The sequence below is a fragment of the Barbatula barbatula genome, assembly GCF_947034865.1.
Source record: "Barbatula barbatula genome assembly, chromosome: 17".
NCBI lineage: Eukaryota > Metazoa > Chordata > Actinopteri > Cypriniformes > Nemacheilidae > Barbatula > Barbatula barbatula.
The window spans coordinates 14,222,516-14,365,668 of NC_136780.1; the positions used below are offsets into that span (position 1 = coordinate 14,222,516).

A 143,153-nucleotide genomic window follows, 5' to 3' on the forward strand; every position below is an offset into this window, starting at 1 on the left:
AAATCCTTGAAGCAAGCCGGGCTTTAGTTGCAGACAAAGATTTATTTCGAGTTTCCCTCCCTCTCCTACAAATTTGCTCCCAGTGTCTCTTCCTGTCGAAGTGAGGGGAGGCTGTAAACGTTTCAGCTGCGCCGGCAGAGGCTGTGTCATTTGGCAGCGGTTCAAAACAGCATTGCTTGATTCCAAAAGCCAGCCTGCTTGCCAGCCGGGCGAGTTTGAAAAGGCCACGGTACACTCCGCCCATGTTTGGGAGAGAGAGAGAGGGAGAGAGTGAGACAGGGCACAGCTACGCGCCACGGCTCAGCCCTTCCCACCCTGCCTTACTTGGCAGAGCAGCTTTTTTTCATGTTTTGGACGAGGGGAATCTAGGTCAGACCCTGTGTGCCTGCCTCGGGACGGATCAGAGCACCTTTTCATGTGTGCGAGGTGCACACCTCTCCCATAACACTCGCTGTTTCCTGTACATGCCATCTAGTAGACTAAAAGCAGGACCCTGATAGGGTCCGGTTACTCCGTTACAGTAAAGGAGAACCTTTCAAAAGACGCTTGAACCACCTGCGTCTATGTGTTTTCAAAGAAGCATCTGTGCTCTTGGTTTCTGTGTGACACAGGCGCCCGGAAAAGTACGAATGGGACGGGGTGCGTTGCCTGAACAGGGATTGTTTTACTGCGTGTTTGTTTTGGGTCTGTGGCTTGGGAGTCATCTTACTTTCCAACCTGAATTGTTTGCTTTGGCTCAGCACGCTTCACAGGTGTTAGCGCCGCGCTAAAAACACGGCTCAAAATGACTGACAGCAACTGAAGGTCACAAATTAACACATCGTATTTTATACCCACCTGCAAGTCTGTTTGGAAGAAGAAACCCATCGCACCAACACCTCTCGAAACTGAGCTGTCAGGAAGTGATAGGAAGTCTGTGAACTGATTTCTTTCAAGTGCTTATTTTAATGAGAACAACGTAGTAGTGAAGCCATTTTTTAATAAGGGTGTTTGTCGTAGTTTCATTTGCTCCAGCTCGGTTTTTCAAAGCCATAAACTAAAACTATAAACGTTAATATAATTTGCAATTGAAAAGGCTTCTACATAAAATCAAGCTAAAAATCAAGTAAACATTCTGTTGACATATATAACCTTGATATCTTTAATACTGCCTGAGTGAGACCAATTCGAAGATTTAATTCGTTGTTAATGTTTAGGAAGACAACTTATGGTCAGTTTTGTGCATAACAATAAAATATAGTGTAAATCAAATTGTGAATTTTAGTGTTTATTGTATTATAAATAAAAATGTTCCCAGAAACAAAATCTGTGACTTCTTGATCTGTGATTACTTTGATGCTACTAATCATTTAAACAGATTGGGATTTTAGCCTGGATATCACAGATGGCTTTTTGAATAGAAAATGCAATTTTTTAAATCCTCACTTTTTCACATTTGTGTGGATAAGACTGTACAATCAAGTCAGAATTTATTTTTCAGTTTCTATTACATGTTAGCATTTCTGCTATTTGGTTGTCTAAATAACTGGTAGTGTGCTCTAAATGCTCATCATATCAATTTTCACATAAGTCATTAAGTAAATGAAGCAGTATGTATACATGTGTCACCATTCCCCGTCTGCCTTGTACCGGACTGGACTACATTACCCATCATCCGTTGTCAGACATGTTGATTACACCTGAACCTGTATACATCTTTCACATCTCTAACGGCACTTCTCGTCTCCTCTGCTCTGCTGTTTTGTGGTGGGAAATGCCTGAAAATTTGGTATCTGAAACCCAAGTAAACACAGGGCCAGTATCGCCACTATCGATACATTTGACATTTTTTAAAGCATACACTTGAACCTAAGTGTACTTTCCTGTAGATGCGGCGCAATGTGTGCATTCGAGATGTAAAAGAAAGCAGCAGCGTATACAGAGCCAAGTATGTTCTTTGATGAAACGGGAGCACCGCTTTAGCGCAGATTAGAAAGATTCAAACTGAAGTATTGGTCTTGTCAGACTGGTATCGATGCAATACCAATACCAACGTTGGTATCAATATTAGAATTGACATTAGTGTCGATCCACCCACCCCTACCCTGGTTCCTATCGTAAGAATACGAGAACTGCTCAGACTGATCCAATAAACCAGTACCACCATCTCATCTGACAATCTGTGTATGAATCAGAAACTATCAGGTAACCTGTTACTGCATGTTTTGTCAGTTCTGAATTTGGCTTTTATCACCAAATCTGATTCACAGTGTGAAATAAGCTCACCGTGTATTATTTCTTTGCCCACCTCATCTGGGCAATAGCCTCCTTTCTCCTGTTCAAGGCCAGCTGACATACAGTATATTTGAAATATGAAGCTGATAAGTAGAGTGGCACGTTGAAAGCTGTTCTGGAGTGCTTAAGAGAGTGAAGTGGTCCTCAATCTTCTTAGTGAGTGTAGTGAATGTGTGAATTATCATCAGTGAAGCCTTTAAGCGTGATGAGGGATGCAACCATATTATCGATATTGTGTCATCGCAATAGCCGCATTGTTTAGCGTAACATGGCTAAATGAAACGATAGGTCTTCCGGGCCTAACATAGAGAACGTTAGAAAAAAAACAGATGTTAACTTTTGGCAAGGTCCATCTGGTGCAATTATTTTATTTTATAAAAGGATTTTTAGGTAATTTGACCCATCTCATACTATAACACATACCTCTATGCAACAGTTATGATTAGAGGATGAATAAAAGAGGATGCTTATGGGACGTTTCCATCATTTGTCATTTAAAATTTTGTAATAAACATCGTATTGTGGACTTGATACTGAGCTTTTATCGTACAGTGATATTTTGATATGTGGCAAAACGTGGCAGAGAATTGGGAAATGTTGCAAGCTAGACTCAAACTTGCATCACATGTGTGTGATTTCTTTGTGTTGTTGAGGAGGAGGCCGCTACTGTCCCCATGGAAAAGTGCATGAAGTCAAGGTTCCTAATCGTTGAGGATAACGCAAGCATGCGAGCAGTTGACCGTGCCACAAGCCTAGCGGGTTCATCTCAGGACGTCGTTTTTTATTAGCCCGTCTGGTCAAAGTAAGGGATCATAAAGTGCCTTGTCTTCCAAGAGCATGATAAATACGTAGCCGAGTATGAGTTTGAGTCAGGCTCAATAGTGTCTCTGTACAAACAACAGAACGTCCGATTGTCCTGGTTATTGCCAGTTACTCATCAACAACGGCCCCGCCTGTAGCACGTCGGTTAAGTCAGGACACATGTCTCTCTAACCCAGATTCTCAAAGTGAGAGACAGGCCATGGAGAGACAGTGAAAAAGAGCAATGGTTTGAAAACTTCTGGTTGTTTTGCTACCAAGCACAAGCTGAAAAAAAGTCAAGGATTTTTACAAGTGACAAGAATACAGATTAGGTGATGGCAAGAGTTTGCCTAAGTGGATGCTTTAATATGACATTTTAGATGCTCTATATCTCTGAGGCCACGAGATATGGTGTGTGTGTACTGCAATGAGTCACTGCGGTTTATCTGAGTGCAACTCAGGACACAAAATGCTACAGTCAACAGTAGCAAACACTGGGTTGTTCTCTATATTCAGACTAAAACGTTTCAAACTCGCAGATTCCAAAGAGAGATTCAGTTTGTTGGGACATTAAATGTCATCGCATTAGATACAAAATATCAAACCGAATGATATAGCAAATGATAAGTCCTTTTAAAGACTCATTTCACAACATGAGCCATTTATGTTTTGCCAAAACAGTGCTAATACCAGTGCCCATATTAAGCAAAGTGCACAAATCGTACAGTTCTAATAAAATGCTAACATACCCTTGTTGCCATTAACCAAAAATGTACACCATTTACTTTAACTTACAGTACTAGTTTTGTGGTGAACAACTCCTTAATGAATGCTCGTAACCAAACAGTTCTTGGCCTACCATAGTAGGAAAAATTGCTTTGTACATTTCTTTGTTCTCTTGAACACAAACGAAGATATTTTGAAGAGTTTAGGAAAGCAGTTCTGGGGAGCCTTTGACTAACGTTGTCATTTGTCCTACTATGCTAGTCTTTGGTGGACAAGAACTATTTGGTGACCAGCATTCTTCCAGATATCTTTCTTTGTGTTCAACCAAACAAAGACGGATTTGGAACAACTCGAGGATGAGGAAACGATGTCAGAAGTTTTGCGTGAACTGTCCCTTTAAGACAAATTGAATGACACACATGTTGCCATGCCGTCTGTGAATCAATACACAGTTCACACAGATGTCTAGCAGGGTAACCACATGTGTAATACATCACTTTATGCCAAACCATGTTTGACAAAGAGAACATTGGCACTCATTTTGAAGAGCATACTGTGCCTATTTAAGGCTTAAATGCAAACACATGCATTTTATAGTTGTTTAGGGTTCAAAAAACTTTTTGAGGCCACTGTACCGTCTTCATGTACTGCTTCCCAGAATGCCCCTGTTTTTACCTACAATGTGACTGCTCTGTTTGTTTTGTTGTGATAACTTACAAACACGTGACACTCATTATGAAAATCCATGTGTCCTTTTTTGAACCATGAGAACTGTCAAGAAGTGGCTTGTAAATGCAGTTCATTTTTGCATTGACATTTGCATTATAGAAACAGGTGTGTTGACTCAGTTCAGCGTCGAACAGACAGCGCAGCGCAGCTATAAATATCAGCCGATCTGCTTCTTTTTTTAATAAGTAACTCAAGTTCAAGGAGGTGAAAAAATCCTTTATCCTGGTAGACTCATGTTTAAGAGGCCTTTACATGTCAAAGTCACATGATTTCAAAGGCATAGAGGGGTTAGCTCATTTTCATTTCATTTATGCATTTGGCAGAAAGCGCCTTGCGTCGGATTCAAAGCTCATCATTCAATCTGTATGTGTGCTCCATGGGAACTTTGTGTTACTCATTTTATGCAAAACTCTAACATTTGGTATACAAGAACACAAACCATTTGAAATAACCAATCCCGTGGTAAGTGAAGTTGAAAACCAGTAAGACCAAGCAGGTGCAAAACAAACCCTGTAATTATTAGGCATGAGAAACAGCATGTTTACACAAAACAGAAGTATTGAGGATAAAGTTTCTCCCTTCAGACGTTACACAGAAACAATGGCGCCACAATACGACTGCGTCCACTATATGCGCAACACATGCGGACGCATACGAAATGGAGGGCGAGAGCGCTTGAAACGCCCCAGGGAAGAACTGTGCATTCGCGCTGCCCTCCATCTGCTCTCTGCGGGGACATCAGGGTGACAGAATATGCCATCTTTTAGGCGCGAGGAACCTCTTGTACTGTAATTCATGACAAATCATCTGACAGCCTATTATTAGGAAGGAGAACACCTACTGTGTGCCTTTTGTCCCTTTTCATTATTTGCCCTGATCTTTTCTTAGCCTGTCCCCTGCCTTGCTGCATTACCCTGTGTGTGTGTGTGTGTGTGTGTGTGTGTGTGTGTGTGTGTGTGTGTGTGTGTGTGTGTGTGTGTGTGTGTGTGTGTGTGTGTGTGAAAGCACATACTGCTCTGTGCTTCAGGCCCCTTAGGGCCATATCATATTATCTATAGTTTCCTGTTTACTTTTGTTTAATTTACTCCTCTGCAGAGTGTCCTGTAAACCTGTGCCCTACAGATCTGTCAGCATTCAGATTTTGACCACGCAAACACACTTGAGAAAACATTAATGCGCGCAGGAATCAAATAAATAATTTACCCAAAAAGTAATTTCTATGTTTTTTTATTTACCTTCTTTATTATCCTATTATGACTTTCCTCATTACAACTGTGCAAGTTTAAAGTATTGAAGAGATTTCACAGTATTTAAAATGTGTTCACTTTTTCCAATATACCAACATCATTTACTCACCCTCATGTTGTTCCAAATCTGAATAAATGTCTTTGTTCTGATGAACACAGAGAAAGATAGAATCCTTGTTACCAAACAGTTCTTGCATTTACATTTAGTCATTTAGCAACGCTTTTATCCAAAGCGACTTACAAATGAGATAAACAAGAGAAGCAATTGGAACAGCATAAGGACAATTTTTTGATAGAAAGAGTAGAAAAGAAATAGAAATCCCCATTGACTACCATACTAGGAAAAATGATAAACTATTTTGTTCTGTTGAACACAAAAGAAGATATTTTATAGAACAGTTCTGGGGCACTTCTGACTGCCATTGTCATTTTTCAAACCTACTATGGAAGTCAACGGTGGCCAAGAAATGTCAGTCGCTTTTATTCCAAATATATTTCTCGGTTTTCATCAGAACAAAGACATTTATACAGATTGGGAACAACTCAATGGAGACAGAATTTTAATTTGGGGGTAAGTATCCCTTTAAGTACTGGATCAACATGTTTCTTTAAAACTGCAATCCATATCTTGTTTTTTGGTTAAAAATAAACAAAAATCGGGCATTGAGCAAGAACAATAAAAGAATCAGCTGATTCATAACAGTGACCAGTAAAATGTGACAGAATGTACATGTGTTATTTCACAGAACTTTGATGTAGTTTTAAAATGCGGTTAAAAATGAAAATCTTGATTTAAACTGCAAATTTGTAAAATAAAAAGACAAACTTAATGTAATTTTACTTTACACAAAAATGTTACGCTCATGTTTACACTGCACGCGATCAACGCGACACAACAAAAGACAATACAACACGATATTATTCAAAGTTTTGTCCACACTGGATGCGTCGAGATGTCTTGATCTTAATGGGTTAGTCGAGTTGCATCGCGCCCGTCATGTCTGGTATACATGGAGTCATTTAAATTTTTTTCTACTTTTATTATGAGAATTTCTTTGTGGAAGCTCATAATAATGATTTATATTGCAGTTGTGTTCAATCTCATGGGAAATGTCAATTTAATGTAAGTTGACATCATAAGATAAGTATGTAAAGTAGCCTCCAATTTTATGTTTTAAACTGATATGGCGACATAGAGGCAAACGTTACATATTGCAGCTTTTAATCAGACATTTTTATTAAAATTCCTTAACTGTGACAGATCAACCACTATGCAATCTTTTTTTCCCTCTGGGCAGTTAAATAATGACACTTCCACCCTAAATCATGTTTATACCCTTTCATTCTACCGTATCAGGGATAATGTACAGGCTGCCGGTTGTTATAGCATTAATAAGCCCCGATAGTGTGATCAGGACGCGATGTGAAGCGGATTACACGGCTGCTTGCCACATGAGAAAAACTGGACACGAAATGTGAATGTTATTAGCTAATTTTTACCAAATGCAGACCTTCAGCGAGAAAAAGCCGTTTACTTTTGGTTTTAAGGTAAGAAACGGCATTCAAATGTCACGAACAGGCAATTTGGTTGAATCATTTGTAAATATAATGTCACATAGGTTATTAAAAGTCATATTTATATTAAATTAGTCCAAAATGATTTGCTTCATCCGTGTTACCGTATGTTATTAGTTTTGAGAGGTTGTTATCTGGGAATCAGAATCAAGCATTCCAACGAGCCGTGTAATAAGAGCTTTTAACCTTGATCTAAGTGTGACACTTGTATTTTCTGAATGCAAAAAAGCAATAGAAACATACCGACGTTTTAGCGGGACGCTGTCCCTTTAAGGCCTGAGGAGCCTCACCACAGTGGGTCAATTCACTAGCCGTTCTCGGGCGTGATGCCAGTTGTGGGAAAAGCTGTCAGAGAGGGCAAGCCAGCCAGCAGATCCATTAGTCTAGACTGTGATAATCGCAAAGAGGAGAGTGGTATGAGGATAGAGTCAGAGCCCCCGGGTGAGGAGGGCATGTATGCCAGGCCGCAGTACTCCGACTCTCTTCCTCAGGCTCAACATTGAAGCTATAGGTCAGACAGGCCACATTCTTTAATGAATTTAGGGACGGGGAATGGAGCTCGGTGTTGCCGGCTTCAGATGGAGCTAGTGATAAAAACACTTTAGAAGCATAAATCCTGTCTAACATACGTTCTAATTTTACGACAAGCACAATTTTGAAATCCCAGTCATGGTGTGTTTAAGACATTGAAGTAGTTCATTTCATTATTTGAAGAATTCAAACTATAGGCACCACAAATGTTGCATGTGCTGACCTCTTGTGGCACAATTGTGCAATCACAAGGGACTTGTTGAGGTGGAGAACAGCAACGCATTGCGTTCTTTATTAGAAGAAAGTAACTACATGAATCTTTTTTATACATGCAGTTTTTGATCCAAACCAGTACAGGTCTAGACATTCTATGAGAAATACTCAGTGGCCAATGTGACAACTAGCCCCTGTCTTCAAAGAAAGGGTTTACACGAAAGTGACGTGTAATATATGAGCAGATTTGTGATTTTCTAGACAAGAAATCTATTAGGATTTATGATTTCATTTAGCTACCAATTTAAGAATTTTACAGATCATTTACAATAAGTTTGATAGAAAAGGACAACTGTGACCTTAACTTTCAATGTATTGTTTACATTTTGTATTGTTATCAAAGATCACAGACAAAGTCGTAATGTTAACCACAAGTAATATGTGAAATTGTTAAAAGAGCATTTCTACTGTGTATTGTTTATATTGGTTATAGTGATCTTCACACCCAATCGTATAGGATGCCATACACAAGACACTAGTGGGGTTGTGAGTTTGGTCACACGTCACCTCAAGTGTATCAGATAACCCCTCCCTCCTTCTAAATCGCGGCACCAGCTAGAGAATTTCACCTTAACGGTAAAAATAATCCATGTGGATCTTACAATCAGAAACACTATGTAAAATTGAGGAAGTACATCACCTGGTTTATCTGAAGGATTTTGTGAAATTCAACTAACTTGCAGAGCCCTTTACTGTATTATCAACACAAGGAAGATGCCGATGTAATAGAATTTATTAACAAAAGACATACAAGAAAACTAACAACTACTTAATGGTACTAAAATGCTAAGAGGTTGAAAAGTCAAGTGCAGAGATTACAAATTGTAAGATTTTTTACTTTTGGGTTCAGGTATTTGTATTAAACAATCCGACTCCAAGCAGTGCATGCCAGTTAGAAATGTAGGTAATTTAATAATATATGCTTATGTTTACCATGATTTGTAGGCAGACAGTGTTAAGCAGTGCATCCGTCCTTCGGATAAGACGTTAAACCGAGGTCCTGGCTCTCTGTGGTCATTAAAAATCCCTACGAATAAGAGCATCCTCTCCAAATTTTCCCATTCGCCTATATACATCATGGCATCCTTATCATATGTACCAATTGGCTTCGTAACTCTGTCTCCTCTCCACCAATAAGATGGTGTGTGGTGGGCATTCTGGCGCAATATGGCTGCCGTCGCATCATCCAGGTGGATTCTGCAAATTGGTGGTTGAGGAGATTCTATGTAAAGCGTTTTGAGTGCCCAGAAAAGCGCTATATAAACGTAATAAATGATTATTATTACTATAACATATCTAATGTGAAGTGTTTATTTATCCACTAATCCACTATTCAAATTTACTTCATTTGCGCTTTGAAAAGGAAACACGGCGCGAAAGTAACTATGGCAAGCAGCAGGTGTCCGACTTGACAGCTCCTTTTTCAACTCCTTCGTCAACTGCAAGCGGCTAATCTCACAGATCAGTCTGAAAAGTGCAGAATGAGCTCGAACAAGCCTACACATGAGCATGGTGAAGTGACTGTGTGAATGAGACAGTCGAGACACTGCCAGTACGGAGTGGACTTATGCAGATTACATTTTTAGAGGTTCAATTGAAAATCACCCTCATTGGTTTTACGCCAATGTGAGTGATTTCATTTATTTACTTGTCACTTCTTTTATAATAATCACTTCAGCTACACATAAAAAAACTTGTGAATGACGGTCTTATAGTTGTGGTATCACTGTTTGGTTAAAAACATTTATAGTAAAGCTTAAATTTGCAGGACGCCGGCCCTCCAGGACTGAGTTTGGGCCCACCATAGCCAAAATGCTGCATGTCCAGTTTATTACATGCCACATTTGGACATCCTGAGGAGGTTTATGGCTACTCTGTCTTGAAGCGTAGGATGAGAGGATAAGGGCTTTGGTGATAAGGCAAAATCCTATGGAACAATGGGAAATTTCTCTTCTTCTCAGTCTAGATCTGAGGTCCTGCCCTGTAAGGGGTGTCTGGGAGTTGTCCTAGCAGCCTTATCTGATGACGTTTATGTTAGCCCATCAAAATGCAGTCCCAGTGTAGCAAATCCTTCTCTATCCGTGCACTTAGAGAGGGGCCCTGCCATAAAAGTTGGATCCTGGAAAGAATTGTTGGGTGCTGATTATTCAATATAGACCATTAATGATTTTTTATCATTTTAAATATATTTTTCTTTGCTATATACCAATTTAAAGCCTTATTTGAATCAAAGACATTGTTTGACGTATGTTAATAGTTTTTGAATTTGCATTTTACCTGACAGTTTCACTGTATCAGTTCTATACAAGATTACATTAATGGATTACATTTTTATACAGATTATCTTTAATGTCATTTCACAGCTGTCCAATGAAATATAAGCTTTCTCTTCCATAGTACACAGCCGAGCGGTGACCAAACATATAAATACGACGGTATTACTGTACATTTTTTTAGCAGGATGCTTGACAGTGAAATGAATGTGGCTAACATTTAATATTTGACAACAATTTTAGGATAGAAATGACTGTATTTGCATACTTATGTTTTTTATCTACATTACAATCTGTACAAATAAAACTATTTAACTGTGTCCACAGTGTTATGTCTATTCTTTTGCTTTTGCTAGTTCTGACCAATATGTTGTTTGCAATCAAATGGTTTTGATGACCACATGGAGGGCAGCAAGTGATTTTATACATTGGGTTGTTCAAATCGATGAAACCCTAAATCCAACAGGGGTTTTATTGTGTAGCAACACAAAATGCGAGTATTATCTGAAAAACTGAGGATAAAGTTCTCATCCCCGGAATAAGTGCTTGTTCTTTTGACATTAGCTACTGTTTATTACAGTTAAGGATTCATTGAAATTTGGCTTTCTGTAGTCTTCGTTTCGGTTTGTTAAGCCGTTTACTTATTATGGACTTCATTTGGTGGGAAACTCTTAACGTGATATTTTTCACTTTATCTGTAAAAAAGGAGTCGTTGATTTAATAGCAGCTAGTGTTTATGACAACTAAGGTTTGGCAGAAATGTGGGCTTCCATGATCATTGTTTAGGTATGTAAACCTCCTTAAGTGTTTTAAAAAGTTATATGACTTTGCTCCTCACGATCGGAGATTCAGGTTTACAACCCACATTTATCTCTTAGGACTTTAATCATAACTAAAGGAAAACATTATATTTTGGGGGGCTTAGGATAGTGAATTCCTATGGAGAAAATTTGCTTGCTGCCCTCCTGCACTTGGTAGTGACTCGCTAGACTTTCGTGTGCTGTGATGTCACATGCACACCTTCAACTAAGACCAGAGATCTTTTTTTTTGCTCCAATTTAAAAAAACGAATTGCTCCAATTGCCTAAACGATTGGAGTACTGAAACATTTTGCTCCATTTGCAGGTCGAGCAAGCTGGGAAATTTCCCACACACTATGGCAAACAACAGTACGCCCAGTGAGTACACCATCGTCGGTCTGGCACTCACCCATTTCAAAGAATTCAGGGCAAGTGAAGATCGTTGTGCCTAAAGAAAAGCATGCATAAATTGTGATGTCTTAAAAGTGAGTCGAGGCAATATCTGTAAATATTATTATTAAAGAGGCGCAATGCGCTTACTGGACACCCCACGTACAGGTTGGGTCTTTCTCCCGGTGTGGGAGCGCCTGCAAGTTCACCACCTGGTTTCCAAAGGAGGGATGGCGGAACTTTGGGCACGTAAGTCGGCCGGGGTCTCAGGATCACGTGAGAGTCACCGGGCCTGAATTTTGGCAATCGGTGGACACGGAATGCTTGCAGGTGCCTCACCCTCTGGATCGACTCGAGCCCCAGCAGGAGAGCCAACCCCCCTCGCAGAACGAGGAAGGGGGCTCTCCGCAGGGCCCGAAAAAAGGCCCCAAGAGGGGCCCACCTTAAGGCCCTAAGAGGGTACGGGGCACGGACGAGGCCTTAGCCCCTCGCGCCCTAGAGGAACCTGATAATCAGGTCATGCCGCCCCAGAGGCTCACCAGCAACTGATACGTGATAACCGCGACAGCGGGTACCCACGCTCCGATGTGGAAGGGGAGTTTACTCCCCAGCCTCTCCTGCAATAGGACAGCACGTTCCTGAGCGAGCAATTCCGCGGGTCTTCTCCTCGAGAAGAGCACCAGGACGAGAAGGGGCGCCACTTTAAAGGCATCCAGCCTTGTGGGCATGGCCCTCACCTGAGTGATAGTCTCCACCACTGTGGGGGGTAGATCATGCAGGAACTCATTGTCCCATCCAGGAGCCAGACCCAAAGGTCCGGCTCGAATGCCACAACGTGCCCATCCCCTGCGAGAAGGCCCTTCGCCAGGGAATTTGGCCAGGGGGAGTTGTCGTCAGGAGTATTAGCTCCGAGGACCAAGTGTAGTTGGGCCCGTAAGGCGCAACTAGCAGCACTTGATACTCCCTTCCCAGACCTTGCACAGGACCTGCGCAATGAGGCTCACAGGGGGGAAGCGTACTTCCGCTTGTCCCGCGGCCAGCTGCGCGCTAGGGCGTCCGTCTCGAGAGGGGGCCTCGTCCAGGGAGTGCCCAGCGGTACTGGGTGGTGTTCAGGGAGGCAACAGGTCCCCCTTTGCCCGCCCAAACCACACCCAAGCCGGCCCGCAGGGGTGGAGTCGTCACTTCCCACGAGGTGTTAACTGACGAGAGAGCGCTTGGCTGTCTGGTTCAGGACACCCGGTGGGCGTGAGACATGCAGGGGCTTTGCCACCTGCTGTCTCCACGGGAGGAGGCGTTTGGGCGAGTTGCGATGACTGCAGCGAGCGAATGCCACCCTGAGGTTTAGTACGCTACGCCGGTTGTGCTGTCCGGGCCAGTATGCTGGCTCTGCACGAGAGGCCGGATCCTCATCATTGCACGAAGGACAGCTAGCAACTTGAGGGCAGTGATATGCCAACGCAGGCGGAGGTCTGGCGAACTGGATCGAATGCCGAGAAGGACCACACTCCCAGCCACCGTGATGGTTTGAAATGCTAACCAAGCACCCAGGGACCTCACGGGGGGGGGCTACGATCTGCTTCATCAACCTGCGGTGGTTGGTTCAATGACTAGCAGTGCTGGTCCCACCCGGGGGGAACAGCTCCGCTAAATCACCTGCCAGGCGATGGCGCAGCTCGACGCACCGTCGAAGCGAGAGTGCTGAGGGCTGCTTTATACTCGCCATTGCGTGCCACCACGACGCAACGTCGAGTTGCCGAACACCATCTTTCAGAGAGTGAGAGCGGCTGCAAGTGGGACCCAGAGAGAGACCTCTCCTTGTGAGAAGGCGGGCACTAGGCCCCCGGAGGGGCCCAGAAGGTGTTGGGATGCGGCAGGGACCGCCCCAGTCCGACCACCCAGCGACCAAGGCTGGGTCGGGCCCGATGGTTCAATCTCTCTAGGTGGTCCTTCTCTCAAATTCTTCCTCCAGGGGGCCACCTGCGGGGCACCAGAACCGGAGTCGACGCTGGAGAAGGCCAGGGCTGCTGGGGAGCAGACCACATGCGAGACCTCGACAGCCGAAAAGCGGCCGGGTCACAGCAGGCCGGTCTGTTTCTACACTGTCAAAAGACTGCTGGAGCAGTCCTTGACCGTGCCACCAATCAGCCGACCTTGCGAGAGGGGAGTCGGGAAAGTGGCCTTTCTCGACATCGTCCACCTGCGCAAGATTGAGTCCGAGGCATCTTTCCGGGCCACTGATGTGGACATCGTCCGACCCAGCCTGTGCTGCCACCGTGGTCCCCGGAGGGCCAGTCGGCGGCGGCACTACTTGGGTCGGTCTTACCCTGTGGGGCTCTCTTTAGCGCCCTGGCCTGCAGGATGGCCATGGCGTAAGAGTGGTGGAAGCTTGGCCCACAGCACTGCCAGCCTCAACACCAGAGATGTCGAGACCTTATATGCCCTTGACGGTGAGTCTAGGTCAAGCTCCCCAGGTGGCCGCCGTCTGCGGATACCCGCGACTGCATGCTGCACCCAGGGTGCATTGACATAGTCCCTAGCTGCCTCCCCGCCCCGAGGGAAGAGAGGGTGATAGAGTCAGCTAGATGGAAGCGTTCCGAAGGGGGCGCTCCAGGTCTTACTGAACTCCTTATGCAGCTCGGTAAAACTTGGCACTTGAGCTTGGCACGGCTTGGAGTCGCGCCCGGACCCAATGTGCGAAGTACCCAGCCGCGAGCGCCAGGGCTGCGGTGCACACTCACAGCGGTCCGAACGAGCATGGCTGACATCTTGACGTCTGCTCTCACCTGTGCTCGACCTCCCGAGGGAGGGAGCTTCAGGGAATTGCCAGAGTCTGATGCCAGCAGGTCACGCTCCGATGTTGCAAGAGACACCTCATTTCCACGGCTCGTGTCCGAGCGCGTGGCTGAGGAATAAGACGGCTTAGGACCATCCTTGGGGAACTGCTAAACAAGCGAGACAGGGTGTGAGCGGTCCGCGAGCCGGCCGGCTGACGGATTAACGCTCACGATAATCCCCACATCACCCTCGCTGCTCGCCGCTGCTGACGGCAGGGCCGTAGCCGCTGCGGTCACAGAACGGGAAGCAAACGAGGTGGTGGCTGGATCTTGACAGAACATATTCACCGTGACGCAACGTCTGAATAGCCATCCGCCCGCAGTGCGGGCAGGAAGAATCCATGAGGCTGCCATAGTGGTCGGACACCCGAACACCTGCGGCAACCACCGTGTCCGTCCCCGTCCTCGATGAGTGCACCCAAGAGATCAGTGGGCAATGCCACGCTGAGGAAATTGCTCTTTTAGAAAAATACCTCTGGAACTGCCAGGACGCCCAGGGAAATCTCCGCTGCACCGCGTCGTAGTATTCGGCAATTTGAAGAATGTCATCAGATGCGAAGGCTCCGAAGAACAAAAGGTGAATGAATGAGCACGCCGGCTCCCCCTTTATACCCGGATATCCGGGGCGGAGCCCGGCATGCAAATTTAATTCGCCAATTTCATTGGCCTTTTCAAAATAGTCAGAAGATGATAGGTTCTCAGGGGCGAACCCCATCTGTCGGTTCGACACAACGTCGAGAGACCGACAGATAGGGAACTAAGGTTTTAAATTGCATGCAGAAGAAGGAAAAGTCAGTACAGCATTTTTGTTTGTTTGTACATCTTCAAACATTATTCTGGCATCTATGACCCTACAAGCCGAGGAGGAGAAGCAGGCCTTTGGTAGAGTCACCTGAGAAATTGCTTTTTAAAGGTACTGAGTGTCAGGAACGATTCAAGTATCAGATGCTGGGTTTACAGGTTTTATTTAAACAACAGAGGAAGATACAGGATAATAAGGGCACAACACCAAGGCACAATAGACCGTCTGAAACAGAGAAAAACTAGAAAGTCCAGGGGGGAAGTGGTGCAGGTCCTTGGCAGAGAACCATACCCGCAGAGCAGACAGGACTGCGGGAAACAAAGGAGGGTTATAGCCAAAAGCACACTCAAACGGAGACATACCTGACGCGGCCGTGGGAGGGGAGTTGTGGGCGTACTCTACCTACGAGAGCTGAGAGCACCAGGAACTTGGGTTAGAGGATGTCAGACAGTGAAGCTTTCTGCCCAGATCCTGGTTGGCCCGCTCGCATTGCCCATTAGATGAGGGTGAAAACCAGAAGACAGAAAACTGAGGGCCCCTGTTGGAGACGATGTCACCCAGCAAACCATGGAGGTGGAAGACGTGGTCCACCATCAGCTGGGCGGTTTCCCGGGCGGAGGGGAGTCTTTCACAGGAAAGAAGCCCTGTGACAAAATCAAGGGCTATATGGGACCAAGAGTGGGAGGGTATGGGTAAGAGACGGAGCAGACTATCGGGAGGGTGGTTGAGCCTTGCTTTGCGCGCATATCGGGCAAGCCAACACAAACCGTCTGACCATCAGCGGCCATAGACATCCACAAGAAACGTTGCCAGATGGCAGCCAGCGTTCCCCGCATTCCTGGATGGCAGACCAGTCTGGAAGAATGACCCCCTGGAGGACATCAGAACACAGCATGCCCTACCTTCCTCTCTGCCGGCACTTATACCCAGCGTCCGACGTCTGCTACTTGCCATTCGATACCCCAGGAGAGAGCCCCGATCATCACCCCTTTGCAGAGGATAATCTCGACCGAGGGCCTGGAGCAAGCTCAACCTCTTGGCTGAACGGATGTACTCCAAGTTCTCCAAGAAGGGCTGCGCTGCTCCCTCCAACCAGTGACGACACGCGCCCTAGGCCATTCTTACCGCTAACAATCCCAATTTCTGATGTCATGAAGTGAAGACATGGGCTCCCTGCAAGAGTTCAAAGGCAGACGACATAAGAGGTAAGGGGTACCTTTTGTTTACAGTGATGTCACTGGAAGACTGGAGTTCTTCCGTGCGGGCAATGAGTTCCGCCATTTGCGAGTTGAGGAAGCCTACTTACTGAACAGTGGCATTTAGCCGGCTGGCTTGCAGCCTCAGCATTGCTCCCTGTTGAGCGAGAGCCGTACGAATGGGGTTTGGCCCTGCTGACTCCATCTTGGTCGGATCGTTCTGTCAGGAACGATTTAAGAGTCAGATGCAGGGTTAACAGGTTTTATTTCAACAACAGAATAAGACACAGGAGAATAAGGGCACAACACCAAGGCACACTAGACCGTCTGAATCGGAGACACACTAGAAAGTCTAGGGGGGAAGTGGGGCCGGTGGCTGGAACGCTCGGCCGTAACGACCAGGGAGAAGTGGCAACAATGGAAGTCTCAGAGAGAGAGATGGCAGTCTCAATGCCAATAATTGGCAGAGCTCCTTGAGGGGAGGGCAGATGAGCCCTTTAAGATCCAGTACCAGGTAACAACTCTGTGTGAAAATTCGTCAATAAATGCCCTAAAGTAGTTAGTGAGGCAGAAGTCCACATGATCGCAAAGGGATAATCCACAAAGAGCGCCAAAATAGAAAAGCGCTAAGCGCTAATAGTTCACCTGCCAAGGAAGGAAGTCCCGGTACCCTTTCGTGACTCGGTGTGAGAGAGAACCCATTGAACTGCTCAAGGTAAGTGAGGAAGAACAAATCCTTCAGTGAAGGGAAGCCAGGCGGCAGAGAGCCTCGCAGCCGAGTGGGCAGATCTGCTCTTGTCCGGCAGCCGTGGTCTCTGGGGCAAACAAATAGCAGACAAGGCGGACACCCAGGCTAACAGCACTAGAGCCTGGACAGGACAAGGTGGTGAGTAACTAGATATCAAGACAAGATAATAATTAGATTTCAAAACAAGATAATAATTAGATTTCAAGAGAAGATAATAACTAGATTTCAAGACAAGATAATAACTAGATTTCAAGACAGGGTATAAGACCGGCCGTCACTAGAGAGCTAACACTAACGATTTAACAAAAGACAAGAGGGACACAGGGAATAAAAAGGGAAGCAATCAGACAGCGGTCGAGAGAAAGATCCCAGGTGATGTGAGGAAAAACGAAAGTGGGTAATCAACTAGGTAACGAGAGGGGTGAGGTAGAATACGCGGACTCTGATCACATGGTGAACTGTCAAAACAATGCCTAGTGCTCAACACAACAATAACAGAGGCTAAAACAGGAAAAACAAGAGGTGCTAGACTTGAGACCCGACACTGAGACCTGACATTGTGATATCTGTGAAGTCTACATGCATTAACAGGAAAAATTAGAGATTTGATACTGTGTGTGCTCATGCTGTGCAAACTCAAGAGAAACAGAATGACTAACTAGAGAAACAGTTACAGCTAGAGATGATAGCTGTGGCTCAATAGGATGCAATGATGTGCCTTGTCTGGCAATGTGAATTTGTACAGGCGAAAATCTGATCGCATGGACACTAACATCCATCAATAAGGAAAAAGGATTGTAGCAGCAGAGGTGGCTATCCGAAGAAGAAAGCAGACTGACTATGTGAGCAGAGGAGAGAAGGGGAGATTCTGGGCGTGCAGTCAACTCCACAAGATAAGGGTTGTGGTAATTATCTAACTACACACACAAACAAATACAACCATAAAGCTATCGCTCCCTGCAATGAGAAACTTGCTTGCTTTGTTGTTTCTTCATGTGACGGTTCAGCATAACTGAATTTTATGTAATACAAGTCTGATTGTTTTAAAGCATTGTCAAGGTATAATCTTTTGGTTGGTGATGTATGCACTTCATTTATAGCAGACAGTGGGTCAGGTAGATCTATCATATGACCTAGAGACCTGCCATTCATACCACAGCTGACAAACGAAACAGTTTTTGTGTCAGCATCCGGCCATCATGTTTCTGAACCAATCACGGATCCCCTGAGTTGTGAAACAGGAGAGGGAAAACGGACGTTGCATTAATATGTGTTGTCCGAGTTCCCTTACTGGTAAGGGACGTTTGGCATTTGTCGCATGGCCAGTGACGCTGGTGTTATAGTGACCGTGATGGAATACATATGATATCAGTCAGATTCTGATTTTGCATGGGGATGGTCTGTATGCTTGAAAATTGGGCCTAGGGCATTTGTGCACCTGCACGAGCAAATGTAAACACATGTGGAACTAAATTTATGTTGCTTGAAGACCTGCATTGCACGTTGTATGTTCTACTGTATGTGAAAGCTATAAAAGTATTGGTTCTCCAATGATATACCAGAGGCCTTGGTTATTCTGGTCTCTGCATTTGTTTGCACTTTGTATGATTTTATTTAAAGCCCAGTCTGTTTTCTCCACAAAATGAGTCTCGACAAACTGCAGTTTCTCACCCACATGGCAGTAGAGATAACTGAGAGAGCCACCTGGATACGCGCCAGCCACTGTAGGAAAGTCCCGGAACCAGATATGAGAGAGGAAACTGAGACAAGCGTGAAAATGTAAGTTTCTGAGCAAATTCTACCAGGAATACTCATTACGTCACTAAATTAACTCACAGAGCTAGCCTATCATCTCTCAGCACTTGGTATAAAAGGATAGCACTTACCTTCTCTCCCGTTCACAGATACTGAAGCACACGTGCAACCTCTGTCCTAACTACTACCACCAGGTAGGTCCCTGTCCTCGGTCCGGTGGGTATGCTCGGCCCCTGCCTTTATCTCCAGGCAGGAATTTAGGAATCCTTATCTCTCAGGATTCTTACCTTGGACGGGGCCTACACCAAAGATCTTTACATTATATGTTATCATTCAATGTCCTATCATGCAATAAATATAATTCATCGTTCTCCTGCCTTTTGTTAACGCCTTACTAGGAATGTTCCACTGAATTATCTTTGTGAATGTAGCGGAAAGGAGGCATACGTGAGGTTTTGGTAGAGTTCAAAGAACAAATAGGTTTCTAGAATGAATGATGTCTTGTGTTATTGAAAAGGGAAGATGTGCACAGCCTTGGAGCTGTGGATAAGAAACAGCATGGGATAATGTTAAATGAGACTGATGATTGATGGAGAAAGGAGGAGTAAGGGGTATAAAGATGGCCTTCCACTCTCTGCAGACTGATGATTGTCACTCATCCTGATTCCAAGCAAATTCATATTTTCATAGACAAATCTTGGTCTCAACTCTCAGAAGAATGACAATAGCATTGTTACACAGAGTCGGCTTCTCAAACACAGATCTATCTCAGTTTTGGAAAAACTAAAGACAGTGTAATTTTGTGTATGTAAAAAGTGCTAAAGATGTTTTTTATTGAAGAATACTAATATAATCCACATGCTTCGTCGTATTGACATACATTTTTAAATGCCACCTGATCAACAAAACTAAAAATGATTTCCAGTTAAGAAATCATGCAGAAATCAATTCATTCCAAGCATTCATCCTGAGCAGACATGTAAGAGATACATCAAGCACTAAACTGGACATAAGATATATTCAGAAGGTTTTTAAAGAACAGAGTGAGATATTAAAAAGACATTAAAAAGAATATTTACAATATTATGTTGAATAAAATGTCAAGCAAATTCTGATTTCTATTTAATGTGGAATATAAAATGGTGGATGCCAATGACTTTTGTTAGTTTCAAGTTATTTTATAGAACCTTGTGCATTCTTCGTTTTTTGTGGAGGATTTCCGACAAATTTGAAGCCTATATATAAGAACAGTTTGAGTTTCCAAAAATGAGGTAACTCCATTTTAAATTGATTTCAAAAATCATGTTTTTTTATTGTTATCATGTTATTTATCATGTTATCATATAATTCACCTCCTTGGAGAGAGATAACAGGTCAATAAAACACAATAAAATCTGTATCTGTGTTCGATGGTAGTGTGCAATTATAACATGCAAGTAAAAAATGGCTCACTATTTGGCAGGTATTTCGTTAGGATCTCCCTTTTTCTCAATGCAGTTATAACTGTGTGTGTATTGCGGGTGGGCACATTAGTCCTTTGATGTATTGCATCCCTGCTATATACAGTATATACTGTATATATTGTACTGTTTACTGTTGTATGCTGACACCTGAAAAATTTAAATAGTACAATATCGTGGACCTTTCTCAGTATTAAAAGTTTACCTTGAAATTGACCTGTGGCTCCCCCTGTTGTTTAATGTGCAATTTAATGAAATGATTGTCATTAAGATTTTTTGTAGGTTGATACTTTATTGGCTGTGTTTGCCCAAATACATTTTGTCTAGCATAGTGTTGGTCTCTTATTGAGGTGCTTTGTATAGTCTACAATTACAAAACGAGGGAACGAGACGTCGGGACACAACGTCTCGTTCCCTCGTTCAACAAGACGTGGTGTTGACAGAATGGGGTCCTTATACGAAACGCTACAGTGCTGATCCGTGTCACGACTTCCAGTGGAGTGACACTGACTGGCCAAGGCGAGTCACAAGTGAGCATAACCGTGAATAATCCTCAAGAAGTGTAGTTAGGCATCAGTTTGCGTGAATCATGACGAGAGGCTCTTACAAATGGCCGTACAGGCGGTGAAGTTTGCTACTCTAGAGGCGTGATAGCCGCCCGGCACCATAAGGAACACTGGGAAGCGCTACCCCCTCATCTAAGAGGGGGATGCCACGGAGACCACATCTACCGTAGGGAGATCCCATGGGAGTAGTAGTGCAGGGCCCCAACCAGAGGTGCACAGAAGCGGTGGAGGCCACCGAGGGGAGGTCACAGGTTAACCAACAGGGGAACCAAGAGTGAGGAAATGCAAGACAGGACGACCCAAGGAGGGGGAGTCACTAAGTGTGGAGCACTAGCTCAGATATAGGGGTTCCCCTAGTGAGGGAAACTCACCTATAATGGTCTTGTAATACTGCCCGCCCGGCCGGGCTCGTAAACAAGAGAGGTGTTTAGTGATAGACGGAATGCTTATACTTCACCCAGTGGTGGATGTGGGCAAACTGGATTAGCGGATTGACTCACCTGAGCTCTCACTGACAGTGGGCACGTTTGGGCCCCAAGTCTAGTCACTCGTTGTACACAGAGAGTGCATGCAGATCCCCAACCCTCTTGACGGAGGCGAGCACCACTAGGAGAACCGTCTTCATCATGATATGAGGTAGAGCAGCTTCCCCAGCTTCAAATGGTGTCTTCCAAGGCCCACGAGAACCACATTGAGGTCCCAAGAGGGTACAGGCGCGGACGAATTCTCCTCCTTTGTTGTGACATCTGCTGTGAGCCAATGCCACCTTGATAGTTGATGTATGCCATGGCGGCTGTGCTGTCCAAATGAGAGGAAGGAACCTCTTTAGAGCAAGCCATGCTGCCAGCAACTCTAGGCAATTGATAGGGAGAGTTTTCTCTTGTCCCAGTCGAAACACAAGGTCCCTGTGCGTACACAACAGATCTCTCAGATGCGCCAAGATGAGCCAGTCATCAAGATAGTTGAGAATATGCACGCCCTGCTCGCTGAGGGGGACCTTTCTTGGGGACGATGAAGTAGGGGTTGTAAAACCCAGAAGAATTCTTGGCTAGAGGGACGGGCTCGAAGCATGAGAGCATTCTCGTCTCAGCACCTAGGTAACAGAATTCCCCCGAAACTTGGGCAGGCACCTGGCATAGCCGAGCCGAATCATCCTTACTAGCTACCGTGACGGGCTGGGGAGCTGTGACCAGGCCCCCCGACACCACGACAGAGGAACTAGAGGGGAGATCTGCATCAGACGCCAGCCGGGACCTCAACGACCTGAAGGTTGCCCAGTTTTGGGCGATAGGCGCATCGAGAAAGCGTACCTTCTCTCAAAAATTCATCATAGAAATGTTCTGGTATGCAGTCTTGCTGTAAAGAAACCACATCGCTTGGATTTTAAAAGGTGTATTAGGTCATAAATATTGTTTAAATACTGAATACTCATAATCCATCTACCCCTCAATGAATAGGTTGAGGCAACCAGCTAACACTTTTTTGAGGTTACTCAACAAACGAATAACAGCTAATAACAGGACAAAATATTTTTTGTTGACTGAACATAAATAGATCTATCGATATACATGTGGTAAAACACGCCACCTTCATGCTAAAAGAAGAACTTTGTGCAAAAATAAGAAAATTTAAAGGCATTATTAATAAACATTTCTATGTTGGGCATCAAATCCCCCTATAGGTAACATGTGGTCCTCATCTAATTCTGATGACAATCCTATTAAAACTTGCATGGGTTAAGCTGCACTGACTGGTTTTGTGAGGAGCAGCTGAATGGTTCGTCTCTTACGAACAGATGGCCTAATAAAGCCAAATGCATTATGGGAAACTGCACTCTCATCTTATTGGCCTGAGAAGATCCCAGTAAAACCCATACATTAAGGACTTCCCGGCAGTGGTAGCAGGGAAAGGAAATATAATAGACATTTAAATGATCAATGGTTTTGCATTTGTCTCTGTCACCAGGTCTTTGATATTTTACTAAAATTATTTTTAAACCAACTGGTGGATTAAGCTGGAATGTTTGAGAGAAGTTTGCTGGTTTTGCTGATGGACTGATCATCTGTGATTTTGTGCAATGCCTCTGCAGAAAGAGATCTTACAGGAGGTTTGGACGGCAGATGAGTGAGTGCTTCTGTCATACTGTACATTACATTATTCATTTGTCTGCTTTGTTAATTACGTTAATTATTTACCTTTCTATTAGCCTTCAAAATGATGACCATGGAAAACCAATAAAGGTCAGTTATATATTTGTATGTCAATTGTGTGTGACTATATTGTTGTATTTAAGTACACTTAACATTGCATATAATAATCATGTACACTGTTAAATTAAAAGTCATTTAATTTGTGTTCATCTTGTAGTGTTTGTTATGTAGATGGTACGTTCCTATCACTGTTGTTTGGTCGCTCCTGAAGCAGATTTACCTTGAATCCTATTAGCAACCTCTCCAGATTGATCTAACTCAAAATCAGCTGCTCTTATGCTCTCAACACACTCGTATGAACTCTCATGACAGTTCCTTCTGCTCTCTTATGTGGATATTTACTTTTTTGACTGATCTGAGGTCATCTCAATAACTATGTCTGCAGATAAGGTACGGTTCAGAGATGTTGAGATTTTCAGCTTGATTGTGGTGGTGTTTATAGCTGAAGCTTCTAAAGAATTAATGTCTACAATTTCTGTTAGACTTCTGTTGTTTCAGAAAAGGACCAATGATTGTTAGCAGTTTTATAGAGTGCTTTTATGAAGTTGTTGATAGAGTTGGCTAGCATTGATAATATTCTTGGCAGTAGTCTTCTGAATGACATAGCATGTTGTGTTTCATAGTAAGAAAGCAGCCTTATAACCGGTTTGTCTTGGCTGTGGCAGGACAAATCTCTTTTCCTGTTTGCAGGCAGTGAATCTCTTTTTAACATAGACTTTTGTCCAGTTAGCTAACAGTCTGCAATCTGAAAACTATAGTAAACAGTAAGGTACATTTGGATCAGTTTTGTTATTATTAAGAGACCCATATATATTACTGTAGATTGACTGCATGCCATAATGAATAAATAGAGCTTTCTCTAGATTGTGAAAGGGCTGTTATAGACATTTTTTATTTTTATCTGTGCATTTCTTTTGTAATAGAATCTGTGTTGAAATATTGGCAAAGCAATACAATTGGGCCAATGCTTAGGTAGGCCGTGTGTACATTTATGTATGCTAGCCTGGCTCTTGGTTAATCCTAGTTCAGGTCTGGTCATTGTGTTATATTGCAACCCAGTCTCACGGCACTTTGCGAGTTTATAATCTATTGAATTCCCCCTCAGTTTGTTGGCTAGGAATTAAAGCTTAGCCTCACATTATTAAATATTGGCCTCATATTGGGGCGGTTGGCTTAAGCCAGGACTAGGCCTTAGTTAAATAGGAGATTTAAGTCATTTTTAAAAACATACTTTACAAAATAAACATTACAGTCTGCCTCCTAAGACAAAACAATCACACTGATATATTAATGCTATGTTCAACACAAATGCGAACAAACGCATTCCAAGCCCTTTTTTGCTCTCAGGAAAAGGCTTGCGATAAACATCATGTGGCGTGGATTGTCTTCACACATCTGGATCCGTCAGACAGTAGGTGTCAATGAGCTCTTCGTGCAAATTTCTCGCTCGACTTGAACTTTTTCTACTTGCGCGGAAGAAGCAATTGATGCCCGATTCGCATCATTCGCATCGCCTGCCCCCAGCTCCCCGTCTGGCGTTCAAGTCTATTTGCCTCTTTGCATTTACTTTGTATGTTTCCTAGACGTCTGGACAAACCCTGTGGGGGCCCTTGTCATAGTTAAATTTAGATAAACATAACTGTAAACTATGAGAAATAAAAGTGTAAATAATTATTTGCCTAATGTAACACGTGGTTTTGGAACCATCTAGCTGTTAACAGTTAACTCGCAAAAGCATTGTGTTAATACCAACCAAATGAGTGATCAACAAAACAAAACATGATAAATATAGATTACTCAAGAAAACTTAGCATACGAAAACACATTAGAAATTCTCTAAATGTGATGAACAAAAATTACATATTATCAGGCAAACATACAGTGGATTGCAGTGGAGTGCATTATAGCTGACACCCACATGAACACTGTAGAGCTGGTTTTGTGACTGTAAGTCATTCCCTTTAAACGCTATTGAAGTTAGAAATGTGTATATTAGTCGATGTAACTTTGGAGACGATCCTTAAATTCAGCCTATCGAATGTCTAACGTCAAAGCAACTTTATGCCAGTGGATAAATACTGAATTTGTAAATCTGTTCTTGCATAATTTGGCAAAACTAAATAAGACTTTGAAAAAGTACAAAAACACATGCCTTATTTGTTCTTTTGCTTCGTGGTGTTGGCATTTTTTCCGCAGCAGACCGACAGCTCTTTTATAGCCATGGCCATATGTAAACATGTATCATCACATCACGCACGCGCATGTCATCACCTGAATGGAATGACCTAAATGAAGTATTAATATCAAGTATTAATCCGCAAGTTATAAAAACAGCTTCTTGTTTACATTATAGTGTTTTTGATTCGGTACTCAAGGGGGCCCCCTGGTGGTGCAGATGCCCTATGCAACCTGCGTAGTCTGTGTATAGGTAGGATCGGCTCTGTCTTTGTTAATTTTTGGAACACAAATTAAGATTAAAATGTCAGTTACGTTGCTGTCTCTGGCCGGGAGTCAGAAAGCTACTGGACCTTTCCAAAACTATCTTAATTTCTGTTCCGAAGATGGAGAAAAAAGATGGATATAAACTTTATCAAATCTTGTTAGGATAGTGATATAGAATCTATTGTTGCTAACAGCATGTCAAGGGGGTTTCCCAAATCCCCATGCACGCAGAAATCAAGGATGCCACTGTCTTTGCTCTTTGTTAAAGTGAGGTCTATAAATGCCCATATGAGATTGGAACTAATCCGATTATATGCTCCATAGTAAAGGCAATACAGAGAGAGGATGGGGCCTAAATTTTGTCAAATTTAGACATTTCCTATCTCCTTCACCCAGGCCGGCCTCTTTTGGCATTCATAAGAGGTCACTCTTTTAAACCAGCGAGCCAAATAGTGTTAAACATATTTTGTTTAAGCAGCAAGAGAACTGCAAATATTAAAAATCACAACAAATGTACGTAATTCTTTAATAATTTACTCTCGAGTTAAACTCAAGCATTATATTTCAAAAGATTTCTGTTATTTTCCACTGTTAGACTGATGTAGTTAACTCGTAAAACTGTCTAATAAATTCTAAAACTTTTTGTTTGCTTTCATTGATGTGTTGCAACTGGTAAGTCCAAACTTTCCTTGAATATAACAAGACCATATAGACATGCTAAAACACACCAGTTTATCGTTTTTGTCAACAGCTCTTGTAGAAGCCGAAAAAGAAAAAGCCGGAGGCAGATTCTGGAAAAGCCAACAGATGTGAGGCGAAACCAAAGAAATGCAAAACTAAAAAGAGTGAAGAGTTGTCAGGCGAGGAGGAGATTACACGCTCCAAAAGTTAGTCAGACACAATATTCACTCTGACACAGATATAAAGCCACACAAAATAACAGTTAAGACTTGTCCATGCTCTACTTAGACAAAATAAATATTAAGATATATGCTACGGGTTAAAAGTTTAAGGTTACTTGTGCATTCTTTTATTTGCATTTCTTTACACATTTAAGAACAAAACGTAAGATCAAAGCTGTATTTTAACATCTTGAGTGTAGACACCCTTTGCATTCAATTTGCAAAAACTTTCTCACCCTGAAATGCCTTTCAATACTGAAGAAGTTCCATCTATATTGGTCTCTCATTGGCTGTTTTTCATTTAAATTTAAATAAAACTTTTTTTTGGTAATGAAATAAATAATATATTTGCACAATAAGGTTTATCTCCACATAATTAGATGTGACTTTGAAGAACTTTTAAGATAATAAAAACGTTCAGTCAAGTGATCTTAAACTTAAAGTTATCCCTTTATTCTGTTAAAATAAATTTTCATATTGTAACATTTTGTAGTGATGAACTGATACGTGACTGCTGAGATTATTTTTACATCTCAGAAGACAGCACAACGGTGAAGAAAAAGAAATCGGAGAACGACAAAGACGACGCTGGAGAGAACACAAAAAAGAAGCCCAAAAACAGCGCTAAGAAGAAGAATGGTAAGAGCTAGGCATGTCATGAATAAATAACTGATACCACCAACCGTGTTATTTATATTAAGTTAATACCGATCATATGTGATAATATTATAACAAAATTACACTGCTTGACACTTTGACATACAGTAGTAGATTGTGATGTTGCAACCATTTAACATTTTGATTAAAGAGCCACAATGATTAAACAGAAAACACAAACAAAGTCAAAGATGATTTTGACCGATAAATGCAATGCTAAATAAATTTTTTTAAACATTTCTAGATACCACAATATTATTGCTATTGTAAATTCTTCTGGCCTCAAAAATCGTTTAGTAAAAACATGACACTAGTTTCCATCACGATTTTTGTGTACATTTTGAAGTATTGCATCAGAAACAACTAATGGAAACGACAATCTTAAAAAAAATCTGTTAACATTAAAATTTTTGTTATAATTCTTAACGACAACATTTAATGTAAACATATAAATATACAGGAAAACATGCAAGATACATTTCAGACAAGTACGTTTTCAATTGTGTTTTGAAGATGGATAGAGAAAAAGAGTTACGGACCGATATGGGTAAATAATTGCATAATCTAGGGGAATTAGCACTAAATGACTTTCCACCTGCAGTGGACAGTCTCAATTTGGGGATGCTAAGAAGCCCCAAATCAGATGATCTGAGAGACCGAGTTGGTATATATGGGTGAATTAGGTCTTTGATATAGCCGGGTGCAAGACCTTTCAAAGCCTTAAATGTTAACAGGAGAATCTTAAATTGAATGCGTGAGGAAACAATGTGTAGAAGACTGTGTAGAAGTGGAGTTATGTGAATACTGTGCCTGATCGAGGTAAGTACCCTAGCAGCAGCATTCTGGACATACTGCAACCTGTAAATGTAGACCATATTTACGAATTATGTCACCTAGTGGCTGTATATAGATCATGAAAAGAAATGGACCGAGAACAGATCCCTGTGGGACACCTTGAGTGAGTGAAATAGTAGCAGACCGATTGCCTTGCATGGCAATAAAGTATTTTTTGTCGTTGAGGTAATATTTGAATCAAGAAAGAACAGTGACCTTGATGCCAAGTTCTGATAAACGAGAAATGGGAATGTGATGACCTGTTATAATCTGACATTTTCTTGTAAAATTACAAATCTTTACATTAATGCAAAAAAGGAACGTATATAAATAAAGTTAAAAGTCTTTAACATGGCTGACTGTGCATTTCAATGCTGTCATTGAAACAATTATTTAACAATGCTGTTTCTGACTATGTCTTAATTCAGATTCTGATGATGAAGATGATGAGGATGACGACGAGGCGACCCCAAAGAAGACAAAGAAGAAATCCATCAAAGAGAGCTCCCCCGCTGGCACCAAAGAAAAGAAATCAAAGAGCAAAGGTCAGTGTAGCGTATACACCCGTGAACACTAACAAGCAGGGACAAGGTTCATTTTGAGAATTCTTCAATTAGTTTCAACAGTCAAGAATCATTTATGTTATTAGACGAGTCATTTTCAACTCACAAAAGCAACTTGGTGGAGGTATTTTCCATACATAGATTTGTTTAGTTACAGAAATGTTTTTTTTTTTTCCCTCGGAGCAAAACACTTCACCTCGTATCTGACAATGACTTCAGTGTGTGACTCTTAATGTGGTTATTTACACATGCATAGCGAGGTTTGCTGCTCAGAAAGAGGATTAGCAGTAGATCTCGTGAGCTAAGAAGATTAGCCAGAACAATACGGCCGAGACGTCTTAAAGATGGTCACTAAAGATTTATTTACGAGTTGGATTGGGGAACTTTGAATTTAACTTCTGTTGTTTTAGTAGCCTTAACGGGACTCCTGTGCTCCTCTTTTAAAGGCTTGGCCTCATTTTTCCACTTGTTAGCGACATATGAGTCCCTTAGGGGTAGTCCGATGAAACCAATCGGTAATAAGTGAAGAAACTACTTCAACAAATGGAAAGCAAAGTCCAGCTGTTTACAAATATACTGTACACACGAGATTCCTTCAAAATGATAGGGCTAGAAAATTGACCATGGTTTATTGACAGGTCTCACTCAACATGTAAAATATTTAAGGATTTGAACAATTTTGATGCAAAATCTCTTGCAAAAAGGCAAACCATGACAGCAGGTGGAGAACACAGAACTGGCTGTCTGATACTAATCTGTACCACTTTTGACATTCACATTGGAAAGCCAGCTATTGTTGTTATTGAGCTTTAATCCATTTGCAAACTGAAAAATATGGCGCTTCAACCATATTTTATCAAGTTGTGTTGGTTATCTGACGCTCAGTGGCACACCTGAATTACCGCAGGGAAGATCTGGAAACTGGTCATGACTTGACTTAGATAAGAATTCTGAGCGAAATATCCCATGAACTATACAGTACACTGGTTTGAATAAGAGGCAACTACGTTACAATAAAGCAAACTTGTGGGTGTATTTTTACACAAAATCAAGCATTTTATTTGTTAACAACAATCGAGTTTTAACAGACGCTAAATGCACCAAAATAGCATGTTTTCTGTACAATCACTCTATGTCGTTTTATGTCAGGCTGTGCCTTGCAAATGGTTTTCAGAGTAAAAGTAATTATTTATTAAGCTGATCGAGGGCCAAAACAAAGTAAACACATGATGCAAATAAACAGCATATGTTAGCTACTACAAATGATTATCTTTACAGAGACCAAAAGTGAACCAGAGAGCAAAAGAAAGACAACTAAGCCTAAAAAGGAGCCAGCTTCTATGTTTCAGATAAAAGGAGATAAACCAGACTTCATTGCAAAAAAGAAAGGTAATTAAAATTTTCTTATAATTTATAGGTAATTTATAGGTATATGTGAATACATGAGAGCGAGTAAGACTGACTTTACATTTTTTTTTATAGTAGTTTAATAGGACGTATGTGTTTGGAATTTATGTCAACAACGTTCATTTACAAAAAGTGAAATTGACAGGAGGTTGTAAATGTTGCTTTAGCCGCCAAGCCTGACAGCGAAGAAAGTGAACCAGAGACTAAATCCAGCAAGAGCAAAAAGAAATCGACAGCAAACTCCGCCTCCAAGTTTCAGACTGACGGAGAAAAAGACAAGAAAAAAGACAAGAACAAGGGGAAAGAGAAGAACGACAAGAAAAAGAGTGAGTAAATGTTGGATTCTAAAGATCATGTTTAGTTCATGACTCTTTGTGAGGAAAATGACTTGCTCTGTTATTAAAAATAGACAGTTAACACTTCTACTAAACCACAAGTCCGATACAGAAATAAAATACAAGATCAGCAGACAACAGACAAAGTGATGATGGAATGAAATAAAAAAAGGTTATTTGAATAATCTTGCGTACCAGTAATTGATTTACAGGTGTTATTACACCTTATATACCAAACACAGACCTTCAAGACGCATTGCCCACAATGGTCAATTGAGGATTTACTTCAATACTATAATATTGTCTCTAACTTTTGTCACAAATAGATTCAGCTAGGTCTGATGACAGTGAAAAAGAGACTTCAGAAGCGACCAAAAAGAAGAAAGGCAAAGGAAAGAAAAGTAAAAAGGTAAGAAAAAATCCTGAGAAAAGAAAAAATACTTGATAATTGTATGATATTCTCTTGTCTCTTTCCTTGCATTAGGAGGAAAGGCCTCCATCACCAGAAATTGAGTTTGATGACCTTGAGGAGTTTGTCCTTCAACCTGCACCTCAGGGAACCACCATCAAATGTAAAGTGACACGAGACAAACGCGGCATGGACAGAGGCTTCTACCCCACCTACTACCTCCATTTAGACAATGACAAGAAGGTGAGAACCAAACTGAGCCCCAGATATTTCCCTAACTGAGATGACTGACAAACAGAGATGCTGTGTTTAAAAACATCAGATTTCATTGCATATGTCATGTTCTTTTCATGTGAACATGAGAACAGTGCTGTAATATTTTGTCGCAATTGTGTCACTCATGATTTAAAATAATGAACTCGTTTTGGATGCTTTTCCCCTTTCGTTCTTCTCCTACAGGTCTTTCTATTGGCTGGCCGAAAAAGAAAGAAGTGCGCAACCTCAAATTATTTAATCTCCATAGATGCCACCGACCTGTCACGTGGTGGTGATTATTTTATCGGAAAACTAAGGTAATGTTTATTTGTCTTGTTCATTTTGACCATGTCGTGTCTGCACGCCATGATACTGGACTTTTGTTATTTAGGTCAAATCTCATGGGTACCAAATTCACAGTTTTTGACAACGGTCTCAATCCTGATCGTGCGCTCAGGGACATGTCTAACGCTCGGCAAGAGCTGGCTGCCATCATTTATGTGAGTGCTCACTTCAGTCAATTCCACGCTGTAGTTTTCCTGGCCATTCTTTCAGAATTCTTAAAGATGATGTTCTTTTTCAGGAGACAAACGTCTTGGGGTTTAAAGGGCCCAGAAAAATGAATGTGATCATCCCAGGTATGGATGAGGATGACGAGAGTGTGCCGATACGTCCACAAACAGTGAGTACAGTTACTAACTTCATACTGTGATTTAATAGGCTATGTAGGGCCGTGTGATTTCCGTGGTGCAGAAAACACAGACGGAATTGAAGAATTCCAGGCATTAAACGGGAATTTGATGTATTATGCAGAATGGCGTGGAATCTTGCAGATGTAGAATCAGAGAACAGCACTGAACAGCAAATAACATTTAACTTGTGCTTTAAATAACATCAGTCGTGATTCAGATGTGCTTTAAATATGTAATCTGCCCGTTTCTGAATGAACGATTTGAGGGGTTTCCTGTACTGCACACGTCTCACTATATGGGGTTGCGAACAAATCTCCAGGATTCGTCAAAAGCCAAATAATAAGATTCAACTTAATACGTTCTATAGTTTTATTACTGAGCAAAAGCTAAATGTTCCAAAGCTTGACACAAAACATGTTGGAGTCATCCTTCCATGAAGGACACAAAAAATATTTTAGAGGTTACACAATTCTAATCAATCGGGAATCCTAAAAGGTCACACAGTTACTTTTGTGGTAACGTGTCATTGAGAAATTGTTTTATGGAAGGAAAATACATAGAAAATGCTGACGGAAATACGGAAAGCTGTTGCATGTGGTACATTTAAAGCTATTTTTCTTTTAGGAAAATGACAGTCTGCTTGGGCGCTACCAGAACAGAAAGATGGATAACCTGATTGAACTCCACAACAAAACTCCTGTTTGGAATGATGACACTGCCTCATATGTCCTCAACTTCTCTGGTCGGGTCACACAGGCCTCCGTCAAAAACTTTCAGATTGTCCACACTAAAGACAGTAAGTGTTACGTGCTCTCTTGACTATTGATTTCCTTTTTCTTTTCACATTTAAAAAAATTTAATGACATTTTATAAGTATGGAACTGACAAGCTCATTGGTGACACTTCTATAGTGTTTTGGCTATGGTCTAGCAGAGACCTTTTATAGGGATGAATTATGAATGTAATATGAAATGTTCTGGTTTGCAGACAGCTACATTGTGATGCAGTTTGGGAGGGTGGCAGATGACATGTTTACTCTGGACTATAATTACCCCATGTGTGCTGTACAGGCCTTTGCTATCGCTCTGTCAAGCTTTGATGGCAAACTGGCCTGTGAGTGAAGGCACGAAATTTCATGACCATCAACTGAATCAACGCACAACGTTCATTCAAAAAAATGTTCATGAGAAAAAGCCATGAAGTCTATTTGTTATGTATTTTTAATGTGCCTGAATGAGTCTGGGAGAGGGTGACACAAGTGCATGTTTTTGATGTGAGTTTGTGTATTTTTTGAGGATTAATACATTCAATGAGTGAATCATTATTTGTTAATGAAGGATTTGTTTTGATGCCTAAGCTAATGAGATGTATAATTCATAACACCTTAAATGTAGAACATATAGTAAATATATGTGTTTTTAAAGCTCACATAGTATAATTTCTTAAAAATCGTAATCTTTTCTGCAATTGCAGTATTATGTAATAGTTTAGTGCTTTGACATCATTGTTTATTATGTGTTTTACTTTTCTCATAATATTAATGCCTTTAAATACACATCTGGTCATGTAATGGTAATCTATCATGATTTGTTTGAGATAAGGGACTAACCATTTTGTTTCTTATAAGTGACATTTATATTCCATATAGTATCAGCTCACACACCTAAAAGCATACAATTTTTAACAACAGCATCATCAGTTATCTTACAATGTTGTGACCTGAAATAACCCACCGCGAATGTGAAAGACCAACAGCCAAAACACATAAAAACTGTTTTGGGGTTATTGAAACATTATTTTTACTTTTTAACCTTTTAACATTTGTTAACTGTAACTGTTAACTGACATTTTGACAAATTTATACAGTTTGTATTTTCAGCAATTTAATGCGAACGCGTACATTCTTTTTATATAGGACCAATATTGTCAGTCGTTCACAAAATTAAATCATTTTTACTGACCAAAAACGCATACCTATAAATACAATTCAGACCATCATTTATGAGTGTTCTCTTTCTACAGCTGTATTTCTCTTGTATCACTTCATTCGATGTTTAAAATCAAGTTTAGAAATTGTCCAAGTAGACCATGCACTTAAAATAACTGAATTATTATAAATGATAGGCCTAAATTATGAAAGCCACGAGAACATTGTATACGATTAAAAAAATCTCAAACTGTCCTTAAGGTGGTGCTGTTTTAACATGGCTTACTGCGTGTGAAAGTGCAGGCTTTTAACCTGTATGAATGTGCTGGTTCGAACCAAAAAAACATTTTTTAATCTTCCCAAATATGCAAGTATTACGCAGATTTACAGCTCTCTAAGTGGCTTTTAATACCATATACAGAATGACTCTAACCTGACAGATATTATGAAAAATCTGCATCATCAAACACACAGTTGGTTTCCTTTTCAAGCAAGTATAACATTATAAATACACCCTCCTTTAAACATGTTACCGTATGTGATAGCCTATTGTTTTCAGTACACGTGGCGCTAAAAGCTAACGTACAACGTCACACTCAAGACTTTGGGTTTAAACGCGAGTAATGTTTGACAAAAGATGATTGTTGTTATGTGTTCTAAATGACCCCTATAATATACTCACAATTTCCTACATTACATCACTAATATAGTCCACTTGAGAGAGTAAACTTTCATTCGGCGCGAGCCCTACACATCCAAGTTAGCAGCTAGCTGCGAGTCTTTAGCTATTACACTTGTTATTGAGGTGTATTAGAGTATTTAATAAGTGCACTTGATAACATACACGACTAATAACACTTTCCCTCTCAAAATGCGCACTAGGTCAAACTGACTATTTTCAATAGCGAATAAAGTGAATGTATACTAAAATATTTTGTTATTATTTTCATATTTTGTTATTGTATAAAGATTGCAAGTCTTATTGACAAAACACACATAAACAAACAGGAGTTTACAAAAATGTATGATGGATTCAAAGTTTTCAGTGCCTTTTGTTTCAAAGAATTGAATCAACAAAAAGTTCAATTTCTTTTTTAAAGGAAACAAAACAGGGATTTCTTCCAGAAATCTGTGTATATGAAATATTGCAAACAAAAGCATCCAATGAATCATATAAATACTATTATGGTCAGTTATTTGATGATTCTCCAAAACACCCCACAGTTTCCAAAATAAAACCAAATCTACATTCTTAATATTAAAAGCGCAAAGTTGTCCCCAATAGGCAGCACGAGCATGAATGAACCTCGTTTTCTGAGCAATTCTTCCCAAAAGTGCTTGTTGTATAAGTTATGTCTGAAGTTTGAGACACGCAACCAATGAGCGCGGCGCATCTGGACTGAGATTTGCTCGTGAAGTTTGAGTGGGGGTGGAGATCTGACCTCCTTCTCCTCATGACTCCTCCTCGAGCGCTCCGCTCGCCTTCGCCGTGTTTCATACCGAAGTCATACTTCACATTCCAGCTTTACTGTCATATCAAGAGAAATATTTCTTCAAAACACCGGCGTTTGTTAATGCGCCGTGGCGAGATAGTGCCTTAAATCCCTCGTCTTGCACGCGGCAGAGCAGAAGTTTGATTTTAAGGTAAGTGGCAAACTCTTATTGCGCTCCTTTGTTTCACGCAGTCATCTCGCGCTCGCGCTGCAGTTTTCAGATCATTCTCATTTTTGGCATTTTTTAGGAGCAGCATTGAGCGATGACTGCATCACGCACACACGCATACACGTGCGTGCTCGGACGTAAACGTATTGGTCATATGCAAATATACACTTATTTTACCGTGAAGCGTTAAAGACATTTATAGTGCAATGACCTGGTTATTTCTAATGGAGAATATAAAACAACTTCGCGAGTTGTTTGTCTAATCTTCGGGTCATTCTTTCAAATTTAAAATCAAAGTGTATTATAAAACAAGTAAAAATTGACAAACAAATGTTAAAAGTATAACATTGCTTGTGTGTTAAACACGTGCCCTTAATTTTGTTTCAAACTATTTGATGCTATTAATTGTTTTGTCAACAATAGGAAAAGTGTTTACGTTCAGTACCCGGTTTATACATAAACTCTAGTGTTCTTCGTGCATTCATTGTTATTTGTACTTCAAATATTTTTTGGCAAGAAAAGAAATCATGAAATAATGTCAAATGTTTGTTTCATGCAGACTAATAAGCTTTAATTCTAATTTATAACACCCATCCTATTCTATTAAGGCATGGGCATTTCTCTCATAATGCCAGGCACTGTGTGTATAAATTGTTTTAGTATCATTCATTAAGAGGTAAAGGGAGGCCAATAATCTCATTCATCAGAACTTTTAAGATCCTTGGCATCTTCAGTCCAGTCGTCGAGTGTGTGATGTGTGAGTTCAGCGCGCCTCCTGAGTTTCACTGTGATTGTGACACAGAGATGGAACAGGCTTTTCAAGTTGTGTATGGTTACTGTGAGCAATCGGAGGAGAATTTCTTGTGACAAGAAATTATCGTAATGACTGTAATGAAGTTATTTTCAACCAAGCATTGGATCAAAAGGGACAAAACCCAGCAGTTGGGTTGAATTAACAAAAATGATATTTGACCCCAAAAATAGGTTCAAACAACCCATAATGGGTTAATTTTACAACTGGTTGGTTGGGTTTGTCCCTTTTTTAACCCAACGCAGGGTTGCAAATAACCCAACATTTATAGATCAATGTTTTTGGTGGCTTTATTAGTAAGTGATGCAGGTATATAAATCTGCAAAAAAGTATTTTGTTCTGTTGTTAGGTATTGTATTATTTGCAAAAACCTTATCAGTTTTTTATGATGATATTTTTTATAATCATTTATAATTAGGATGGGATTGAAAACCTGTTAAACAAGGTCACTAAACCATTTTTCCTTGACACTATTTGCAAAAAACAGACTTGTTGCTTCTCCCTTTCGTGAGGATCCACTTTGCATATCACACGTTTTGTTTGTAAACCTTTTGTAACTGTAATTTTACTTGAAATAAAACACAATCAAGTCGTAATGCTCAATTCACAAAGCAAAGATCCATACGGTTACGCATGCAGTGTAATGGAATGTGGTTTGGAATCTCTGCACCAAATGTTGCTTGAATTTTGCTTTATTTTATGGATACATTTAAAAGGCAATGACTACTAAATGTTTATAAATGTTTTTCTGATTTATTTACACTTAAGTTGTCTTGCTCTCGATGAATGTAACCTAATGAGTGGGTGGGGGGCATTTTCTCAACACCGGCTGTGAGGCTTTAAGAGAGTCTGCAAAACATGACAAGTGTCTTCGCTGACCTCATGGCTTTAAATAGCATGTCAGCGTGTGATTCGCGACCGCTCCACTCTGAGAGGGATTATTTACACGAGCTGTTTTAGAAACTAACAAGCACTGGTTGGTTTGTATGTTTTCTAGTTGGTCCTCATGTTTTGAGTTACACTCCGCCATAGGTCAGGGTCAGTTGTGGTGTGTCTGTAAATCCAGACTTCAGAATTGTATAATTTCCTGTTGATCAGACCCTAGCTTTGCCTGTATCTTAAACATGTGTGATGGATTCTTTCCACATGCTGTGCACAACTGTAATGTTTTTTTAGCCATTAGGTAGAATTAATGTTCAATTTTCTGCCTGTTCAAGGGGCATGTTTAGAGGTGCCCATAGGCAAACATAAAATCAAAATGTATACGTTGCATGAGTTTTGTATGTTTTTGTTGTTGTTGCCCTCTTTTAGTAAAGGTGAAGTGGAGAATCTTTTGACAGAGAATCTGGGACTCAAAGATAAAGCCAGTAGGACATCTACACTGTATTGTTTTAACCAATTTTAGCTACCTTAAATTTTTTAGTTAAATCAAATGAGCTTTATGAGTCAATTGAACTTAAGTTATGTTGAACTAACTTTTATATAAACATCTAATTGTATTTTGCTTAACTTATACAATTAAGTTATATGTAACATAACTACATTTTAATGTCAGTTAAATATAATTAAAGTTCATTGACTAAATACTTAACCTAAAAACTAAAGCTAAAAAGCTGTTGTTCTGGCTGCTCTTCAATTTGATTTGGAAATGTGTGAAAAAAGCGTTTTTTAATTAAAACTCAAATGAAAACAATAAGGTGGACAAGGGCTGTGTCCGAAATCACATACTGTGACAGTATGAACTGAATTTTTAATAAGTACCTATCAACCGTTAAAACAGTACGTTCTAGTATAAGTGGGAGAAGTAAGAATTCATTTCGTACATACTGCATCTGCCATGTTTTATTGTCATGTGACCTATGACGAATAAACAACATGTTTTTTTGTTAACAACATAAACAAAAATATAATTTAGTCACAAAAAATTATTCATATATTGGCAGGCACTTAATTTCAAAACGGACATCAGCCTTACACCGCGTTTATACCGGACGCAACCGGCGCGACACAACACGACCAAAGACATTAGAAACGCATTAGAACCCATTATAATTAAAAATTGTGTCCACACTGGAATGCGCCTGTCGCGTCCGGTGTTGACACGGTATTAAAGTTTCATGCTATCGTTATTTGATTTACTTTTAAATTTGACTTTTGCTCAGCTCAAGTGTCCATCCAATACACACTCACAAATCTCGCATACTGTTTTTTGCATAGTAAGGTTTCGGACATACTATTCGTGACTCGTACTTATTTTCACCTTTAGTATGGAAGTAGGCGATTTCGGACGAAGGGGTTGTCTTATGTATTCTAATCCATCAAACACCGCCAAGCTTTCTCTATAGTATAAGTGCGATATAAGTATACTCGGTGCGAGTTCGAATCCAGCGTGCAACATTACATTTTTGCTTTATCTTCATTATTCCTTGTCCATGCTCAAGGCAAACAACAGAAATGCTAATATAAACTCATTGCATGCTCCATAACAGAATCCCAGATGGCCAAACAACAGTGTTTTGTAATTTGTAAAAAAATACACGTAGAAGATAAAGTGCCTGGAGACTGTAGTGCACACCACGTGTTTAATAAAGTTAAGGTGATAGGAATAAACAGTGCTTATAAACTAGGAGCCTCACTTGAAAAGAGTGCAGCCTTGAACCCGGACACCACATTTCTTAATTCACAACTTAACAAGCCATCATTCAAATTTGAATGATGCTGCTTGACGCAGGGGTTGGGGTTTTCTTAAGAAACTCTGTCAAAGGAAACTGCAGTGGCAGGTTGATCAGGTTTAACATGGGTTGGGTCCGTGGAAGAAGACAGGCAGTTCATTCCTCCCTCCTTTTAATATGTCTTTGTCTAATTTGTGTGTCAAGTGAAGGGTTTTTCACATATGTAAAGTGATTTAAGAGTGCACAACATCTGTACACTGCCGCTGGCTGTCTGGTCTTGTCAGTGTTGTGGCTGTCCTCTTCACCTTTGTTTTCTGAACGGTTTAATCGGATTAGATATCAATGCGTTACTGATGGTTGTGTGGAGGGTGGGTTTACTGGATTTCTTTAATGATCCAGTGTGTCATCTTTTGGAGGACCTATTGACAGAATTGCAATATAATATGCATACCTTCAGATGTCTTCTGGGGTGTATAAAAACCTTTCATAATAAAGCACTATGTTTGTATTACCTTAGAGCTATTTCTATCTACGTACAGCGCGGGTCCCCTTACATGAAATTCTCCATGTTGCGCCGCATCAAGTGTGGACAACATTTTTTATTATAATGGGTTCTAATGTATTTTGTTGTGTTGCGTCGACCCGGTGTAAGAGATGGTCCATGTGGTGCAGTGCTGGTCATACCCTGTAAATAAAACAAAGTAAAACTCAATGTAGATATAGCTTCTAGATTCAGATTGTCTTTCATTAAACCATCAGATTGTCCAGCATTACTTGCTGGACAAGTCTTAAAATGCTTTCCTCATCTGTAATGTGATCTCGGGCAGCAGCTGCTGGTCTGCTTGTTGCCCTGTTGTTCTTTGAGAAAGGGTGTGTGTGTTTGTGGGGAGTGTGTAAGTAGATGGGCAGCATTGCAGCTGTTATTCCAAGTCTCAGACGAGACTGTCAGCACTGCTGTGGCACTAACACATAAACTGAGACTGAATTTATCAGTCTCTTCAATTGAATCATTATTGATCCCTAGCAACCCGCGCGGTGAGATACAGAAAAATCTCAGAAGTTTGTTCATAAAACGAGTCCTCTATTTAGCTGGGTGGATCTCACATTATTTATCCAAAATCAAGAAAATTAAGATTTATTCTGTAAAAACAAATTTCATCAACACATTTCCTTTGACACGTTAGCATTCATTTCAAAGCTTAAGCACATTTCTGAACCATTTTTTTAAAAACAAGGCTCACAACCATGTCACAAAATGTCAACACCATAGCGTGATGTGTTACTTGAAACTAAATCAAGCTTAATGTAAACGTAAAATGTGCGGGTGTGTAAACAATCCTTAAATGTTGCTGAGGATCAGAACAGTACGTTATATTCTGTCTATATTTCTTTTTTGTTATTTAAGAACATCAAGTAGAACATGCAATTATGTTTGTCAGAATATTTTTATTCTACTCGTAAAATGACCACATGTCATCATCTCAGACGTAGCTGGAAGCATTTGGGTAATGAGATTTTTCCGCGGAAAATGCAATAAAATACAGAAAAGGTTCGGGCTGCGCGAGGTAGAGAACACATTTTATTATGTTTATTATGATCATTTTTGTGTTATAGAATTATGTTTTATATTTAAAATCTCTGCCATGATTTTTCAGTGGTTTTGTGAGAATGACCCGTTCAAACATATTTCTTTTTTGTCATTATTCGAGAAAATTTGAGATATAGGGTTTGTAAAGGTATGTGATAAAATGAGGCATTACGTTAACAAATCAATATATATTTTTTAAATCCATTAAATATGAATGGCTGGTTCTTGCACACTTCAAACTTGATCCTCTACATTGTCAATGCGTTGTAATGGCTAAAGATGCTTCTTTAATGAACATTGGTTGTCCGTCAAGGGTGTGGGATGCTTTTGGTTTGTCACTTGATTCTGTAACCCGATGTCTCTTCAGAGACCATGCGCTGCTGGTGCCGACAGGTGACCTTTTAATGACGGGTGCTCAAAGATATGGCGACATGTTTAAACTCAAGGTCAATATTTACTCATCAGTGCTACCCAAACACACGACACAATTTAACATGACAATGATTCGGAAATGAACCTTAAAATCACATTCAAATCCAAAAACTGTATTTTAACTTTCATCCACGCTTCTGGAGTCTACCTTCCATTATTTTAGTTTGTATTCACAGTATATTAGCCAGCTCTTTATAGTTATTCATAGATTGCGCATGCTTACAAGAGTCGTGTGTTACGAAACCGCTACACCTAAAACAGCAGGATTGTTCTTGGGAAGAGCGCCGTGTGTTTCCCGAGCCTAAATTGGTCAGGCAACCCATTCACCCCCACCCACCCCCTACTATTTCCCTGTTCTTCAGGCCTTTTTTGGACTAGGGTGGTTGTAAATGAGATGGAAGGAGAAGAGAGGAGGGGAAGGACAGAGAGGAGGTGTGGGTGACACAACAGAGAGAGTTTGTGTGTGTGTGTGTGTGTGTGTGTGTATGCGTGTGTGTTAGCGACACTGTAGCTTTCTTAATAAGGGCATGTCTGGAATTTCAGCCCCTTCTCTTTCTGAAGGTCCATACCAGTGGTCCTTCATGATAACCACTCTGTCTCCACTTTTGTTGATTCTGAAGTCTGGTTTTGTTGTTTGTGGCTTTTCTTGCGTGTTTGCCAAATCGTGGTTGAAAGCACAAGGTGTTTTGGATCTTGAAATTCCTCGGTTCTTCAAGTTTGCATTTTACAGTAGCAGTGTTAGACTCAAGCAAATAACCCGGCATGGGTCTTAAAGGGACAGTTCATCTAAAAGAGTAAAAGTTTTCATTCCAAATCCTTATGTGAATATCCTTTTGTGTTCCACAGGAGAAATGGTTCTATGGGTTTGGAACAACTTTAAAACCTTTTTTGAATGTAAATTAAAATGATAACACATTTGATTTGAATGATTTTCAGTCGGCACTAATACACTCCAAATTTGTCTTTGAGAATTGCAGTAGGATTAAATGCAAACGCTCACCACACAGAAATCCATAGCCGCAAAAATGTTTTGTGGTGAGTTGTTATTAGTTGCTCAGTACACACTGTTTCCTGAACTTTCAGATTCATTTTGCATATGGACTCAATGACGTTGGAAACTGTGTAAGGAATGTGGTTCTGAATGTCAGTCTGTTTTAAAATAATAGTAAAAAATTCCAGCGAATGGCAACAATTATGCAAAACTATTTTTCTGTGCTTCCTTTAAATGTTAAAAAACAGAAGCCACAAATGGTTTATTTGTCTTATCAGTATTTAGTGATTTATATAGATTATACACAACAATTGCAATAAATGCAGATTTCTTTTGCGAAAGATTGTGTAAAATTATAAAATAATACAACACAGTGACGTTTATTTAAATGCATTTTAACCATGTAAAACAAGGTATTGCTTCCTCTGCAAAAAAGCTTTTAAGACATTTCAGAGCATATACATTTTGAGATTTAGGGTACATTTACAAGACAACAGTGTTCTAAAAATGGAAAAGGTTTTTCAGTTGTATTTTTACATTCATTTAATGTAAATAATAAAAACTTTTAGTTTTTAGGTGGAACACGTTGATGTTAAATATTATTAGAACATAGTTGAAAACATTGACATTGAATATCTTAAAATTGCAAAAAATATTAAGATGTGACTTCTTGCTGTTGCTAATCTCTTTTTGCTGAAGGGACCTTAGCTCATGTAATTGTAAACATCCTAAAAAAGCTTTTTCCATCACATTGCTCTGTCTTGCTCAACCTGCCTTGTTGACACCGGGGGAAATTTGTCAGTGTCTTCAGTAGGTTGATCTTGATTTTCAATACCGGCACTATTAATACCCTCCAGCTCACGAAAGCTGTAAAGCACGGCCTTGAAAACCTGATATCCCATCACCAGAACTTCACTTGACATCAGGAGTCAGAAAAATGTGGCACCTTGATCGGCAGCTCAGCGTGTGCTGGCTCTCGGTCACTCCGACATTTTGTCTTTCCTTTGTAATTCGCAATGGGATGGAATGATTGACATGGATTGTGTAAATGATGACATGTTCCAGCATGATTTTGATTCCTTATGAACAGCGTTGGGAAAAACTCAGAAGGAGAGTTCAGGGTCACACCATCTGGAATGATAGTTACTGTCAACCCATATGTTTCTCTTATGCCATCTCAATTAACCAGTTATTAAAATTGGATGTAGTTGCAAAGAAGTGTTCCTTTTACTGTTATCAGCTGACAAGATCACAAAAGACAGATTTTTCTGCTTAGCTGGGAAGCAACTTTTGCATGTTCTTGTCATATTTCCTAGCATGAGGTTCTGATTGTTCTTATTTTCTCCTTCTCTCTACCTGTCTCTCCCAGTAGTCCCGGGTGTGAGGGCTCAGGTAGGGGCCCAGGTGGAGCCGCCACGATTGCAGCCAACGAGTGGAGCACCAACACGAGCCCGGAGGAGGGGCAAGAGGATGAAGTGGACGGGATGGACAAGGCCGGATTGGACGGAGATGCTGAGGGCGTCTGGAGCCCTGACATCGAGCAGAGCTTCCAGGAGGCTCTGGCCATTTATCCGCCTTGCGGCCGCAGAAAAATCATCCTGTCAGACGAAGGGAAGATGTACGGTGAGTCACGGAGACATGAAATACCTTGATGGAGAGACCCTTGAGCGACTCACTCGGTCTTCAGATGCCTCAAAACTATTCCTTTAATGTACTTAAAGACTTCAGCGGAGCTAGTTGAAGAATTAAGATGACGTAAAATGTTTTTGATTTGATATGTAAATGGTTCTTCTTTTAAGGATGTTTCAGTATATTTATTTCTGTTTAGTAGCAGTGCTATTGTTGGAACAGCATGGATGAATCAACACAATGCAAGTTCAAACAGGGCCAACTCATTGCATTGGAGTTTTAGCGCGATGAATCAGAGGATGAACTTATGACACTCCACACCTCCAGATTTTCCCGTTCCCACATGGGATCCTCTGACTGGAATGCTGTGTCTCCCATTTGAGTCAGCATTCTCAATACAGCATGACTCACTCCAGCCTTTTATCAAGTGTGACAGTTTTCTCTTTTATATTTTCATTATTGAGTGTATGTTCAGAATTGAAAGTAAACAGCTTGCTTAATTCATTTCAGTCTTCATAGACTATTAAAAACATGTTAAAAGTGACAAAGTCAAGTTCCCGTATGCATGTAATGAGATGCAAGTAGTATACTTTCTTAATGATAATTTACTCATCTTCATGTCCGTATCTTTATGCCTTCCTGTTGAAAACAAATTTAGGCTTATGAGGAAAGCTTTCCATGGTTCTTATCTATGTAAGGGACTTAACAGGGGGGCTGTTGGTTAAGATCCAAATTTAAGTTTCATCGCAGCTTCAAAAGGCTCTAGAAGACACCAGCCGATGAATAAGGGCGTTATCTTGCTACACGTCATTTTCCAAGAAAATTTAAATAATTTAGACTTTTAAACATAAATATTTGGCCTGCACTGTCTCCATGTAGCGCGTCCACAACCTCACGTTTGTATGTCGAAGGACACATTATAGGTCTTTGAGCAAGATTATTGTTTAAAATGGTCAGTTTGTGTGCATATCAGGGAATCTTTTGAAAACTACCTCACGCGTAACCTTTCCAATGTGATTGCGTAATAGTGAAGTCATGGATGTGGATCACGGAGGCAGTAATAAAAAAATTATACACTTTTTAAACATAAACAGTTTATGTTTAAAAAGTGTATAATTTTTTTGTTTTCTTGGAAAATGACCAATTATTCGCAAGACAACACCCTTATTCATCGGCTGGTGTCCTGTGGAGCCTTTTGAAGAGGCGATGAAATTGAAATTTGGATCTTAACCAACAGTCCAATGTCCAATATATGGCGAAGAAACCGGGAAAGCTTTCCTCAAAAAGCCTCAATTTTCAAACCGAAGAAATAAACACACGGATGACATGTGGCTGATTGAATTATCACAATTTTTTTATTTTAAACTGATCCTTTAAGGGGATAGTTCACTCACAACTAAAAATAATGTTATTATCATTTACTTATGTTCGTGTCATTTCAAACCTGTTTGACTTTCTTCCTTCTACGGAAAAAAACAAAAGAAGATATTTTGAAGAATGTTGATGACCAAACAAAATAGACCCCATTGACGTCCGTTGTATGAACAAAAAGACATTTCTCAAAATATCTTCTTGTGTGTTCCAGAGTCATATACAGGATGTTAACAACTTAGTAGTAAATAAATGATGACATAATTGTGAGGTGAACTCTTTAAGATCTCTTTACACCATAGAGCACCTATGGGCCAATTCACATCTCTTAGTATCGGTAGTGTCGGAATAAAATGCTGGACGTTGTTTCTTTGCAGTTCACTTTGCTTTGTAATTCCGCTTTAGATGCAAGTGACTGTGTTGTCTTTTCGAAGGCAGTTCTTTGCCACACTTGTGATATTTCAGGACGTTCTTTAAGCATGAATAGGAATTGGTGAGGATTAGGCCAGCATCTGTCTTAACAACTGATCAACTCACTTTTATAACCATAATCCTTTTGTTAAACTATTACGGCATCGAGCTTTAACATGTGGTTGTTAGCGCAGATGAGCTCATTTGGCTTTGGGGCGTTTCGACCTATGACCCTCTGTCGAAAAGGCTTATGGAGACCAGCCCACATTCCTTTTTCCTTGGGTTAAAGGGGACACACATTCCACAGCTCTGTGGCCTTGTCCTGCACCGAAACACTCCACCCACGCCTGTCACACGAGCCCTAATCCCCCACTCAACACACGAGGAAGGTTTCTTTCAACAGCATGCCATTTTGTCCTTTTGTGGTTGCATGAGCCGTCAGGGTCCCTGCAGTGTCTTACCAGCACTGAGTCCTATAGGGTTTTCTCTCTGAGGCTCCATACGACAAGATCATCCTCTCTCTCTCTCTCTCTCTCTCTCTCTCTCTCTCTCTCTCTCTCTCTCTCGTCCCGGACATGTCACGGCAATCCTGCCAGAACCCTGATGTCAATCTACGAAAGTGGACGGAGTCTCCTGATATGCCCTCCCTCCTCCTCCCCCAGTTCACCGACGGCAATGTATACTTTGACTAGACGGCACTAAAATAGTCAGGCCATCTGGGGGAGGTATTAGAGATACAGTGTATGCCCTAGTGACATTGTCCTTTTGGTATCTCAGTGTTTGCCATCTGCTGTATACATTTCACTAAGTTTTCCAGAAATCGAACATTCTCCAGGTGTCTTAAAAACTCTATAGTACAACAGAAAAGTTGTAATCTTACTGTCTGGAACAGAATATTTGAAGCAACACTTTATAACTTTTTCTCACAAGTTCCCCCATGTGGTTGATAATCGCAATTGTCTGTTACCATTGTCGTAAAAAATATCGCTTTATAAGCTTCCACCTGGGGAGAGCAATACACGTGTGAGGCTGCTCAGGTAGAATTCGCCCGGTTAAAAGTAAAAATAATTTTAGCAACATTATTTGAAAGTCCAAAACGACAGTGTTGCTTTAAGCAATTTTGTCTGCTGATAATCTGAATCTGTACAGTTTCTTCTCTGGAACACAAAGAAAGATATTTTGAGTCTCAGTCGTTCATACAGTGGGAGCCAACTTGGTCCAATGTTGTTTGGTTACCAACGGTCGGGATTCCGCTTGCAATGGAAACTTAAATGGATGTGAAGTATTATTCAGTCTTAATCATCGATGGCAACATTTAGTGCCTGTTAATGCTCCTCAGAGCTTCATTACTCACCGCTGATCCCCTGCTGTCTCCTAACACAAAGCAGCTCTCCCAATAAAGTTCACTCTCATTGCACCGTGGGAAGACGAGTTAAACACTCCAATGTTCTCATCCAGTGTTTGGCTGCTTTAATGAGCTTGATTTGTCATCTAACACCTGTGATGTGTTGCCAGGTTTTTCTTTTTTAAGTCTCAACCTGTAATCATTTTGGTTTATTGCCCTTGTGTCAGAGCGGTGAGGTTCGGGAAACATAACAACGCTAACACAAATGATCTCAAGGTCTTTCGCTGGATTGGGCTAATTTTTGAATCTGTTTGTTATTATGTGGCCTTTCATGTTATAGTAGCAGCTTTTTATTGAAGTTGTCAATATTAAGGGTTGACTGCTCTCACAGCCTCGTGAACTATCCCAGAGGCCGCGCATGACATCATGTCAGCTGCGCAAGCTGACCAGATGTAACGCTTCCACAATTACTGTTGTCACTCCTCCATCTGTGCGATAAATGTTTTAGAAGATTTAAGAAATCGAGAGAAAGTCTTACAGTAGGTGTGGCACATCGGTCAGCACACATTCTTCTTAAATGCAGAGTTGGGGGGGCCACACAGGTTCGAGTCTGGACCACATGGTCTGGTTTACGTGTTAATAAAACTAAAACCATCACACTAACTAAAAGTGAAATAGTCTGTCGCATTGCAAGGAGATTTTTGGGATCTGAAAGGTTAGCAGGAGGAGGGATGCCCTCCAGGGGTTGTCAGAGGTCAGGGTGTGTCCCCCCTTGCCTTGAAAGTCTTTAGACATTTTCCACTTTGGATAAGTGTTGGCCCTTAAGTGACCAAATGTTTTTGATCTTTTGACCTCTCACGGTGGAGATCGTCCGCACATCTACTCTACTCACATGTTTTGACATCTTAGGTGTATGTTCATATCGGTTTCAGAACAAGTAAGAACATGTTTTGCAGGATTGCCAGAACTTCAGACAGGATCTTCCAGAAATGTTTGAACCCACACATTTAGACACACTGTGTAATGACGTACATGCAAAACGTGCAAATATAGCCATCATAGGTTGCTTGTTCTTATGTCATTTCAAACCTGCATGACTTATAAATAAATAATAAATAATATCAGTTTTTTATTTGTGTGTGTACTATCCCTTTAAGGGTGCACTATGAAGGATTTCAAAAAAGCTACAGTACGCAGGAGCTTAAGATGGAAATTCCTGCATCGATGCACCTTTTATTATCTAGTCCTGACAATTGCCTAGAAACAGCTTTTTTAAATTGTTCATGGCAATCCATGGCACAACCTTCATTAAATATCGCAGATGTTTTCCAGTGTATGTGTCCTCATTGCACACATTAAGAAAATGCTAAATATGTTATTGCTATCTTTTCCCTTGAGATGCCTTAGACCATTGTCTTGATGTACTGTCTCAGAATCATGAGTTGAAAAATTAGAATTATGAGATGCCAGCTCTAAAATAATCTAGTTTCAGCTGGCTCGGAAAGGCACCTCACCTGTTTTTGATTGGCCGTCGCTTTGGTCTTTTCCCTGATTGGCAGTCTCTATTCCATGACTTTTACTGCAGGCCAACAGGTGGGTGGTGTAGAGTTGTTAAAGTGCAGGTGGTTTTGGTCAATAAACACACGCACATCTGGTCGGATACAGGGTTAACCAGGGTGAACCTCGGAGAAAACTGTCTAAACGAATCATGGACGAAACATATTAGATGACATTCTTGTTGACATATTGACTGAAGGTTTTCGCCAAGTGACGTTCAGGACAACTGAAAAAAGGCCTTGCAGTGAAAAAGCTCCACTGGGTTGTCAACAAGACTGACAATTGAAGACAAGCACAAGCAACAGACAAAGCTGTGTTCATCATTCTCTGACAGTGCTTTTGCTGGACACACTTTAGAGGAATCTTTGAGCGAATCCGCACTTTGCTTTGGCACGTCTTCAGTCAGATTTGTTGGAATATTCATGTGTAGACATTGATACGAAACGGCCCTTTTAGACTCAGCACTTTGTCAATGGAACTGTTTGAATCAAAGAGTTCTTGATATGACTCGAGTTGCTACCTTTTTGAGGAGGTTCATGGAGAGGGACCGTGCTGGATGGTTTGTGTCAGCTGTCTAAAACCACAAAGTGTATCACTAGATGTTCTCCGGTGATTTAGGGGCGGGAGGTGCATCACGTGTGGCAGGGTCATGATGGCAAAAGAATTGGAAAAGGTTGTTGGTTCATCTTCTGGAAGAGGTGACCCAATAGTTCTCACCACCATGTCCTGGAACAAAGCACATTCTTAAAAATAAAGGTGCCATAGAAGAACCATTTTTGGTTCCACAAAGAACCATTCAGCCAAAGGTTCTGTGAAGAACCATCTCTTTCTTACTTTTTTATCATATAAAGAACCTTTTTTCACTACAAGGAACCTTTTGTGAAACAGAAAGTGTTAAAGGTTCTTTATGGAATCAAAAGGTTCTTCTATTGCATCAACGAACCTTTTGAAGCACCTTTCTCTTAAGAGGGCACATGATGACATGCAGGAAGGAGCCAAAGTGCAGTTGTGGCCAAAAATAATTTGTCCAATGTCATACAAATTAGTATCTTTATTTGACAATATTATTCGGAATCCATGTTGCATAGTTTTGCTTTGAGTCTTTTTGTCTTCCTGCTACTTTCTCCCAATTTTATCTGTCCTTCTTCCTCTCTGTGCCTCCCAGGAAGTGCAGTGTTTGGCTTGGGGGCGTAAAGACACTATTTGTGGCCAGGTAGCCTGCGGACGGGCTCTCTGAAAGCTTTTGGCCGGGACTCAGGGGTTCAAGGTTGCTGGGATTGGGCCAGAGTCTCTATGCATCTATCACAGTATCCTCTGTGTGTCTGGAACTGAATCTGTTTGCCTTCTCCTTTCCACGTGTTTTGCCGTTTAGTGTCTGCCTTCCTCTCTCTCTCTGTCTGGTTGCCTAATCCTCTTTGACATCCTCATGTGTTGTCATTTCATCAGGATCAGTTAATGAAATTAAATAGAAAAGGCTCTAATTTGTTGGTGTTGGTGTGAGAAAACATTAGAAAGGGTGTCATCTTTTGGTGCCAAGCATTTATGAAGGCCCTTATAAGAACTCCAGTGTAAGTTGTAAAGAGCCAAAGCAGATATTTAAAAAACACACGTAATATAAAACAATGCAATATATACATAATACAACTTGATATTAAAATGAATTGTTATGTGAAATTAATAATCAGTTTTAGCAGCCTGGCATTCTTTTTTTAACCAATGGTGTAAGTATGGGACTGAAATAATGGAAGATATCCATATCCAGATATAGATTATTTTTGCAATTCTTCTCATAAAAGAACGTTACACCATATCAGTAAATATAATAATTATTGTAACTATTATTACATTATTTATTATACTGTGGGACGTGTTTTCAGTGTTGACAAAAATGTATGCGATTATTTTTCAACCACAGACATTGTTATTTGATCACGATAAATACGTTTTTTTCCCATATCATACATATTTATTTTTTACTACATGTTTTACAACATTTATACATAAATGTGAGCTTAATGAATATTTTTTATAAATATTTTAATTTAATAAATAATTCTGTAAAGTTAACATCTGTATTTTTAAATACATTTTTATGGCTGTATTGACTTGAAAACAGAATAAAACCATAGCATGAATAAAAACATGAACACCATACAGAAGTTATAAATAGATATATTAACACATTACAGTTAAATACAGTTTGAAACGATGAAAGAAAATATGATGTAAAGACGCAAAGTTCTCAGTAGGAAGATCATAATGCATGAAAGTTCGGGCATTGTATCTTAGCTCACATTTCTTTGCGTGTTTTACATATACCGATCTGCTTACCGGTGACCGTTGTTTTATATGAGAGCCGGGGTTCATGTGTAGGGTGGAAAGGTCTGGCTGTCAGTGAGTGGGATGTGTCTGGGGGAGATGGGACGTCCAGAAAGATTCATGGTTGAAACTTTGCACAGCTGTTCACAAGGTCGAACCCTTTATAAACCGTGATGAAATCCTCTTTATCTCTCCTCCCCCATCTTCCTTTGTTTCTGATCCATTCTACCATTACACAAACAGATTTATTGTTTTAAACGTCTAATAAATCGCCCTTTGTATGAAAACACATATCCGCACAAAACGACCCGATTGGTCAATCCTACGACACGTGGGAGTCCTGTTTTACATTTTTTTGCCAAGTCACCACCCACATCACTTGACTCATCTATCACAAGCCTTGTCTTTCAATGGTCTATTAATAAACGAATGGTCACATACGAGGCTTTACACCCCGCTGTAATATTGCTGGTGGAGGCATTACTGCGTTCCTTTCCACTAGCTTTATCTGAGTGTTCAATTACACGCAAGACATTTCACACACATTATAGTGCATTCAACATATGGCATGGCAGAGTATTTTGTTCTGCAGTTTAAGCTAAAAAGAAAATGAACTTGGTCTTTTCGGATTGGATTATGTGTTTTGTTTTGAGGTATTAAGGCACTAAAGGGATAGTTTACCCCAAAATAACATTTATGTACCATCATGTCATTCCAAACCTGTATACAACTCTTTGTTTTGTGGAAGACAGAAGAAGACATTTTGAGAAATGTCCATGCAGTGGAAGTCAACGTTGTTTGGTTACCAACATTCTTCCAAATATGTTTTGGTGTTCTGCAGAAGAAAGAACGTCACACAGGTGTGGGATGACATGAGAGTGAAGAAATGATGACAGAATTGACTGCCTTACGTCATGTTTCTTATATTCTAATTGGCATGTCACTGCATCTGCTTAAATCTTTCAGCCGCATGTGTTAATGCAGCTCGTCTGTCAGCGCTAATGGGTATTTTTGTATGGATACTAATCCTGTGTTTCTCTTTCATGTCGATCCAGGACGCAATGAGCTGATAGCGAGATACATAAAGCTGCGGACCGGAAAAAACCGAACACGGAAGCAGGTAACGTCATTATTGCAGTGATGTGTTATTTTGCTAAACCCTCAGTGGGTTATGTACTCAGCAGTTTGGCAAAGAATAAGCGTAGAGGGATTATTGACCCTTATACCATCCCAGATGAGTTTCTTTAGTTTAACAGATTAATAAATCATATTATGGCACTCAATACTTGTCATATACAGTACTTTCAAAAGCATTAAAGTAATCCGGATGACTACAATTGGTTAAAGGGACAGTTAACCCAAAAATGAACCCTTTATCCTTTACTGACCTCAAGTTGTTCCAAACCTTTATACATTTATAGTTTAGTTGGACACAAGAAAATATATTTGGAAGAACATTAGCAAATGACCATTTAAATGATTGTCAAAGGTGCCCAAGAACGGTTTGCTTTCCTAAATTCTTCATAATAACAAAGAAAATACACAATCATTCTTTCTACTACGGTATTCAATGGTGCCCCAGAAATCTCAGTTGCTAACATTCTTCCAAATATCTTTCTCTGTGTTCAAACAAACAAAGAAACGTTTACGGGTTTGGAACAACTTGAGGTGAGTAAACCATGACAGAATTTTTCATTTTGGGTGAACTGTCCCTTTAAAAAAATGTCTTTTGAACCCAACCGATACATTTGTGAGCGAAATCAAAATGTAAGCAAGCAGAGCCGAGCGCTATATTTAAAAATGGCAGAATGTTGATAAGATATCGTCACTTTTCGCATGTAACAAGAAACAATGACATTTTAAGTTATCAGCATACCACCACATATGAATTGTTTCATGGGAATATTTTGATCATGTGATGTCAATATGATTGCTATCACAATGTAAGACCAGTCTTATATTATGCGCATGTTAAGTAGACAGATCATTATAATAGTTAATAAATGCTAAATAAATAAATAAAATTGAAGAGCTTATTTGCAAAATCATGTTTTGTTATTGTGCATTGCTAGTAACAATAATCAAACTGCAGTTGGGTTGTTTTCATTATGTAATAATAACAAAAATAGCAATAACACAATAAATAAATAAATACAGCTTATTGAACACAATAAAAACATGAAATGTCTGTTTTAATTATAAACTTTTCAAATATTTTTTATAATATCTTTAGGATTGCCTATGAGTATTATATTATAGTTCATGTACATTTTTTGGTCATTTATGAAACATTTAATACACCTGTTTTCCTGTGGACACTATTTGCAATGCAATTGTAATAATATTATGATAATAATGTTATGGGTTCATTGGTCATTTGAAAAGATGATTTGCTAATGGCCATGTGTTTGTATAAAGGATTAAATCAAATGTCTGTGGCCCTGTCTTACCTCAGGTGTCTAGTCACATTCAGGTGTTAGCCAGAAAGAAAGTGCGGGAATACCAGGCAGGCATTAAGGTATGGCTGGGCTGCCACCTAGTGGCTCCTCTTTGACTCCCTCTCTGTTCACTCGCTCTCCTCTTTTTTCCTTGCTTTCCTTTTCCTCGTCTGGCTTCTTTCCTGCAGGTATCTAGCCATCTGCAGGTTCTTGCGCGGAGAAAGTCTCGTGAGATTCAGTCTAAACTGAAGGTATGCACTTCACTGCAGATTCAGTCCGGTCTGCTTTGACCAGTGCACCTAACTTTCCTTAAAAAGATGTTAATACGTAAAACTACAATGTTTTTATACATGATTTTAAAGTGCTGTCCGTGCAAACGTTCATTAAAACAAATGCACGCTGATTAAATTCGCTGCATGAGTGCAATGTTATGGCCCCATCTAGTGGTTAACTTTGCATGCTCCATTCAGACTAGTGTTAAAAGAAAATTGTCTGACCCTGCCTAACCCAAGTTTCTACTCATCCTTACTTCTTTTTAGCATTTCATAGTGTGTTTGGTGACTTTTGTCTCGTTGAATTTATGTTTTGAACATCAATGGATTTACATAACCTGCCGAATGTTCCAATAAACACATAATTCAGACTTTATGTTATTCTTGACAAATCTGCAGTGGGGAAGTAAAGTCATGAAGTCCTCAGAGTGTAAAAAGAAGATCTAAAAATGTTTTGTAAAGACGTAATGGGTTCACTTTTGATACAGCGGATGAAAACGTGCTGAATTGTCAGTCGACCAGCGTTGTCGAGTTATTATTTAGCAGAACAACATTTTCTGTGGCGTCTAAAAATACCACAAGAGAAATCAGAAGACCTCTCGATTTAAAAATCTGATCTGTTTTCTCAGCGTTTTAACAGTTTCTCTTCCCTTCAATTTTAGGCCATGAATTTGGTAAGTGAAATGTTTCCTATAGCTTGCTTTACCCATAGACACACACAGAGATCTGCAGGTGCTTGGCTTTGGCTGGTTTTGTCGCTAAGGTTTGTGCAGTTTGGGCGGCAGTGTGTTGCCTATTCCGTTCGGATGAATTAGACAATTGCTTTTGCTTTTTTTGTTTACACTTTTAGACTGAAGCGTTCGTTTATTTAAGCAGCTGTTTGTTGAAGGTGTTTGATGTTTCATTTCGAAATTATTTGCAATAACTGAATCATTTGAATCTTTAGAAAAAAGTTAAAGTTATATATAGACCACTTTGGATGACGTGAGCAACGCTGCTCTAACGCTGAGGAACGTTCTGTTTTTAAACACTACACAATACAAATAACAGAACGTTTTTAACCGAATGACAATGTCAAACAAGTATCTTTAAGTTTGATTTATTCTTAAAAAACAATAACACTGAAACCGGAAGTGCTCTAGGACCAGTGTTTGCATCTTGCGAAGTGGTCTATATAGTCAAAGTTTTAGGTTGATGCAGATAGAGAGACTTTGTCTGATGTGTGGAGATGATCAATAATCAGAAATAATGTGAAACGTGTGTTGGTTATATAATTGTCAGTTTTGAAATATATGTTACAAACTTAAACCATTATTGTATCGCATTGTATCATATTATTTAGCATGCTATCGCATTTGTTGTCGATATAGTTATTATTTTACAAAGTTACTTATCTCAAAAAACACAACATACTTCAACACGTGAAACAAATGTACATCGTGTTTTGTGGATTGCATTTGGCACCTTAACATGACTTTGCAAACTACAGTTTTCTGGTTGGGCCAGATGTCTGTCGTCTTCTTTCTTTCTGTTTCTTCTTCTTTTCCCTCTTAGCTGAATGTTACGGCCTTTACATGCAGTAAATGTTCGTGCTGTGTTTGAGTGTTGTCACAGATGTGCTGATGTGACCTCGCGGGTGGCTGCAAACATATCACTAGCGATCATTGCATGATATTAGCATGATACTCTTAACACATATGCTACATGGGCATGCTTGTGCACCATAACTGCATAATAAACTAAATATAATTTTGGGATTTAACCTTAACACACCCACAGTTATAAGGTTAAAGTACTCATTATTATTATTATTATTATTATCAATAAAGATGTATTATTTTAATAGAAACAATATCATGCTATTTAATCTATTATTCTTGAAGTTTGACAGTAATTTAACATCCAAGTTACATTCCAAATTGTTCAGTATTGACCCGTGTTGCTGTTTCTCAGGATCAGGCCTCCAAAGACAAAGCCCTGCAGAACATGGCTGCTCTTTCATCTGCTCAGATCGTTTCCGCCAGCGTGATGAAGAGTCAGTTGGCACCTCTTCCTCAGCACCCCTATCCTCCTCCAGCCAGGGTTAGTTAACCCACTGTTGACTACTTAAAAGCTGCAATCTGTAACCTTTACCTCTATATATCTATCTCTGTTTGAATCACAAAATTGTGGGTTACTTTATGGACTTATTACAATAGAGATGCACCGAAATCAATATCCGCTTACACAACGTAACACATTTTGGTTCAATTGTACAATTCCGTGGTGCTTATTATTATGGTAATATTAATTTTCATGTAGCATCAATGTTTTCGTGTATATTAAGCTCAAGTCAATTCTGAGCTTATGTAATTAATACGATATATCGGTATATTGCAAATAAACAAAAACTGTACAAATTTTCACATATTTTTTTAATTACTTTCCAATTGTCACCGTCAGAAACCTCTCGAAATGTCTGTAGCGCAGGGAAGGTGGGATGAAGCGATGACGGGTGACTACGTCTGGAACTTGGTTCGTGAGGACAGTATTAGTCATAGAAGACAAAAACGATCTAATGTACACTCATTTGTAGTAACGTTATGTTAGATTTTTGTTTTGTGCTCAGTGTTATGCCAGCGCTGTGTCATTTCTGCGTACGAGTAATCATACAGAACTTTATAAATATCTACAAATATTTGTTTTTTTTTTGTGAGTACAGTCGATGTTATTCAGCATGTTTAACTTAATAGAGAGAGACAACTTTTAAAAATATCATTTCATTGTTTTATTCAGAGTAATATCCGCCGATACTGATTCTGGAGATTAAATAATATTTCTGAATGTTATTCATTCAAATAATGACTGTTAATATTGAGCATCATACTGGTGATGTTTCTTAACATTTTCTATACACAGAGCACAAATTCATTGCATTTTGCTTTCTACTTTTGATTGACAGGATATATCGACCATGATCATTGGCTGTTTTTAAACTATAGTGGGAAAATTTGCTTATGTCGACCGATAACGATTACTGGCTGATATATTGGTGTATCTCTAGCACTATACGAGACTTACATTCCCTGTGAAATCGTAGCCGATAGCTCTATTTATAAATCATTATAAACTTACAGTTGTGAAGCAGGGGCAGCTTTACACAGATGTTTATGTGCAATCTCAACAGCTGTTTTTTGTTGATCAACAAAGTTTTGCAGCCGTTGTGCATATAAACCTTAAACTCAGTGTTCACATACTTTCTTTCTTATTCAATAGTTTTGGCCCGGCCCCATCCCAGGACAGCCTGGACCTTCTCAGGAGTGAGTATTATAACAGAGACATCTGATCTTAGCACAGCGTGCTTTGGAAAACCTGCTGATTGTTTTCTTTGTGTCGCATAGCATCAAACCCTTTGCACAGAACCCGTACTCCACCCTGCAACCCCCACTACCTACACCCATAACAAGTAAGAGCAATGCAGTGATTATATATCTCATACAGCTGTTCAGCCATCATCTGTTTCTGGAGTATAAATGATCACCCGTTCTAAACCAGCATGTTTTCTCGACAGGTTATGAGCCCATATCCAACCCTCACCCCCCCACAGGGATGCCTGTATGGCAGGACCGGACCATTGCCTCATCTAAACTCCGCATGCTGGAGTACTCGGCCTTCATGGAGGTCCAGAGAGACCCTGACACTGTGAGTGTTTTATTTAAACAATAAAAAAGGAATACTCCATATGTTGATGATAATGAAATAACTTTTTATCAATGAAAAGTAATCAAGTCAGTTATTATACACCATTTCCAAACAAAACAGTTATTATAGCAAACTTCCTTAGCTTATATCTTACGTCACGAAACACAAAAAGAAACGGGTAACGATGAAAGAAATAAGCACAGTTTTGGGATTGAAGGTGTTCTTTGTGTTTGTGCAATAAATTGTTACTTCACCTGTTGCTCCACAGTACAGCAAGCACCTGTTCGTCCACATCGCTCAGACAAACCCCTCATACAGCGACCCTCTCCTAGAAGCAGTGGACATCCGTCAGATCTACGACAAGTTTCCTGAGAAAAAGGGAGGGCTGAAGGAGTTGTACGAGAAAGGCCCTCAGAACGCCTTCTTTCTGGTGAAATTCTGGGTCAGTTCCTTCACTGACTTCATTCCAAACCTGTTTGACTTCTTTCTTCTGCAGAACACAAAAGAAGATATTTTGAAGAACGCCGGTAACAACACCGCCCCCTATTGACTTCCATTGTATGCAGACAAAACATTCCTCAAAATATCTTCTTTTGGGTTCCATGGAGCCAAGAGTCACATACAGGTTAGAATGACATGATGGGGGTGAATACATGATGACAGATTTTTTCTTTTTCAGGCTGATCTGAACAGTAACAATATTCAGGATGGAGCCGGCTTATTTTATGGTGTCAGCAGTCAGTACAGCAGTGCTGAAAACATGACCATCACTGTGTCCACTAAAGTCTGCTCGTTCGGGAAGCAAGTGGTAGAGAAAGTTGAGGTGAGTTCACTTATACATTAGAAACGGCTCTTTCATAACATGGCACTACGCTACCAAGTAAAAAGTATGTGAAAACCATTTTGTTGTCAACATGTTTGGCGAGACCTCTAATTCCAGAGAAGAAGCATAATGAAATATAAAATTGCATTCAAGACAAAGTGTATCCAGCAACCGTTTGGGGAGGTTCCTCTATCTGTTTAGGCATGACTGGGTCCCCTGGGCAAAATACAAGGTCAATAAATATCATTTACAGAGTCTGGTGCAGTCGAACTTAATTGACCTGCTGAAAACCACAGACATGAACCACATTAGACAATTCAAGATGAATCGCATTCGCAACACTAAATGTGTAAGGTCCCGTGGACAATAATAGTGCTTGATCCGTAAATAGGAGCGGCTATGTTTGGACGTCTATTGAAAAGTCTTTTCAAGAAGAATGAAGGCCAGAAAACAGTTCTGTGGCACTTTCGACTACCATTGTCATTTCTCCTACTATGAGAGTCAATGGTGGCCAAGAACTGTTTGGTTATAAGAATGAATCCAAATATATTTTTCTGTGTTCATCAGTTAACTGTCCCTTTAAAAAGACAGACCGTAGCAGTTTGGCTTAAGAAACCAGCCTCTCTGCTCAAAGTTTGTACTTATAACCCGCAGACAGAATATGCTCGTGTGGAAGGTGGGAGGTACATTTACCGGATCCATCGCTCGCCCATGTGCGAATACATGATCAACTTCATCCATAAACTCAAGCACCTACCAGAGAAATACATGATGAACAGCGTCCTCGAGAACTTCACTATACTGCAGGTCAGAGTTCGAACAACATTGATGACATGTTACTTTAAGATACCAGATTTCCTAACACGTGTTATTCCCCTCACCAGGTTGTAACAAACAGAGACACACAAGAGACTTTGCTGTGCATTGCATTCGTGTTCGAGGTGTCCACAAGCGACCACGGAGCGCAGTATCATGTTTACAGACTTGTCAAGGACTGAATGGCGCCGTGCCGAGAGACCTCCAGCCACTATTCAAACAAAACAAACGTACACAAAGAAGGACAAAAAAACGCTAACCAGGATACTGGGCACTATAGGTTGTATTGTATATTTAGTTACGTACTTTAAAAGGAAAGACAATGTACTTTCAGGGATTATTCTGTTTCTTCTTATATGTACTGTGAGAGAAGTTATTGAATGTTATTTGGAATTAAAACGGCACAAAGGTCTTTTTACAGCGGAATGCAAGCAAATAGCAGAGGAATGCTGTCCATTTTGTGATAGAATTGATTTGTTCGTATCACACCGGCACACACTACCTCTAACCTGAGACGGATTGGAGGCTCGTGCGAATGAGCTATTTGGTTTTGGAAAGAAATGTTGAATGTTTGTTAGGATGGTAAGTGTAAGTTACTTGAACGTAGCATATCAGGGTCATGTTCTACATTTCCTCCCGGTACGTGCGTTTGGAGCATTTAAAAGCATTGATGTGGTTGGAAACCTAAGGTTTCCAAAAAATGTGCCAATGCAATAACGGCTATTGTGAAAACGGTATGCATGGTGTTACTTAAATGCCCTCAATTTGAGTGCCTTGCCGCATACGGGCATCATTTCCTCATACCTGTAAAGATCAGGTAACATTGTTTGAAGCAACTTTGGTCACACCGGGACAAATCTCAACATGTCAGGCTTGGTTATAAATTCTCACCAAAACAATTACACTTCCCTTGGCTTATTTCTGAGAAACTGGGTGCTTGAGTTGTTCCTGATATGAAAAAGCAAGAAAAGATTTTGTACTTTAACAAATTCAGTTTTTTTAGAGGTTTTTTTTGAGTGCTGTGAGGCAGGCCATTGATAAACAGATGCGCAAAGTGAATTGAACCTTTAATTCAACATCAAAAGTGTGCAATAAGATCCGTATTATTCCGATCCAAGGGTTCTCATGTTCTTTAGGTAAGAAACACTTGGAGTTTAGAATAATACTTCCACTAAAGCCACCACATAAATTGATAGCGTTTGGACCATAGACTGTGCCACCCTTACTGATATGCACACATTAAAAACAAGTGCCTTGGCAATGTGTCGGACATAATTATTGCCATTTATTTACAATCATCTGTTTATTTCATTTCTGTTGATACATCTATATACAACTGTGCTATGCATTGTGGAATGCACATATTCATATTGCATAGTGGATGACGAAATATTTCATTGGGACAAATGTTTAATTTCTGGACTGTAATAACCAAAGATGACACATCCAAAAGAATGTGAACAGCATCCACCGTGTATAACTCTCTCTAGCGTTTTTGTGTGGTTCAGGTCCTGACGCGTAAAAGAACGTCATCCATTTGTGTGTGCGCGTGCATACATGGATGTGCACCTGTATATGTGTATGTGAGAAAAATAGCTGTGTAAAATGTGTTGTGTATAGTTTAAGAACAGGAAAGGTTTTTATCGTGGTTTCTTCTTTTCTTATTACTCAAATATCCGTCATGCTCTGGTTGTTAATAAATATTGGTTGTATCAATACAGCGTCTCAAATTGTTGAGAACATTTTGCAATACAATGTTCATATTTTAATTTATTAATGAAATAATTCATGATAACACGTACGCACCTCTTCTTGACTGTGCGCGGACTACGTTACCCACAATCCCTGCAGGTGTTTGCATCCAGTGTCATGCGCGCGGGCTACTTTGCGCTGCGTAATGTTAGACAGTGGATACAGTGGAGGTCATTTCACTGGACGATGACGATCATCGATCCGTCATTGAAAGAACGCCGTCGGGCGCTCAGGAAAGGAGTTTGTATCGAGCGCGGAGCATCGATTTGAGTGGCAGCAGGTATTAAGGTCACAGACGTGAATAAAACCCACATTTCCATGTAATGGATTAGTAGATTAACTATATTAAAATGACCGTTTCGCCTGTTTGCGTGAAATAAAGAAAAGTTTGGTTCCGTGTAACTTGAATTTGCTTTGTGGGTCAGTTTTTAAATCCGCCCCTTTGAGCGGCGCGCGTGTGCATGTGACTTCAAGTCATGCGGTGCTGCGCAGACCAATCGTCGAATGACATCAAAACACCGCGAGAGCGATTCGTAAAGCTGTACCTTTCAGTCCCTCTCGCGCTACCGGGATATCACGCGGCGATCGATCTGCGCAGGTCAGAAGGAAGTCGCGCTCAGTTGTGTATGCGCGCGCATTACAGCAGCTCAAATAAGCGCACTCAAATAACTTTGGCTTACAGGAGCTGACTGAAGCCGCAGCGGCACCATGGCAACAGAGCGTCCGGTACCTGACAAACTGCGCGTCTTCTCTCTCAACTGCTGGTGAGCTCCGTTGATGCTTCCTCGGCATCCCATAATACGTCAAACGGAATGTTTAATAATACGTATTGTCAACTGCGGAAGCCTAGCTTGCGTCATATATCAGTATGAATATTTTATGAGTTTGCCTTTGCTTTCCTTAGGAAGCTTAACTTTCATTGTGCTAAAAGTGTAGTAAGTATAAAGGCAAGTTGATTGTTTTAGATTTAGTCGGTTTTATTTGTGTCTAAACATTGTATTAAATATTTGATAAATATGCATATATGCATCGGTCTGTGATGTCAAAACTGGTTTAAAGAATCTCTGTGCTGCATAAGACTAAATGTTTGTTTAACAGAAAATGAATCGGGTGTGAAATCTTTGCTTTATTTTTGACTTTTCCTCATTTATTTTTGACTTTTTATCACTGATGTTCATTTTATGACTTTTTTGTACAACTGCGGTGGTTTTAAATGCGCTTTAGAAAAATATTAAGCTTGCTGTAAATGTAAGGTAGCGTATTTTTGATGATTTTATGAGCTTTAGCTAAATACATATTTTGTTTGGCAGTGATGTGTGTAAGTACGGTGTGAAGGTGGAAGCACGTGAGCTGACGTGAGACTGCAGCAGTCACATGATGTGCAGTCTGGGCCTCCCGCGCTGCTGATGCCAGCACTGTCAGCACCATGTTTCCAAACAACAGCCCAAACTTCAGTGTGATTGTACGGCTGAAAATGAAATATGTGGCTTTCTACATGTGCACTTATTTTGATGACACAGCGTTTTTTTTTAAAGCACACTGAGCCATGTATCTTATGGTGTCAGAGGTCAGCTGTGTGAAGTATAATGCTGCATGTGTGTAAATGTGCTGTTGTGGTGTGACTGGAGTTTTCAGGATGGGTTAGGGGTCAAACGTCAGACAATAGTTACTGGTTTTGTGTTTCTGATCTTTTCCGGTGTTTTTCAGGGGAATTCGATTCTCCAGTCAACATTGTGCACAGCGGTATGAGATGATTGGAGATTTAATCGCTAGCGAGCAGCATGACATCGCGCTGTTACAGGAAGTGAGTTACATTGTTCGCTTCAGTCTTTCTTCAGACTCTAAACCATACAAAAAACTTGCACCCTATTCTAACCATAAACTACAGAACAAGTCATTTTCTACATTAAAATGCTCCTCGGCGGCAAACAATCAAAACCAATCAGAACACGTTTAGGGTTTGATGTGCAGTTATGTGGAACCAGAGCCATTGAGAGAGAGAGAGTTGCGTCAACTCCGTTGACTCCAATGGAACAGTTTTATCACATCAATAGGGAGGCTCAGGCCACGTTTCCTCGATGAAAAACGGCAAAGTTTTTCCTTTGAGTTTTTTCTGAAAAGTTTCACGTACACACCACAGCGTTGTCATAACAATCCGTGTTTACACGGATCCCCCAAAATGACTAAAACACTGTATTACGCATGCAACGCCAGTAGTTGGCGACATCACTTTGTAAAGAAAAAATACCAGAGTCCCTGATGATTGATTGACAGTTTATTGTAAGGCGGACTTCCGTCGCTAAAGAGACCATACAATACAGAGCGCTGCATTTCTCCTCATTCATAGTGAAGAGAAGCGTGCGCACATATACAAACAAGATGGCGAAAAGTTTGGACATTCAAAAGTTTCCTTCCATCTTTTCGTCCTCCTAGGTCTGATCCAAAAACCCTTCGTCGCCGTGAATGAGTGTTACGATTTTGCTGTAGATAAACAATTTGTCTCCGCTGGTGGTTCTAGCACTGGTGTAGTAAATCTACACTTTGCTGGAGAAGCGTTAACAAACTATTGCGCAGCACAAAAAAACCCATGTAATCCGCCATTGTTGTATTTGTTTCTTCTTCCAAAGTCTATCGGTTTTTGGTAAATCTGTTGTAAACAAACCTTTAAATGTTTTCATGTTTCGTAATACCGTAACATATCGTAATTCTTATTACTTGTCGTGTCTGGTTATGACAAAAAAAATCCTAATGATGTCACTTATCACAAGGCACTGTATTAAAAGATTAACAATAATAGCCATCCCCACATTACAAACCTAACTGTACTTGTGCGTAAATCCTGAGTTTGTCTGATGCTTTTTTTAGGTGTGGAGCGAGAGAGATTTCCTGTTCTTGAAGAGAAAGCTCTCCAGCTGTCATCCGTACGCTCACTATTTTAAAAGGTCAGTTCAACTCGCAGCGACATGGGGGGCATTGAATGTTGCTTTCAACTTCAAACACATTGGGATTTTAAAAGAAAGACTCTTGAAACCTTCTGCCCCATGATTAAGTGGCTAGACGCTCTCTCACACATTTACATTGAGTCAGCAGATGCTTTTATCCAAAGCGATTTACAAAGAGTTCAGGGAGCAATATGTCATACAAGAGCAATAAAACATTTGGTGTTAATACAAAAGCTTAGAACACTACATGTTAAGAGAAAGAGAGAGGATTAGTGTACATTCTTTATTATTTTTTTCATTTGAGACGAAGAGACTTGAGGGCCAAAATAGGTGTAAAATAAACCCCCAAATTATACTTTCTCTATAAAAATAATCTTTACATGAAAGAAAGCAGAGAGTGAAACTGGGATATCTTCATTTGAGACAGCACCTGGTTATTATGGCTTCTACCGAGTGCAGTCGACCTTTAGCTGTTGTCTTATCATTATGAGACAAGAAAACATATCTATTATAAGGCAGGCAGTCAAGGCTGGGTTTGCATCTTTTTATGTTTGAGGCTTGGTGTTTGCCTTATCAACAAGCTTACTATCGACAGTTATTGCTGAAAACTATGCCGTAAATAGGAATTACATTTGACTATTAACATTATTAGTGTTCATAATTATTTAAAGTAAGGCGGTGTGTTTGAAAAAACTGTACTGTACCTTTCGCTCATGTACCACCATCTATTTTCAGAACATCAAAATGCAGGTGACTGTACCTCCTTATCTTTATTTGGCTTAATTGTGCAATTTATGAATCAATCTAAGCTTACTTTTGTGATTTAGGGTAATATGAGGAGACTGTTTAACACTGATGTACTTTTTTCAAGTTATGTATTTCTACTTTAAAGGAATAGTTCACCCAATAAGGAAAACTCTGTCATCATTTACTCGCCATCCGATTCTTTCCAAACCTGTATAAATTCCATTGTTCCTCCAAATACAAAAGAAGATATTAAGAAGCATGTCACTAACCCAACAGATCTCATCCCCATTCACTGCTATGGTTGGGAAAAAAACTATAGCAGTCCATGGGGGATTAGATCTGTTTGGTTTCGAGCATTCTTCCGAATATCTTCTTTTGTATTTGGAGGAACAATGGAATTCATACAGGTTTGGAACAATCTGATGGTGAGTAAAGGGTGACAGAATTTAGATTTTTGGGTGAACTGTCCCTTTAATGCAATGTAAATATCACATTTTGCCATGTAACTTGTTTCACGGTTTGAGCTGCATGATACCTTGAATTGTAGGAGATGAGCACTTATGAAGGAGTGTAAAAAATGGACCCAGCCTATTTCTTGAGCCATATGCATCTTTCTCAAAACTAATATAGTGTTCTTCTGTTACGCTAATGAAGTCTTTAGAAAGTCACACACAAGGCTTTCAAAGTATTTGCAATACGAGCTTTGTGACTGTTGGCGTGTGTGTGTTCATAGAAGAGAGCGCAGCAAGAGATATTTATTTATCTTTTATTGCTTACATTCTTATATCCGATACTGTTTTTGCAGCGGCGTTATTGGCAGTGGTCTTGCTGTGTTCTCCAGACACCGAATCCAAGATGCCCTGCTCTACCAGTACTCGCTCAATGGCTATCCATATATGGTAAGATCAAGGTTGAAATGCTGATTTCCTGTATATAATATAGCTACTTCTATTCATTATGTTATATATTGATGTATCTCAGAATTATCATGGCAGTGTTTTTTTTTAAACGATACTTTCTTGGATTGTCAATGATAACACAAAAGTGTAATCTGAACATTTCCAAATTTGAATTTGAACAAAACCCAAAGTAGTATTTTACGTTTAATACACAGAATAATGTACAGTCGGCCAACAGGGTGAAACTAGACCTGCTCACACTGTCTGGTTTATTTTCTGATAATGACTGTACATAGTACTGTAATTATCACTGTATGTGTGTTTATTAAAGGCCTTTGAGCTTCTAAGAAAAGACTCAGTCCAGACGTTGCAGGAGACATTGCGTATTTCTGACATACTTTAATGAGTGTGTCCTAAGCTTATAATAGAGTGTGAATGACACTGAAGTGTAATGCAGCTAAATCTAGTTGAGGTAGTATGTACAGTGATTCATACACAGACACAGTTTAATGAACGACATGTTCATCTGTTCTTTGAGCTTCGCCATGGAGACTGGTTTGGGGGTAAAGCGGTCGGATTGGTCGTTGTAGACGTGTTTGGATTGAAGGCGCACGTCTACGTTACACACGTAAGTTTGCAAACACCTAAAATTAATAAATGTACCTCAAGAAGGGTATTTTTTGCTTTTGCCCTTATAGACCACCGGTTTCAGTTGTTATTTATTTAATAATATACTTTTTTTTATCTTACATATATATATATAATTAAATCTTAAAGATGTTTGTTTAACATATTCTGTTGGTTGCATTTTGTGCTAACCTTTGTGTAATGTTTAAAAACTGAAACAGGAAGTTCTCCTAGACCAGTGTTGGTTCTGCATAGTTTACGTCTGCAGAAGTGGTCTCATCTTTTTTACTGCTAATATCTCAAAGGCTTATTATGCTGGGCTCACACCAAACGCGAATTAAGCGATTTGCACGAGTAAATTACATAAAAAGTCGGCGAATAGATGCAAACTCGTGGCAGGTGATGGGATTGACACGAATCGACGCGCGTTCAAATTTAAATTCAAGTGAGAACTTTGCACGAAGAGCTCATTGACACCTGCTGTTTGACGGGTCCGGACACTTAAAGACACTCCCATTCACGTGATGTTTTTTTCGTCACTCACACGAAAATAACGAACTTTTCCCACGAGCAATAAACAGCGTGGAAGGCGATTGTTCGCGTTTGGTGTGAACACAGCAGTAACGTTGTTCGTGCATGTTTTCACATCCTGTTTGGGTTTATTCCCGTGTGTAACTAAAGATGATGCGCTTTGATACTACAGAAGAGTAATGATACTCTTTTCCTCTCAGTTACATGCAGAGTACTCCAGGGCGCAAGATGAATACCTGCCTCACAGAATAGTGCAGTCGTGGGAACTACTGCAGTTCGTGCGGTAAGAGAGAAGTGTTTCATGTAGGTTAGCAGGCAAAAAAAAGAGAAAAGTGAGATGTTAACAGCGGCGTCATATTCACTACTGTACATGTCTGTTAGACACACATCGTGTGGAGCAGATGTGGTGATTCTGGGAGGGGATTTGAACATGCACCCTCAGGATCTTGGGAATCGTCTCATCAGAGCTCACACTGGACTCAGAGACTGCTATACTGAAACGGACACATTTGATGTGAGCTCATGTCATTTTGCATATACATTCGTTTGCGATGTATATCAGAATTGTTTTACTGTGTTTGGCAGGGATGTGAAGATGGCCACACACTGATAGCAGTGAACCACTTTACAAAAAAGCAAGATCTCATTCCTTTTGAGAAAGGCATCAGGATTGACTACATTCTCATGAAGGTAAAACAATCGAAATTACACTTTTATTTAAAAGGTAAAAACACAGCTGGTTCTACAGATTTATTTTAAAGGATACCAATGTAGGAAAAATTGCTTTATACATTTCATTGTTCTGTTGAACACAAAAGAAGATCATTTGAAGAATGTAGGAAAACAAACAGTTCTGGGGCACTATTGACTACCATTATTTTTCCTACTATGGTAGTCAATGGAGGCCAAGAACGGTTTGGTTACAAGCAGTCGTCCAAATATCTTTCTCTGTGATAAACCAAACAAATAAATTTAGAGAACGAGTTATTCATGACAGAATTCTACATTTTTGGATGAACTGTCACTTTAACACAAAACAATTCAAATTAAAATACAAAATGCAAAATAACTGTAAATAAAATACTGTGTAAATACAGTAATTATTATTTTAATACCATGCAGATGCAGGTCTGTTTAAGGGATTAAATAAATCAATGATTTGAAATCATCTGAACAGAAAGAACAGATTTCAGATTCCCTGAAACAAATCCAATCTCATACTGCTAATGTTCATTTTCTCGTGCAGGGCTCCAAGAAAGTAAGCATGAAATGTGAGTCGCTGTCCACAACCAAAGGTTCAGTGGCTGGTAAACCCTTTCCATATTCTGACCATGAGGCTCTGACAGCTGAACTCACACTTCTGCAGTCTGAAGAGAGCAGAGAGCATGGACAGAGGAACATCAGCGACTCACAGACTGGTACGACTTCAAAAAATGGCCCAACGAAGAATAATTTATCCCAGTCACACAGCATTGATGGTGGTTCTGTTTATGTTTGAACCTCTGTTTTGGGGAATTCCTAAAGACTTTCAGATGTCGGAATGATGCCATCACATTTTTGAGCAACACAGTATAGAGGCAGAGACCAAAGGAATATATTCGAAGATATTTATCAGAGTCTAAAATATGCACACACAGACAGACACAACATTGTAAGAACAGGGCTTTGGTCAGAAGAGTGAATGTTTTGTGAGTTCATCAGTTTATGAAATTGGGGGAGTTATCTTCCTTAGGAATGCAGGAATACAGGATTACTGAGCAACTCAAAGAATATCAGATATGTTTGAAGTTTTATGTACATCTGTAAAGTAATTGCAGGATATGAGCAGCTTGATGGAGTGTTTTTCCACCATCGCGCTGAATCGTTCTCGTTGCTTAATCGTTCCACTTCGTGCCGATCCATGCCAGCTGGTACGTGGCTCAAGACTACATGACTTGCAAACAGCATTTAAAGGTGCAGTTTGTAACAATTTTGCAGTTAAATATCCAAAAACCACTAGGCCAGTATTATATATTTTGTTCAGATGAGTACTTCTAATATCTCAAATGTTTCCAACTACATCATGTAAATCATGAGAAAATCGACATTCTAAACATTGACACAGGGCTGTGCAGTCGCCTTATCCGCGTGACTCTTTGTTACCACCTTTACTGACGTAGAAGTGTCGTGGACAAATGGGGAAGTAGTGTGTAGCGTCTAGCAAGCGACTAGCTTGTTTTGAGCAGTCACTTATTGACAGACCACAGTTATACGCAACATTTATAAAACTTTATTACTTTACCTCGTCTGCAAACATGATTTCTCGTCTGATTGATGGCCATCAGGGGTGGACTTGAAGTCAACAGGTCCCATCATTCCACACTCTGTCACAGCGCATCAAGCTACGCCATTGTTGTTGTTTTGATTGTGCGCCCTCTAGCGGTGGTTTTTACAAACTGCAGCTTTAACAACCAGTACTATTCTGACCGCACTTTAAAGTGTATGCATGTCATTGTGCTATATACTGTAAGAAAACAATTAAGACACATTGCATTTGTACATCTAACCATATAATTGTGCATTGGTTCACTATGCCGTTTTATTCACAGCGATATCAGAGCAGATGGACGTGGTCGCAGAAGCGAGCGCGGTGGTTAAAGACGGCCTGTGTCACACAGAGACCCTGCAGGCCAGAGCTCTGCATCTGATGGGGGGAGGTCTTCTGCTTCTCCTGCTCCCTCTGCTCATGATCCTCCTGCCCTGCTTATGTTCATGCAGCCATTTCTCCTTCACCACCACAGGCCTTCTGGCAGCCGCAGGAGCTGTCTTCATGCTGTCCGGATTGCTTTTCTACCTTCTATTCATCACACACATCAAAGTCCTGAAAGAGACAGAAGACCAGATGAAACTGACCTCAGATGACCTCCAGTCTAAACTGTCCGGAAGCAGAGCGTCAGGGTTTTTTTCATCCTCCGACGGCTCTCCAGAGTCATCAAGTTCATTTAAACGGGAGGAGTGAGTTGAAGATATAAGTTGCTGTTCCTCAGTGTTAAAAAAATACATAGAATTTAAATAGAATTTTGACTGTCCAGTTCATTTAATCATGGTCATGAATAAAGCACAGATACTCTGAAACGTGGTCTTGAGTATCTCTCTCTCTCCTTCCATAAGGTAGTGCGTCTGCAAAATCCAGTGATTCCTGGAGTAGCAGTATCAATATCCCAGGACTAATAAAAAAACTTGACTAATTCCCAAAGAATCAATAATTATACACAAGTACAAAGTGTTTACAAGTACAAAGCTATTGTTTCCAGAGTCCTTTTGTCATGAGTCTGCCTTCATGTCATGTCTATTCTTGGTCTTGGGGCAGATTCATGACAAAGTCTTGTGTTTTATGTGGAGAGAAACATATTATTGTCAATCAGGACATAATATGCGTTCTCTCCAGTCTCGTCATTTGGCCCCGCCCCTCTCGTTCCTAGTATAGCTTTCCTCCTGTGTCTCATTACCCACACCTGCCCATCGTCATCTCCTTTGTTAGTCTCCCTATTTAATGCCCTCTTGTCTATTGTCTTGTGCTGGTTCGTTGTATATTGTTCCTGCTCTGTATTACCTTGGTCTTGAGAAATACTTTTAAGTATATTCTAGTCTGTGTCTGTGTTAGTGTTTAGTTTTAGTCTTAGTGTTTAGTTTTAGTCTTAGTGTTTAGTTTTAGTCTTAGTGTTTAGTTTTAGTCTTAGTGTTTAGTTTTAGTCTTAGTGTTTAGTTTTAGTCTTAGTGTTTAGTTTTAGTCTTAGTGTTTAGTTTTAGTCTTAGTGTTTAGTTTTAGTCTTAGTGTTTAGTTTTAGTCTTAGTGTTTAGTTTTAGTCTTAGTGTTTAGTTTTAGTCTTAGTGTTTAGTTTTAGTCTTAGTGTTTAGTTTTAGTCTTAGTGTTTAGTTTTAGTCTTAGTGTTTAGTTTTAGTCTTAGTGTTTAGTTTTAGTCTTAGTGTTTAGTTTTAGTCTTAGTGTTTAGTTTTAGTCTTAGTGTTTAGTTTTAGTCTTAGTGTTTAGTTTTAGTCTTAGTGTTTAGTTTTAGTCTTAGTGTTTAGTTTTAGTCTTAGTGTTTAGTTTTAGTCTTAGTGTTTTATAGTTAAGTTCTTGTTGAGAGTTTAGTTATCAGTTTATTGTGTACTCTGCTTTTTACCCCCTTGTGGGTTTTTGTTTTGTTTCCTGTGTTATTATTTATTAAAATCCTGTTACCCCTTCATCCCCGCTGCCTGCGCTTGGGTTCTTCTCCTTCAGTTCCATAACACCTTTAAACTCTGCCTGGCAGGATGTTTTAGATGTCACTGCTGCGCTCAATCTTTATAAGCACAAATATAAGCCAGCACAGTGGCAAAACTCTGACACCCGTCTTTTACGTCAAGCATGTAGAAAGGCAGGGCAAATGGAAGAAAGATAAATCTCATATTTAATTTCAGTTATTTAAAGATAGTTTGTCAACTTATCAGTCTACCCCCAGCTCATGTCTGGCCTTGCCTTGCCCCCTGGGTTGCCTTGTCGAGTGAGTGTATGTCGTTGTGGATTACCTTTTACGTGGAATACTCGCCCCCATTTACTCTGTCACCCCACCCGTACTGGGAATTTGCCCCGCTAACCCCGGCGCCACCCACAGCAGGCTTCGTGGTCTCTCTGGGTCACTGGTCCTCACTTAGACTACTCCACCGTCTGCTGACTCACCCCTTGCTGCGGTACCGGAAGAGCGGACCCCGGCAAGGACTCCACACAGGACCACTGATTACCCTGCTGCCATCACCAGCGCTCACTGGGTCTCCCCGTGGCTGGTCTGATGTCCGTTTCCCATCTCTGCTGGCGCTGCCGTACACTGGGGTCTCCAGTTGGCCTTGCAGTACCCGACGCTGTTGGACTCTCTAAGCCTCAATCTGTGTGTTTCTGCTCTATAAACCTGCTTGTTACCCCGTGAATGAATCTATGTGTTTCCTATCGTGACAACTGACAACACTCTGGCTGGTGCTTCTGATGCTCTGTGTGAAAGCTTCTTCCACTTCATTGGAAAAATCTCAAATTTGAGACCCAAAGTAAACTCTCCATATTGTACCTTCTCCGTTCTCTCTGCATCCTGTTTCTTGGGATGTATTTGAAGCCATTATTTTACAATCACTCAAAGACATTATTGGTAATATCAATACCGTGAACCATTCTATTTTAAAATCTCGACTAGAGTCTGATGTCTGTAATGTTCTGTCTGAGATCCCCTGGTTTCACCACTGGATGGAGTACTTCAACCCCAGATCACCTCTTTATTAGAGACTTGTAGCACACCTGTATTGGATCTCTCCAAATTGACAACCTTATTTAAATGACTCACTGTCTATGGTTCTTGTTTAGTCCTAAAGTCTGTTTGAGAATGACGCTGCCAAGGATTTTTGGTTAGAGATTTTGCTGTCTTCTGTTGAGCGTTGCTTTGAATTTCTCTCTTGCCTGACATTTAAGCATAGGTTTTCTGTTTGGACCTATTTTGTATTTCCTTCCAATGAGTGCCTTCTTGAGTTCCGCTGTGGTAAGTTCCAGTTAAATGGAGCCTCTAAGACTTTTGTTTTTTTAAGTGTTTTTATTTTGAGTAAAGAACTTTAAGAGTCAGACTCTGAGCCTCTTGGTTATTTCCTCTGCATCTGGGTTTGACCTGCTTAAGTGGAGCAGTGGTTAGTGCCAAGGTTATCGAAATCCCTCCCTGTACATGCTTCCCATTGGCTCCATTTCTAGAAGGCATGGTATGTCCTTTAATTTTTATGCTGACGATACCCACATTTATCTACACATTAACTGGAATGATCCTGCTCTCAGTATCCCAATATGGTGCATAGATTAGGCTAAAATCTGGCTAGGTCAACATTTTTTGATGTCAAATGAAGATGAAACAGAGGTGATTATTTTTAGCACGTCTGCTCATTCTCAGGCCTACAGCAAAGACCTGGGCAGCTTATCAGCTTTTCGTGTGCGCAATTTGAGTGTCCACTTTGATTAGTCATTAAAATTGGACAAGCATATCTCCTCTGTAATTGGCTCCAGCTTCAACAAACTCTGACTGCTCTCTAATATCAAACACTTTTGAAACTCTACAATGTTAGAGATGTTTGTCAGAGCTGCTGCACTTTTATACCCACATTAAAAGCCTACGTTCCTGCACTCAAAATCGTCTCGGTTACGTATGTAACCGCCGTTCCCTGATGGAGGGAGCCGACAGAAAGGCAACTCCTTTTAGTCCCCCAGTCCAGAAATGTTGAGGAGATCGAGCTTTTTCAGTGGCTGGTCCTCTACTGTGAAACAATCTGCCACTTGAGATCAGAGTGGCACCTTCTCTTCCCATTTTTTAATCTAGCTTGAAAACATACTTGTTTGATCTTGCCTTCAATAACCTACTTTTATTCAATTTTATTTTGTATTTTTATGCTTATTTCTGCGCCCTTTGGATGCTGATCAGTTTTCCTCAGATTTTTTATTGAATTGCTTTTTTATTTCAGTTTGTGTTTTTGATTATTCATTCCAAAGTACAGCACTCTGGTCAGTCTTGTGGTTGTTTCAAGTGTGCTCTATAAATAAATGAACTTGAACTTCCCTTAACAAGAATTTTTGCATAATGAAGTGAACCATCTGGTTTCAGCAAACTACAAAAAAACGTTCAGCTTGTTTTGGTTAGCAACCTCTAGTATATTTAACCCACCCACTTCCAATGAAATTCCATATTGATTCCAAGGAAGATTCAAACAGCATATAATAAAAGGATTTCTTGTTTGTAATTGTAGTCGTGTTTTCTTATAACATTCCGGACAGAGTGTATTTTATGTTAATAATAAGGCTCTCAACATATAAAACATATTTTTATCACGTTTAATCACACCCTTTTTGCACTCATGTATAGTGAAATTAAACAAACACTATTTATTTTGTTTAACATGTTTACTTTAGTGCTGTATTAAAGTAATAACAATCTAGTAAATCACACAAATATACTTTTACAATCTAATTTTACATTTTATCTCCAAATTAATGTAGAAACAACACATTTCTTTAACAGCATAATTTTATGCATAATTTTATGATATTGAAGTTCTCAAACCCTTTACAGTCTTTATTGCGACATGAATCCTCATTAAAACTACAAAATCTGACTAATTTCTTCTTTTCCTTAGTTCTTTGATTAACATTAGTGACAAGAGTAACAACAGCACCTTTAAGCGGCCCCTTTAAGAGCTGTCAATCAAATCCAAGTACCCCATAGTGCAGTTTGGAAAGTACACCTTCCACTTTCATTGGTTCATGATTGGGAACAGCTTACTGGTTAAGACAAGTGTCATGCTTTAGACGGGTTGAAAGGAGGAAGTAGAAGACAGCGACAATACACAACAGAATAACAACAATAGAGCGAACAAGCATAATATCTGGAATGTTTCATTTTGTAAAAATGTCAAAAATAAAGCAACGTGTTTGTTCCTAGCATTAAACATTAATGAAATTAATACGCACGAACACAAACAGTCCTCTGGTTATATCAACGAAAGTGATACTAGAACAGTATATACAGTTTGTGAAAAAGCTGTTCTCCATCTAGGAATCTGCATTTGACAGCAACTTGTGCTTCTCTGTCAAGCCAAACTTCAGTTTTTGGTTCAATACATTATGAAACACAAATAAAGAGATGCAGAATTGAAATAGTTGTAGTCATTTATTATATTACTTGTGATGTGAATAATGAATAACGCTGATATTGGAGGATATGTTGTTCATACTGTACATTTATAGTTTAAAGTATAGAGCAAAAGATCATGGGTTCAATTCTCAGGGAACACACAAACTGATAAAAACATATAGCTTGGATAAATTATGGATTCTGCTAAATGTGTACATTTAAAAGTAAAAATGTAAATGCTTTACTGATTTATAACAACACATATTATAAGCACAACATATAATCCCAATTTTGTCAATAAATGTAATTATTTTGCCATTAATAGGAGTAATAACGTCACTTAGATGGTATTTAGGGTCATTTACTCATGGTTATTTTTTCCACATTGTAGAATAATGGTAAACTTATCAAAACTGGAATGTAACAATACGGTGACAAAAGAATTTAACAATACAAATCAAGCAAGTAAGATTTTTGCATTCACTTTGTTGTCACCACTTGCCTATAGGATTTGCAAAACTGTTGTGGCATATGCCAACCAATTATTACCCTGAGATGCATTGAGGATTCATTTAGCCGATGGTTTTTGCAGTCATTTTCCAGGCCGGCAAAAGATTTATAATTTTCACATTTTTATATTTCAAATATATTTTTCTAAAGAAAGAATAATAATATTGGGACATTACAATTCTCTTTTATAAAATAATTGAAGACACAGCAAAGAATCAATAACTGCTGGATAGTTTTAATTTAATTTAATCCAATTCATATACAATAACATAGGTGTATAAATTAATATAAATATAAATGAAATACCAAAATTTTATATTACTTACTAACCACTATAGCCAGTAAAAATCCTTCATTTTCAATTATTAATTCATGTAATGCCATTGTTGGACAGTGCAATTGTGATCGGTTTTTCTGTTAGTTTTTAAAGTGGCTGTGCAACAATGAGTGCATTTACATGCACAAAATAAACTGATATCTATCAAAAATCATCTTAAAAAGAAACCGGTTTTCACATGTTAACATGCATAGTAATAAACCGGCTACGCAGAAAACCACGTTTAAGCGGAAGTTTGCCGGGTTTCTCTTGTGCAGTGAAGACATTGTCAATAGTCAGAATCGGTATTTTTATATCTCCTCATGTCCGCAGTACCTGCAATATAGTTCTTAATTTTGATGTTTCTACATCAACTGCATAAGAGAGCAGACTTTTATACGTTATTTTATTATTACTCCCGTTTGGGACTTTTACTACTGCGCACATAAACAAAACTGAGAGAAAACCGGTAAAGGTGTTTAATTGCAGCGCGGAACCGGAGTAATGGGCAAAAAACTACCTCAGCTGATCGGCTTTTGCTTAAGCCGCTTATGACCTTTACCCGATAAAAGAAAACCGTTTTTTACGCGTTTACATGACCTTTCATACTGTATGTCAGCTTAAGCATAATCGGTGTAAGACTGTGCATGTACACGCACTGTGTTTCGTGCATTCTTATTTACAATGTTAAACTTGTTGTCTTCTCATGCTTGACATGGTTGACTTGTCAAAAAACGAGTAGTACCTATGACGTAGTGTTTCTGTGCTCGATACACTCCCCCAGCGTAGAGGTTTCGGAAAGTTTTTTTCGAACATGAAAATCCGTTTCATAACAACTTTTCTTAGTCCCTTATTAGACAATATCGGAAAAGTACGTGGCACGCATCAACCATGGAGAGCGCGAGAAGGAGCATGCCCACACATTCAGATGTGTTTGTTTGTTTACTGCATTTGGGTGATGAATGTTATATAAACGGTGGATACCACGCTGGATTTAGAGATGGAGCGGCGGTTCCAACGCTGAAAGATGCCGGACGCGCTTTAGTTCCGCCCCTCCCCCCACACGCGTCACATGTTTTCGGAAATAATCGTACAGTGGTATCTGTCTTTTATAAATGTGATCAAACTAAACACTATTTGAAGGGTGCGATTAACATGAGATATACAAAACTGTCTGAGTTAGGGCCGCTTTAAATCATTTAAGTTAGGACAGCTGTAGGGTTTATATGATTATTTGTCAAGTTAAGACCCTTCTGTATAACCCTTTCCTATACTTAATGAGGTCTTAACTGAGATTACCATGGTTGCCGAACAGATAGGATAAGATTTCAAGTTACAATCATTCTGGAATACGCCCCATGAACGGAAGTGTAGACCTCTGTAGGCTCTAACTGTCTGTGTAGCACATTTGCTGCGCTTTCACTAACTTTCATTTTGCTTCTGCACCTTAAACTTTTTCACGAGGTTTCTATGAAACGCAGGTAACTGACTTGTTTGTTATTGAATGAGGACCCGTGATTGGTTTATCTCCAGTGGGCGTTTCCCAGGTGTGGTTTTCCAAAGAATTGCGAAAAAGATCCGCTTAACTGAACAGAGCCAGAGCGCGTGTGACGGTGGACGCTCGACAGCAACGATCAGCGATGGATGAGTCGGTTCTCTCGTCCCGGCACATGAGCCCGACGGAGGACACGTCCCTGGTCCTGCCGTCCGATAAGAAACAATGCACCGGACAACAGCGCATGATGCAGCAGGTGAACAGCATCAAGAGAAGCAAGTCGAAGAAGGTCAAGAATGACCCCGTTTCGTCTCCAACAAGTAAGAATAATGGTTGTATGCATGAACTGCAGTGTATACATATTTATAATGCAAAAATGAATGCCAAAACAGACGTAAAATAACTGTTTAAATTCATTTCTTTGCTCTTTTACATTCTTGCAGAACAGATTTACAGAAAATGCATTAGAGCACAAACAATAGAGAATAAGGAACCGTAAAATAAAAAATCACAAGTATCTACATTAGAAAGGTACAAAAAGGCTTATTTTCATGTGCAGTGGATGCTATACAATAACGAACTATAAAAAGGGCTCTATTATGAAAACCTTTCCTGCACTTTTTATTTTGAGTTACTGTCCGGACACCTGAGACCTATAATAGACGTTGTGAAAAGGTGAGATGAATTGTTTGTGTATCTGGCATCTGATGGCATGTTTCCCATCAGCAAGTTAAAGCAAGTCTGTGAGGCAGAGCATTTATTTGCAATTAAAGGAAACGTTCATCTCGAAATCTAAATTGTGTGTTTTTTTTTTACTCACCCGCATGTTTTAAGACCTCCCGGCGTGTTCAGAACCCAAGTAAAGATATTTTAGGTGACATCAGAGATTTCCAGGCCTCATAGACATCGTGGTTATAGTTGTTGTCAAGGTCCAGAAAAGTACTAAAGAAAGTGTTAAATTGGTCAGATTTTTTTTGAAGCAGCGAGAATAATGTATGTGTGAAAACAAACCACTTTAATCGATATATTCTCAAACAGAATGTGCATGCGCCGAAGTGCTTTCCTGAAAGCGCACTGTAGACTGACTAGAGAGCTTGCCCCTGCTGCAAGACGATAAAGTTGTTATTTTGGATTGTTTTTCTCACAAAGTTTTCTCGTCGCTTCAGTAAAGTTCATTCGAGCTACTATGAGCGGATGGACCCATTCAATGTTTTCTTTAGTACTTATCTTGACCTTGACAACAACTATAACCATGATGTCGATGAGGAGGCCTGGAAATCTCTCGGATGTCACCTTAAATATCTTTACCTGTGCTCTGAAGACACCGGGAGGACTTAAAACATGTTGAATGTCATTTTGATTTTGAGATTAACTTTTCCTTTAATATCACGGATTTAATATCATGGGGTGTGTCTTCCCAAATGCACATCTCACGATGGGATTAAAAACCAGAATGATAGTATCCATCCAGCGGTGTGAACTAATACACTGTTTTGCGTAGAAATGTATAATTTGTATAAAGTTTGTCTATTAAAATAGATCCAGATTGCGTTTTAGTGAATCGGTAGTAATATTAATAGGCATTAGCCAATACTGTATAATGTTTAGCAGATTTTCTTTAGAATATGCAAATCAAAGTTTAATGACATTTCAAACTTTTTTATGGGGTTTGATCGCAACTGTTCTTTATTTGAAACGTCAAGAATTTAGGTTGTATATTTGTGTATATTTAAATGTATATTTAAACATAAAGAAAGTGAATTTTAAGTTTATTTAAGGTCATGATGAATGTGCCCTTGCGTTGCCCTATATTATATAGTTAGAAAATATAGTTGCACACTATTGGTTGACATGTCATTACATTCATTTATTCTTAACTAATGACATGGTTACCACATTTTTATTTACATATTTATTTTTAAATTATTACTTATTTATTAAGGGTGCCTCAAAGATAAAGAATAGTTATTTGGCTTTTAGACAGTTTGACAATGAATTTGATTGTATAAAAAATTAGGTTTAACTAATCAATATGTCAATATGGGGTGAATTGGATTTTGGGAAAGAATTTCTGAAAATGTATTTAAATCTGCAAATGAATCATTCTTGAAAATACAGCCATGCGTATTTTTAGCACAATATAACAAACACTAATGTAAAGTTTGCACAAAATATTTCCTGCAAATCATAGTTCGTTGGCCATAGTAAGTCCATATGATATTTAAGATATTACAGTTTTATTTTATGTCGATCTAAAGTAAACTGTATAATTTGTTATGCAATTGCCATGTTGCCTGATCCATAAGACTTTTGTCAATTTCAAGTATTAACTGATGAAACTGTTTGCAGTGTGCGTGAAAGACTTTAAATAACAAAATGCATATATGCAATTGTTATCCAATTCGTGTGCATGTATTGCAGGTCCGGCAACATCGACAGAATATAGTGAGCCTAAATTCCAGTTTTCTCCAACAAAACAGAACTTCTCTCTCTACAGCAGGAGCTCCACCAACACAAGCAGATGGCAGAGCATAAGGGTACACACTGCACTCACTGTGTGTTTTGTTGAGTGATTCAGATATGATGATACAGGGATAACGTACATCTAGCCGCTTGATGTTGTTGTCATCTGGTCAGGGTTTATTTTTTAGTAATAACAACCAGCTGGATTTACATTTTTCTACTTATTAGGTCAAACAAGATGAACATGCAGTTTAGTTTAATCACTTGTAATACTGTATAATCTCTTATATGTTATTAATTGGGCATATTTAGATTTCATTTATTTAAGTAAATTATTTGTAATGTCAAGATGACTCGCAGTACCTGGATTGTGGGAATAACATTCACACTATCAGAATCAAGTATTCCACAGAGCCGTGTTATAACAACCATTTATAATCTTTGACTATTTGGAGTTTAATGACACACGTGCACAGGACGTATTTGAATTCATGCTATTAAATAAAAGAATATGACAATATAACTTCATATATTCCATTATGTCATAATCTATTACGCTTTGTGGTTTCACCTCGATCAGACATGTTATTTCCCAGATAAGAAAGGTGTTGGGTCGTAAGTAATCATTTAAAGGGTGTACAGTAATTTTTTCTCTTAACTTATAAGTAGGCTTTTATGTTTGATCTTTTTTAAGATGATCTGATCAACTACTTAAGCCGGGTCAGTAATTTATGGTCATCTCAGCCAACACTTCAATGGTATTTTTCTTTTCCAAGATGAACCTTTAGACTTGTAATGCAGTGGACTCCTACAGAAATGGAGGCTCAGCATTACAACTGTGAAATTCATAGGTTAATGTTGTCGTGTTGAAGATAATTTAATGAATTTAATAGATTTAACACTGTTACGTTTATAATTTTAATTTTTTTTGATATTAGCGTTTTATTTGTTTATAAATATGAATCTGAACAACACTCACACACACAAACACAACAATAAATGAGTAAAATAGGGTCATTTACATATTTGACACTTTTATCTGACATTACTTGCAGTACAGTTGTAAGTTATGTTTGTTAGAATGTGCATTCCCTGGGTATTGAGGAGCATGACATTTTCTTATAAATGATCAAAATTCGAAATCAATTTTATAATTAAAAAAAGGTTTATAAAATCACTGTTGTCATTGTAAGGACAAAACTTTAGCATGCCTTGTCATGTTATGTCAAGGTAATTTTGGGATAGTTACCCAAGGTTTGAAATTCTGTCATTATTTATTCATGCCGTTCACAACCTATATTTGACTCTTTCTACCGTGAAACACAGAAGAAAGAAGATATTTGGAAGAAATGTTTTTGTCTCCATCCATTCAATGAAAGTCAATGGGTTTGGTTATCGAAATTCTTCAGAATATCTTCTGTTGTGTTCTCCAAAAGAAAGTCATACAGGTTTGACGTGGCAGTAAATGATGTAAGGATTTTCACTTGTTGGGTGAACTATCCCTTTAAGGCACAGCTTCTGCAGTTCGGTTGTGCTCTTTCCAATTAACAGGGAGGAACAAACAACAAAAATCCTTAGTGTATCATTTACAGCAATTGTGTGAATCAGCCACACATTTATTTACAATTACAACAATTATTTACAATAATTTATGGCAACCTGCAAAAGTATTCCAGTAACATGTCAAATACAAATACAAGGAATGTCAGTAACATCTGGAACTTTTGCCATTCACGTGGGAACAGACTTACGGAGGAAAACATATTTAAAACATGTCACCGTTTAATTCATTCGCTGTCATGTGAGCGTCAAGGTGCTGCTGGCAACACGACAAAGGCGCTTAAGTGTCAATAAGCTGCGTGCAACTCTACAATTAATTTTTTAAATAGTCAAATAAAAATGTAAAAGGAAATCATGACAGATCTTTTTGTAGTGGCCAGTGTGGATATTGTGGCGGCCCACCACGAATAAATCAATGATAGTTTGAGAGCTGATAGTAGTAGACAGGGGAGCTAAAGCCCACCTACAAATGGTCCAGAACCGCCCCTGATGACCAGTCTACACTTTTAAGAAGCATGTGATAAAGGTCTAGAATGGGATTTATCGAGGCCACTAGCGGTGAGTTTGAGAATGGCAACCAATCTCTCAGTACAAGATGAGACAAGCGTGTCTTATGTTGACACAGGGAAGATATCATGCGGGCATTAGAAAGACTGTAGAAAGAGCGATGTCTTATTTATTACAAAAAATAAAGGGTCTGTGGATTTTAAGTATGATAAGAAGGATAAAAGTCAGCACTTGTGTTAATATTATAAAGACTTTCCAGCAGACACGCGTTATTACCCGCGGTACTAAGGCTTTTAGCGGAGATACTCATAGACATCGCTTTTTCTGTTTGCTAGAACCAGGATATATATCAACATATGTTGTTGTTGTAATAATAGCAATGTAACGGAGAAGTTTTGACCGACATTTGTTTATCTGGAACCAGTGTGCTGCCTGTATATCGCTTATTTTATTCATTTGCATTATTATTTGCATGGTCTAAGCTATGATAACAGTAGATAACAACGCTGTGTCAAAGGCGTCTGATCCGACAGCAAGATAGCAGTAAAGAGTGAGTTAGGTGACTTTTTCCGGCCTTTTTAAAGTCAGGGACAACCGGACTACGTACCGTAGGGTAAAGGGAGGACAAACGCGCTTTGAAGAGTTTTGTCCGTTTAGGGCTACTGTACAAAACGTGGCGGCGAATTCAACGTGTGTAGGCCCGCTCTGTATGTAAATAGAAATTGTTTATTCTAAGGTAATAAAAACATAACGGTTCAATACATAAGGTCTTTATACACCTATGAAGACAGCGGTTTGTATATTGTATCAATAGATCATCCAAAAGGAACCTATACTGCTACTTTAACATCACCACACTGGTTGTGTGATGCTTTTCGATACAATGTGTTCCATTTAAAAAAAACATTTTGTGTTGATTTTGTGTGAAATAAATAAAAGGGATAACAAGTTGTGTTAAAAGTTAAACAAAATGTGTCGGCCCAGAAATAACACAGAGATGTGTTCAGTTAAGGACAACACATATATAGTTTTGAGGGAAATTATTATGTCATAAACGGCGATTTACTACACATGGAAAACATAGCAATAAAGATGAATAGATTGAGCATGTTCGTGAATAAACACTCATGTGTATGGAGAATGTTTGTTATATTCTGTCTTGGTGGATCCCTGTTAAAAGAAGATTTGCTCAAGGAGCAACGTTTTTGCCTTCAAGCTACAATCTGCTGACTTTACAAGTCCTTTCCTGCAGATCGTGTCAGTTAACCCTAACTTAATGTTTGTAACGGAAGACCTCTTAGAGCTTCCTCTGTTCCAGCAGCTTTGCCTTTAATCCAGACACTTAACCCAAAGTATTATATGTCCTTTCACTGTTGCTTTGGCACCAGCTAAACGTGCTCTGCCATTTGAACAGTGTGAAGAGGATAGATAAATGCTTTCTTACAGTGGACCCAAAGTTGCATCCAAAACATGTTTATTGCACAAAGATAATCAAAACTGTCCATAAAATTGAACCGTTTTGTTGATACATGTTTTAGTTTGTTATTTGCTTTAGTTGGCTTCTGTTTTGTTTTAGTGTTTGGTATCAAATAAATGCACTGATCTCAAGTTTTATCAAAGTTCGGAGTGAGATCACATCTGTTAGGAGAGGAGCCATTCTAAGTTTCAGCAGCCCCACCCAAATCCCTCAAGGTTTTTTGAACAGTTCAATTTTACTTTTGTTATAATTGACTAGCACAAACTAACTTTATAGCCTACCAATTGGTAAATCTGATAAATGGCTCTCATAGTATTTATTTTCCCTACTATGGCAGTAAATGGGGGATGAGATCTGTTTGGTTACTGACATTTTTCCAACATCTTACTTTGAGTTTAGACAAAATAATTCTATACAGGTCTGAAACAATCTGTGGGCAAGTAAATGACGGATTTGGTGAACTGTCCCTTTAAGGCTGATGCTGATGTCTTTGAGTCAGAGAAGAATATCGTCATAAATAAAGAAAACAGGCACTGCAAGATAAAAAAAAACATTATTGTTGATTTTGGTATTGTTATTATGATTATACATTCAATTAGTTATCAGTTAGGCAGACACCCTGTTTATGGGTAATTATGTTGCAGTTTTTGCATTAATAAATCTTCACATCGTCTCTTGCAACTTCAGCTTTAATCTGATGTTATGAAGGACGGATGGGACTGTATGAAACTCCTGTTATAGTAAATGAGTCAGACTGATCGTATCTGCTCTCTGCGGGCGAGTCGCAACAAAACTCTCCTACGCCGGCGACTCATCTAAACTTCTGATTGGTCATTACGTTCATGCGCTGTGTATGATTGGTTGTGATGCTCATTGCTGTGCACACGAACAAAACTTTGATGCACCATCATCAGACGTGAACGTAATGCTGTAACGGGCGCGTTTCGTTCATCTTCACATTTATTTTGCCTCATCCATTAATGGAATAAAGTGGGACGAGTTATCTCCCATTTCTCAGCGTGTGAAATAAGTTTAAGTTGAGGCACTAAAGTCATTAACAGAATATTTGATTCATCCAAATGTATAGATAAAATGTATCATCACGTTTTACCAGATTTTTGCCTGATGAGCACAACAGACCTGTATGATCGAAATCCACAGCATAGACAAAATACACTTGCGCTCATTTGTGTTTCAATGTTGCTTTTCTTGCTCCAGGAAACCAACAATACAATGAGAAGACAGACTCACCGCTTCAGACAGTCCATATCCAATGGCCTGACTGAGCCCAATGGGCCCATCATGAATGGCCAAATCACCGTAGTAAGCCAGAGCAAGAACCTATCACGTGCTGCAACTGTGCAAATTGTCAGCCAATCACCGGTGGTGAAGATGGTCAGAAGCAAATCAGATTCATCTAGGTAAGAGATCCGAAATGCCTATGAAAGTTTTTTTCTTATCTTAAAATGTATTATTTTGAACCTCTTAGGTCAGTTTAAAAGCTATTGTGGCAACTTGTGGTGGCAAACTGGGTTTACATTTTGCATCTGTCACTTCTTGTCATTTCCGAGTGTAGATGTTTGTATGTGACATCCGTGGCATGGGTTGCAAATGTCTTAAGTCATAACAGTAGTGTTAAGAACGCGCTAACTCTAATAGTGTTTTGTTCTTTGATCAGTATTGATGGTGTCACACGGGCAATGGCAGATATGACACTGGAGAAAGCAGTGGAGTGTCTCACACACTCAGAAGAGTACATTCAGCTGCGTGGAGCATCATTCATACAGCACCAAACATTCAGTCAAGCTAAAGCCAGGCAAGAGGTCAGACATTAACATTTCTTGTTAACATGTCTATCTGTCTGTCTCTGTCTCTAGCTCTCTCTCTGTCTCGTCTGTCTGTCTGTCTGTCTGTCTGTCTGTCTGTCTGTCTGTCTGTCTGTCTGTGTCTCTCTCGCTCTCTCTCTGTCTGTCTGTCTGTCTGTGTCTCTCTCGCTCTCTCTCATCTATCTGTCTGTCATGGATGCTATACTCTAAACCCGCTATCTTTACTTGTCATATAATGGTGGGTCATTATGTTTGGATAATTTGTTAAATTAATGTTATTTAGTTTAGTGCTTTTGTTTGTTTCATGCCTAATTGTTACCAGCTGTCTTTGTGTATTCCTTCACATTTGCTTTATTTAGAGTAAGGTCTTGTTCTTTCATTAGACTAAACACACTGATGAAAGGACCAGATGCAAAGAGAAATCATAATACAACATAACAATCATATACTCTGACTAAAAGTGAGTGTTTGCTCAATAGTTTGTTGTGTTTGGTCTTATCGGAAGGTCCGTCAGTTGGGAGGGATTCATTCACTTATTCGGCTGCTGAAAAGCGACAATTTACAGATGCAACAGACAGTGGCCGCTGCACTGCGTAATGTCGTCTTTAAGGACGCTGAAAACAAGATCCAGGTGCTGAGTTATGGAGGAATAAAAGTCATTATTGATTTGCTCCAAAGCAAAAACGTAACAGAAACTCAGAGGGAGCTCACTGGTAAGAATTATTTAATTCTCTCCAAATATATTATTGTAAGCATATCAAGCAGTAATGTTCTACATCATTGTCTGAAGGCTAGTGCACACCGGGATGATAGTCTTGCCCGTTTTTCACAGACGTTTAACACCTCATGACATAACAAAGGGTGCCAATGAGAGTGTGCAAACCGACAATATGCGCAATTGAAAATGTTTTCAATATATGCGATTGATTATTGTCCTGGTGTACACACCCTCATTAACTCAAAACATATTTTTTATCTTTAGCCTTTAGTTTAATTTCACACAGCAAAACATGAATTTCTGACTTTCTATTACAAATATCAAAAATTCTTAAATCAAGCTACTTGACAAGAAAAATGTCCTAAGATATTAAAATTGATTATTTGTTTTTTAAAGCAATATATAAGACTTAAAAAAATTATGTTTAAAAATAAAAATGTGTTTAAAACAAGTGAACAATTTGCCAATGGGATTACAAAAATACAATAAAATGTCAAATTAAATTGTTTTGCTTGTTTTAAGCTTAAAAATTTAATTAACTTAATTATCTTATCAATTTTCATAAAACAAGTCTACATTTTCTTGGTCACTTTCCTTGTCAAGTAAATGTATCTTAATTTAAGAATTGTTTGAAATTTTTACTACAAAAAAGACAAAACTGCTTATCAAGCAAAAAGAGAAAAGCAGTTTATCTAAACCCTAATTAAATGGTTGCTCAAAAATAAAGAAAATCATTACAATGTGGGACACGATATTCTATGCGATAGTGCCGCCTTTGACTCATCATTTATTTAGACAATTCATTCAGATATATGTTCTATACTTAACAATTCAATCTTCAACAAAAGGCATTGTCTGTCCCAGAACCATAAATTGCCCTTAAGTTTGGCGTGCCCTATTTAATTTAAATTGATATTGACTTCAGTTTTCACAGAAAAAATATTTCTGTTGAAAATTCAGCATACACAACATAAAAGAATATGAGGTACACAGTGTGAAATCTTGGTCCATGTTTGTGCCACAGGTCTTTTGTGGAATCTGTCCTCAGCCGATGATCTGAAGGCAGAGCTTAACAAAATTGGACTGCTCCAGCTTACAGAATGCATTCTGGTCCCATACACCCAGGATTCTGACAGCAAATTTTACATATCCACCGAACCTGAGGTCTTCACTAACACCACCGCCTGTATAAGGTTAGAATGTACTCCAAATCCAAAAGTACTCAAAACATGGTTTCTGTGGCACACAGGTGGGCGAGGAATGGAACAATACAGAGTACAAAAGTAATTTAATGACTATCGATTGAAATAGTAATAAAGCTGCAATTCGTAACTTTTTCCCCTATATCGCCACCTCTCTTGAATCATTATTTTAAGATTATTGTGTAACTTTATTATGCATATGCTCATACAATTAGTGTTTATTCTTAAAGTCATTGCAGCTTGAGTTTGTACTAGATGTTTGTTTAGTTTCTCAAAGTTAAAATTCTCTTTATTTCTTTTATTGGATAGGGTAGTAAAGATATTAAAGGAGGTTGTTATACAATATGGGAGAAAGAGTTTCTTCTGTTCTCTAGCTGCTATTTAACAACATTCCTGTGATTTACCTCAAATAATCTGATGTACCACATTGTGCAAAAATGAAAAGAGGTGCAAAAACTCTTGACAGGCTGTTCTTGCAACAAGGAAAGTGTGGTTGGTCTTTGAAGGACTGTTTTGCTGGAGGGATTTAGCAGGAAATGGGATATTGTATGTTGACACATTATTGAAGATCTAAAGGAATGTTCTGGGTTGCAAGTTAAGGCATTGTGGTTATGGTAATGTGCTAACAATTTAGGCAATAGTATAAGTAAAGCTACTGAACCTGGATTCACTCTTGCCAATTCCTTTCATCTTAACTTGATCAAACAGAACAGGCAGATTCTTTTGGCGGTTTTGATTTTGAAAACGGATTGTTTTATGCAAAAAAAAAAAGCAACTTCATGGGTTGTAGTGTGTATTAATGCTAATCTATTTTTCCAATCTTACAGAAACCTCAGCTGTTCCAGTGAGACGGACAGGATATTGATGAGGAACTGCCCAGGCCTGATCGACTCTCTCATTAAATACATTAAGGCTAAGATGGAATTGGATCCAAACGACAAGGTAATTATAATATCATTTTTATGAACAGACAAAATGAATATGTTCCTTTAAATTTGTATTTGTTTTTTCTCTATTTGCTACTAAAACATAAAGTAAAGGAAATCTAGTGAAAGGGAAATCTACTTTGCCATGACCAACAAAAATATTAATAAAGTTTATTCCAAAGTTAATGTTCTAGTGAACAAAATATTGACAAATATGTAGTAGACTGTATGTAAATGTTATTTATTGTCCTTTTGTTCTTTTTATTTGTGATTTGGTGTGCAGTCAGTGGAAAACTGTGTCTGTATACTTCATAACCTGAGCTTCCAGCTGGATGAAGAGGCCCCTGAGCACTTTTCTATCACTGACGCAGAAACGCAAAAACAAAAAGCAAATGAGGACAAAAACAAAAACAGCCTATTCAGCTCCAAGAGCACAAAGATTCAAAAGGTATGAACTGTTCTTGCCAACAATATGAAAATTACTGGTCAGCAGCAAATGTTCTGGCCCCCAGTCCAATCAAACTGCATTGGTCAACAAGCTTCAACAATCAAGTTCCCTTACTGCCAGTCTCTCGACGTAGTGTAGAGAATAACACAATGGGGTTTGACTTGAGGGCTTGTACTTTGAAAAGGCCAATGAACTTGTCAAACGGGACAGCACGCCAGTCCCCGCCCCATACATACAGGTAGAAAAGGGAAGATGGCACGTCCATTCATTCACCGTTTTGTTCTTTGGAACCAGCGAAGCTTATGCTGAGCACGTTATCTCTCGCTGACTACTGAATTCTACGACGCAGAACAGGCATTTCGGTAGCTCCTGGACAGGACAAGGAGATCCTGAATGACCTGCCGCCCGCACTTGCGAGCACGGTCACTCGGGCAAGAGCCACTGGGCGGCTGTATGCCTACAAGTGGCGCCTCTTCATGTCCTGGTGTTCTTCCCATTGGAAGACCAACAGAGTTGTGTGATTGGTGTCGGGCTATCCTCCCTTCAGGAAGGTTAGAGAGCAACCTTTCTACCTCCATGCTCAAGGTTTATGTCACTGCCATCGCTGCACATCACACACTTGTGGCGGATATGTCCGGACAGCATGACCTGTTCATCAGGTACCTGAGCGGCGCGAGGAGTGATTCCTCGTCGACCACGCTCCTTACCCTCTAACGTCGTCCTGGTGGGCCTTTTCTAAGGCCTCTTTTGAGCCCGAAGGAGAAGCCGCCCTACCTCATCTCATGATGAAGGCGGCTTTGCTAGTAGCTCTTCTGGTAGGGGATCTGCACGCACTCTCTGCATCCAACGAGTGCCTAGAGTTCGGGCCAGGCGACTCCCATGTGGTGCTGGGATCCCGGCTTGGCTGCTTGCCCAAATTACGTTTTCCGTGCAACTTTGCAAAAACTTCAACCCAAGCCAGATATTCGAACAAAGAGCTTATTGACATGTATGGACAATCCCTGCCACACAATGTTTTTAATATGTGACGTGAAAAACAATTAACCCTGTGGGTAATGTAGAGCGAGGAACGAGTTGCTTTGTTTTTGGTATGCAGACACCATTAGAAATAAACACATTATAAACAAATATATTTAAACTATAATATACTAGGTACTTATATTTCAATCAAAATTTTTGATTTGTTTTCTAATTATACTTGATTTGTAGTTGTTTTTACTCTGAGTGTGATATTTTTCCACTACTTTCACTAGTAGTTTACTGAGAATGTGTATACTTCAAGGTGTACTTTCATAACCTTAATGTCCTAGACGTTATATAGGTAGTAAGTTAGTTAGGTACTTAATGTCCCAGTGAAATAAAATATTACAATTCTTATTGTTTTCATCAAAAATTGCAGCGTTTAAAGTAAATAGCATGTCAATTTGGGTGATTTTCTTTAAAAATACATATACCCTCATAATCTTCAGTTAAAATCTGAAACTGTGAATCCAAATTTCAATTCGCAAGCCACGCCCACTCATTTTCTCCTTTGAAATTCCTTTTCACTCAGAAATGGATCAGAATACGGAAGTTAAAAACGATTGCAACTTCTAGTTCACAGGCACTTTAAAGATTACAACTGTCATTACACTTAAAAAAGTATACCTTCTAAAAAGCAGACCAGTTTAGCCCCAAGTAGTATTAAATTGGCACAAACATTATAGAAGTACACTACAAGTACTGATAAAAGCATACTTACTAGTATTCTTAAAAAATAAGCTTGAACTAGTATTCTTAAAAAATAAGCTTGAACTTTACTTAAGTATACTTATATGTATGAACTTGAAGTATACCTATTTTTTGCAAGCTCTTTCTAGCAATGGCTGACTTATCTAGTTTTACGGTTAAGCATTTCAAGATTAAATGGTTTTAACTTGAGGTGCTCTCAGTCTGAACTTTTTTAACTACAAATGCATACTAAATTAAATCAAATCTTTTCTGTGGTAGGAGCTTTCCTTCCCAGCGATGGATAATCCTACTCCTAATGGTGTGAGTTGGCTATACAACAGAGAGTCTCTTCAACTGTACCTATCTCTGCTGACGTCCAGTCATAGTGAAGCCACTCTGGAGGCATGCTGCGGAGCGTTACAGAACCTCACTGCTTCAAAAAACTTTGTACATACTGTACACACAACAACAACACTTTGAATGTTTATTTCATTTAACTAAACGACAGTCGTTCCGTTAAGTCAATTCTGGATCTCTGTCCAGGTGTCCACTGTGATGAGTCAGGCCATTGTGAACCTGAAGGGCCTGCCTCTCATAACCTCCCTACTGAATTCAACAAACCAGAACCTGCAGAAGACGACAATGTCCTTGCTGGGAAACATGTGCCGGGTGTCACATTTGCAGGCTAATATTGGTAAGAGTATTTTTCAGAAGACAATAGAGCTGTAGGTGTGATATAATGTAGTGTTTCAGTGTGTCGTGGTAATGGTTTAAACTTTGCTGCATGTTTTTGTTATCCACAGCCAAGGCAGTTCTTCCAAATGTTTCATCATATCTCTCTTCTGTGACTCCCTCCATGGTTGAGTTTGACGAGACTATCGCCACAGCGTGCCGCGTGATGCAAACACTCATTGGGGTAGAGCCCGAGCACAGCAAAAAACTGTTAAATACGAAACTGATCATGAGTCTGAGCGATCTGAGTGAAAACATGTGAGTATATCAACGGATAGTCAGTCAATTAATCAATCAATCAATCATTTTTATTTCTAAAGCACATTTGAAAACAACACAAGTTGACCAAACGATTTTACCGACCCACAAACTAACAAAAAAAGTATATACACATACACTTAATAAAAGACACTAAACCTGTTAATTGAAAAAAGCTACCATTTACCACACGGTTTATTTGTTTATCGAATTGAATTTAAAGACAACAAAAACATAACTTTTGTGCGTACGTACACTTTTAGTACGAAATCTAGAAAGATATACACTGTGGACCGACATTCCCCAAAATGACAGCTCACAGACATCTAAATGACATTATGAGAGTGGGAACTGCTCCAAAACTGGTTGCACTGGTTGACGAAAACAGATGTCAGGTGTCAAGAAGCAAATCATAATGCGTCTACTTTATGAAGTCAAACTTAAAGCATTGAAGATGTGATCTATAGATTTGTTTCTTTGTAAACGGAAATTTCTCTTTTCTAGAATATTTGTAATGTTCAAATCCAAAGTGAACCGAGTTGTACTTCTTGCACTACTACTTTACTACTGAGTTGTTAAATATGTTAAAGTCAGTTTTTCTAGTTTGTGAATGATATTGTTGTTTTGTATGGTTCATATTTATTGTGACTGTCTACACACAAAAAGAGTTTGTAGCATTTTCTCTTATTTTGTCATTACTAGTATAAAAAGTATCTGACAAAAAATATTCATATTCAAAGAAAAGGGTTTTGATTGCCTTTACTCTACAATTTTTTCGAGTGTTATTGAAAAGTTCTGAGTGTCAGGACTCTGTCCTTCCTGTCTCGAGCTTTCAAGCTCCCTGGGCAGAGTCATGACATTGCCACAGTTTCTGTTGTGTTATGTGTGGAGACATGTGGCTTTTTGTTGTCATTTGGCGTCCTCTTGTTCTCCTGTTATGTCTCTAAGCCCCACCCTCCAGTCTCCCGTAAACATTTCATTAGTGTTTGATTCCTATCACCTGCTCCGTGTTTTCTTCTGTTCACTTTCATTAGGGTTTCATTCCCATCACCTGTGCCACTCTTCCTGTGTAATAACTCCTTGTTAGTGTCTCCCTTTATATAGCCCCAGTTTCCCTCTGTCCATTGTAGGGGCATTGTCTACTATTTTCTCTTTAGTGTTCACTGTTTGAATGTATGGTCTCAGGGGTCCACAGACGTGCCACATGGAGGCACTGACCGAGCTTATTAGTCCTCACCATCACTGATGTCAAGGGTTTAGACTGCGGCAGGTCAGCTGCTTCCGCCCTTCACTCCATGGCCATCCTGCAGATCCACCAGGCTAAGGTGTTGGAGTGTTTAGACGAGGGAAAGTGTGACCCAGTGGTTATGCAGGGCCTGGGCACCGCCACAGACCTCGCGCTACATGCGACCGAAGTGACGGCAGTGGTCCAAGAGAGACACCTTTGGCTCAATCCTGCGCAGATGGGAGCCCCTGTGTAAGGCCCCGTTCGAGCCCCTTGAGAACCCGATCTTTCTCTCAAATGATGAAGACGCTTCTTCTGTCGACGCTCGACTCTATCAGGAGGGTAGGGGATTAGCACGCACTCTCCATGTCTAGCGGGTGACTAGAGTTGGGGTACCCCATGTGGGCTATACCCCAACCTGGCCACATGCCCAGAGTCCACACCACTCCCGCCACGGACTAGGTGGTAGGGAACCTGCAGGCGCTCCCCCTGGGAGGAAGTCCTAACCTATTCCCTGTCGTGTCCAGTACGTACCCTGCGCCTCTACTCGGACCAAACACAGAACCCTAGCTCTGAGCAGCTCTTTGTCTGTGTCAGGAAACAGAGACCGGGGCACTGGATCGTGGACGTCATCACTTGGCTTACAGATCTCAGGCCCCTTCCCACTGTAGTGACGCTCCGCCGGGGTGCAGCCCCCTCGTGGGCACTGGCTCAGAGCGCCTCTCTGGCAGACATCTGCAGAGCTGTGGGTCGGGCTGCGTCCAGCCTTTTTCGCATAGGTTGGGGCCACGCACTACTACTCCCATGAGTTCTTCCCACTGGTGAGACCGTGTAGGTATTCCGCGTATTATCTCCCTTCGGCAGATGTGGTCTCTGTAGCATCCCCCTCTCAGGCGAGTTTCGGCCAGCCTACTTGCCTCTAGAGTAGCAAGCCCAGCGCCTGTACGGCTGGTAGTTAGAACCTCTTGTCGTTGTCACACGAATTTATGTCTTACTACACCACTGGCTGTTTATGATTCGCATGGACGCTCATTCGTGACTCGCCTTGGCCGGACAGTGTCATTCCATTGGAAGCAGCACCGTGGCGTTTTCGACAGGAACCCCTATTCGATCAGTCTCGACACAACGTCGAGTGACCGACAGAAAGGGAACGTCTCATTATGGATGTAACCTCGATAACCCGATGAAGACGTTGTGTCCATCATGCTACAAGCGCTGCACCGGCCCACTGCAGAGAACTATGGTGCCTCTCAAGTTCCTCAGCCCAAAAAACTGAATGGGAATGCCATCTTTCCTTTTACACCCATATGTACGGCATGCCATCCCATTCGCAAAGTTCATTGGCCTTTTTAAAATATAATCGGAGATGATAGGTTCTCAAGTCAAACCCCATTCTGTCAGTCTCGACACAACGTCTCGTTCCCTCCACGGAGGTCACATCCGTAACCCAGGTGTTTTTACACCCGGCCAAAGCTAAAGCTGTTGTGCAATTTTAGAAGAGATAACCGGCTCATGACCCCTGTGAAATGGGGCCGTTAAGGGGAAAGTGCCCAAAATACATGAATGTTAAGTGTTATGTAGCTTTATATAATTTCTCTCTCGTTTGCAGGACATTCAGAAAATCTAGACAGCCTGCTGGAGCCTTTCTCTACAGTCTATGGGTACACAAATATTTTCACAACATGTTGAAAAAGGTAAAATATCCCCAATTAAAATTGTTTTATGTACTTGGAAAAGATAAGCAGCTTTAAATGTTTGTTTCATATGAAGCCTCTCAAGTGCAAGTCACATTACAGCCTGAAATCATAAGAAGGCTATTTTAAGAAAGAAGGAATATTTTGTACATTCATTGTGAAATTATTTTTACAAATCACAACAATATATATGTATACCTCCAAAGGGTATTTAACGCATTGCCTTAATTACGCTTAATTCCAAGGTTTTGGGGCATGATGGTTGTCGTTCATGTATTACAGTGAGGAAGGGAACAATATGACCCATATGTGTCTGGTTCACCCCATTTGACACTTCGTAAGACTCCAAGCTGACTGATGACGTCTTGATTTCTCATGTTATGTAATACACTGCAAGTTAGGTAATGAATTTTTGTGGAACTGCAATGTAAGGTATAAACAAAACAGATAAGAAATAGATTTATACCAGAAGTTAAAAATGCATTGCTGCTAACGGTTTCCAGGAAAAGTGATGGTGTATTTGTATAAATTCTTCATCGATGGAGGATTGTAAATGAAGGTATAAGATAAGCAGCAGTTACCTTTGATTGAAAGGGAAAGAAGGGTGTGTGCATTGGTGATTTATTTGCGTCTGGTTAAAAAGGCCCAGAGTACAGTCCATCTTTCCGTCTGCAAGATCATTATACATCAAACAAGACTCTCTCTCTCTCTCACACACACACACTACCCTTTAGTTTGCATCTGAAGAGGAAACTCCTACAAATGTAATCGCAAAAACATCTGTGTTTGCATTGCCGCAAGCTGTTAGTACATCTGGCCCTTAGTATTTAAAGGTGCATTCCATAAATCCTCAAATCATAAATCAGTTTTATTAGCTTAGCTTTACAATAATTACAATAATTGTTTGGTTTATTTGTATAACCCAAAACGCTACACATTTGCAGTTTTACTCGTATTATTATTTTAAGAAAATCAGTACAGCAGTGTTAACTAAATGTGAATAAGTAACTACCTATCGGCCGTTAAAACAGTACGTTCTATATAGTATGAGTGGGAGTAGTATGAATACATTTCGGACATACTGCGTCCTCCATGTTTTATGGTCATGTGACACATATGCTCTGCGTCCGGCATGTTTAATGGTCATGTGACCCATTGGCTCTTTGACCTATGACATATTAACAACAACCTACACGCGAGCGTTGATAAAAACATAATTTAGTCATGAGAAATTCATCTATTGGCTCTTACATTAAAATCGGACATCCACCTTAAAGTTTTCCGCTCAATTTATTTTATTTACTTTTGAAATTTGACCGTTGCCCAGTTCTCGTGGCATCCTGGGATAGAGAAGTGTCCATCCGACCCACACATGCGAATCTCGGCGGAAGCAGTAGACCATCCAGGTATATCTCACCTACTGTTTTTTGCATACTGAGGTTTCGGACACACTATTAATACTCATTGTCACCTAGCCTACTAGTATGGAATAGTATGGAAGTAGGCGATTTCGGACTCATCGGTAGTCTCCTGTAGTTCTTTTGTTCATTGATTCTTGTTAATTGTTTCTTGTTACCTTATTAGTTAAGAACTAAAGTAATCCCAGACTAAAAGTCCAAACTAACAGGGGAGACGCAGACTGAAGCGTAACATACCAGTAGTTAATCTAATGTAGAAGGTCGGAGCATATTTGTGGAAATGTGTAAGGGGTAACACGTGCTTGTATCAAAGCAGTATTGGGATGTGCCACAAGCGGTCATGATACAGACATTGAGAAGAAAATGTCCTCTTCACAAATACATTAACACAGTCAAATTAAATAGTAATTTATGTTTTGAATTTGTTTATTAACAGCAAGGAATGATCAAGGACACATTTGTTAACACAGTCACGTCTGCATCGTACAGGATAGTATTCGGCATACCGATCCGCTGATCCGCATGTACGTGAGTATAAAGCAACTGTATTTTGCTTGAGCTTTGAAGCACATTCTCTAATGTGCTTTTTCATTTGCAGATTTGGTCCCCACAACGAGACCTGCATTTTGGATCTCTGTAATTTGTGCGGCACATTTTCTCAATGTTTTCTTCCAGAGATCTGTTTAGTGCCTAATGCAAAACATGCACACTGTGTCATGAGAAACAGTCTTTACACTTTGGCTTGCCAGACTTGCACTACTAGTCTTGCAGAGTAGTAATTCCACTCATCTTTTTGTATTGCTTTTCAACTCCTGTGTGACATTAGTAATATCGCAAACATGTTTAAATGTAGTATATCATAATACACAGTGATTCTGACAATTCTCGGTAAGGCCTTTGGTTGTTGGTGTGTAAATGTTCTTCTTCTGATTACTTAAACGTTGTTTCCATGCTGCTTTTAGAGCTTTCAAGTCCGGGTAAAGTGACTATACTTCAAAGAATATATTTCTTACTTTTATGATGTGTTTAGAAAAATTTTTTTCCAAGCATTATGAACCCCATTGACTTCCTTTATGAACACAAAACCACTGAGACATTTCTCAAAACATCTTCTTTTGTGTTCCACAGAAAAAGTCACATACAAGAATACATTTTTTTAATCTGACAAGATAGAGTAGACATTCATCAAGATATCTTTTTCCTCACAAGTAATTGGAAGCGATGGAAGATTTTTTGTCTTTGGGTGAACTGTCCCTTTAAAGATGAAATTATCAGAAGAATCGGACCCATCTTTACTCTGACAAAACTAAAACTTTGTCCCTATTGTACCATATGCCGTGTTTTTCTGTTTACTCAGGCTGTGGGATGTTGTTATTTGTGAATATTTTTTGTTATGTGGCACAGTGTGCAGTTTATTTTTACTTTTTTGAATGACTTATTGTGATGATGCTGTACTTGTTTTGTTTGCTCGTACGTATACCAGCGTTGGCTTGGGGAAAAATCTATTGTGCAGATCGTTTTAATTCCTTTTATCAGTTGCAATTGTCAAACTAAAGTTTATTGTAAAGAAAACGCCAACGACAGAAAAAATATATACATTTGGTATTAAAATGCAGCCGCAGAAAAGAGACCGTTTCTGCCATATAGGTAGTGTTTAGGTAAATGGTCTTTTTAGTTTTGTTCTGTGAACTTCTAACAATATTTCGACCAAATTAAAAAAATGTATATTGTGTCTATTTGCATTTATTGCAGTAAATCTAAACTGGAGAAACAGGTGAAAATAACAGAAAACATGCTTAATTATTTTAGACCTCAAATACTGCAAAGAAAACCAGTTCCTATTCACTTTTAAGCAATACAGCAGTGATATTTGTACATGTAGGAAAATTTCAAAAGTTATTTTTCATGCAGTGTTTCACATTTGCTGTTGGATGTCTTGTCACTCCTGAGGTTTGATTTAGTTGAAATTCAACAGACTGGAATCACCACCATACATATACTAATGCTGATTTGAAATAAAAATTTGGAATGGTCTTTTTTACGTGGCTCTGTCTAAATTAAAGTGTTCATATTCATAGAAATTTAGTTTAACAACTGCAAAATCATGAACAAAAGTTAATCAGACATTATTTATTTACTTGATTCTGGTTACATGTCAAAGTATAATTGACCTGTGCAGACACATTACAGGTGACCCATTTCCCTAACATGAACAGACAAGGCTACAGAGTATAAAGTAATGTCTTATGTTCATTTCCTACACACAAAACAATGCCGGGCTGTGAGCCAGGAAAAAGAAATGAGTCTTACACATTCCCCTGTGCATTCCTGCAAATAATTCCTGACACGGAGCACTGCGATGAATGAAAATGCATTTCAGGAGGTTTTCCCTCTTTTTCCGTCTTTCTCTCTGTCAATTGCATAGTCATTTGTAACATTAACATTTTCAAGCTTGGGTTTTGGCGCTTTGAAGCATCAACAAAAGTCCTCAGGGTGTTACTGTAAAATAAACTTTTGTGCAAGAACTTATATAACACAGTAGTGACATGTTGCTAAAATATGCAAATCCTTTGTGTCTTTTTAATCCTGAGGCGGGATGCCTTAGGCGACACTAACTGAAAATCGATGCTCGAAGAGCGTCTTTTGAAATGGTTTATTTTGTTCTGTTACCTAACTTTTACGTTGCCTTACTGTTTTATTGCAAAACGATATGAACTTATCAGGGTGCATTTAAAAATATCTAGCGTATGCTTTCCAGGCTGTACTGTACATGAACCCTTGTGATTCGTGTTTTTATAGAAGTTTCAAAAGAAACTGTTGCATATTGTTGGTATAATAATAGGAATTTTGCCAATGTGCTTCAAATAGATGCCTGTGCATATAGTTTACTGTGTGTACCTGGAAGCAAAAATATATTTTTAAAGCACCTCACATATTACTGAGACAAACAATCTCAGATTAAGATCTCATGAATAAATGGAACGAGCAATAATGTTAAAACAGACAGAAAAAGTATAATCCATCAGTTCAAGTGAAATCTTCACATTCATTTTCTCATTTATTTTGTGTGTTTTTCACGGACATGACAATGATCAGTTTGAAATGAATTACTCTTTGTTTGAAGCATGTGCAGCTTTTCTGGATGTTTCTCTTCATGAACTCGGTGTGGGTTATTGAAGAGCTTTCATGTTCACTTCCTGAGGCCTCTCTTGGTTCTCTTTGACCTACAGAAGCAATACAAATAACAGTAATAAAAACTGAGGATGAGATGAAAAGACACACTAAAAGTTTTCATCCAACTGAACTGTATATACTGGAGCTGTTTTAAAACTTAAGTCTTGCTGTCTGATGTCTACATAAGCTGCTACTTTCAAACTGAAGTCGAACCTTTTTGATGTAAGACACATGCATCTTCTAGTTATTAAGAAAAAACGAAGGAAAGTATACTTTGTGAAAGTTTTACTGAATTAAAAAAAATGGACGATCTAAATGTTTAGTAAATGTAAAAAGTAAACCTAAATTGTATGTGATAAATATAATACATATATATTTATTTTTATATGTATTAAAGAATTATATTTATAATATAATAAAGTTATACTTTTACTATAAAACATTTAATGTAACAGCAGAAATGAATACTCTTACAAACAATGTACTGCAGTATCGTCTGACCACAATAAACCATACCAAGATAGCACAGGCACGTCTGTAAGACGTCTGCTAAAGATGTTTGATAAATGACTGATAAATTTCTTAGAAAACGCAGTTCATTTGACATATTTATATATTTAAAAAATGCTAAATATGGATCACCTCAGAAAATGTTAACAAGAAAAACTTCCATTTGAAGCTTTTTAACACTGCACAAAAGTTTGACCGAAATGTGAAACAAATATATTAAATAACTGTAAATATCGCTGTTTTCCGTATATCATTTTAACCTTTATGTTTGTCACTGGGTTTTGCAAATATCTAAAAAATAAAAAGTATTAAAAAGTGTGTGTCAACTTCGACAACGCAACATTTAATCACTAAAAGTATTTTTTCCATTTACTTAAACATGTGGACATTCAAGGTTTTGGAACCAGTCACAATGGCGATATGTGGACAAGTGTTTACATCTTGCGAAGGGGTGTTAATCCCTATGATAATCAAAATGGCTTAGCCTTTAAAGTGGAATGGATATTTATTGGCTGGCGATGTTTTATCTTTCATCAGCTGAAAAATTCCCTTTGAAATAGTGATGCCAACAATATCTGTATCATTAGGATTACAGTTAAAAGACATCATTTGCTGCTGACGCTTTAAATTTGAAAACAGCCGTTGTGTCATGTGATGATTTTAATGTCGTTTGATTAGGCAGCTAATTTGGTTTTGGACCAGAGTATATTTTTCTGCTGAATGGTAATCTACATGAAGCATGGACATGGTAAAGTGCTGACTTTGTTGTTCAGCATATGGCAACCAAAAGACAACCTCCTTGCCCCCAAGTCCTACAGTTCTGGCTGAGACATTCGTTTTCTGCCATAGAGTAGATCTGCCAATGTCCCCGGCAGCAAGATGATCGGATTTGATGGGCGTTCACAAACATTCATGTGTCTGTGTTCACGCCGGAGGCAGAAACTCATGAGTCACAGTTTGAATGAGAATCCCCTCAGGGAAATAAATAAAACAGGCCAGGTAGAGCAGTGCAGGCATGCATTAACACTGCTTCTTACACTTGCAAAAAGAGAAGTAAGCTTGGAATTTCGAAGGTTGGCGAGCTGACACCTCTCCAAACGTATTGCTCTTTGTGCAAAATCTGATAAAAATATACACTATAGAGAGTAAACAATAGAGATTGACGGAACTAAACGTGTCACCAAACTTACAATTTCTGATGGTCACTGACTCTGTTCCTCAGGATGTTGATCTGTAGAGGACATTAAGAATCATTTTAGTTACACTACATCTTTATCATTCAGTGTACACAATGGCACCATCATTTGCTTATTCATGCATTCTTCCATTTTGCTTCAACAGAAATGGACCGGGAAGAAATGACATACATGCAAGTACGTTCTTAAAAAAGGTGCTTCAAAAGGTTCTGTGATGCGATTGAATAAAGAATAAAGAACCTTTAACATCCGAAGAAGGTTGTTCAGTTTATAAAAAAGTAAGAATGAGATGTACCTTTATTCTTAACAATGTAAGACGTAATGCTTTTCTCGGGAATATACAATCTTTTTTCATGAGGTTCGTCCAAATTAAACAAATATAGGATATCATTTTTTAAATGTACGTTTATTTTAAATCAACCAAGGGACGTTCTCTTCTTACCTCATATTTCTGTTTGCTAAACTGATACTGTAACTCAAACTTCTCTGCTTCTAGTTCTCGCATCCTAGTCCACAGTTCTGTGGCTTTTTCCCTGGTCATAAAGAGAGAGAGAGAGAGAGAGAGAGAGAGAGAGAGAGTGATAAAGAAATAGTATTATTTCATTTTTCATCCAGGTACTGAAAATAAAGTCTGTACGGGTCTTGTGTGAATTAGGAGCACTCACACTTGAAAACAAAAGCTGTAACATACTATAGTTTTACTTTTTACTATATTTTAACATTTTATTCAGCTTTAGCCACACCCTCTAACTTGTTTATTTTAAAACTTTGAATTCTGTATCATCGCAGTCTTTGGGCTAGGTGTGCACAATATCACCTTCATTGTATTATTTGACAAAATAATACTTTTTTGTGGTAATTCATTATCAACCAGTTATTGGTCAAACATTGCTATTTAAATATTTCATCATACAACAGTTCTTTCTGGTTCTCAAATCTGATTTGCTGAGAGCCATTCCAACGGTATCACCACACCATGGTAACTGCTTCATCTTTTGTTTTACTCCGCCACTAAACTAAGTGGTCCTTATGAAACTTAAGTAAACACGCATGTCTAGAGCTATTCACAGCTGTTACAGTCTCTCTCTTTCATTCACACGCACATGTTGTCTCCTTATTTCTCACTAATAAGATGATGATTAGATTCAAGATGATGATTAATAACGTCACTGAAGCAGCACTGCGCTCATTTTATAGATGTGACGGTTTGGAATTAGTAACAGAGGTTTGTTTAACTGTTATGCTGGGCTGGGATTCGGAAGAAAGTTGTTCCCCATTTCCTTTAAAATACTGAATGTTTTAAAGACACTCCTATGTTCTTTCTGATTTATGCACACTTGTGCCGTTGAACTATTGTATAAATGCAATAATCCTCTCGTAGTCATGTGATGGGGCTCAATATTGAGATTGTCTTCTGTACTTCATGCCTTTGCTTTAATCACAGCCATCCTGATAGAAGAGCACTCCTACTCGAGCCATATTGCATTCAGCAAACACTGGCTCCATATTGTTGTTGCTCTGTTGTAGCAAAAGTTTTAAAGTTTTTGTTTATCTTGCAATACAAATTATATCTATTATATTATATATATAGATTATGTGGCGTTGTTTGAAAAACACTAAGACACTGACCTGAGGGCAGAGTCATTGGCATTGCTAATGTCCAGAGGTTTGTGGCGATCGCTAAGAAATTTCTTTTTCTTCTCTCTCTCAGTCTGTTTCTTTCCACTCCTGCGTTCTATCTGCAGAACAACATAACACAGGGACAATGTTGAAATGCCATTTTTATCCCCCACCCTGTAATATAATCCTGTAAAAAACGGTTGTACCAGGGGTACCAGTAAAATATCAGAAAATAATTTATTTATTTATTTATGATTTTCTTGAAATATTTTAGGCTTTTTCTGTAATTTTATTGATCTTCTATTATAACATTATTATAAATGAAAAATCCATAAAAAATGACAGTAAAATTACAGTGTTTTCATTACACGTGAAAAATTTAAATTCTGTAAGATTACAGAGAAATTGATGTACACTGTGAAAACCATAATTTTACAGAATCTATTTCGTTATTTCTTTTCTGATTTTGTTTAGAAATTTTCCACGTATATTTCAAACTCTGACCTTTTGCATGTAGCCACCGAAGTGCAAACTGGTGAGTGTTTTCTTTTTCTTGGCATCATCATCCGCCCTCTTTTTGGCTTCTTCATCCTCCTTCCGAGCTCTTTCCTCCTGGAAAACAAGAAAAGTTTAGCTGACAGTTGTAAGCTGTAATTCAGGTTTACCGGTCTCAGATGTCAGAACTTCACTCACCTCCACACGCTTCTGACGTTCCTTCTCACGTTCGCTGCGGATCCTATGCTGCTCTGCTCGCTCAGAACGTCTTTTCTCCTGCGGAATTTGTTGAAAGCATCAAGTTTGTCAAGAGATCACTCAGCAATTGCTCGTGATGGGTGTTTCTTCTGCAAAAATGACTGAACTCAAAATTAGACATTAACGATTTATCATCAAGGTCTTGACAGACTGGAATTTTTGCCATTGTTGTCACGTATTTCGAATACAACGAAAATTGAAATGAAGCTGAAACAGAGATGTTTGAAACAGAGATGTTGCAGGTTTTGTGTATGGAGGCTCACTCACAATCCTTTCTTTAAGGCCGATAAGTTCCTCTTCTTCGTTCTTACGGCTTTCAAAGTGAGCTTCTATGAGTGTCTGGAGTTCATTCAGGTCCTTCTCCATGCGTTTACGGTGGATGTCCTGAGGGAAGAATATATTTCAACTTTGACATTTTGTCTCCCACATTTGCTAAACAAAACATGTGATCAGCATTTGGTGTGTCATCATTTAGCCACTAAAAATCCCAAATATGTGTATAGTTATTTTTTTGTACTTTTGTAATGCATGTTATAAAATTAAGCAATTAGAGAGGTTCTGCTAGATGATGTGAAAAGTGACAAGATGTTTTAACAAGAAAGCATGAGCTTACTACATAAAAACATATTTTTCGTATTATGAAACTGCTTGATATAATCTATGATTGACTCACATCAAAATCAACTTTTTCTCCATCTGGAATCTTGGGGGGCACCAGGTTTGGCAACATGAAAGGTCTGAAAAATAAAATGATGCACATTTATAGTTCTGAAACATTTTGTTTTCTGTATACTGATCTTTGGAAACACGACAAACTGAACTTACTTTTGGAATTTAGGCTTAGTCTCCTCTAAAGAATCAGACAAAAGCAAAAAAAAGTTAACCAATATGAGACAAAATTTATATAATTGCAATTCGTGTACAAGCTGAAAACCATTTCTTACCTCCTCCATCTTCATTCTCCTCTTCACCCTCTGTAAAAAAAGAAAAAAAGAAAGAAAGAAGAAATGAAAGAAGATATAAGAGACTGATATAAAAAACTGATTACAAAAGAATGATTGAGAACTTACCCAGCATTAACCTCTTTACACAAAAATTGAATAATTTCAACAGTTTTTTGTAACATGTACAGTAGGGTATAGGACATATAATTATCTAAATATAAAAAAACTTTTTGTATACTTGTACAAATTGTATATTTAAAAAATCTGGTCTTGATACAGTACTCACCCTGTTCCCGTGTGCTCTCTTCTTCCTCCTCCACTTCCTCTAGTGGCGTCTCTGAATATGGAGAAAAATGCTGGATGGGTGCGATTGCAACATATTGTCAAGTATGGATGTTTGGTTTCATAAAATATAAAATTACATAAAGTTCTGAGTTAAGCCATTCTGTCAACTTAAAATTATACAGAGAGTGTGAAAACCAAACTCAGATGATGAAAGAATAATTCCCAAAGGGCACAACAGCTGTATACCAGCCTGGGCATGATGGGTTCTGATGGCAGGCTTTCTAGATTAAAGCATACCTCACATCCATCAAATGGTTACACAACACAATTTCACTCCTCTACAGTCTCACAACTGCTGCCAGTGAATGTGTTGGCATGTTTGAAGTCAGATGCCATGTTACATCACTTACAAAAAATGATATGGTGGTATGGCTATGGTAACAGATGGAAATACCATGATATTGAGATGTATACTAAATTACTATCAATATATTGATATATTATGGTATTAAGTAGGAAGTAAACTACTATGTACTAAGGTATACACTTATACACTTATAGTATACAATATAATATGCCTTATGGTAGTAAAGTACAGTTTATTATTCAACACTATAGTGTAGTGTTGCATAGTATAGTGTAGTATCTTTTGTGATGCAGTGAAGTACAGTACAGCACCGTACAATATAATATGCCTCATGGTAGTACTGTTTAGTAAAGTATAGTTTATTATTCAACACTATAGTCTAATGTTGGATAGTATAGTGGTATGTTTAGTGTATAAAACAGTACAGTAGTACACTTCAGTACAGTGTAGACTATAATCTATGAACATTGCTTGGTCTGTGTCATATATGTTCATACTGTATATATACTATACTGTGCCAGGCTATGGTATGCTGTACTATACCGTAAAGACAGATAAGCATCGTTTAATCTACCTTCATCATGCTGCACCTCCTCTTGCTCCGCCTCCTGCTCCTCCTCTTGCACCTCTAAACCAAACCATGCTGATTAGTAAACAAACAAACAAACAGCCTTGACAACATTTACAACAAATAAAAGGAAGAGAACACTAATCCCAAAAGCAGGAGCCACAAAAGTTACTACTGTAGTCTGTACTGTAACACTGGAGTACTGTAAATGCAAAACAAAACAGGCATGAACAATGATAGATTACCGATGACAGCCTTCAGAACATTCTGCTCTACTTATTCCACAAACGTCATTTTTAAGTGTGATTTATAGAAACCCAGCGTGTGAGAAAAGTTGACAAAGTGGACAGACTAGCTCAAAATGTGTATGGTAGTGTACCATTTATTGTATCCACACTGATAGTGTCATTTAATTTTTAACTCCAATGATTTTTGAGGTTTAATGTATACAGCTGATTGGCTGGGATTGCGATACGTGGTAAAAGTTGTATTGCTCTCCTCACGCATTATGAAAAATAGATTTATGCAATGACACAAAACTGTTCAAAACATGCTGCTTACACTGCAGTCAACAGCGTATAGTCATGTCACTTTTGATACATTCTAGCTGTAAGTACAATACTTTTATAATGAATTTTTAAAAGCAATATGATAAAACATCGGACTCACCCTCGTGCTCCCTGCGAAACAATAATAAAAAATAATGCTGTTATTCAGTTGCTGAATCACTTTCTCTACATTTCTTGACTTCTTATATTAAATGCACGTATCACATGAGTGGTATTTATGTCAAGTGAGTATTACTCAATTGAATAAATAAAACAAAAAGAAATCAGTGTATGTGTAGGATCACACAGATTTGGTGTCTCGCTGATGAATGGAAGTTACTGTATTTGTGTACTGAAGGTTACACTTACTCGTACTCTTGAACGTCTTCGTTGTCTGACATTTTGACTCTATACAAAAGAAAGAAATCCAGTTTTATTGTGCCAAATGCATTCTGAGACAATGAAAGTGAGTCTGCTTCTTTTACACTTTTCTGATTTTTCATAGCAAATGATCAGAATATTATTAACGTGAGTTTCATCTTTTGAATGACAGCCGCATTTGAGCTGGAACGGATTCTCTACGATTATGCAAACTGATCCATGTTTTCCCAGCAGGATTTGAGAAGTTTCCAGAGCGCTCGCTGTGTTCACTTTAGTCAAAGCAAGAAAATCTGACTGCATTAACATTGAGACAAATGTGCTTAGTTGATGAGTGACCCAAACATAAACTTTTAAAAATGTTATGTTAAAAACTACCAATTCAGTATTCAGTTAAGGACAACACAGAACACAGAACACAGTAGTAGCTGAACACATCTCTGTGTTATTTCCTGGGTCAACACAACTTGTGTGTTGAAAGTAACAGATTATTTGGTGAATAAATTAAACAAAACAAAGTGTTAAAATGAACACAGCCGCTTTAAGAGTGTACGGCAGAAACTTTATATAATCATAATATATTTAGTCGTAAAAAACAACATTTTTGTTCTAAATATTCTCTAAAAAGTCAAATAAAGCAATTCAAAATATATAAATATTTAGTTAAATTAAATATGTTATTTTGAACTGCTGAACAACACACCCGCATTCTTACCTGATGTGCAGCAGGGATCTGCAGTTAAAACAAAGCTGTTGTGATGTCCAGGAGTCTGGACCACCTCTTGCTCCCTTGTTCTTTAAAGATGGGGGTCTTCAGGGGCTCATACAGCAAGTTCTTCTCACTCATTGTGTTTATTTTTACCCTGATAGATAAGTGCTGCACAGTCTTGCCATCGCTCCGTATAAGGCCGTTCCCATTGTTATGAGAGAATGAAGATAGCAAATGTGCATATCAACTCTCAGAGGTGCCCATTGATAACACATGGAGCTGTTTAGTGTCTGAACTGTCTGACTCACTGCGTGGCACCACGATAACCGCTGCGTATCTACCCTCATGCCAATAGTCTGAGAAGATTTCTTTTAAAAGCCCAACAAATTCATGTTCCAGTGAAACTCATTTGAGCACCATAACATTTACACATCCGAATCAAACTTACAAAAGAAGACTTGCCACAAATGTCCTGCTTATTTTTCAATGAACTGCTTCAAACATGTTTACTAAAAACACAACACATCGCAACCACTGGTATAAAAAGATTTATTCATCCGAACGGTAACCCTTCTGGACGACAAGCAATGATTACATGACAAGTCACAAGTGTTTCTAAAGATATAAAAAGAAAAGCTTTGGTGGGAGTCAGTACGCAAAGGCCTGATCAGACACATCCATTCAGTTCTGGATTGTGACTTTAGTGATTCTCTGGTAAGATTAAACAACTGAAAACGCATTCTTTGTGGTTTTATGGCCTGATTTCCCAGCCTCATTAAATATTCGTCATCACTTTCCAGCTGGTTTGTGGAAATAATAACATTTGTACCTTCTATTGACTTATGGCACAGGCCAGAGGTTTCTCCTCTTAACTTTATATGGCTGTAAACCCTTGTATGGTCTTCATGATCAATTAATCCATTAAAGAAATTCTTTACAGCTGTTTACTTCACCCAATTATAAGCATGCTTAACACGCGTAAGGTTTTGGATTTACCTCTGTTAAATCTCAGCTATGTTTTTTTTATGTACCGTAATGTAAAAAGAAAGAGGAATGATTAATATGAATAAATATTATTTAATAAATATATTTGTCTGAGACTCCAAATCATTTTTAGTAAACAGGTCCCAGACCTGAACACCACACAAGGGTTAAAAGAAAGAAGCTGGACTGGGAACCACACAACAAAGGCAGTGTTCTTTTAATTTTATGTAAGGATAGAGAGCATTTTGAAAAGCAGTATTAATAGTCTTGTCCAGACACTGTTATCAGCGCTTCAATCACGACACATGTGATGCAATAACATATGTATTGAATGTAAATTAGTTTGTTTTAAAACTTGCAAAAAATAGGCAATGAAAGGAAGAAAAGTGAAATATTGTGGAGATGTTCCTTTATCTGAATCTGGTGAGAGAAAGGATTCTTCACTTGTGCCCCTGTTCTGCTCCCTTTTCAAACAAGCTCTTCTTGCTCGAGATGTTCACGTGCCTCAGATCCTAAACATGAGCAAAACATTTCAACATCCATCAGCTGTGAATTATCATAGAAAACACAGCGCAGTACAGTCATTTAAGATCATTTTCCTCTACCGTGTAGATACGTTTAGTATACAAACATGACAAGAAAACGCCATATTTTACCCTATCATCAAACATTTAATACAAATATAATAAAGTAAACATTTGTAAAGTGTAAATTCATCATAGCATTTGTTTTCATATTTTTTTCTTATTGCTGTACTATAAATAAACTGTACAGTAATAAATGCAATTTTCTAAAGGCAGCAATTTGTATTTAGAAATATGTATTTCATACTAATCAAATACACAAAATGGTCCTTTATTTTCATTTTCATAATATGTTGTTGGGGTTGTTTCATTACATTTCTTAACATTTTAGCAAACCAAACATCAAAGCAACAGAGCATGCAAGCAACATCACGTGTATGCAGTCCATGCTTACATAATCCTGCACTACAACACATTGTGTTTTATAGGAGTGGTTTCCCATACGGGGATTATTTTAAACCAGGACTAGGCCTTGGTAAAATTAGGACATTTAAATTGTTTTTAAAAACATACTTTACTGGTGGGCATCATGAGACAAAACAAGAGGACGTATATATTTTCAGTGCAAGTTGTTTTCCATTAAGACACCTCTTACATTTAAGTTATTCTGGGACTAGGTATAAACCCATTTGCATGTTGCAAATGATTCCAAATGCACGAGATGCATGACAAATATTTGTGTGATGACTAACAAACATAGGCCCAGTGTAAAGAGAAATACTGCCACCTGGCCAAAACCTGCTGAAAAACAGCTCTGAGCGATTCAGCTACTAACATCCAGCCATTTCTTAAAATATTAGTTTTATACAGGTTTTAAAGTGTGAATAAATGATGACTTGTATTTGTATTTCTGGGTGAGTTAAGATTCTTTATGGAACCGTACAGCCTGACACAAAACCATGTAAGTATATTTTCCACGTTGTGATGTTCCTCACCTGATGTTATTATTCAAAGCTGCATACAAATGGCAGAACTTACCGAAGGACTGTGTGACAAGGTAAATGTTTTATTCTGAACCCATTGATTTATTCGACCAGAAATTCCAGAAGAAAAATTGCGGAAGTCCTGAAAATGAATCATGCATAAAAGTAAATATATGACCAAAGGTCTTATTCAGTCAGAATTCTGCCACTAATAATCGGCATCACCTGCGTGGAGAAGATGTGGCTTTTCTCTTCTTCTTTTTCAAACAGCTCCCTCTTCCGTGACACCTCGTCTGCTAAACCCCCAGTCTTGACAAGCGGAGATTTGGCCATCTCCCATTTCTGCAAGTTGCATTGATTTGATCTTATTACCCGTGTCAGCTAAAACCACCGACTATGAGAACTAGAAGAGATCCAGACCTGTGACGCTTGAGCAAGTCTTTCCATTTTCTCCTGGATGGAGCGGGACGATATTCTTTGTCGTGAGCTGATGGTACAGCAGAGGAACAATTGTACAATTGAATCCTCCTATTTAACGCTCACGTTGAAATGCTGACAACTGTGTGACTTACTTTCTCTGAAATGGGGACTTCTGTTCATCCTCTTGGTCGGGACTCTGTGGGTTTATCAAGAGATAACGTAAAAGTTTCTGAGGTGTTTATACGACAGTATAGACTAGATTTCTCTTTACCTTATTGGATTCAAGGGTCTTCGGTGAAATCCGCACACTTGCACTGTTGATGAAATTGGAAGCATTCTTGTCACCCATGATTCTTTTATTAGTTTCTAATATAGTATTATTGTATTATATGTATTATATATGAAGAGTTTGGTTCCAAGATGAGATAACTCCGTTTATAAAATAAAAAATTAAAATCATGTTTTTTTTTTGTATATTCCTATTCATTAATATCAATCAAACTGCAGTTGGTTTGTTTTGATTTTAGCCATAATAACTAAAACAATACAGCTAACTAAAACAATAAAACGCAATAAAAACATGATAACATAAAAAAAACATGATTTTTGAAAAAAATTTAAAGCATGATCTCATTTTGGAACAAAACACTTCATATATTCTATTATATGTATTATTGATTATTTAAATATTGTGAAGAAAGCTAATTTATGTTTTTTCCTATAAAACATATATTTTACACTTTTACTATTTTATTGAATTGAGATTAACAGAAAAAGTTTGGCTAAAATCTAAGATGAAGGATGGGGAAAAGTTATAAAGGCAGTTGAAATGTAACATGATTTTAGTGAAAGAAACACTCGACGAATATTTTAAAAGCTAAATAAAATTAAGCAAATGTCAGTCAATATGATATTATGTATTCTGTATATATATATATATATATATTCATTGGTCATTTCTTGCATCTACAATCGCAAATACATAAAAAGCAAAACTACAATGTTTAGATGTTTACAACTACAACAGTATCGTGCAATTCTGTGATGTATTCTGAATCCCAGTCAAAGTTGTTCACTTAGAAATAATGCGTGAAATAAAAGGTTAAATGTATAGAAGTATTACCTTCTCTGTAGCGGCATGATGTCTTCCTCCTTCTTTCGCATCATCTGAAACATATGATAAAGTACAGAGCAGTTGTATGAGCTCTGTATGTGTTGACTTATTCAAATATTTAACAAACCTTTACCAACTATTTGAACACAGCACAGAAGATAAAAATGAAAAGTTTAATGTTGTTGGCACAGGCAAATGTGACTGTGATGGCTTGCTTTACTGTGCATGAAATGCAAACTTTGACGCTGTATCAAGGAATATGCTGATTGTTGACAGTATGTTACACGGAAACATGGGCATAATTGTTTGTATAGAGAAATGGGCAATGGCTTACCCTGAATGAGATGGTTCTGGAGCTCTGCCTTGTAAACGCAGGTTTTGTGGCTGGTTCGAAATTGCTTGATGTGCCATTTTCATGTCCCTGTGCATATATGAAATAAGAGAAACAGTAAGACGATGTGAACGTATTGCTAAATAAAAATACAACTTCTGTCATCATTTGTTCACCTTCATGTCAATAAGAACCTGTGTATTTGACTCCACCTTCACAAAAGGAGATATTTTGAGAAATGTCTCAGTGGTTTGGTGTTCATATATTCAAAGTCAATGGGGTGAATGTTGTTTGGTTACCAACATTTTTGTTTTGCTTAGGACATTGTACCACCATTCCCATTCAGGTCATGTCTCCAGTTTTCCCCTAGAGGGAGTCCTAGTAGCGATGAACATTACATCTACGCAAACCGCAACAGGTGCAACAAGATCTCATGAATGCATCTCGTGCCAGATCAGGTCTTAAATTAAAAACAAGCACTTCTGTAATGTCACATTCAATCTCTTTAAGGGTCAAGTATGCGAATTTGAAAAAATATGTTATTGTCACTGCAAAGGCATCGTGGAAGCAGCAGTCAATGAGCACTACGTCAGATACTAAAAACAGAGCTAAACTGCTGCAAACTCATGTGTTTGCTTTTGCGGGAAAAGCTTATCATGTGTATGAAAAGGGTCAGAGTTCAACTGAACTCCTCCCGAGAGTCAGCAATGGTGTTCTTGATGGTAAATCAATAACATGGTTCTAAGACTTTAAAGATCTGCTTCATGTATTAAAAATGTATGACAATAAGAGGAACAAAAAAGTATTTAAACATAATACTTGAAGTACCCTGGAATTAATATGTTAAAGTACTATACCATGGTACTACTGTTGTAATGAAACAACACTCAAATTAAAACAGCACCACTTTTGAAATCTCGTGGAAGAACGTGGATGTCTCACCTCTGTGTCTCCATTTAGTGTTGGGCTCAGGGTGTCTGAGTGGGTGGGACTGTATGGGCTGAACGGAGAGCCCACCTCTGGATGCCGAGAGGGCGGAGACTTGGGGCTGAGAGGAGAAACCACTCTGCTGGTTGCCGGGGGTGATGAGGGACTCTTATCAAAGGAGATGGAGAGAGAGCTAATCAAAGAAAAACAATATGATTGATCTCAAACAGGGAAACATTGTGTTAGTTCACTGCGCCATAATACACATCAACGTTTTGTAATATTGTTATTGTAATATTATTGTAGTAAATGTATACCTCACAAACTTCCGGGATGATCTTGTGGGAGTCGCTGATGTTGAATTTTGATTGCTTGCATTTTCTGACTGCGAAAACAGAAAACATTCATGAAAACAAATAGGAATTTTTGTCATAAAGCACGTTTTTGGTCTTAGAAAAGATGCATCACGTGAAATACCTATGGTCACATTTTGACCATTTGCCATGTTCTCTAAAGCTGCTATGAAACAATGCCCATTGGAACTGAATTCAATATTTCTACGAAATAAGAAATAAATGATTGTAGTTATTATTTATTTTTTTCGGATCTACATCCCTGATGAAATATCTAAATGACCTAAACAATCATAATTCCTAGCGTTTTACCTTGAAACATAAAATCCAACTTTCTTAAAGGGACAGGACACCTTAAAATAAAAGGTTTCTAACAGCTTTTTTGAGTTTTCATGTTACTAAAGTCAAACCTAGAAAACATCAAAAGATAAAATCAATCGTATTATGTGTGTATGGTCCTTTCTAAACCGCTGCAGCCCTTCCAGAGAATTCACATTTGTTTTCAAACCTGTCGCAGAAATGACGACACGCTTCAGAAGTGGGTCAAATGACTTCATGTCCTCTCGGGTTCAGGCCCTGTAGGTGTGTGTAACATAAACTAGACCTCCTGCAGCTCTTTCTGTTAATCCCGTTGATGATTAATTACACGCTCTGCAGGTGGTGTGATGACCTCTGACCTCTGGTCACATGACAAACCTGTCAGATTTATACCGTATGAATGTGTCGATTCCTAGATTACGAGCAGATTATTCAAGTGAAGACCAGCAGTGTAGTTCACTGTTCTCTGGTGTCTGTTACAAACGTAATAATCGACATCCATGAGCTTGAAGAAATATAATCTTATGTGAATATTTCTGGCCTGTTTAGACTAATGGGTGACGTCATTTGCACGGCTTTGATGGACACGGTACACTGCACATACTGTATTTGAGAAAAAAAATATTCTTCTAACCTAGAATGTTCTCACAGGAAAACACAACTGCAAGGTTGTGATTTAGAGATGCACCAACTTATCGGGCAATAATCGGTAATGGTCGATAAAAGCAATTTTAGTTAAAAACCGCTGATGATCAGGGCCGATATATCCTGTCAATCAAAAGAGAATGCAATGGATTTGTGCTCTGTATATAAAAAAGGTTAAGGAACATCACTGTTTTAATGTTGAATATTAATAGTCATTATACTGTATGAATGAATAACATTCAGAAAGTTAAGAAATACTTATGTAATCATAGTATCAGCAGATATCACTCTGAATAATTTGAATCAATGGAGAAATTTAGTATCAGTGCATCTCCAGATTTAGTATAAAAGCATATGGTTGTTAGACTAACAATGTTAGAATCATAAAGCAATAATAAATCCGTATGATATATCGCTGAACTGCTCCCTGAACTCTCTGTAAGGCGCTATGGATCAAAGTGACTGCTAAATGGCTAAATGTAATTGTGAATAAAGCCCCAAAGTCACTGTGAGCCCAGAACGTTCGAGATTTAAACAGTCAGTTCAGCCCTCTCCTAAAATACTCACGTTTAGGTAAACTGTGCCGAAACATGCAAAGATTTAGGTTAGTTGAGACCACGACAAGCTCATAGAAGGCAGACAGTACCAAGCCACATATTTGAATACAGTACTACTAATAATGAGATTGTTTTAATGAAACGTTTAGGACGTTTTTTTCCTAAAGAACCCGTGCTGTACCTTGTCATTCTTCTCTGATTTAACGGGTTCTGGTGACATGAGGGCCTCCACGCAGCGCTGAACATTCTCTCCGTGCGCTTCGTCCCGCTTCTCTCCCGTCAGCTCCTCGTGGGTCTCGCCATCTAAGCTGTCCTCCATGGTCCCATCTTCTCCCTCCTTGCACTTCCTCAGAGTCTCCACGTGCCTCATCCTCCGGCGCTCATCACGGACCCGCAACATCTCCACAAACTCCATCTGCTGCTGCGCCAGACCTCCTCCTGAGTCCTCACCGGATTCACCAGCATCAGCCGATCCGCTGGACACGTTAGATTACAAAACGTGTTTATGTGATGTAACGTAAATCGTTGGTTGTGGATTTTACAATTGTGTGCCAACTGAAGTACCAAAGGTCAAGCATGCGAAAGTAAAAGTGATACGATTGTATTCATACCTTTACGGTACCATAAACGCTTATCTGAAAGTCTCAGAAGCTCTCGTCCATGTGTTAGGTAAATATTTCAAATAAAGTTTGCATTCAATTTCGCTTATCGATCTAGAACCAAATACAACTCTTAAGTTGACATGCTCGGAAAGCATCACACCCTGATGTATTTCTTTTTTATCTTTCTGCAGTTCATTTCATACCTACTGGTGTGTGGTTCTTCCTCTTTGTCTGGACTCTCATCGGGGTCGACGGTGGTGCTGGAACCCCTTTCCTTCCTCCGCTTCTCTCTTTCCACTTCTTCCTCATCCTCCACAGTCCACTGTCGAGTCAGCCTGTAGATCAAACACATACACAGCTCAAATGTATTTATACCACGTTGATAACATCAGCTAGAGCTACATAAAATAAAGCATTTAACCATTTCAGCATCCCATTACTCTGTATTGACTGTCATTCGATCTGATGGACGACAGACGGATGAACTGAGTTTAATAACAACCCGAGTGAAATACAAAAAGAATGAGATGTATTATGATCAAAGGTCTCGATGATGTATCCCAGAGGTGGACTATTGTATTTCACCATATGAAAAAAGTGTTTCATTGGGCAATAACTGGTTTTTCAAGCTGGTTTTGGGTAAAGGATACTCAGTGCCTTAAATTCATAAGCGTGACATCACATTCCACATGAGTGCACCTGATGTCAAAACTTTAATGTCTTCATGTCCAGTTTGCGCTTACTTTCAGTTTGTATTTCAGTCAGGTATTTTACTTTAGAAGAGTAAGATTATGCATTATCTTATTACACTGGACGTCAAGCCTTGGACTTCTGTATTTCTAAGGACAGCAATTCTTTCACTTAAAAGAGAAACTCTTGAGTCGTCTGTTTCTTCATTTCAAAATACGTTCTGTGTGCTGTTTTACTTAAAATAATGAGAAAGAAAAAACTGCAATTGTAAGTCAGCACGCATCTCTCCATATGTTATAATGCCAAGAATGAAGATAACAGACTCGCGCTCAGTTCTTCAAACATTAACCAAAATAAAAAAATAACGAATTTAAAGTACTCACGTTGATAAAGCAGACCAGTTTTTCCGGCTAATGGACATTATTCTTGTTTCTTTAATCGCAATGTCTCCAGGAGAGAGAGAGAGAGGTGTGAATGTATTTGGTCCTGTCTGTCGCTGTGTCTACCTTTACACCGCACCTTTACAAGAATCACGTCACATGACCATCAAAATCACCACCTGCTGCCGAGCGTACCTGCTGTGCTCGACCGCATGCGGCGCTGCGAAGATTAGACAGTATATGACATCACAGCACCGCGACAGCGAGTCAAACTTACTAATGCAGAATTGTTCTCGCGATACTTGAATGTCACACACGGATCGGTCTGCGCTGCGAGACGAGCGCGTTAATGCAGAAATCATACATTTCAACACACACGTTTCAGCGCTTCGCTTTTACCGCGACAATAACTAGAACCACTTTTTCAAACAACAAACGAGAAATTTAAAAAAATTAGTTTTTTAAAGATTTTTCATCCTTGTGTAGTTTTCTTTTTTCGTCTTTGCTTGAGTGGTTTTGTTCATTTGCTGAATAAAACCTTATATACCGTTTCTCTGCCAAGAATAAATAACTGTGGAGTAGGTTACATTTACTACAATTTATATGTATTGAAATTTTAATGAATAGGCCTACATTAAATATATGATATAAAAAATGAATTCAAAAATACACTATAGCCAAACACAGACTACACTATGTTAACTTCGGGTCAGCGTGTGTTCAGTGAAGCAGTCTGTATTATGGCCTTTAACACCTTGTTGTTTCTTGATACACATGGCCCAATCTGACACAAAACGCTATAGTTGCGTGCGGTTTACAGTTCAAAATCTATTGTAATTCAGGAGCTAAAGGTGTTTGCTTTAGTGCCACACCTACATTATAACACAATGGCAGACCTGCTGCACTTTGACCAAGGTTTTATGAAAAATGTAGAGGAAGACTATCCAGTATAATACTGGTTTTGTCATTTACTCTGATGGCATGTTCCTTCATTCTTATTTTAGTTGTACTTATTGTTAGCCTGTTCATTCATAGAGCGTTTCCACATAAAGAGCATAATAATGAACTGTACTAAAGCAAGTGCCGTAAGTGCCCTTCACGCCCCACCCAATGCCAACACAGGGAAGAGTCCACTATGCAAATATAAGGCTGGAGTCCAGTCTTAACAGCCTCATAACAGCCTCAGGTTAACACTATCACTAAGAAAAAAAAAACATTTGCATCAAATGAAACTAAACAAAGCACGCCACAATTGCATTAACTGGCATGCAAAAAGGCAGCGACATCGTAACTTTATTCTACTTTTTAACAATATAATTTATTATCAGTTTTTTAAGAGAATTGTTTTTGGTTCAAAGATTTGATTTTAAAAACAATTATTTGTGAATATTCGCGAAATGTTAACTATAAACTTGAATAGCCAAGATATCTGAGAAACAACACGTCAAACAGATGTAAGTTTAAGACTAAACATATATCTAGCGTCTTACAGGGTGCTACGCCAGCTCATACTTTGTTTATTTTTACATCTCACAATAGCTCTTAATAACAAAACATATTGACACAATACAACCTGAACTAAGCTGGTAATTATTTACTTATCACCCATTCTAAGTTACGCAATCATTTATTCCAATGCAGTACAACTGTCATGACATTACTGTACATTGTTCAGTGCCACCTAAATTCAAGTGACACTATTTTATATCTGTTATTAGAATTGGTATATTCAAAAGGTTTCATGTATATTAAACATGTCAAAGAAAAATGCATAACTTCTTCTCTAGACATCACTGGGTAAAGTTTTGTTGTTTTTGTTTCTCATCAATGTATACAGTATGTAACAGATATTATTTAGCAAATCAACCTGATAACATGCATATTAAATGTTTATTTGCGCACTTGCCTGATCTTTGCACTATTATACGTGCATTGCATTACTGTTTATACATGAGTCTGAATGCTTTAATATTCTGGTTTCAAACAAAACATCAGGGTTTGGTCGTGTTTTATTTGTCTCATCAAATAAACCCCACAGAAAGGAAGATTGTTTCAAGGCCCACGTCCAGACAAAAGCTTTTCTTAGTATAACATATAACTCTGCTGCAAACTCTCATGCAATGCTCATGTGTTTTATATTCAGCACTATCGTAGGAAAGAATCAGCAATCTGTCATAGTTTTATCTCTTGCTCATATCCCAAAAGCCTCAGCTCTTTCAAACACGAGTTGATGATGCTGATGAAATCCTTCTGCACGAGCTCTGTAAAACAGAGGAGTCAGTGTGCATTGTTTCTTTTCATATCTAGACGGGTATCACTTTATCAACAGTTGTCCAAGGGCCAAAGCCGATTGTTTTGAGAGTAAGATTAGACGGTAATGTTTGGAGCTCTGTCACTATCATTCACTTTCAGGATTAGTACTTTACTCTTATTCTCTTTCACAGATAGCCTCACTGGATTTATAGTATGCAGGCCATAAACACACAGGAGAGAAAAAAACATTTTAAGCACATTTTAAAACCACCAGAGGCATTTGCTTTTGTTCATTTCTGTGTCACTGAATGGAAAAAGTAGGTTTGTATTATTTCTGCTGTGGGTGGCTCAACTTACACAGGCTCATCTCATCCCACTATCCCTACTGATAAAAGACTCAATTCATACTTAGTGACTTAGTTTTGAAAGCATCTGCCAAATGTAAATGTACAGCTACATGGATAACACAGTGGTGATTTAAGATTAAATGCGTTGGAGGTCCTGTATTATGAGAACCAAATAGCACATGGAAAATTTCCCTGCTTATCATTTTACTCTCAATACATCTATATAACAATAATCGTGGCAGTAAGCTTAATGGCTATTTACATTGCAATGAGTCAAATGAGGACAGACGGCGATTGGGCAAGACATTTGCATTGACTCTATGAATGGAGAGTGGGTGGGTGGTTGGGGTGGGAAGCCGTGTTTTTTAGCAGTGCTTGTTTGGAAGATGGACAAAGAATTTGGGAGATGTAAGGTATAAAGTTTACCAGAAACTCAGCAAAAAACATGCCATGCCCATGTGTTTGCAGGGGCGGAGCTTTTTCCATCAGATACACTGCTGTTTGCTTCCTTATCCAACACCTTCTGATCCAGCTCCTCCTTTACATTGGCCGAACTCTCTCTACACACATACACATCTAAGTTAGGATTCATGTGCATCATCTAGTGGGGTGTTAAGGTATCTGACAGGTATCTATGACTATAAGCTTACAAATATTACAGAAATTAATACCGCCTTGGACTTCGTCTAGAGCAGAGATGTTAAAGTATAATGAACTAAATAATGTACATAATTAATCCAAAATGTTAATAAATTATATAACTATTACCAAAATGTAATTATAACATTGTCTGATTGAATTTTCGAATCTGGTTTCCTGGAAGGTGTGCATTAAAACCGTTTCACGAGTTCACCTCGTATATAATAACTGTTCATAGGGGCGGATATAAAGCGTATTGGGTGTGCTTGCTATCCCGGGAAGAGCGCTCCATACCCAGGGTATGCAGCTGTGGAGCTGTGGGTGAGGAGCTGTGGGTATGTAGCTGTGGAGCTGTGGGTGAGGAGCTGTTGGTGCTGAGCTGTGGGTGAGGAGCTATTGGTGCTGAGATGTGGGTGAGGAGCTGTGGGTGTGGAGCTGTGGGTATGTAGCTGTGAAAAAGGTTAGGAGCTGTGGGTGCTGAGCTGTGGGTGAGGAGCTGTGGGTGTGTAGCTGTGGGTGCTGAGCTGTGGGTGTGTAGCTGTGGATCTGTGGGTGAGGAACTGTGGGTGTGTAGCTGTGTAGCTGTGGGTGCTGAGCTGTGGGTGTGGAGCTGTGGGTGTGTAGCTGTGGAGCTGTGGGTGCTGAGCTGTGGGTGAGGAGCTGTGGGTGTGTAGCTGTATAGCTGTGGTTGCTTAGGTGTGGGTGCTGAGCTGTGGGTGAGGAGCTGTGGAGCTGTGAGTGTGTAGTTGTGGAGCTGTGGGTGCTGAGCTGTGGGTGAGGAGCTGTGGGTATGTAGCTGTGGAGCTGTGGGTGAGGAGCTGTGGGTGTGTAGCTGTGGGTGCTGAGCTGTGGTTGTGGAGCTGTGGGTGTGTAGCTGTGGAGCTGTGGTTGAGAAGCTGTGTGTGTGTAGCTGTGGAGCTGTGGGTGAGGAGCTGTTGGTATGTAGCTGTGGGTGTGTAGCTGTGGGTGCTGAGCTGTGGTTGTGGAGCTGTGGGTGTGTAGCTGTGTAGCTGTGGGTGAGAAGCTGTGGGTGAGGAGATGTGGGTGAGGAGCTGTGGGTGTGTAGCTGTGGGTGCTGAGCTGTGGTTGTGGAGCTGTTGGTGTGTAGCTGTGGAGCTGTGGGTGAGGAGCTGTGGGTGCTGAGCTGTGGTTGTGGAGCTGTGGGTGTGTAGCTGTGGAGCTGTGGTGAGAAGCTGTGTGTGTGTAGCTGTGGAGCTGTGGGTGAGGAGCTGTTGGTATGTAGCTGTGGGTGTGTAGCTGTGGGTGCTGAGCTGTGGTTGTGGAGCTGTGGGTATGTAGCTGTGTAGCTGTGGGTGAGAAGCTGTGGGTGAGGAGATGTGGGTGAGGAGCTGTGGGTGTGTAGCTGTGGGCGCTGAGCTGTGGTTGTGGAGCTGTTGGTGTGTAGCTGTGGAGCTGTGGGTGAGAAGCTGTGGGTGAGGAGATGTGGGTGAGGAGCTGTGGGTGTGGAGCTGTGGGTGAGGAGCTGTGGGTACTGAGCTGTGGGTGAGGAGCTGTGGGTGTGTAGCTTTGGAGCTGTGGGTGCTGAGCTGTGGGTGAGGAGCTGTGGGTGTGTAGCTGTGTAACTGTGGGTGCTGAGCTGTGGGTGAGGAGCTGTGGAGCTGTGGGTGTGTAGCTGTGGATCTGTGGGTAATGAGCTCTGGGTGAGGAGCTGTGGGTATATAGCTGTGGGTGAGGAGCTGTGGAGCTGTGGGTGCTGAGCTGTGGGTGATGAGCTGTGGGTGTGGAGCTGTGGAGCTGTGGGTGAGGAGCTGTGGGTATGTAGCTGTGGAGAAGGGTGAGGAGCTGTGGGTGCTGAGCTGTGGGTGAGGAGCTGTGGGTGTGTAGCTGTGGAGGTGTGGGTGCTGAGCTGTGGGTGAGAAGATGTGGGTGTGTAGCTGTGGGTGAGGAGATGTAGCTGTGGAGAAGAGTGAGGATCTGTGGGTATGTAGCCTTGGAGAAGGGTGAGGAGATGTGGGTGTGTAGCTGTAGGTGAGGAGCTGTGGGTTAAGAGCTGTGGGTGAGAAGCTGTGGCTGAGGAGATGTCGGTGAGGAGCTGTGGGTGAGGAGATGTGGGTGAGGAGCTGTGGGTGAGGAGATGTGGGTGAGGAGCTGTGGGTGAGAAACTGTGGGTGAGAAGCTGTGGGTGTGTAGCTGTGGGTGAGGAGCTGTGGGTGCGGAGATGTGGGTCCTGAGCTGTGGGTGTGCAGCTGTGGGTGAGGAGATGTGGGTGAGGAGCTGTGGGTGAGGAGATGTGGGTGAGGAGCTGTGGGTGAGAAGCTGTGGGTGAGAAGCTGTGGGTGTGTAGCTGTGGGTGAGGAGCTGTGGGTGCGGAGATGTGGGTGCTGAGCTGTGGGTGTGTAGCTGTGGGTGAGGAGATGTAGCTGTGGAGAAGAGTGAGGAGCTGTGGGAATGTAGCTGTGGAGAAGGGTGAGGAGATGTGGGTGAGGAGCTGTGGGTGAGAAGCTGTGGGTGTGTAGCTGTGGGTGAGGAAGTGTGGGTGCGGAGATGTAGGTGCTGAGCTGTGGGTGTGTAGCTGTGGGTGAGGAGATGTAGCTGTGGAGAAGAGTGAGGAGCTGTGGGTATGTAGCTGTGGAGCTGTGGGTATGTAGCTTTGGAGCTGTGGGTGAGGAGCTGTGGGTGCTGAGCTGTGGGTGAGGAGCTGTGGGTGTGGAACTGTGGGTATGTAGCTGTGGAGAAGGGTGAGGAGCTGTGGGTGCTGAGCTGTGGGTGAAAAGCTGTGGGTGTGTAGCTGTGGGTGCTGTGCTGTGGGTGAGGAGCCGTGGGTGTGTAGCTGTGGGTGCTGAGCTGTGGGTGTGGAGCTGTGGGTGTGTAGTTGTGGAACTGTGGGTGCTGAGCTGTGGGTGAGGAGCTGTGGGTGTGTAGCTGTGGGCGAGGAGCTGTGGGTGAGGAGATGTGGGTGAGGAGCTGTGGGTGTGGAGCTGTGGAGCAGTGGGTGCTGAGCTGTGGGTGAGGAGCTGCGGGTGTGTAGCTGTGGAGCTGTGGGTGCTGAGCTGTGAGTGAGGAGCTGTGGGTGTTTAGCTGTGGAGCTGTGGGTGCTGAGCTGTGGGTGAGGAGCCGTGGGTGTGTAGCTGTGGAGCTGTGGGTGCTGAGCTGTGGGTGAGGAGCTGTGGGTGTGTAGCTGTGGAGCTGTGGGTGCTGAGCTGTGGGTGAGGAGCTGTGGGTGCTGAGCTGTGGAGCTGTGGGTGCTGAGCTGTGGGTGAGGAGCTGTGGGTGTGTAACTGTGGAGATGTGGGTGCTGAGCTGTGGGTGAGGAGCTGTGTGTATGTAGCTGTGGAGCTGTGGGTGAGGAGCTGTGGGTATGTAGCTGTGGAGCTGTGGGTGAGGAGCTGTTGGTGCTGAGCTGTGGGTGTGGAGATGTGGGTATGTAGCTGTGGAGAAAGGTAAGGAGCTGTGGGTGCTGAGCTGTGGGTGTGTAGCTGTGGAGCTGTGGGTGTGTAGCTGTGGATCTGTGGGTGAGGAGCAGTGGATATGTAGCTGTGGAGCTGTGGGTGAGGAGCTGTTGGTGCTGAGCTGTGGGTGAGGAGCTGTGGGTGTGGAGCTGTGGTTATGTAGCTGTGGAGAAAGGTGAGGAGCTGTGGGTGTGTAGCTGTGGAGCTGTGGGTGCTGAGCTGTGGGTGAGGAGCTGTGGGTATGTAGCTGTGGAGCTGTGGGTGCTGAGCTGTGGGTGAGAAGCTGTGGGTGTGTAGATGTGGGTGAGGAGCTGTGGGTGTGTAGCTGTGGAGCTGTGGGTGAGGAGCTGTTGGTGCTGAGCCTTGGGTGAGGAGCTGTGGGTGAGAAGCTGTGGGTGTGTAGCTGTGGGTGAGGAGCTGTGGGTGTGTAGCTGTGGGTGTGGAGCTGTGGGTGTGGAGCTGTGGGTGAGAAGCTGTGGAGCTGTGGGTGAGAAGCTGTGGGTGAGGAGATGTGGGTGTGGAGCTGTGGGTATGTAGCTGTGGAGCTGTGGGTGAGAAGCTGTGGGTGAGGAGCTGTGGGTGTGTAGCTGTGGGTGCTGAGCTGTGAGTGTGGAGCTGTGGGTGTGTAGCTGTGTGTGAGAAGCTGTGGGTGTGGAGCTGTGGGTGCTGAGCTGTGGGTGAGGAGCTGTGGGTGTGTAGTTGTGGAGCTGTGGGTGTGTAGTTTGTGGAGCTGTGGGTGCTGAGCTGTGGGTGAGGAGCTGTGGGTGTGTAGTTGTGGAGCTGTGGGTGCTGAGCTGTGGGTGAGGAGCTGTGGGTATGTAGCTGTGGGTGAGGAGCTGTGGGTAAGTAGCTGTGGAGCTGTGGGTGAGGAGCTGTGGGTATGTAGCTGTGGAGCTGTGGGTGAGGAGCTGTTGGTGCTGAGCTGTGGGTGTGGAGATGTGGGTATGTAGCTGTGGAGAAAGGTAAGGAGCTGTGGGTGCTGAGCTGTGGGTGTGTAGCTGTGGAGCTGTGGGTGTGTAGCTGTGGATCTGTGGGTGAGGAGCAGTGGATATGTAGCTGTGGAGCTGTGGGTGAGGAGCTGTTGGTGCTGAGCTGTGGGTGAGGAGCTGTGGGTGTGGAGCTGTGGTTATGTAGCTGTGGAGAAAGGTGAGGAGCTGTGGGTGTGTAGCTGTGGAGCTGTGGGTGCTGAGCTGTGGGTGAGGAGCTGTGGGTGCTGAGCTGTGGAGCTGTGGGTGCTGAGCTGTGGGTGAGGAGCTGTGGGTGTGTAACTGTGGAGATGTGGGTGCTGAGCTGTGGGTGAGGAGCTGTGTGTATGTAGCTGTGGAGCTGTGGGTGAGGAGCTGTGGGTATGTAGCTGTGGAGCTGTGGGTGAGGAGCTGTTGGTGCTGAGCTGTGGGTGTGGAGATGTGGGTATGTAGCTGTGGAGAAAGGTAAGGAGCTGTGGGTGCTGAGCTGTGGGTGTGTAGCTGTGGAGCTGTGGGTGTGTAGCTGTGGATCTGTGGGTGAGGAGCAGTGGATATGTAGCTGTGGAGCTGTGGGTGAGGAGCTGTTGGTGCTGAGCTGTGGGTGAGGAGCTGTGGGTGTGGAGCTGTGGTTATGTAGCTGTGGAGAAAGGTGAGGAGCTGTGGGTGTGTAGCTGTGGAGCTGTGGGTGCTGAGCTGTGGGTGAGGAGCTGTGGGTATGTAGCTGTGGAGCTGTGGGTGCTGAGCTGTGGGTGAGAAGCTGTGGGTGTGTAGATGTGGGTGAGGAGCTGTGGGTGTGTAGCTGTGGAGCTGTGGGTGAGGAGCTGTTGGTGCTGAGCCTTGGGTGAGGAGCTGTGGGTGAGAAGCTGTGGGTGTGTAGCTGTGGGTGAGGAGCTGTGGGTGTGTAGCTGTGGGTGTGGAGCTGTGGGTGTGGAGCTGTGGGTGAGAAGCTGTGGAGCTGTGGGTGAGAAGCTGTGGGTGAGGAGATGTGGGTGTGGAGCTGTGGGTATGTAGCTGTGGAGCTGTGGGTGAGAAGCTGTGGGTGAGGAGCTGTGGGTGTGTAGCTGTGGGTGCTGAGCTGTGAGTGTGGAGCTGTGGGTGTGTAGCTGTGTGTGAGAAGCTGTGGGTGTGGAGCTGTGGGTGCTGAGCTGTGGGTGAGGAGCTGTGGGTGTGTAGTTGTGGAGCTGTGGGTGTGTAGTTTGTGGAGCTGTGGGTGCTGAGCTGTGGGTGAGGAGCTGTGGGTGTGTAGTTGTGGAGCTGTGGGTGCTGAGCTGTGGGTGAGGAGCTGTGGGTATGTAGCTGTGGGTGAGGAGCTGTGGGTAAGTAGCTGTGGAGCTGTGGGTGAGGAGCTGTGGGTATGTAGCTGTGGAGCTGTGGGTGAGGAGCTGTTGGTGCTGAGCTGTGGGTGTGGAGATGTGGGTATGTAGCTGTGGAGAAAGGTAAGGAGCTGTGGGTGCTGAGCTGTGGGTGTGTAGCTGTGGAGCTGTGGGTGTGTAGCTGTGGATCTGTGGGTGAGGAGCAGTGGATATGTAGCTGTGGAGCTGTGGGTGAGGAGCTGTTGGTGCTGAGCTGTGGGTGAGGAGCTGTGGGTGTGGAGCTGTGGTTATGTAGCTGTGGAGAAAGGTGAGGAGCTGTGGGTGTGTAGCTGTGGAGCTGTGGGTGCTGAGCTGTGGGTGAGGAGCTGTGGGTATGTAGCTGTGGAGCTGTGGGTGCTGAGCTGTGGGTGAGAAGCTGTGGGTGTGTAGATGTGGGTGAGGAGCTGTGGGTGTGTAGCTGTGGAGCTGTGGGTGAGGAGCTGTTGGTGCTGAGCCTTGGGTGAGGAGCTGTGGGTGAGAAGCTGTGGGTGTGTAGCTGTGGGTGAGGAGCTGTGGGTGTGTAGCTGTGGGTGTGGAGCTGTGGGTGTGGAGCTGTGGGTGAGAAGCTGTGGAGCTGTGGGTGAGAAGCTGTGGGTGAGGAGATGTGGGTGTGGAGCTGTGGGTATGTAGCTGTGGAGCTGTGGGTGAGAAGCTGTGGGTGAGGAGCTGTGGGTGTGTAGCTGTGGGTGCTGAGCTGTGAGTGTGGAGCTGTGGGTGTGTAGCTGTGTGTGAGAAGCTGTGGGTGTGGAGCTGTGGGTGCTGAGCTGTGGGTGAGGAGCTGTGGGTGTGTAGTTGTGGAGCTGTGGGTGTGTAGTTTGTGGAGCTGTGGGTGCTGAGCTGTGGGTGAGGAGCTGTGGGTGTGTAGTTGTGGAGCTGTGGGTGCTGAGCTGTGGGTGAGGAGCTGTGGGTATGTAGCTGTGGGTGAGGAGCTGTGGGTAAGTAGCTGTGGAGCTGTGGGTGAGGAGCTGTTGGTGCTGAGCTGAGGGTGAGGAGCTGTGGGTGTGTAGCTGTGGAGCTGTGGGTGCTGAGCTGTGGGTGAGGAGCTGTGGGTATGTAGCTGTGGGTGAGGAGCTGTGGGTATGTAGCTGTGGAGCTGTGGGTGAGGAGCTGTTGGTGCTGAGCTGAGGGTGAGGAGCTGTGGGTGTGTAGCTGTGGAGCTGTGGGTGAGGAGCTGTGGGTGTGGAGCTGTGGGTGAGGGGCTGTGGGTGTGTAGCTGTGTAGTTGTGGGTGTGTAGCTGTGTAGTTGTTGGTGATGAGATGTGGAGCTGTGGGTGCAGAGCTGTGGGTGTGTAGCTGTGGGTGAGGAGCTGTGGGTGTGGAGCTGTGGGTGAGGAGCTGTGGGTGTGTGGCTGTGGGTGAGGAGCTGTGGGTGTGTAGCTGTGGAGCTGTGGGTGCAGAGCTGTGGGTGAGGAGCTGTGGGTGTGGAGCTGTGGGTGAGGGGCTGTGGGTATGTAGCTGTGGGTGTGTAGCTGTCTAGTTGTTGGTGATGAGCTGTGGAGCTGTGGGTGCAGAGCTGTGGGTGTGTAGCTGTGGGTGAGGAGCTGTGGGTGTGGAGCTGTGGGTGAGGAGCTGTGGGTGTGTGGCTGTGGGTGAGGAGCTGTGGGTGTGTAGCTGTGGAGCTGTGGGTGAGGAGCTGTGGGTGAGGAGCTGTGGGTGAGGAGCTGTGGGTGCAGAGATGTGGGTGAGGAGCTGTGGGTGTGTAGCTGCGGGGCTGTGGGTGAGGAGCTGATGGTGTGGAGCTGTGGGTTTGGAGCTGTGGGTGTGTAGCTGTGGGTGAGGAGCTGAGGGTTTGGAGCTGTGGGTGAGGAGCTGTGGGTGAGGAGCTGTGGGTGAGGAGCTGAGGGTGTGGAGCTGAGGGTGAGGAGCTGTGGGTGAGGAGCTGTGGGTGTGGAGCTGAGGGTGAGGAGCTGAGGGTTTGGAGCTGTGGGTGAGGAGCTGTGGGTGAGGAGCTGTGGGTGAGGAGCTGTGGGTGTGGAGCTGTGGGTGTGGAGCTGTGGGTGAGGAGCTGTGGGTGAGGAGCTGTGGGTGAGGAGCTGTGGGTGTGGAGCTGTGGGTGAGGAGCTGTGGGTGTGGAGCTGTGGGTGAGGAGCTGTGGGTGAGGAGCTGTGGGTGAGGAGCTGAGGGTGTGGAGCTGTGGGTGAGGAGCTGTGGGTTTGGAGCTGTGGCTGAGGAGCTGAGGGTGTGGAGCTGTGGGTGAGGAGCTGAGGGTGTGGAACTGTGGGTGAGGAGCTGTGGGTGTCTGGGCTTATTTCTGCGATAACAACCGGCTGCCTGTACATGTGAGGGATGCATTATCCCTCACATGTAATAAGAAGTTTCATATTATACCATACCATATTTTACACGCACTTTGGATCATCTATCTGCACAGATAAAATAGCATGTTTATGATTATTTTTTTATATTTATGAGTGAAATAAAGTTGTGAGTGATTTTTTCAATACTTGTAAACATTAAGAAATAAGAACCATAAAAAATAAGCAATGAGAATGGAATCAACTTTCAGTGTATTTGGGTTTTTATTGTTTATTATTGTTAGTAGGTGTCTTCTTCAGTGGGGGGTGATGTGTTGTGTCACCCCTGAACTAATGTCAGATAAAAGAGGAGAGATGTGCGCCCTTATTTAACCCACACTGACTGTTTATCTCATATCTGTCACTGTAGGGTATTATTAGAACACCAATCATTCAGTGTCTCACTTTAACACACACATACACACGTCTGATGTTTCCACATCTGTCTGTCTGTTGTTTCGGTGAACCATCACCAGTCTGGTTTATCTACACAAGTGCAGAACTCACCACTGTCAAGATACAACTTCTCCCTTAAACATTTGGACTCTTCGGTTGCGCTTAAAATCATTTCTGATTAGTATTTATTACAAAATATTACTGTTATTTTTGCTATTATTATTACCATTAAGGTCACTTTAATGGCTGTTACAAGATCACACAGGTGACAGGTGTCATTTCAACCACAAGTTTAGTTCATCATATTGAGCGTCACAGTGCACAGTTAGTTCTCTTGATGATAACCTACAATGTTTGCTGATGTGTGCAGCTGTACATTCACGAGGTCATCGTGACAACGTGTTCGATGACATCTGTAATATTTCGATGACATCTGTATTATTTAAGTTCGATGACATCTGTAATATTTGTTCAAAATAATCAAATATAACTTAGTTTTGCCTGATGTTGTGATAGCAATAAATATTATTCAAATAAGGAGACACTCTTCATTTTTACCACAGCAGCAACAGCAGCTAAAGACAAGTCTTCAAACAAGACAGTAATTAAGGCAAAGGGCGACACCTGCTGGTCCACTAGAGCCACAGCTGAACATTGCATATTTATTTCTTTCTGCTTTTCCAAAAGCTTTATATATACATTTAAGATATATTTACTGTTTATTATGTGCTTTTCTTTTTTGCTAAATGTGATTGTTTCTCAAAATCAAACATAGGCCTACTGTATGTTATACACAATTAGTGTTCAATAATTTATGAACAAGCTCAATGTAACAATTTTGAAAAGCCACATGAAGAAAAGAAACAAATAACATCAAAGCACACAATCACAAACAAGTTCAAATACATGTCAGCCCCAACCGGAGGCGGAATAAATATCTCCGCGGGGCGTCGACTGACGAGAGAGCGCGTCGGCTGTCTGGTTCAGGTCGCCGGGATGTGAGTGGCTAACAGGGACTTCGTCACCTGCTGGCTCCACAGGAGGAGGCGTCGGGCGAGTTGTGATAACTGCCGCGAACAGATACCACCCTGTCGGTTGATATACGCCACGGCAGTCGTGCTGTCCGACCGGACCAGCACGTGCTTGTCCTGCACGAGGGGTCGAAACCTCCTCAGTGCAAGTAGCACCGCCAACAACTCTAGGCGATTGATATGCCAGCGCAGGCGGGGGGCCCGTCCACAGACCCGACACTGCGCACCCGTTGCACACAGCACCCCAACCCTGCAGGGAGGCGTCCGCCGTCACCACGACGCGCCTCGATACCTGCCCAAGAGGGACCCCGGTCCGTAAAAAGGTCATTGAAGACCACAGGGTTAGGGTGCGTCGGCAGAAGGGCGTGATAGCAACACTCCTGCTGCCGGTGTGCCACGCACTCCAGGGAACTCTGCTCTGTAGCCAGTGCTGTAGCGGTCTCATGTGCATCAACCCGAGGGGGACCACCCCCGCCGAGGACGCCATGTGTCCCAGGAGCCTCTGAAATAGTTTCAGTGGGACCGCTGTTTGCTGCCTGAAGTTCCTCAGGCAGCTCAGCACCGACTGGGCACGCTCGGTAGAAAGGAATGCAGTCATGGAGACAGAGTCGAGTTCCATACCGAGGAAGGGGATGCTCTGCACGGGTGAGAGCTTGCTCTTCTCTCGGTTGACCTGCAACCCCAAGCGGTCTAGGTGCCGGAGCACCAGGTCCCTGTGTGTACACAACAGATCTCGCAAGTGCGCCAAGATGAGCCAGTCGTCGAGATAGTTGAGTATGCGCACCCCCTGCTCCCTGAGGGGAGTGAGGGCAGCCTCCACGACCTTCGTAAAGACTCGTGGAGACAGGGACAGACCGAATGGGAGGACGCGATACTGATATGCCTGTCCCTCGAATGCGAACCGCAGGAACGGCCAGTGACGAGGGAGGATGGACACATGGAAGTACGCGTCCTTCAGGTCGATTGCCATGAACCAATCCTGACGCCTGACGGACATCAGGATGCGCTTCTGGGTTAGCATCCTGAACGGCAGCTTGTGTAGGTGCTTGTTCAGGGTACGCAGGTCCAAGTTGGGGCGCAGCCTGTGGCTTTTCTTGGGGACTGTAAAACCTGGAGTACATCTCGGATAGAGGGACGAGCTCGATTGCCCCCTTCGCCAGAAGGGTAGCGACCTCTGCCCGAAGCACGGGAGCATCGACCCCTCCCACTGAAGTGAAGAGGATGCCCCGAAACTTGGGTGGGCGCTTGGCGAACTGAATTGCATAGCTGAGACGGATCGTCCTCTCTAGCCACCGTGCCGGTCTGGGAAGAGCCAGCCAGGCTCCCAGGGACCGAGACAGGGGGACCAGAGGTTTGATCTGCTTCATTGCCCCCATGGGGGGTGGTTCGATGGCTGGCAGTACGGCTCCCTCGCCGTGGGGGAGAACCCGGGGAGGAGAGCGACTCTGCCGAGATGCCTGCCTGGCGATACCTTGGCACACCGCACCGTCAGACTGAGGGTGCTGGTGGCCACTGAGGGTTACACCCGCCCGTGTGTCTCGCCGGGACACAACGTGGGGTTGCCGAGCACCGTCCTGCGGAGGGTGAGAGCGGCTGTGAGGAAGACCCAGGGAGAGAGAAAGCTCTTTTTGTGAGAATGTGGGCATCAGGCCCTGAAAAGGGCCCGGCTAGTGTTGCTGGGACGGGGCAGGCACCGTCCCAGTCCGACCCTCTAGCGATGTAGTTGCTTGGGTCGGGCCCGGTGAACTCGATCTCCCTGGGTTCATCCCGACGGGAACGCTTCTGCTTCCGCGGATGTTGGTGACGGGATGGTGCTCTCCTCTTCGACGTCCTTCTCCGGGAGGCCGCCTGTGCAGGGGGCGCTGGAGCCGGATTCTGAGTCGTAGAGGGGCGGGGCTGCTGGGGAGCAGACGGGCGAAATGCGGCCGGGTCGCGGCGGGCAGGATGTGCTTGATCGCCTCCATCTGCTTCCTCAAAGTCGCGAACTGCTGGGAGAAGTCCTCGACCGTGTCACCATACAGCCCACCCTGCGCGATGGGAGCGTCGAGAAAGCGAACCTTGTCAGCGTCCCGCATCTGCGCAAAGTTCAACCAAAGGTGTCTCTCCTGGACCACTAGTGTGGACATCGCGGCTTAGAGTCGCGGCCGGCGCCGAGAAACCACCTATCCAGCCGCGAGCGCTGGGGAAGAGGCGGAGAAGAACACAGCCACCCATGACAGCAACGTCTGTATCATCATTCGCCCGCAATGCGGGCATGACAAATCCACAAACGCTGCCTCAGCGTGCCGGAGTCCCAGACACTTGAGGCAGACACTTGCGTTGCACCCACGAGCACAGTGGGACATGCCACGCTGAAGAAATTAGCTCTTTTAGAGAGAAGCTTTGGAAGTTGCCGAGACGCCAAGGGGAAGTCACAGGAGAAGGGACAGTCCGCTGCACCACGTCGTAAGACCAGCAACAGTAGTAGAACCACGAAGTCATCAGCATCAGGATGCGAATGCTCCGAAGAACAAAAGGTGAATGAATGCAGCCCGCCGGCTCCCTTTTATACCCGGATATCCGGGCCGGGGACCGGCATGCAAATTTCATTCGCCAATTTTCATTGGCCTGTTCAAGTCAGTCAGAGATGATAGGTTCTCAAGTCAAACCCCATTCCGTCGACACAACGTCGAGAGACCAACAGAAAGGGAACACGTGTTTTTGAACAGAGTGGTTCTTCAGCATTGAACGAAGTTGTTCGGCTCAAGTACAGCTCGTCATTTCAAGTGAAAGACACTTTCAAACCTGACAAGAGAGAGAGAAAAGGGACACAGAGACCAGAGATATACACGAACAAGCGATGGAAACGAGGAAAAGTGCATGAGATGTGGCAAACAGCATTCAAAAAGTGTCAACTGACATGCAAGACGAGCAGACTGCCGCAACTGTGGTAAGAACTCTAAATGTCAGTGATGTGAATGTGGTGCAGGGTGAGCATGAATCTTCACTTTTCCTGGGAGCAATTACGGTAAAAGACTCAAGTGACTCTTGGTCTATAGCTTTGAGAATTCAGGATACAGCAGTGGGGTTTAAGATAGACACTGGAGCAGACATTAGTGTCATATCAGAACAAACCTACAATGCTCTCAATAAAAAGCGTAAATTGACGCTCGTGCATGCAGCGCTGGATTGCCCAGGTGGAAAACTGAAAAGCGAAGGAAGATTTGAGGCCAGCAGTCATTACAAAGGTAACATGTACTACTTTACGGTGTTTGTTCTAGCAGGACAGTCTGTTAACAACCTGCTTAGTCGAGAAGTTTCCGCAACTCTTGGACTAGTTCAGCATATTGATAATGAGATGAGTTCGCCTGGCGAGAGTGTTGGACTTTTGAAAACTACTCCTGTGAAAATCAAGCTAAAAGAAGATGCAGTTCCATTTGCAGTCGTGGTAGCAAGGAGAGTATCTGTTCCTCTACTCCCTAAGGTGAAAGCTGAACTGGATCGGATGGCGAAGAGTGGTGTGATCGAGGAAATAACGGAACCGACGGAATGGTGCGTGCCAATGGTCCCAGTACCAAGGAAAAATGGTCAAGTGAGAATATGCGTTGACCTAAAGCGTCTAAACCAAACAGTGGAATGAGAGAGGTACATCTTGCCTACCCTGATGATATAGTCCCTCAGTTGTCAGGATCAACAATGTTTTCACTTCTAGATGCAGCAAGCGGGTTCTGGCAAATTCCGCTGGACACAGAGAGCGCCAAATTAACCACCTTCATAACGCCGTTCGGGAGGTACTTTTTTCACAGACTTCCTTTCGGAATCTCCTCTGCCCCAGAAATATTCCAGAGAGAGATGAACAACCACGAAGAAGAAAGACCACGAAGGTACGGCAGCATACACGGGCGACATAATTGTCTATGGAGATACATCAGAGGTTCATGATCGTCGACTACAAAGAGTCTTGAAAACACTTTCTGATGCTGGACTGCAGCTCAATGACAGCAAGTGTCTGTTGAGACAAAAGCAGATTCGGTTTCTCCGTCACATCATCGATGCTCATGGAGTCAGGCCTGATGAGGAAAAGATCAAGGCCATATTGAACACTCCACCCCCACAGAATGTGACGGAGGTGAAGAGAGTCTTGGGAATGGTTCACTTTCTAGGTCGATACCTACCAAACCTTGCTGAGATAACCCGCCCACTAAATGATCTACTGAAGACTGATACGGTCTCGACCTGGAGTCATGCACAGGAACAAGCACTTACAAGAGTTAAGAAGCTCATGACTGAAGCACCAATTCTTTCCTACTTCGACGTGAACAAACCTACCATCGTAAGCACTGATGCCAGCAGCTATGGACTCGGAGGAGTTCTCTTCCAGCGGCAGTGTGATGGATGCCTGAGACCTGTAGCTTACTGCTCTCGTACGTTAACCAACGCTGAAACAAAATATGCTCAGATTGAGAAAGAATGCCTCGGTGTGGTGTGGGCTTGTGAAAAATTCTCCAAGTATGTGTACGGTCTGGATAATTTTGGTATCCACACAGATCACAAACCGTTGGTCCCGCTCATCAACAGCAAGGGAATTGACATGGTTCCTTTGAAGTTTCAAAGATTGCTAATTCGGCTGATGAACTTCAATGCAAAAGCTGAATATGTTCCAGGGAAATCACTGGTCGTTGCCGACACTCTTTCTAGACATCCATTTCCAAAACCCCATCTGGATTCTTTGGAGCTTGCTGAGGACATTGAAGCTCTGGAAGAAAGCACAAGAGCTGCCTGGCCAATGTCATGCTCACGTCTGGACGAGGTGATCGAAAGTACTAAGAAAGACCCTGAACTATAGGCAGTCATAAGGTACGTTAGACAGGGTTGGCCAAAGTATCCCTCCCTAGTTGCAGAACACATCAAACCTTACTTTGCCGTGAAGGATATGCTGTCCATGTGTCATAACCTCCTGATTTACAGTGACAGGATCGTGATTCCTACTGTCTTGAGAACAGATATCAAGGGCAAACTTCATGAAGGTCACATGGGAATTGTTAAGTGCAGAGAACACGCAAAGCAGAGTGTTTGGTGGCCTGGTATTAGCAAAGAGATCCAGATGTTTACAGAAAACTGTGCGTTCTGCCAAAGGAACATACCAACACAACACAGAGAACCTTTGATTACTACCCCATTGCCAAATGGACCTTGGGTGAGAATCGCTGCAGATATGTGCGAAGTGAACAAGAAGTCCTACCTAGTAGTAGTCGACTATTTCTCGAGATTTATAGACATTGCTTACCTTCCAGATCTATCAGGAAGGACGGTGATCTCGAGATTGAGTAACATGTTTGCAAGGTGGGGCTGTCCGGATGTCCTCGTTACGGCTAACGGACCGCCGTTCACAAGTCAGAAATGTATGGACTTTGCAAAAGTATACGGGTTTCATCACATCACCACAAGTCCTCATTTCCCGCAGTCGAACAAAGAGGCGGAAAGAGCAGTGAGAACGTCTAAACATATCCTCAGACAGGACGACCCTTTCTTAGCTCTTCTAGCTTACAGAGCAACGCCGATTCAAGCCACGGGTTGTAGCCCTGCACAATTAATGCTAGGACGCCAGCTGAAGACGCCAGTGCCTGTACTGGAAAAGAAACTGGTACCTAAGTGGCCCGACTTCTCCAAGGTGAGAGTGAGAGACAACATGACAAAATCCAACTACAAGCGGTACTATGACAGACGCTATGGTTGCCGACCATTACCTGAACTCAGACCGGGAGATCCTGTAACAGTCAAACTGGATGATCGAAAAGGCTGGAACAGCACTGCTACTGTCATTCACAGACATTCAACTCCCTGTTCCTACATCGTTTGTACAGAGACTGGACATCTGAGGAGAAACAGGAAACATCTTCGTCTTCGCCACTCGTCTCCACTGGAAAGAGTGATGGGACATGAGAGAGCGGTGGATGGAGATCAGGTACAAACTGAGCAGCAGGATAATACTCATGATCAAGCTGGAGTACTAAATAACCCAGAACAACCTACACCGCTGGTTACTGCCAGGGGAAGAGTTGTCAAACAGCCTGCGTACCTGCAAGACTTTATAGTTAGTACATAGATCGCTATCTGAGGCAGAATAATCCTCAGCATCTATGTGGGTGCCGGTTGTCAACGAACGTGGTGGAAGAACCCAATTGCAGGCAGCGTTGGTGAAGGGGTTAACAAGACTTTTAATAAAAAAAGACTTTTAATAAAACAAGACTTTTAATAAAACAAAACAACCACCCACAATGGGGGAAAACACTACTTAAACTAAATACAAAAACTGAAACCAAACACTTCCCACATGGGGGACAAAAACAAAACTACTACGAATCTTAACCAGGAGTTTACATACAACACAACGGGAACTCTGAACATGACCAAGGGAACAAGTACAACGAACGAGCACAAGACAATAGACATGAGGGCATCTTATAGGAAAACTAACAAAGGAGATAACAATGGGCAGGTGTGGGTACTGAAACACTCAGGGAAGGTTAACGAGACAGAAGGGCGGGAAACACTGATGAGACACGAGAAAGCACATGGCAAGTCAGAATCAAAACAAAGCCATGTCTTTCTCACACAAAACCTAAGGCTATGCCATGACTCCGCTGCAAGACCAAGAATAAACATGACATGATAGCGGAATCATGACATAAGCCCCCCCTTAAATGAACACCTCCAGGTGTAGACAAGGGGTAGACAAGGCGGACTGGGACAACGACAAGACAAGGCAAAACATCGTAAACAAAATAAGGGGCAGACAAGAATAAATTACAAAAAGGGTTGGGGTGACATAATAAAAATAACAAACAAGGGAGGGGGGGAGGGGGAACAACAGAGTTCATGGGGGGAACAAATGAGTCCATGGGGGGAACAAAAGAGTCCAAGGGGGGAAGTCCAAAGGGGTTGGGACAAGGGGGAACAGTCTTTGTCCCTGGCGCTCGGAAGTGCGGAGTCCCAGGGGACTTAGGGTACACCCTGGGGGACGGTGCTCGAGAGCGCGGAGTCCCAGGGGACTTAGGGAACACCCTGGGGGCGGCGCTCGAGAGCGCAGAGTCATAGAGGATCTGGGACGGACCGGCTGGAAGGCCGGCTGAGGAACAGGACTTGGCGCCGGCTGGAAGGACGGCTGAGGAACAGGACTTGGCGCCGGCTGGAAGTCTGGCTGAGGAACAGGACTTGGCGCCGGCAGGAAGTCCGGCTGAGGAACAGGACTTGGCGCCGGCTGGAAGGCCGGCTGAGGAACAGGACTTGGCGCCGGCTGGAAGGCAGGACCGGGCACTTTACCTGGGACCACCGGACTTGACGGGACCACCGGACTTGATGGGACGGCATTGGACACAGGCTGCAGCATCATCTGGGCTTGCTTCTGTGCCCTCCTCCTTTGCCTTTTCCTTCTTAATCGCGCCACCCGTCCGGTGGTTGGCCAAAGGAAGGAGATGAAGGGCAGGTCTGGCTCCGGATTGGAGGCCTCCGAAGAGGACCCCCAGGATTCCCGCCTTCCCCGTTGCCACCCAGGCTGACTGCGGGTGGGGAGGCAGAAGGTGGTGGAGCGGAGGGCGTGGCGATGCCCAAAACCCCGACCTGCAGGACACGACCCTCCGGGCTGGTGGACATCTGTCCCAGAGTAGTGGAGCCCGGGCGAAGATCAGTGCCCAAGGAGTCAGCAGACACCATCCCCGAATCCCCCCTCCCCCACTCACCGCGAATGCCGCCAAGGGGAACAGGAGCCGCGGAGCTCGAGCCGGGCTGAGCTGAGTCCCCCGGGGCGGCGACAGTCAGGACGCAATCCTCTGGGACGCTAGCCAATGGGGCGGGTACCCCGACTGGAACTCTGGCCTCGTCCCGGTTGATCACGAACCTGACCATATCGTCAAACCCCAGGGGCTTAAGCATCTTCTTCTCCGATGGCGTGAGACGGTTGGTGAGGCAGCCATCAAAGATCACCTTTAATTCTGCATCACCGAACTCTGTATCCCTCGCCACCGAAGAAAACGCCCTGGCGAACTCCAGCGTCCCATGATCCCCCTGACGGAACCCAAACAGCAAGTGGGCAAGGCAAGATCGCAGGAACGATGCTGAACTGTCCATGTTGACTGCCTGCTGGGTTTGGTGTTGGCTCGTTCGTTCTGTCAACGAACGTGGTGGAAGAACCCAATTGCAGGCAGCGTTGGTGAAGGGGTTAACAAGACTTTTAATAAAACAAGACTTTTAATAAAACAAAACAACCACCCACAATGGGGGAAAACACTACTCAAACTAAATACAAAAACTGAAACCAAACACTTCCCACATGGTGGGCAAAAACAAAACTACTACGAATCTTAACCAGGAGTATACATACAACACAACGGGAACTCTGAACATGACCAAGGGAACAAGTACAACGAACGAGCACAAGACAATAGACATGAGGGCATCATATAGGAAAACTAACAAAGGAGATAACAATGGGCAGGTGTGGGTACTGAAACACTCAGGGAAGGCTAACGAGACAGAAGGGCGGGAAACACTGACGAGACACGAGAAAGCACATGGCAAGTCAGAATCAAAACAAAGCCATGTCTTTCTCACACAAAACCTAAGGCTATGCCATGACTCCGCTGTATGACCAAGAATAAACATGACATGATATAAGCGGAATCATGACACCGGTAGTCTACCTGGAATCCCTAGCTAATCATTTGTTATTCTGAAGAAAACCTTCAAGAACGTTTGGTTATGTTTATTGTTCTTATTATGCAATGTTTAGATGTTAACATAAGCATTATCGTTTAAAGAGGGGGAAGATGTAATGATAGTCATTACGGAAATCATTGCATGTTATGTACAGCCCGCTTAAGACGGGGACTACGGTAGTAGTACGGGGTTCATCCGTAATGCCATCCATGGCCTGTGGGATGTTAATAAAGACGACTAGGAGTTAACACAGACGTGCGTGTGTATAGTCCTTATTTCTACGAGTGCCATCCTAACATTACAAGCGTGAGCCCTGTCACATACAAATGGGCTTTAGAGGGAGGAAAGACGATGGCAGGAGTGAGTCAATAGTTTACGTTATAATTGAAATCGACGAATCAAATATCTAATAATCGAATAATCCAAAACTTAAAATAAAAATATAGCTATTATAATAGGCTGTGTGTGTACACTAACTGCCTATTTGTGAATTAGGGAGGCCATTTTATTGACTTCCATTGATTTGATATCAGGCTTTTGATGTATTCTATCCCCTAACCGTACCCCAACACCTGAACCTAATAATCACACATGAGACAGATTTAAAGAAAAACACAATTTGACTGAATTATGAGCCTTTTTGTGAGGACCTGTAAAATGTCCTGACAAGTCAGTTGCAATGATAATTCACTGTATTACTAAGGACATTTGGCCCTCACAAATATATCTAAACCTGCACACACACACACACACACAGTCTCGACGCCTCACATGCTTGTGTCAGTGACGCACAGAACCTCCTGGAATGTGTGTAGAGAGAGAGCTGCCCCATCACAGACAAACCACAGCGAACACCACATTACTGATTTATTGAGCTCTTAGTTTTCAGCTTAAACCAATCAGCTGCGTTCTTTTCAGCTTTTTCTGCCAGGAATAGTCATTTCTGGAAATGTGTTTTGCACATGTTTCTACGAGATTTAATTCTAAATAAATATAAATAATAAACATAAAATCATTCCTAATTGCTTCAGAAAGTAATTCTAACATGTTTATGCATAACTGTCGGTTAGTAAAATAATCGTAGTTAACCAAATAATCCAGTGAGTAAGAATTGTTCAGTGTTCAGCTGTTCAGCCCATTTCACATGCATGAATTCATGTGCATGAATTTGACTCTATTACGGACAGACTAAATGCTCTCATGACCCGTGTGTGTGTGCGCCTGTGTGTGCTCGCGCCTGTGTGTGTGTAAAGGCGTATCCAGTGCCAACACATGGTGACTGTAAACTCTTATAAACTGGCGAACCACACCTTTGGAAAAGGATGCCACAACATGTCCACATGCAAACCTTCGTATTATGTAACTGGGAGAGAGTGCATTATAAAGCCGTTTTTACGCACACTCCTGTCTCACACTGTACCATATTTACAGTATTTGAACAATCAAAAGAAAAATGGATTAATGATGGCAAACCCCCAAACTGACAACCATGGAACAACCATGGCACAGCTTTTAACATATTGAGATTAGTAGGCTCAGACACTATTTATCTGGCATCTTGTCTAACTGTGATTCTGAATGAATACAACACATTTATGTACAAATAGCCTTCATTACTAAGACTGGCTTGAACAACCCATGAAACAAATGTGATGAATGGCTGACAAACGTTATGAAGTGGAAATGTACATTTGGGAAAAAAACAATCAGGTAATGTAATCCAAAAATGACAAAATACATCATAACACCATTAAATGAGTCTGTGAAATTTGCTGATATTTGCTGAGAATAACCCAGGTGAAATTTGCAAGAATGCCTACTTAAATGGATAGTTCACGCAATTATAAAATATTCTGTCTTCATTTACTCAACCTCTTGTCATTTCATACCTGCATGACTTCCTTTCTTCCGCAGAACACAAAAGAAGATATTTTGAAGAATGTTGTTAACTGGACCACGTTCACTTGCATCGGGTTTGTGTCCATACAATAGCAGTCAATGGGGTCCAGTGCCGTTCGGTTACCTACTTTCTTTAAAATATCTTCTTTTGTTTTCTGCGGAAGAAAGAAACTCATAATGATTTAAAATCACTTTAAACGTAGGACAAAATGGGTTCCTTAAAGTTAATCTTCTTTAGTTACTTTTTCAGTCAAACTCCTCTTTTTGAAGACACTATCTGAAACCTCACGTAGGCTAGATGGGTCAAACCTGAAAGAACAACATCCTTTTTTTTACTTTTCCAAATGACTCCATTGGGTTAATAAATGTCTTCTCAAAGTGAAATGATAGGTGTGTGTGTGTGTGTGCTTATTTAGCACAAGTGAAATCAAGACAAGTGCTATAAATTCAAATATAGCGACACATGGATAACTTCTAATCTTAGTTGATTTTTGTGTGTCTCGCGACACAATATCATAGACACAAGACATGCAAAACCAATGAATGTTAAAACATTTTTATTGTTTATAGTATTACACAAATTGAAAAATATATTATTTACTAAAATTACAAAATAATTATCAATTCTGATAGATGTTAGTGCTTTAGGGTGCTTCAACAAGTTGGAACCTATAAAGAAATGCACGTACTGTAGATCTGGAATGGCATGAGGTTAAATGATGATAATATTGTAATATTTGGGTAAATTATTCCTTAAAGCTCTTGAGTAAGGTTTGTTCTCGATAACATTGAACGTTCTGATCCATCATTTTATTGTCAAGCTGATATTGTCTGTCTCCATTTTTGGTTTGTTTGAAATACCTTTCTGTATTGCATTGTGTTTCAGTGTTCATGGGAACGGAAACATCTCAAAGCAGTACAGCAGGGTGCCAAATAGGAAGTCGATCAAATCCATTCCTGTTCACACCACATATTCGAATGGATTCAGACGCGGTTGCTGTAAATTACCTTTGAAGAATTATGCAACATAATTGTGCCATAATGCATTTATGGCTCTTGCCACAGAGCGACTCACAGTTTAGCAACTTGTTGTGACAATTAGTATATTTTGGTCTTATTACGCATTTCACACTCCCAGAGACGTTCATGAGAGCGCTTTGTTTTGACTCTGCACAACAAGGCTATTTCACAAATATAGTAAGGTCAAGGCGTGAGGAAAGTCTTGGTAAGGTTACGCCGCCAGGCCGCTGAGTCATCTCACGATTGTGGCTTTTTTAACAGAGCCTTCTCAGTAGAAAGCTTTGGGGTTTTCCGATACATACAATCTCCCTATTATTGCAACACCACAGGCACGGCCCACGGCATTAAAACCGCCCGGAGGTGGGACAAGAGCTATACAATATGCATACAAACTGACTTCTCCGTGTGTTTTATCGGATTAAGTGACCTCACGGCTCGCAGTGTATAGTCGGCTGTTTTTGACCACAAACTGGTTGAATATACCACCTATTGTTTAATATTTAACACTTAATTTTTACGGATTACCATACAATGACGAAACAAACTCGCTCTTTAGACAAAAAGCCCTGTTTGACGACTTCTCTAAGGGCTGTCAGAGTTAAACTGACAACTGAGGAAAACAGAACAGGCGGGATGTTATTAGTCAGTGAGGCCATTGTGCGGGCATGTGCCGCATGAGCACTTGAGTTTGAGAGTCGGGTACATGAGGGAATTACAGGCTGCACTCTGCGATTCTGAAATATCCTTTATAAAGAAATGTACACTGGTATCACGTACAAAGCCACAAATCATTTTATTTATTCAAACAATGTGGGTACTATACAAAAACACTCCTTTTCTTAGAAGAGCACAGAACTTTGGCAGCCGCCCAGGCTATGAAAGCTAGAGAATATGGAGAGATCCTGTAAAAGTAATAACAACGTTGCCCAACAGAAACGAACATCAAGTTTTCCATTCATCCATGGGATACAAGTCGTCCTGCTGTGTTTAAAAACCCTTGAAGGATGACTGAATGAATCCAGGTTGTGTTTTCAAGCACTTCTGAAATGTTAAACAGTTCGGCACAGGGGCCGTGAGTCATACTTCATCGGACGTCTTCTAAAGCAGCATCATGCTTTCATTTATAATACTGCTGGGTGTGAACGCAAAACAACGTCCTCCATTTAGCACGAGGAAACATGTCTCTTGAAAAATGCAAAGTCTTCGCCGAGATCCACTTATGTGAGATTAGCATGCGTTGAATTCTAGGGATGAGCAATCCAGTGGCGTCTGCAACAAACGTGCAAGCAAAATAATTCCCCTGATTCTCTGTGCCGACTGACACCAACGGCTACGCTTCCATCCTCTTTGTTCGTGTGCACACAAAAAGGCGTGGAAGTGATTAAAAAAAATAATGGAAGTACAAAAGAGTCTTCAAACTTCTTTGTGGTCGAGAATCAGAATCAATCTTTCTTCAGCTTTCAGTGTCTCATCTGCAGTCTCTCTTTCTTGCATTCAGTCTGGGTGTGAGCTGAGATATTCTAGAGGAAACAACAGTTAAACTGTGTCAGTGTGATGTTTAAAAACTTATGAGCAAAGACAATTCTGCCTTTGGTGCAAAATAAGAGCAGATGTGTTCAGCAAGTTCATTTTTTAACACAACACACATTCATTCATATCTTCCTATAAAACAGAAAAATCCCAGATGAGATCTCTCGGTTGTTTCTCTTAGACGTGATATTAAATATTAAATGTTGAGCAAATGGAAACGTTTGCTAAAGTCTCACATATTTCTCACACTAATGTCTCCACTGGAGTTTCAGAAGAGATGTCGCAAACAATGGAGTCAAATGTATGTATCCCAAATCAGAATGTTTTAGCAATACAATCTACATTATTTTAGGATAGTACACCCGAAAATAAAAATTCTGTCATCATTTACTCACCCTCGAGTTGTTTCAAATCTGTATAAATATCTTTGTTCTGGTGAAAACAGAAAAAGATATTTTAAAGAACGCTTGTAACCAAACAGTTGTGGCCACCATTGACTACCATAGTAGGAAAAAATACAATGGTAGTCAAAGGTGAACTTTCTGCTTTCCTAAATTCCTGAAAATATCTTTGTGTTAAACAAAACAATACACACACACACACATATATATATATATATATATATATATATATATATATATATAAACAAAAATATATATTTATACTATGGTAGTCAATGATACCCCAGAAATGTCAGTTGCTAACATTATTCCACTTAAGGGTGAGAAAATGACGGCATTTTCATTTTTGGGTGTACTATCCCTTTAATGTATTTATGAACGTTTACTGTATGTTTGTCTTCAATGCAGTTTTATGGAAAACATCTGTAACGCAATTGAGAATTATTGAGTATAAGATCCTCTTTGTCCACACGCGTGCAGGACATGGCATAAAATCCTTGTCTTGAAAAACACATTTTGCGTATTTTTTCTGCAGGAACATAAAACCTCCTCTGAGATATGGTTCACATTTAAAATGCATTTTGTTTTCATACACAGTACGGAAACCTCAAGCATTGCTGTCATTATCACTTGGTCATGCAAATTTGTCGTGATATTCCCATAGACGAGAACACAAACGTCATAACTGGCAGTCTATGAATAGGTGCATTCCAGTAAATGAAAAGCAGCTGTTATTACGAGTCCCGTGAACGCGCAAATGGTTCTGCGTTCTAGAATCAACGTTCGGAATAAAGTGCTCGTTTGTCGGACAAAGCGGTAACAGCGATGACCAAATCCGCTCGTGTGTCGTACCTTCAAAGCTCCACGTCTCCCTCCCCGCAGCTGCCCAGATGTGACATATGTCTGTTCCTGCCGGTCTGAACGGCGACGCGGTTTTTGAAGCGCACCAGCGCGAGCGCGATCTCCGCGTTCCACGCCGTTCCCTCCTGCTGGCACCTGAAGTCGATCTCTTTCCCGTCGCTCATCACGATGGTGAAGTACACCAGACCCCGCGTGTACTCCACGCAATCCAGCGTGCTCATCCGCTCGAAGCGCATCTCTTTACCCTTCTCGCCTTTGCAGTCGTACAGACGGATCCCGTCCTCCGTCAGAACGCAGCGCTTCTTCTTCCACAGCTGGAGAAACCCGTTGCTCCTCTTCTCCAAATAGCCGTCCTTCATGACTTTAGTCTGGCTCATTGTGAGCGAAGCGTGAAAACGCACCGAATGATGGTTAGTTGATGGTGTGGATCCCGTGGGTGACGCGTCCGCTGCCGCTTACTTGAGGATTTTACGCAAACGCGCATAACCGATGCGCGCCTACCGAATTTAGAGCTTCATTTGTGCCGTTCTTAACTTGAATCGCTAAAAGTGATTCCACTAACCGGTTCTTGTTTATGACACATCGTCGCTGCAGTGCTGGCAGGCAGACGCCTTGTTAAAGATCAATTTCCGACTTTTATGTATGACCACAGTTGACTTGGAAGTCGCGTAATGTGGGCATGTTGGTACTTGTTCCTCCGACAGCGACACTTCTCGTGTTTCCGAAGGACTCTCCCCCCCACTCCACCCCGTGTGACGTCACGGGGATTAGTCCTACTTCACCCGAGCGCTGGAATGCTGAATGCCTGATAAACATTAGCGCGTGCGTCCACTCATCCTCTGACGTTTTTACGTCCCGTTGCATTTGCCTGAAAGGATGTTTGTTTTAAACTGTAAACGATGGTTAACGCTGCCCTTGATATAACGAATGATTTATACCGGGATCTATCTCATTTGCACCGATTCGAAGCGCTCCCGTTTGATAAGACGAGGTGTTTTGTGGAAGCTGTGGAAGAAAAAACTATTTTATATATAGCCTACACAACAACTGAGATCCGTTAACCATCATGATTTCCATTCACATAAAACGCGCTCACCAAACATAATAAAATGGAAGACAATGTTTTTTGAACTCCTTTACCTTCCCATGCGATGTCAGTTCATTCGAGTTTCTGATAAAACGTCACACTTTGTCACATACTGGGAAGCTTATCCATCTGGAATTATTTTGCCTCAGTTAAACGGGACACCACACCCATAGAAAAGTAACATTGTCACAATCCCACTGTAAAAAAAAGATGTTCCATTACTTTAACGAATAAACATGATTTAATTCATTTCGACCTAATTTTATTAGCTCTATGAAATGTCAGTTTGATTTAACTTCAAAATTGAAGGCAATTTTTTAACATTTTGACATTATAAAGGTTTTTGGAAAGTTTTGAATTTATTCATTCTTTTGACTGTGGGACCTTATATTAGGCTACTATGTGCCTTCAAAAATGCTGTCACTGTTGGACTGCCGTAAAGTTGAATAAAGGCACATCTAGAATTATCGGCGTCTCTCTGTATTTGATCTTGATTGCATAATCATCGATACATGAATTGAAAAGGAATTGATGCAATAGAAATCTTAAAAAGTCACTGCTGGCGCTCCTTTTTATAGCGGAAAAACTGGCGAACACCTTCTGCATTCTGTCCACTAGGGGACAGTCTTTCTCCTTTCTTAACATTTGAAACCCAACTCTAAAACTCATACCCTCATACCAATATGGTTTTAGGAGTGCCATTGTCATTTATCTCTGTATGTGTTGAACCTATACATTTTCAAAAAACACTTTAAAGTGTAAGGTGACGGGGCGGATTTCAGTAACCTTTATCGACCTTTCTAGGTTTCTAATGTTTAGGTAACCTTTTTTTTGTCTCTAATTGTAAAGTGTGTTTGGTATTTCTTCTAAGTAAACTGCATTCTAACCTTGGGTAAACATTATGGGAGACGTGCTGTGTCCACAGAAGGGTTTGGGATAAATAAATTAAAATTTAATTAAAATATGTCAAACTAATGGAAAAACCCTGCAGAAGAAATGTAATAGGACTACGT

General features: G+C 40.8%; 7 protein-coding genes across 16 annotated transcripts; 4 read left to right on the forward strand and 3 right to left on the reverse strand.

Moving 5' to 3' along the window:
• Positions 1-23,435: 23,435 nt before the first annotated feature.
• On the forward strand, positions 23,436-33,868 carry LOC306906963 (tubby-related protein 3). The gene is made up of 13 exons (XM_079478736.1): positions 23,436-23,580; positions 26,393-26,519; positions 27,072-27,173; positions 28,454-28,570; positions 29,867-29,977; positions 30,163-30,321; positions 30,657-30,739; positions 30,815-30,982; positions 31,199-31,311; positions 31,386-31,494; positions 31,578-31,676; positions 32,311-32,482; positions 32,674-33,868. The coding sequence occupies exons 1-13, from the start codon at positions 23,566-23,568 to the stop codon at positions 32,805-32,807; spliced, it is 1,509 nt and encodes a 502-aa protein (XP_079334862.1). The 5' UTR covers positions 23,436-23,565; the 3' UTR covers positions 32,808-33,868.
• A 1,126-nt stretch (positions 33,869-34,994) lies between these two features.
• Positions 34,995-60,225, forward strand: tead3a (TEA domain family member 3 a). 5 transcript variants are annotated; one of them, XM_079478668.1, is made up of 13 exons: positions 35,046-35,257; positions 43,139-43,392; positions 51,457-51,521; positions 52,857-52,919; positions 53,774-53,785; positions 55,065-55,193; positions 56,367-56,410; positions 56,492-56,556; positions 56,662-56,792; positions 57,061-57,234; positions 57,472-57,615; positions 58,270-58,422; positions 58,500-60,179. In XM_079478668.1, exons 2-13 carry the CDS (start codon positions 43,254-43,256, stop codon positions 58,611-58,613), a joined length of 1,233 nt encoding a protein of 410 aa, XP_079334794.1. In that variant the 5' UTR covers positions 35,046-35,257; positions 43,139-43,253; the 3' UTR covers positions 58,614-60,179. The 5 variants fall into 5 exon arrangements, with proteins under 5 accessions (XP_079334796.1, XP_079334794.1, XP_079334798.1 ...); XM_079478669.1 differs by having other exon boundaries at positions 35,231-35,257; positions 43,142-43,392; XM_079478670.1 differs by lacking the exon at positions 53,774-53,785 and having other exon boundaries at positions 34,995-35,257; positions 58,500-60,225.
• A 93-nt stretch (positions 60,226-60,318) lies between these two features.
• On the forward strand, positions 60,319-71,548 carry smpd2a (sphingomyelin phosphodiesterase 2a). Of its 4 annotated transcripts, XM_079477526.1 has the most exons (11): positions 60,324-60,463; positions 60,866-60,947; positions 61,891-61,987; positions 63,049-63,125; positions 64,678-64,771; positions 65,310-65,399; positions 66,130-66,212; positions 66,311-66,443; positions 66,515-66,619; positions 67,176-67,347; positions 68,518-70,155. In XM_079477526.1, the coding sequence occupies exons 2-11, from the start codon at positions 60,892-60,894 to the stop codon at positions 68,925-68,927; spliced, it is 1,317 nt and encodes a 438-aa protein (XP_079333652.1). In that variant the 5' UTR covers positions 60,324-60,463; positions 60,866-60,891; the 3' UTR covers positions 68,928-70,155. The 4 variants fall into 4 exon arrangements, with proteins under 4 accessions (XP_079333653.1, XP_079333652.1, XP_079333651.1 ...); XM_079477527.1 differs by lacking the exon at positions 60,866-60,947 and having other exon boundaries at positions 60,319-60,463; positions 68,518-70,148; XM_079477525.1 differs by lacking the exon at positions 60,324-60,463 and having other exon boundaries at positions 60,823-60,947; positions 68,518-71,548.
• A 4,241-nt stretch (positions 71,549-75,789) lies between these two features.
• On the forward strand, positions 75,790-96,281 carry pkp1a (plakophilin 1a). 2 transcript variants are annotated; one of them, XR_013787876.1, is made up of 15 exons: positions 75,805-76,237; positions 78,339-78,454; positions 83,143-83,345; positions 83,603-83,747; positions 84,256-84,463; positions 85,493-85,661; positions 86,498-86,612; positions 86,880-87,044; positions 89,034-89,201; positions 89,298-89,448; positions 89,558-89,744; positions 92,579-92,663; positions 92,946-93,064; positions 94,518-94,605; positions 94,680-96,119. XR_013787876.1 is itself a non-coding variant. In XM_079478797.1 (14 exons), the coding sequence occupies exons 1-13, from the start codon at positions 76,063-76,065 to the stop codon at positions 94,596-94,598; spliced, it is 1,968 nt and encodes a 655-aa protein (XP_079334923.1). In that variant the 5' UTR covers positions 75,790-76,062; the 3' UTR covers positions 94,599-94,605; positions 94,680-96,281. The 2 variants fall into 2 exon arrangements, 1 of the variants encoding a protein (XP_079334923.1); XM_079478797.1 differs by lacking the exon at positions 92,946-93,064 and having other exon boundaries at positions 75,790-76,237; positions 94,680-96,281.
• Positions 96,199-105,328, reverse strand: tnnt2a (troponin T type 2a (cardiac)). The gene is made up of 14 exons (XM_079478798.1): positions 105,140-105,328; positions 104,410-104,454; positions 103,505-103,558; positions 102,565-102,615; positions 102,279-102,308; positions 102,160-102,184; positions 102,008-102,071; positions 101,602-101,718; positions 101,275-101,352; positions 101,086-101,193; positions 100,591-100,700; positions 99,404-99,494; positions 98,956-98,996; positions 96,199-97,305 (listed from the first exon to the last, which is right to left on the reverse strand). The coding sequence occupies exons 7-14, from the start codon at positions 102,062-102,064 to the stop codon at positions 97,272-97,274; spliced, it is 636 nt and encodes a 211-aa protein (XP_079334924.1). The 5' UTR covers positions 102,065-102,071; positions 102,160-102,184; positions 102,279-102,308; positions 102,565-102,615; positions 103,505-103,558; positions 104,410-104,454; positions 105,140-105,328; the 3' UTR covers positions 96,199-97,271.
• A 337-nt stretch (positions 105,329-105,665) lies between these two features.
• lad1 (ladinin) lies at positions 105,666-114,113 on the reverse strand. Its single transcript, XM_079478737.1, has 13 exons — positions 113,965-114,113; positions 113,095-113,226; positions 112,471-112,765; positions 110,734-110,801; positions 110,432-110,609; positions 109,493-109,579; positions 109,168-109,211; positions 108,316-108,358; positions 108,197-108,240; positions 108,045-108,111; positions 107,850-107,966; positions 107,680-107,766; positions 105,666-106,629 (listed from the first exon to the last, which is right to left on the reverse strand). The coding sequence occupies exons 1-13, from the start codon at positions 114,000-114,002 to the stop codon at positions 106,558-106,560; spliced, it is 1,272 nt and encodes a 423-aa protein (XP_079334863.1). The 5' UTR covers positions 114,003-114,113; the 3' UTR covers positions 105,666-106,557.
• A 24,884-nt stretch (positions 114,114-138,997) lies between these two features.
• phlda3 (pleckstrin homology-like domain, family A, member 3) lies at positions 138,998-141,803 on the reverse strand. 2 transcript variants are annotated; one of them, XM_079477642.1, is made up of 3 exons: positions 141,045-141,803; positions 140,187-140,223; positions 139,032-139,781 (listed from the first exon to the last, which is right to left on the reverse strand). In XM_079477642.1, the coding sequence occupies exon 1, from the start codon at positions 141,428-141,430 to the stop codon at positions 141,047-141,049; it is 384 nt and encodes a 127-aa protein (XP_079333768.1). In that variant the 5' UTR covers positions 141,431-141,803; the 3' UTR covers positions 139,032-139,781; positions 140,187-140,223; positions 141,045-141,046. The 2 variants fall into 2 exon arrangements, with proteins under 2 accessions (XP_079333767.1, XP_079333768.1); XM_079477641.1 differs by lacking the exon at positions 140,187-140,223 and having other exon boundaries at positions 138,998-139,781.
• Positions 141,804-143,153: the final 1,350 nt, after the last annotated feature.

Bases quoted from the DNA above. Each gene is read 5' to 3' on its own strand.
- pkp1a (XM_079478797.1), top strand. From the start codon at position 76,063: ATGGATGAGTCGGTTCTCTCGTCCCGGCACATGAGCCCGACGGAGGAC. The intron at 83,748-84,255 runs GTCAGACATTAA...TCTTATCGGAAG, and splicing joins AAGCTAAAGCCAGGCAAGAG to GTCCGTCAGTTGGGAGGGAT. The intron at 87,045-89,033 runs GTATGAACTGTT...TTTCTGTGGTAG, and splicing joins AGAGCACAAAGATTCAAAAG to GAGCTTTCCTTCCCAGCGAT.
- tnnt2a (XM_079478798.1), bottom strand. From the start codon at position 102,064: ATGTTGCCAAACCTGGTGCCCCCCAAGATTCCAGATGGAGAAAAAGTT. The intron at 101,719-102,007 runs GTGAGTCAATCA...TTCTTCCCTCAG, and splicing joins GAGAAAAAGTTGATTTTGAT to GACATCCACCGTAAACGCAT. The intron at 97,306-98,955 runs GTAAGTTTGGTG...TTGCTTCTGTAG, and splicing joins GTCAGTGACCATCAGAAATT to GTCAAAGAGAACCAAGAGAG.
- smpd2a (XM_079477526.1), top strand. From the start codon at position 60,892: ATGGCAACAGAGCGTCCGGTACCTGACAAACTGCGCGTCTTCTCTCTC. The intron at 61,988-63,048 runs GTGAGTTACATT...TGCTTTTTTTAG, and splicing joins ACATCGCGCTGTTACAGGAA to GTGTGGAGCGAGAGAGATTT. The intron at 67,348-68,517 runs GTACGACTTCAA...TTTTATTCACAG, and splicing joins CATCAGCGACTCACAGACTG to CGATATCAGAGCAGATGGAC.
- lad1 (XM_079478737.1), bottom strand. From the start codon at position 114,002: ATGTCCATTAGCCGGAAAAACTGGTCTGCTTTATCAAC. The intron at 108,359-109,167 runs GTAATACTTCTA...TTTCATCAACAG, and splicing joins ATCATGCCGCTACAGAGAAG to TGCAAGTGTGCGGATTTCAC. The intron at 106,630-107,679 runs GTAAGTTCTGCC...GCTCATGTTTAG, and splicing joins CCTTGTCACACAGTCCTTCG to GATCTGAGGCACGTGAACAT.
- tead3a (XM_079478668.1), top strand. From the start codon at position 43,254: ATGGACAAGGCCGGATTGGACGGAGATGCTGAGGGCGTCTGGAGCCCT. The intron at 43,393-51,456 runs GTGAGTCACGGA...ATGTCGATCCAG, and splicing joins AGACGAAGGGAAGATGTACG to GACGCAATGAGCTGATAGCG. The intron at 56,557-56,661 runs GTAAGAGCAATG...TTTTCTCGACAG, and splicing joins ACTACCTACACCCATAACAA to GTTATGAGCCCATATCCAAC.
- LOC306906963 (XM_079478736.1), top strand. The intron at 29,978-30,162 runs GTAATTAAAATT...ATGTTGCTTTAG, and splicing joins CTTCATTGCAAAAAAGAAAG to CCGCCAAGCCTGACAGCGAA. The intron at 30,983-31,198 runs GTGAGAACCAAA...CTTCTCCTACAG, and splicing joins ATTTAGACAATGACAAGAAG to GTCTTTCTATTGGCTGGCCG.
- phlda3 (XM_079477641.1), bottom strand. From the start codon at position 141,430: ATGAGCCAGACTAAAGTCATGAAGGACGGCTATTTGGAGAAGAGGAGC.